This window comes from Cervus elaphus, chromosome 13 (assembly GCF_910594005.1).
Source record: "Cervus elaphus chromosome 13, mCerEla1.1, whole genome shotgun sequence".
NCBI classification, from domain to species: Eukaryota; Metazoa; Chordata; class Mammalia; order Artiodactyla; family Cervidae; genus Cervus; species Cervus elaphus.
The window spans coordinates 63421470-63565648 of NC_057827.1; the positions used below are offsets into that span (position 1 = coordinate 63421470).

Sequence of the window (144179 nt, forward strand, 5' to 3'; positions counted from 1 at the left end):
TTGTGGAATGTGGCTGTGGGTGGATGGATGGATAGATGGATGAGGTGGGTGGGTGGATGGATGGATGGATAGATGTATGTATGTATGTATATATGGGTGGATGGATAGATGAGGTTGGAGGATGTATAAATGGATGGATGGGTGGGGTGGGTAGATGGATGGATAGATGTATGTATGGATGGATGGATGAAGTGAGTGGATGGATGTATGTATGGATGATGGATGATGGGTGGATAGATATATGGATGGATGGATGGATGGATGAGATGGGTAAATGGATGGATGGATGGATGAGGTGGGTAGGTGGATGATGGGTGGATGATATATGGATGGATGGATAGATGAATGAGGTGGGTGGATGGCTGGCTGGATGGGGTGTGTAGATGGGTGGATGGATGAATGGATGGGTGAATGTGTGGATGGATGGGTATATGCATGGATGGATGGATAAGCTGGGTAGGGGATGAATGGATTGAAGGGGCATGTCCTCCTAGAGGATAATGCTTTATTTGGCATTTGCAGCTTTCAAGCACAGGTTGTAGAGAGGCTTCAGGATATAGATAGGTTGTTGGACAAATGAATCTGTTAGGCTTCTTCCAATCAGAGAGCCCCTTACTTCATATATTCTTGTACAGAATATAATGCATCAGCACAGGAATGCAGTGGAGACTTATTTTACTTTTAGTGTTCTGGGAAAGAAATCATTCTTTCTTTTGTAATAGATAGATGTGCAAGGCTCCCAATTATAGCTGAATGAGACAGAAGGGAAGGAATGTATTTACTGAATGACTACGCTAGTGGTAAAGAACCCACCTGCCAATGCAGGAGACTTAAGAGACGCAGTTTGAGCCCTAGGTCAGGAAGATCCCCTGGAGAAGAGAATGGTAACCCACTCAAATATTCCTGCCTGGAGAATCCCATGGACAGAAGAACCTGGCAGGCAACGGTCCACAAGGTCACAAAGAGTTGGACTCGACTGAAGTGACTTAGCACCAACTATATACCAGGTGTCATGCTAGGCATTTTCCAATCACTTTCTCATTTCATCTTCATGATAATCCTATGAGGAACTATTATCCTCATTTTGTAAACAAGGAATTGGGGCTCAAAAAGGCTTAATAAGTAGTGGAACAGAGACTTAAACTGATGTCTTTCTGGCTCAGATGTCCACATTAAAAAAAAATTTAGGTGAAAAGTGATGTTTCATTGTTGTTTTAATTTCTATTAAGTATATAATAGTAATGTGCACCTTTCATATATCTATCGACCATTTCTATTTCCTTGATGAAATGTCCATACACACCCATTTTCTGTTTTCTGCCAGGTTTTCTACTTTATTTTGTAGTAAGCATCTTGTGTATTCATTTATTTGACAAATATTACCTAAGTAGCCACTATAGACCAATGACTATTAGAGCTGTAAATAGACAAAGTACTTGCCCTCAAGGAGATTACATTTTATGGGAGGAGGGCTGAGACAGACAAAGCGCAGATAAATAAGCAAATGATGGTGTGTCAGAGTGAATATCTAGGAGAGAAATAAATCAGGGAAGGAAGAGAAAAGTGTGGTGATTGCAGCCATGAAATTAAAAGACGCTTACTCCTTGGAAGCAAAGTTATAACCAACCTAGACAGCATATTAAAAAGCAGAGACATTACTTTGTCATCAAAGGTCCATCTAGTCAAGGCTATGGTTTTCCCAGTAGTCATGTATGGATGTTAGAATTGGACTATAAAGAAAGCTGAGCGCCAAAGAATTGATGCTTTTGAACTGTAGTGTTGGAGAAGACTCTTGAGAGTCCCTTGGACTGCAAGGAGATCCAACCAGTTCATCCTAAGGGAGATCAGTCCTGGTGTTCATTGGAAGAACTGATGTTGAAGCTGAAGCTCCAATACTTTGGCCACCTGATGCGAAGAGGTGACTCATTTGAAAAGACCCTGATGCTGGGAAAGATTGAGGGCAGGAGGAGAAGGGGACGAGAGAGAATGAGATGGTTGGATGGCATCACCGACTCAATGGACATGGGTTTGGGTAGACTCTGGGAGTTGGTGCTGGACAGGGAGACGTGGCATGCTGCGGTTCATGGGGTCACAAAGAGTCAGACATGACTGAGCAACTAAACTGGAACTGAACTGTGGGGTGGGGATGGGGTTGCTATTCTTTTTAAAAAGTAGTCGGGAATGCATGCATGCGTGTGTGCTCAGTTGTGTCTGCCCCTGTGTGACCCCATGGACTGTAGCCTGCCAGGCTCTGCTATCCAGGGGATTTCCCAGGCAAGAATACTGAAGTGCCATTTCCTCCTCCAGGGGACCTTCCTGATCCAGGGATTGAACCCACGTCTCATGTCTCCTGCATTGGCAGGTGGATGGATTCTTTACCACTGAGCCTCCAGGGATAGCCCTCATCAATAAAGATAACATTCAAACTGAGACCTGGGGAACTAAGCCCCTGAAGTGGACGCCTAGGAATATTCAAGAATAGCTGGTAGACCCTTGGGGCTGGAGCCAGGGAGGAAAGGGAGCGGCCCCAACGCATAAGGATTGTACCAGTTCCCCAGGACTGCTGTGGTAACACCGCGTCGTGAATGGGGAGACTTGAAATGACAGAGATGGATTCCTCCACAGTTCCAGAGGCTGGAAGTCTGAGATCCGGGTGTCAGCAGGGTTCTGCCCAGTCCCACGGCTCTAGAGGAGATTCTGTTCCAGGCTTTTCTCTTCGCCTCTGGCAGTGCCGCGGTCCTGGGCATTGCTTGGTGTGCAGATGCATCGCTCCAGTCTCTGCTTCCGTCATCTCAGGCCCTTCTCCTGTGTGTCTCTGTGAACACCATCGTCCTTCCATGTGTGGATTATTGTGCTAAGTCACTTCAGTCGTGTCTGACTCTTTGAGACCCCTGTGGACCATAGCCTGCCAGGCTTCTCTGTCCAAGGGATTCTCCAGGCAAGAATACTGGAGTGGGTTGCCATTGCCTCCTCCAGGGCATCTTCCTGACCCAGGGATGGAAACTGGGTCTCCTGCATTGCAGGCAGATTCTTTAATGTCTGTGCCACCAGGGAAGACAATGTTGGATTAGGGCCCACCCTAATGACCTCATCTTAAGGTTACATTTTGAGATACTGGGAGTTAGGATGTCAACCTATCTTTTAAGGGACACAATTCACAATAGGCACTGTAGGTCAGCCATTAATTCATGGTCTATTATAATCTTGTAAATCTTTTCTTTAGTATGTTATTTGTATTCTTAATTAATTACAATGGTTTTTTATCTTTTAGAATTTTAAGATTTTTTGGAGGGTATCAAATTTGTTCATCTTTTATGCGATAATACAGGGATTACAAATTGACAACCAGTGGATTGTGTCTGGGTCCCAAGAATATTTTTATTAGCCAGAACAAAGCTTTAATATTTAATTTTCGGATACCTCTAGGTGGGTCATGCGACTTCCCTATGGTTCAGACAGTAAAGAGTCTGCCTGCAAAGTGGGAGACCCAGGTTCGATCCCTGGGTCAGGAAGATCCCCTGGAGAAGGAAATGGCAACTGACTCCAGTTTTCTTGCCTGGAAAATCCCATGGATGGAGGAGCCTGGTGGGCTACAGCCCATGGGGTCGTAAAGAGTTGGACACGACTGAGCAACTTCACTTTCACTCTTCAGGTGGTCATGCACACCTTTAATTTGCCTGGTTTCTACCATCCCCAGGTGGCTCAGTGGTAACGAATCCACCTGCCAATGCAGGAGATGCAGGTTTGATCCCTGCATCAGGAAGATCCCCTGGAAAAGGGCATGGCAACCCACTCCAGTATTCTTGCCTGGAGAATCCCATGGACAGGGCAGCTGGTGGGCTACAGTCCATGCGGTTGCGAAGAGTCAAACGTGACTAGAGACTAAACAACCATCATCCCACATCAACTTCACCCCCAATGGATTCATAACAATTTAAGCTGCCAGACGCCTGAAGATCTACTCTTGCTGGCTGCTAGGTTTTGTTCCTTGCTTGGAGAGGTTTTGCCCATTCAGCACTCTAAAACACATTCTCTGATGTTTTACCCTTATGCTTTTATAGTTTAGAATTTCACTCAGTTTTTTGACTTATCTTAAATTGATTATTGCATATGGTTTGATGTTGGGTACTAAAATTTTTTCCAAAAGGAGAGTCAGTTATTCCAAAGTCATTTATTGAACATTCCATGCTTTCCATTGATTTAAAATGCCATCTTTACCACAAGCCAAATTGTCATTTATACAATGGTTCCTTTTTTTTTGCACCACGTATCTTATTTCATTAATACCTTTGTCTATCTCTGTGTTGATACTATATTGCTTCAACTACTATAATATTTTAGGATGTTTGATATTTTTGTTTTCTTAGACTATCTTTTGTATTTTCTTTTACAAATGCATTTGAAATCAGCTTACTAAGTTCTGTAAAATTTTTATTGAAATACATAACATTTAAAGGTTAACTTAGGGAGTATTAACATTTTTATAGCAGAGTTCACCATCTAAAAGCAGTAAGCTGTTGATTTCTTAGGGTTATTTTTTTTCCCAAAGAGGATATGCAGATTGCTTGTAAAGTTTATTTCTATATATCTGTTGGTTTGTTTGTCAATACTTGGCTTTTGACGGATAAAAATTTTCCTATGTATTTTTTAATTGGTCACTGTTATGTAGAGAAAACCTATTCTCTCTATATCTACCTTCCAGCCCTTTTTAAAACCTCTTATCATTTCTAGTCCTTTTTAGTAGGAAAGCAGATAATAATGCCTGCACATAATGGAAATTTTAATCTTCCTTTCTAATATTATTATTTTATTCTCACCTAATTGCTTTGGCTGGGACATCCAGGAAAATGTTGAATAATAGAGAACAGCTATCCTTTTCTTGTTCCTGATTTTAATGAGAATGCTTCTCTGATTCATCACTGGAAATTATATTTGCGGTGATTTCTGGTAACTATTGCATGAATATACCAGCCAAGGCATGGACTATCATTGTGCACTCCCCGTAAGAGAGGAATTAGCTTTGTCTTACTTAAGCCACAGTATTTTGGAGTCTTTTTGTTTTATCATTTAGCCTAGGTCCTAACTAGTACATATCTGGGATCCCACTCTACTGGATCAAGTTTCATTTTTTTCCTTAATCAACCAATGATTGTTTTTTAAAATAATTTTCATTGGAGTATAGTTGATTCACATTATTGTGTTAGTTTCTGCCGTACGGAATATCCAATCCTTTTTAGATTCTTTCCCCTCATAGGCCATTACAGAGTATTGACTACAGTTCCCTGTGCTATATAGTAGGTCCTTATTAGCTATCTGTTTTATATATAGTAATGTGTATATGTCAACCCCAATCTCCCAATTTATCCTTCCCCTCCACTTTACCCCCTTGGTAACCATAAGTTTATTTTCTACATCTATGACTCCATCTCTGTTTTGAAAAGGTTCATTTGTGCCATTTTTAGATAATGTTTTCTTAAGGATTTGCTTCTATATTTATGAACAATGTTGGCCTATAGGGTTTTTTTTTAATGCGTGCACTATTTTTGCTTTTAGTATCAGGCCATGCCAACCTGAAAGGATAAACTGGGAAATTTTCTGTCCTGTTCCATGCTCTATTAAACTTAATGTATCTGTGAAACTCTTTTTTTGGTGATTTAGAAGAATTTGTTCTTCAAACCCTTTGGCATGGTGATTTTTTAAAAATAAAAAAGTCTCTGCCATCTTCAGCTAGGGTCCACAATATCTATTCTTTCATTTTTTTAAGCTAAACTTAAAAAATCCTTGATTTGTAGCTAGGTATAAATACCAGGAATGAGACAACTTTCCCTAGCTTCTCTTGTGGCTGGATGTGACCAAGTTTCAAAGTTCAGGTGGTGAAAGGTTTCAGAATTCAGGTTATAAAGACACTTGTGCACAACTTCTAGCACATGCCTTTAAAGGTGAGAGTGGTCCCTTTCTTTTCCTCAATGTGCTGCCTATAAAGTGGACCCAAGGAGGAGGCAGCTGACAATGAGCTGGGATGGAGGTCAATAAAGCAGAGGGAACCTGAGTTCTTAGTGCCACGCCAGCTCTGGACGGTTGGTGGAAAGTTGATTTTCTTTTAAGCCACTTATTTTGGGTTCTTGCTATAACCACTCACCCCACATCTAATTAGGGTAAGTCACGTAGTCGTGTCTGACTCTTCCCAACCCCGTGGGCTGTAACCCACCAGGCCCCTCTGTCCGTGGAATTCTCCAGGCAAGAATACTGGAGTGGGCTGCCATTCCCTTCTCCAGGGGATCTTCCTGACCCAGGGATCGAACCCAAGTCTCCTGCATTGCAGGTGGATTCTTTACCGTCTGAGCCACCAGGCACCAAGGAAGTCATCTAATTAGTAGAAACCACCTTTTCAATGACTTCTATTTTTTTTTTAAAAAAGTCTTCTTTCCATAGTTTACTTCTTTCTCATTTTCATTATATATTTGTTTTCTCTTTGTCTCTCTTATCAGTGTTGTTCTGGCCTCTTCTGTAAATACACCAGGCATGGTCTTCATGCACCTGCTGTTCTCTATGCCTGGATTGCTCTTTTCCAGGCATCTGCTTCCCTCCTTTTTTCCTCCCTCCCTCCCTTTCTTTTTTCTTTTCCCTGGGTCCTATTATACATGCCAGCGTATAATATGACTCCAGGTTGCTATTAAAATGGTCACAGCTGGGGGAGGGAGGCCCCAGAAGGCACCCTCAGGATTTGCCTTCGGTGACAGAAGACAAACTCCTCCAGCCCCAGAGCAGGTCAGCCTTGAGTAACCAGGAATAGAGGGACAGCGGAAAATGCTGCTTAATTTGGGCACCTACATTCCTGGGTGAATGGGAGCTACCGGGGCCATGACAACACACCACACGCTGAGCAGCTTAAACAACAGAAATGTATTTTCCCCACCAGTTCTGTAGGTCAGAAGTCTGAAGGCAGGGTATGGGCCCCGGCGGAGGTTTGAAGGGGCCCTGGCCTCACTGAGAAGGGTTTGAGTTTCAGGGTGGGCGGGCAGTGAAGATATTTGAGGTCTGGTGGCTTCAGAGTCACACTGCTGACCCCCTGGGCCTCTGTCCTAGCTCCCCAGGACTTGCTTTTGAGCTATTTCATGCCGCCTTCAGTTGCTCAAACACACCCAATGTGTGTCCTTAATGAGGGATGTGTGTGTGTGTGTGTGTGTGTGTGTTAGTGGCTCAGTCCTGTCCAACTCTTTGCGACCCCACGGACTGTAGCCGGCCAGGCTCCTCTCTCCATGGAATTTTACAGGCAAGAATGCTGCAGTGGGTTGCCATTTCCTCCTCCAGAGGATCTGCCCGACCCAGGGATCAAACCCGGGTCTCCTGCATTGCAGACGGATTCTTTACCATCTGAGTCACCTGGGATGCTTCTAGAAGAAAGGCCTGAGTGAGAACACTCTCCGAAGATCTGCGTGAGTATGTGCTAAGTCGCTTCAGTCATGTCTGACTCTTTGCCATCCTATGGCCTCTAGCCAGCCAGGCTTTTCTCCTGAGCCTCTTCCTTTTCTCCCAACCTAAGCGCTTCGGTCACAGGGATCAAGTTTCTTCACCTGAAGGAACAGAATTCTTTCTGTATGGGAAAAAAAAGTCCTTTCGGCAATTTGTCTTCCCATGCGTCCAGAGCTTCTAACACTCACTGTTGAGAGTAAAAGCAAAGCTCTATCTTGAGAAGACGAGATCCAAAGGGTAGGAGACAGAGGTACTACCCGTCTTGGCTGAATTATTGGGAAAACTCGTAAGTTCAAAATTTACAGTTTCTCATATGTATTTTTTTTTTAATACTTATTTATTTATTTGACTGTGCCAGATCTCAGTGGCTCCAGGTGAGATCTTTTAGTTGAAGCACATGGAATCTTAATTCCGACATGTGGGATCTAGTTCCCTGATCAGGGATGGAACTCAGGCCCCCTCCATTGGGAGTGCAGAGTCTTAGCCCCTGGACCACCAGGGAAGTCCCTCACACTTTTTATTTTTTAAGAGTAGTAGAAAAAAAAAAAAGTAGTAGATGTGGATAAACTGATCTATAGCTAGGAGCTAACAAGTAAAATGAGGCAAATTAACAAAAAACAGAGATCCACAATAGACTTTCATTTCACAATACCGTCTGCACAAAAGCCCCTGGTTGGAGCTTTCATTTGGAATTTGTTGCTCAATGAGGATCACACTCATTGAGGCTTGAATAACGGAAAATTCCCAGTCACAGTTCTGACGAGTGGGATTTTCCAGGCTCTTATGAGTGACGAGCCAGACAGGCCCGCTCAGCCCAGGCCTGACGTGAGAGGGAGATGCTAGCCGGCCCCCCTTCCTTCCCCCGAACAAAAGCAGTGATGGCTTTGTCAGGTCCCATTTGGAAACACAATATCAATCTTGCCTTATCCATATTATTGATGGGTTGTGGGTATTCTACTGTAATTATGTCAAAAATGAAAGATTTCAAAATGTGATTGGCAGGCTGATTACAGTAATGCATGTGATTAAACCCAGGGCCTGCTTGTGTAACTAAAGTGAGACTGTCAGCGGCAATTAACTGTATTTTCTTTAAAGTTTGCCAAGATTTCTCTTGGTTTTCATTGTGTTGTTGTGAAATAACCCACCAAGGCACCTGGGGGTAGGTAGTCTTCAGAACAAGGGCCAATGGGATTGGAGGAAAGGAAAAAAGAAACCCTGTCTCTTACAGGTGAACTTTACCAGGCTCAAGGGCTAGTACCAAGGATAGGGACCTTCCAAATTCTCTCTCCATCTCCCTTTTGAAAACATTTTATTTATTTTTTATTTTTGGCTGCAGTGGGTCTTGCTATGCCTAGACTTTTTCTAGTTGCGGCAAGCGGGGGCTACTCTCTAATTGTGTCGTGCAGGGTTCTTATTGCCGTGGCTTCTCCTGTTGCAGAGCATGGGCTCTAGAGTTCACAGGATTCAGTAGTCGTGGGCCACAGGCTTAGCTGCCCCGTGGCACATGGGATCTTCCTGGACCAGGGATCAAACTTATGACCCCTGCATTGGCAGGTGGATTCTTAATCACTGAACCACCAGGAAAGTCCCTCCCTCACTCTCTGTCTCGGGCTCTCTTGGTGTCCACCTGTCTCTCTTTCATCGTCTCTTTCCCCCACCTTTCAATTCAAAACCCTTGGAGGAAGCCAGAAAGAGAGACACCAATACAGTATATTAATGCATATATATGAAATTTAGAAAGACAGTAACGACAACCCTATATGCAAGACAGCAAAAGAGACACAGATATAAAGAACAGACTTTTGGACCCTGTGGGAGAAGGCAAGAGTGGGATGATATGAGAGAATAGCATTGAAACGTGTGTATTACCATATGTAAAATAGAAGACCAGTGCAAATTTGATGCATGTAGCAGGGCCCCCAAAGCTGGGGCTCTGGGACAACCCAGAGGGATGGGGTGGGGAGGGCGGTTGGAGGGGTTTCAGGATGGTGGGACACATGTACACCCTTGACTGACTCATATCGACGTATGTCATGTCATGTCCAGTGATTAAGAATCCATGTCAATGTATGGCAAAAACCACCACAATATTGTAAAGTAATTAGCCTCCAATTAAAATTGATTAATTAATTAAAAAAAAAACCCTTGGAGGAAGGGATTTGCTAGCTCACCTTGGGTCAGATGTCCAATCAGATGCCCAACTGGCCGCCCTTATGTTTGATGTAACGTCCCCCCTCTCACCTCTACCCGTGGCCTTGGCTGCAGATGGGTGGACTTGATGAGCAGGTCTCCTGCCAGACGTGCAGGAGCAGGTGGTCACAGCTTTCTAGGTGACCCCAGGAATGGCCTGGGCTGGGGGGTAGCACTCTCTCCTTTCTGTTCAGCAAACTCTTTCAGGGAACCTACCAGCTGCCAGGCTCTAATCTGGACCCTGCTGGGTTTGGAGTCCCTGAAATTACCACCTTTCCCTGCCCCCAAGAATTCATATGGAATTGTGGAGCAACATGAAAGCCTCACTGACCTTCTCCAATACTTTTAGCTGTTCTTATGCTAAGGAGAACCGTTATGTGGAAAAGGGATTCTTATCTTGGCCATATCCAGCCATTTGGGATTCTGTTTTCAGAAAGGAGAGCAGGAGTCAAGTGCGAGAACCCTGCAGGCGAGACACAGCTGCACTTATCCAATGGGCAAGTGGTCCCTCACAGCCCTATCGTTGCTGTTCTTGTTCAGTTGCCCAGTCTCATCTGACTCTTTGTGACCCCATGGACTGCAGCACGCCAGGCTCCTCGGTCCTCCACTGTCTCCTGGATTTTGCTCAAATTCATGTCCATCGAGTCAGTGACGCTATCTAACCATCACATCCTCTGTCACCCCCTTCTCCTTTTGCCTTCAATCTTTCCCAGCCTCAGGGTCTTTCCCAATGAGTCAGCTCTTTGCATCAGGTGGGGATCACTCAAATCTTAGATGTCACTTCCTCTCGGGAGCCTTCCCTGAGTCCCTAGACTGGGGTGGGTGCCTCTTCTCTGCACCGCTGCGCCGCCATTGTTTTAAACTTGTGTAATAAGTATCTCTCTCAAGAGGACTCTTGAGTGCAAGGAAAGATTATGTCTTACCCACCTCTGTGCATGAGGCTCAGGACAGAATGAGCTTGATGGATGCATCTTTGCTAAAGAAAAGACTTCTTGTGTTACCTTCCTATGGCTGTTGTAACAGAGTACCACAAACTGGGTGGTAAACGTCAACAGAAAGCTCTGTGTCGTGGCTCTGGAGGCCAGAGGCCTGAAGTCAAGGTGTCGGAGGTCCATGTGCTGTCTGAGGCTCTGGGGAGGGGGGGCTCCAGGCCTCTCTCCCACTGCTGGTGTCTCCTTGGCTTGTGCTCACAGAACTCCACTCTTCACGTGTTGGTCTCCCCGTGGGTGTATCTGTGTCCAAATTTCCCCTTTTTATAAGGACACCAGTCACTCTGGAGCAGGGACCCACCTTACTGCAGGAGGACCTCATCTCTGATGAGTCCATGTGTAAATAAGGCCATCTTTCTGGGTACTGAGTGTCAGGACTTAAACATGAAATCTGGGGAGACCCAACAATTCAACTCACGGCAACGGCTTAAAAAGCTGCAGTCAAGGCTCTTTCTCCCAGACCTGAGAGACAGCCTGCAAGGTCTTGAGGCCCACACACCGCCTGAGACTGATAGCCACAGATAACCAGCTCTCACGTTGCAGAGGCTCTTAGGTTCAGAGCCAGGATCTGTGTGCCGCTCTCCTCTCCCGGAGCAGGGCCCGAGCCTCTCCTGGAGTGGCCTGGCGTGGACGCTCACGCTAGGCCCCCAGGACTCTCTTTCTCCCTCTGAGGAATGGCCTCCCCACCCCGAGGCCTCTCAGCCCTGGCGTTTCTAGTCAGAAGACAAAAGCGAGGCTGAGCTTCTGCCTTAGCTCTTCCAGGTAGACTCTGAGCCTTGGGAGGAGATAAACGGCTTGAAATCCCCCCAAATGCCTTCCCCAAAGGGAGGTTTTCACTGGCTTTGATGCAAGGTCTTGGATTTGACTCAGGAACATCAGAACTTGCTGCAAAGATGACCTTGCCATGGGAATGAAATGCCAACTGACATGGTGTTACTGCTTGCTTCTGGAACTGCATGAAATTCTCATTGATTAGTGAAATCTACCTGCTAATGATGTGTTCTTCAGATGTATGCCGTGTACTTTCTCAAATGGGCCACTGTCCCTGTGACTTCAGAACTGTGGCTAAATGAAGCGACACCTGCTGGGGCAGGAGACAGGGCGAGAGTGAACTAGGAACTAGGAAACGAGCTTGAGAAGAGTGTGTGTGTGTGTGTATACATGTGTGTGTGCACACACTACGCCCTATCTTTTCACAGGTGATTTTTTACTCTGATGCTCTGAGCTTGTCTGGTGTTCTGTGAATCCCTTGCTGGGCCCTAAACCACCCCAAAATTTAGTGGCATAAGATAACAGCCATTCCATTATAGGCACAATTTTCTGGGTTAGGAATGGAGACATCTGTGCTCCACGAGAGGTTGGCCTCAGCTCGGACGTCTTGTAGAATCAGAGACGGCCAAGCAGCTCCACCAAAGCTGCTTCACTGGGGCCTTGGTCCTGGCTGCAGGCTGTGTTCCTTGCCTCTTCTCCACCCCATGTTTGCTAGGACTGGATTATTCAAGATGAATTTGCACTCATATGTCTGATGACTGGGCTGGGATCACTAGAACAGCCGGACCCAGCTTGGCATCTTGCTCTCAGTACACGCCTCCAAGTGGCTTGCTCGGGCATCCTTCCAACACAGCGGTCTTCGGTGAACTGGACAGCTGGCCCCTTTCCAGAGTGAGTAATCCAAGGCCAAACAGAAACTCCAAGGGTTCTTATCACCTAGACTTAGAATTCAGTGTCCCTCCTCCCACATTCTGCTGACCAAGCAAGTCACTAAGGCCAGTCCTGGTTCCAGAGGAAGGGAAACAAACTCCACCTCTCCATCAGCAGAGTGCCAGAATCTGCAGCCATCTTTAGGCTTTAAAGCCCATGCTGCCTACCAGCCACGATCCAGTACTCCAGCTGGTGGTTTCTCCACGCCCTTCTCCATGGGGTCTCAGAACCATCCTTCTTAACCACAGATCTAACCATGTCATCTTCCTGCCCCTCGCACACACCCACTCATATGCATGCACACACACACTCACAAATACAGAGTTCTTCAATTGTTGCCCACCAGGGTTCTTGGCCTTCCCCCAATCAATAGCAAATTGACCAGAGACCAGAGGAGAAATTCAGGCAAGGCTTTATTGGGGCCCCTGCTTGCTTGCTTCTTGAGGGGGAGGCAAGCTTCTTCCTTCTACGGGATGACAGCAGGGTGTGTCCAGGGGTCAGGCCAGAGTGGTGACTTAGGTGTTCTGCCCTCTCCACCAGGAGGTATTGTGTACAAGGAACATGTGCAGTACCCTGTTTTTGCTCCCAACCCCCTGGCTTTGCTCTAGGCTCTTCAAAAGTGGCAGTTGAATTTTTTTGGTCTCTTTGTATCTTTTGTCCAGAATTTGCTCCAAACGTGCATTGTTATTCAGTCACTAAGTCGTGTCCGACTCTCTGTGATTCTATGGACCGCAACATGTCAGGCTTCCCTGTCCTTCACCATCTGCTGGAGTTTGCTCAAACTCATGTCCATTGAGTCGGTGATGCCAAATGTGCCTGCTTACAGTTATTTTCAGTCCCACAGAGTTTGTATCTTGTTGCTTGATGAGAGGTGTGTCCAGGTGCATGCAAAGGATTCCAGGTCCCAACTATCTCATAATCTCTCCTGAAGGCTCCCCGAGTTCCTTGGTGTTCACAGCTCAGGGGGCTCTTCAGGGCCCAGCTTCTACGCACTTCTCTGCTCCTCTCCCTCATCCCCTATTCTCCATCCTGATTTAGTCACACTACTCCCTCCATATCCACTGGGGAATTCGTTCCAGCCCCCACTCCCACGGTGGATACCAAATTCTCACATGCTCAAGTCCCTTTTATATAATGGCCTAGTGCAGTCAGGCCTCTGTATCCACAGTTATAGATTCACCGATTCAATCATCACGGAACCTACAGATACAAAGGCCACTGCACTTGCCATTCCAGAAATCCCCCCGTCTTTCTCTGGGGCCTTTACATGTGCTGCCTCTGTAGCAGTCCTGCCTCCTCTGGCTATTTCCTCCAGCGGCAGCTCATCTTTCAGACAAAGCATCTCTGACATCCGCCCCACCCCAGCCCACCCTGCAAGGTGCGCCTTTATCTTATGCTCTTTGTCATATCTGTTCATGCATCCTTCCTCCCTTTTAGACAATGAGCTCCTTGCAGCTGGGAGCCATATTTCTTTCTTTTTATGTCTTTTAAGTCTTTACTGAATTTGCTACAACAATGCTTCTGTTTTATGTTTTGGTCATAAGGCAGGTGGAATCTTAGCTCTCCAACCAGGAGTTGAACCTGCACCTCTGGCACTGGAAGGTGAAGTCTTAACCACTGGACCAACAGGGAAGTCCCAGGAGCCGTATTTCTGAGGGTGTTGTCTTTGCCTGAGAGAGGACCCGGGAACAGTGTGCACACTTTGGCCCTGATGCAAAGAGCCGACTCATTGGAGAAGATCCTGATGCTGGGACAGACTGAGGGCAAGAGGAGAAGGGGGTGGCAGAGGATGGGATGAGATGGTTGGATGGTGTCACTGATTCAATGAGCATGAGTTTGAGCACCTCTTGGAGACAGTGAAGGACAGGGAAGCCTGGCCTGCTGCAGTGCATGGGGTTGGGAAAGGGTTGGACTCAACTTAGCGACTATACACCAATGTTACACATGAAGTGACCCAACCAAAAACACACACTGGGAGTAACCAAGGGAGTTAGAATCAAGCTTCTTGGGCTTGATTCTAAATTCTGGATGGCCTGGATTCTTTGCTCAAGGCACGTGCCTGAAGAAGTTTGCTGCAGTTCAACCAGAATAGTTCCAATATCTGCAAATGGGTATATGGAAAATGCAGTCCTCTGAAATGTGTCTTACTCACTCGTTGGAGGTCCAGCCCCACCATGGGGTTAGCTTTTGCCTGGGCTGCTTCCAGAGGAGCCTTCTGGGGAAAAGGATCAATGGCAAAATTGGTAGATCCAGAAAGGCTTTTGCAATAAAAGCTTTTTATGCCTCTTGTTCAAAGCGTTTAAGTGCCTTTTAGATCACAGATTGAACCATCGACATTATAAAGTGGAACCTTTTAATACCAAAATACACTTCCAGAGTAAAATTCCATTATGGGAAAAAGCATTTCACGGCACTAGGCTAGATAATACTCTCACGTGTAATAGGATATATGAAATGTTTGATGATAAACAGAGTTTCTCAGCATTGTAATAAGACGACTCACGCCACTCTGTGTGTATGTGTGCATGTTGTGTACGCATAAGAAGTTTCATCTTATTTTGGACACCAGTTTCTTTATCTGTAAGCAGTAAGAATTGGGGTTGATGGGCACTGAGGTGCTTCCTGTTGTCAGATTATATGGAAAAGTCATTTTCCTACTCTTGGTTTCCATTTTCTCATTCTTAAAATGAGGGTTTTTGAATCAATCAGGAAACTTTTAGTTGCAAGTGATAGCACAAACTGTCTTAAGCCAAAAAAAAAAAAAAAAAAGTGACTATCATGGCTCATGTCTCTACAAACCTCAGAGTGTTTTGGTTCATGCAATGGTGTATCCAGCAATGTTACAAGGACTTGCTGCCCCTCTGTCTCTTGACGTTGTGGTCAGTCAAGCTCCTTCCCTTTGCCCCAAGTTCACATTCTTGGCTAGGAGAGCAGAAAGAGAACTTTTTCTCAGTATTTCCCACCAAAGCCCCTGGGTTGAACCTCATCTGCTCAGATTGGATCATGTGTCCCTCCCCAGGCCAATCAGCATTTTTGGGTACAATTACACTAGTTGACCAGGCCTGGGTCACATGACCATCCAGAGTGGAAGCAGGAAGTGGGGTCTGCGCCTTTCAGCTGTGAAGTAAAATTTATAGAGGATGGTTCCCTTTGGACTCCTAGGAAGCTGCTGATAGAGGAAGGAGGAGAGGATGTGGGGCAGAGGAAACGGCAGATATGCATTTGGGGTTTGAACTCGCTGTAGTTGGCCCAGAGGCTTGCTCAAGCTGTAGACGCTTATGAATAATAAATGCCTGGTGCCAGAGGCACTTTTGAGATGATTAAATCCCATGTTTTTGCTTCAAGTTAAAGAGACCGAGGCTCAGAGGGGAGAAGTGACTGACTCAAGGTTACTTCAGTCTTCAGTAGCAGGCCTACCACAAGCATTCAGGCCTCTTACCCTCAGCTTCACACTCTTGGACTCTCCTCTTTGAACTTTGCAGCAAGAGAGGCCTCCTGGAAAGGGGAGACCCAGGGGAGCCTCTCCTCGGTCTGGTTCGGGCTTTGCTGTTTATACTAGCTTCTGCTGACAGCAACCCTCCGGCACAGCAAATTTGAATGTTTCAGGTTGGCTGATGCCTTCTAAGCTTCCTTACACAGTTAGGACTCTCAGATGTGACTTCTGATTATGTTACTGATGTGCTGTGTGCTCTTGGTCAGGTCACTTAACCTCTCTGGGCAGCAGTTTCTCAATTTGTAAATTTACCCTTATATCAGAGTTCCTCCTTATTGCTTCTCTCCCCACAGGTACCCCCAGGATCTCTTGTGTTCTAGAAGACCTCCCAGGGGGATCTCTTGAATGTATTGAAATACATCTCAGGAATGTATTAAATGGCCTTGTGTTCTAGAAGTTCATCTAATACTCTGCAATTGAAGTTTCCATGAATGCTTGATTAACTTCTCTAAGGAAGAATTTTCATTTTAACAAAGGATTTAAAGAGTACAGGGGCTTTCTAATAATGAGAGTGTTCCAGGTAGTGTGGAATGGACACATACCTAGCTCTGGAGAAGACCACATCTGGGTTCAAACCTTGACTCCTCCAGCTGGTTTAACCTTAAACTTCTGGTAAAACCAGAGATGGCCTCTGTTTCCATCGCTGGAGAGTGGGGATCCTTCAGAGTGGTTGTGTTTGTGCCAGAGCAGGATCCAATCTGGGGAGGACACGTGGCAGCAGGGGACATGCCCAGCAGTACCCGAAGTCAGAAGGAAATTGTCAGCACAGCCCCCTCTCTGTATCCCATTCAAGGGAATTATGGCAGTGACATTGCCTCTCTGGTGTTATGGGTTGAATCATGTCCCCAACAAGATAAGTTCAAGTCCTAACCCCTCTACCTGCAAATGCTAACTTATTTGGAAATAGAGTCATTGAAGTTGTAATCAAGTTAAAGACTTTGGGATGAGATCATCCTGGGTTTAGGGTGGCTCCTAAATCCAGGGACTGGTGTCCTTAAAAGAGAAAGAAGAGGGAGATTTGATGGACACAAAGGAGAAGGCCATGAGAGGACAGAGGCAGAGATTGGAGTGATGCTGCCACAAGCCAAGGAGTGCTGAGACATGCCCAGAGCCATGAGAAGCTGGAAGAGTCAAGGAAAGATTCTCCCCTAGTTTTTGATCCTGATGACACTTTGTGGGGGGCAGGGTTCATTTGTTCTTTTAATATTTATTTTATTTATTTATTTGGCTGCACCATGTCTTAGTTATGGCATGTGGATCTAGTTCTCTGACCATGACTGAACTTGGGTCCCCTGTATTGGGAGCTGGGATCCTCAGTCACTGGATCACCTGGGAAATCCCCCTGCTGACAGTTTTATTTTTGACTTCTGGTCTTCAGAACTATGAGAGATACATTTCTGCTCTTTTAAGTCACCTGTTTGTGGCAATTTGTCATGGCAGTCACAGGAAACTAATACAGCTACCAACCTAAGTTTATGATAAAACAGGAACTTTGGAACTTCCCAGGTGGCTCAGTGGTAAAGAATCCACATGCCAAGAAGGAGATGGAGGTTTGATCTCTGGGTCGGGAAGATTCCCCAGAGAAGGAAATGGCAGCCTACTGCAGTATTCTTGCCGGGAAATCCCATGGACGGAGGAGCCTGGCGGGCTACGGTCCACGGGGTCTCAGAGTCAGACACGACTTAGTGACAAAACAACAACAACAACAACAACAAAAACCTTCCATCTACTGTCTGTTCTGCTCACTTTCACAAGCTCTGCCCTGTGTGGGACTCCCCTGGTGGTCCAGTGGCTAAGAGTCCAAGCCCCCAAAGCAAGGACCCTGGGTTTGATCCCTCGTCAGGGAACTAGATTCCACATGCCACAACTAACAATTCACATGCTTCAACTAAGACCCAGTGCAGCCAAACAAATAGATAAATGATAAAACAGAAACTTTGCAAGTTCTGTGGCCTTGACTCAAACTGCCTTTCTGACTACAAAGTAATTTCATCTCCCTCTCTCTCTCTCTCTCTCGCCCCTCCCCTCCATTCATTCTCAGCATGTGCCCTATCTTTATGTTCAGTCTGATTACCCATGGAAATTTCCCCTACTGAGCTGATTAATCAAAATACTGAGTCATTCATATTACGCTTATAAATTCCTGATGGTGCTTAAACATAGTAACAGATACGTGCAAATAAACCCAGCTACAACCAGAGTGATTATTGGTGATTTAATTCCCTCCAGGATCATCAGAGGGAGTGAAATTATATGGCGGGACTGCATTTTTAATGATATGTGTTTACTAATAGGAAATATATCAATACATTATACATGCATAGGCTTTGGTGAGTCAGCCATCTCAAACTATTCATTTGTTCATTCAACAGTTTTTTCTGGGCCTGTGTACCAGGCACTGTTGCAAGCCCTCTGCTCTTAGGGAATCTTTCTTCCCGTGCAGGAGACAAACAACTGAATGTGCAACAACATTGGATGTTGACTTTGAAGGTGAGAGCATTAAAGGAAGAATACAGGGTGCTGAGAGAGTAAAGTTGAATGCAGTGGTTGAGGGCGTGGGCTCTGGAGGCAGAATCCTTGGATTTGAATCGCAGCCCTGCCACGCATTAGCTGTGTGCCTAAAATAAACTACTGACATTGTTGGGCCTCCCTTTCTTAGTTCCCTAATCCTTCAGTTCACTTCCATTGCTCAGTCGTGTCTGACTCTTTGCAACCCCATGAACAGTAGCCCTCCAGGCTCCTCCATCCAAGGGGCTTCTCCCGGCAAGAATACTGGAGTGGATTGCCATGCCTTCTCGCAGGGGATCTTCCTGACCCAGGAATCGAACCTGAGTCTCTTGCATCTCCTGCATTGGCAGGTGGATTCTTTACCACCAGCACCACCTGGGAAGCCCTTCAAGTCTGGTACTTTTTGCTGTTCAATGGGTAGCCTGTAATGAACCAGAAATTAACCTGAAATAACCAAGTTCCTCTGACTTGGGTAGGACTCAGTCTCCTTCGCAAGGGGCGGCAGCTGGCTCTGCCTGCTCTTTCAACCTTCCAATTGTTGCTTCCAAATTGTTGCTTCCTCCCAAATTGTTGCTTTGGGGTAGCCTTGGAGGTTTTCTCATGCAGGTGCAATCCATCAATCAGCCAAAGACTTCAGAGGCGTTGATCTGATTAGGCGCCGCCCCTATGCTCCCTCCATTCTATTAATATGAGCCCCTGCCCCTCCCCAATTTCCAATTATTCTAGCAGTTCAGACTCCACCCTCCGACTCTTCAGTCTCAAAGGATTGTGGTTTTCTTCTGGGGTTCTAGCCACCTTGTAGACTGCGGAGTGTTCTCAGTGGAAAGGTCCGACAAACATGGGTTTCCCACACACCGGCTCCCTTCTTTCAAGGGTCAAATCCCCTTCAGTCTGCCTGCTGTTGGCTACCGTCCTGTGGGAGGTGAGCATGACGTAAGTGAGTCCACCACGGCCACTGGAACTCTCTGTTTTTCTTTTTGGCTGTGCTGGGTCTGTGTTTCTGCTTGTGGGCTTCCTCTAGCTGCAGTGACGGGGGCCACATATTGAGGCACGTGTGGCCTCATTGCAGGGGCTGTTCTTGTTGCAGAGCAGGAGCCTCAGGCGCGCTGGCTCTGCGGTTATGGCACAGGGGCTTTGTTGCCTCCCGGCTTGTGAAATCTTCCTGAGCCAAGGGTCAAACCCGTGTCACCTGCATTGGCAGGAGGATTCTTATCCACTGCGCCACCGGGGAAGTCCTCTGACTTCTTCTTCTTCTTCTTTTTTTTAATCTGTATTCCCTCCTTGGGTTAGTTCATCCATCCTCATGGATTACCCATTTTCATTTCTTTTCTTTTAAATTAATTTTTATTGCTTTATAATGCTGTGTTAGTTTCTACTAATCAGCCGTATGTATACATATATCCCCTCTTTTTTTGGATATCCTTCCCATTCAGAGAGCAGTGAGTGGGAGTTCTCTTAGCTCTATAGTAGGTCTGCATTAGTTACCTATTTTATACGAATTATAAATAGTGTATATATGTCAATCCCAGTCTCCTAGTTCACTCCGCTCTCCCTTCTTTCCCTGCTTGGTGTTCATACTGTCCTCTATGTTTGTGTCTCTGTGTTTTGCAAATAAGATCATTGATATTATTTTTATAGATTTCACATATATGCATTAATATACAATATTTGTTTTTCTCTTTCTGACTTAGAGTCTGCATGACAGACTCTAGGTCATCCAAGTCTCTACAGGTGACCCAATTTCGTTCCTTTTTTATGGCTGAGTAATATTCTATTGTCCATTTTCATTTCTAACCAGGTGAATATGTGATGATGCTTCCCAAGGCTTTCTTTCTACCCTCTGAAATCTGCACAGATATGAACATAAAGGTGGAGCAATGGGCCTTAAAGATGTCGAAGTTGGAGCTGAAGCAGAAGTATTAACAGGCAACATTGCAAAGTTTTCAGAAAAGGAAAGAGAAACTAGGGCAGACTGTAGTATTATAGAGACCCATTATAATTTCTTTTCTTTTAAATTAATTTTTATTGCTTTATCATAAGGAGGAGGAGCATGTTCAGGAGAACATGCTTTAAGGAGAGATAATGGGCCAAGCATGCGCCAGTGGTCTTGTCTTGTTTCTCCTATCCTGAGAACCTAGCACAGCACCCCGGCCGTAGTAGGTGTTCAGCAAACCTTTGTTAAACAATAAATGCACACACTTTGATTTATACTTACAGATTCCTTGAAGGGCTCTCCACTGTGTCCTGAGTCCTCTTAAAATTGCTTCACAAATTTTTAAAACACCCGAGGCTTTATCTCTCTGCTGTAAGACCAATGCCAGGCAGAGGAAACAATGATCTAGTCCACAGATTATCCTGTGGCTTATGTTTTAATTTCCAAAGATAAATGTTACCTCTGTTAGGTCATGAGTTCTGCCTCTGCTGCAGGTGTTAGCTTCTGAAAATATTGTCTGAGCTCAGCTCCCTGGTGAGAAATACAAATCCTGGGAAATTGCAACCTGGGTTTCTTTTATAACGGTCACTAATGGTCTGCAATCAAGGCACACCTGTTAGAGGCAAAGCAACAATTGACTTGTTTGCTTGACGTGCATATAATTTATCAACAGCCTGATTATTCACTCTCTCTCAAGGTATTATCCAGAGAAATATATGCAGAAAAAGAGTGGGGAAAAGTCCACTGACCTAGTTTCAGTAGGCAGTGTGGACTTATCACAGCTTTGGAGTCAAAGAATCCCAAGTATAAAAGCCCACCCTGTCACTAATGAGCCACAGTCATGGTTAAAGATCCTATTCTCACATAATAGGAAATTATAATCACACCTGCCTTTCAGGATTGATAATAAGGATTACGTAGGTCAGCCACCTCTCAATGCCTCCCATAATAGATGTGCAATGCCTTTTCATTCCAGTCCCATTTTGCTATTTTCTAGGAATTCTGTTAATCTCCACCTGATCTTGACACTTATGTCAGTGATCAGGTTTCTGAAGATCTGGGACCATGTGTGTTCTATGTTCCTTTTGACATCATTGGTCTTACAGCACAGAGATAAAAGCCTCGGGTGTTTTTTTTTTTTTTTTTTTTTTTTGCCTCGGGTGTTTTAAAAATTTGTGAAGCAACTTTAAGAGGATTCAGGACACAGTGCAGAGCCCTTCAAGGAATCTGCTAGTGTAAATCGAAGTTTATTCATTATCGTTTAACAAAGGTTTATTGAATACCTACTATAGCCTGGGTAGGAAGAGCATAATCATTGACATCTCAGAGTTGAGTTCAAATCCTGCCTCAACCACTTATTGGTTGTGTGACTTTGGGCAAGTTGCCTGCCTAAGTTCTCCAAGACTTAATTTCCACATCTGCAAAATGGGATAATTATGGTACCTACCTCATAGAGCTACTGGGAAGACTGAAGGAGACACTAGATGTGAAGTACTTGGGGCCGTGTCTGGTGCATGGTAACTGCTGAGACATGTTGGTTGCTATTATTTAAAAATATTTGTCTGTAGACTAATTGATAGGCTATGGGTTTAGTTAAAGCTAGGAGGTGGTGATGGTGATGATGTGTGGAAAAAAGGAAAAACACTTTCCACACAGTGACTATATTTAGCAACAAATCTCTCCAGTTCTTTTTGTCATGAAAGGATTTTGTTTTGCTCAGAGCCCCTTTGAGTCTCATAATAATGCTTATATATAGTGCCTTTTGTCTCAGAATCTTGGAGCAGTCTTGAAACCAAAACAACAAGAGCTGGATGGTTGCAAAGATAAAGGCAACAATTTGCTTTTGTGTTTGGAAAAGCTCTTCTAACTTTCCTAGTTTGCAACTTGGCAGCTGGATGTGAACATGTATGTGTATGTGACCTGGGTCCATGGCAAACCACTGGCAATCCACGATGGCACCTGCTTGTAGCTTGGCTCTTGGAGATGGAGTGAAGTGCACCTCCTGATGTTTTGAAGGAAGAAAATAAGAGAAGGATGAGCAGAAGGAGGAGGCAAAAACTTTACTGAGTGCCTACCAGGAACCAGGAATGTTACATATGCTATATCATCGAACCCCAACAACTGCTAGAATTTACAGATAAAGGAGGAAGCTCAGTGAGGTCAATAATTTATCCAACGTCATGCAGCAATTAAATATAGAAAGAAGTTCCAGAATCAGTTTCCTTCGTAAAATCTACACTCCTATCACATACCATTCTGCTTCCTCCTTTTTTTTTTTTTTTTAAGGATGTTTGCCTTCACTTTCAAAAAGTATGGAGTGGGAGAAAGGAGGAAAGCTCCACATCATTGAGAGAGTTTGGGGGTGTCAGGTCCAGTATGCAACGTGGGGAGTGGAACAAAAATGGGAGATGGTCTGCAGAGAAGTTCTGAGGAAGCAAACGCCAAGTACCCTAGAATTTAATAAATTCTGAGGCTCCCTGGTGGCTCAGATGGTAAAGAATCTTTCCACAATGCAGAAGACCAGGGTTCAATCCCAGAGTTGAGAAAATCCTCTGGAGAAGGGAATGGCAACCTACTGGGTTGTAAAATAACCCATTATTTTATGTGCTACTAATAAGGAAGAAATGAAACCAATACCAGTTACAATGGCATTGATCAGTTATAGGACACACTCTGATTTTAGAGACTTTTCACATTTTAAAATGTGAAAAGCTTGCTTGTTAGAATTGATACAAGATGTCATTTATCAGGGTCAGTTCCTCTCCCACATTGGCTGAAGTTTAATGCAGGATGCAGTAACCATTCCAAGTATTTTAAGTACAAAGGGATTTAATACAGGGAGTTAGGTATTTATAAAATTGCCGAAGGGCTAGACTAGTGGACACTAGTGAGAGCACCACAGAACTGCTTTACCTGGGAAGCCACTAGCTCTGCTACAAGCAAAAAGAGGAAGAATGAGGAGGTGGCCATGGGGACTAGAGAGTTCAAGAACTCTGCCAGAGTTCTAGCCACTGGCACAGAACACAGCCCACCACTCTCAATTCCAACAGCAATTGCAAGTTTTGGGGAGGGTTCCCCAAACCACCCTTAGTTCTTCTTTAAATTAATTTATTTATTTTAATTGGAGGCTAATTACTTCACAATATTGTGGTTTTTGCCATACATTGACATGAATCAGCCATGGGTGTACATGTGTCCCCCATCCCGAAACACCTTCCCACCTCCCTCCCCATCCCATCCCACTGGGTTGTCCCAGTGCACCGGCTTTGAGTGCCCTGTTTCATGCATCAAACTTGGACTGGTCATTTATTTCACATATGGTAATATACATGCTATTTTCTCAAATCATCCCACCCCTGCCTTCTCCCACAGAATTCAAAAGTCTGTTCTTTATATCTGTGTCTCTTTTGCTGTCTCATGAATAGGGTCGTCATTACCATCTTTCTAAATTCCATATATATGTGTGAGTATACTTTATTGGTGTTTTTCTTTCTGACTTACTTCACTCTGTATAATAGGCTCCAGTTTCATCCACCTCATGAGGACTGATTCAAATGTGTTCTTTTTAATCATTGAGTAATATTCCATTGTGTATATGTACCACAGCTTTTTTATCCATTTGTCTGCTGATGGACATCTAGGTTGCTTCCATATCCTAGCTATTGTAAACAGTGCTGCAATGAACATTGAGGTACACGTGTCTCTTTCCATTCTGGTTTCCTTGGTGTGTATGCCCAGCAGTGGGATTGCTGGGTCATGGCAGATCTATTTCCAGTTTTTTAAGGACTCTCCACACTGTTCTCCATAGTGGTTGTGCTAGTTTTCATTCCCACCAACAGTGTAAGAGGATTCCCTTTTTTCCACACTCTCTTTGGCATTTATTGCATGTAGACTTTTTGATAGCAGCCATTCTGACTGGAGTGAGATGGTACCTCATTGTGATTTTGATTTGCATTTCTCTGATAATGAGTGATGTTGAGCATCTTTTCATGTGCTAGATAGCCATCTATATGCCTTCTTTGGAGAAATGTCTGTTTAGTTCTTTGGTCCATTTTTTGATTGGGTCATTTATTTTTCTGATATTGAGCTGCATAAGCTGCTTGTATATTTTTTAGATTAATTGTCAGTTGCTTCATTTGCTATTATTTTCTCCCATTCTGAAGGCTTTTCGTCTTGCTTATAGTTTTCTTCGTTGTGTAAAAACTTTTAAGTTTAGTTAGGTCCCATTTGTTTATTTTTGCTTTTATTTCCATTACTCTGGGAGGTGGGTCATAGAGGATCTTGCTGTGAATTATGTCAGAGAGCATTTTGCCTATGTTTTCCTCTAGGAGTTTTATAGTTTCTGGTCTTACATTCAGATCTTTAATCCATTTTGAGTTTATTTTTGTGTACGGTGTTAGAAAGTGTTCTAGTTTCATTCTTTTACAAGTGGTTGACCAGTTTTCCCAGCACCACTTTTTAAATAGATTGTTCTTTTCTTCATTGTATATTTTTGCCTCCTTTTGTCAAAGATAACATGTCCATAGGTGCATGGATTTATCTCTGGGCATTCTATTTTGTTCCATTGATATATACTTCTGTCTTTGTGCCAGTATCATACTGTCTTGATGACTGTAGCTTTGTAGTATAGTCTGAAGTCAGGCAGGTTGATTCCTCCAGTTCCATTCTTCTTTCTCAAGATTACTTTTGCTATTCAATGCTTTTTGGTATTTCCATACAAATTGTGAAATTATTTGTTCTAGTTCTCTGAAAAATACCACTGGTAGCTTGATAGGGATTGCATTGAATCTATAGATTGCTTTGGGTAGTATACTCATTTCACTGTATTGATTCTTCCAATCCATGAACATGGTATATTTCTCCATCTATTTGTGTCACCTTTGATTTCTTTCATTAGTATTTTATAGTTTTCTATATATAGGTCTTTTGTTTCTTTAGGTAGATTCATTCCTAAATGTTTTATTCTTTTTGTCACAATGGTGAATGTGATTGTTTCCTTAATTTCTCCTTCTGTTTTCTTATTGTTAGTGTATAGGAATGCAAGGGATTTCTGTGTGTTAATTTTACATCCTGCAACTTTACTATATTCATTGATTAGCTCTAGTAATTTTCTGGTGGTGTCTTTAGGGTTTTCTATATAGAGGATCATGTCATCTGCAAACAGTGAGTTTTACTTCTTCTTTTCCAATCTGGATTCCTTTTATTTCTTTTTCTTTTCTGATTGCTATTGCTAAAACTTTAAAAACTATATTGAATAGTAGTGGTGAGAGTGGACACCCTTGTCTTGTTCCTGACTTTAGGGGAAATGCTTTTAATTTTTCACCATTGAAGATAATGTTTGCTGTGGGTTTATCATATATGGCTTTAATTATGTTGAGGTATGTTGCTTCCATGCCTGATTTCTGGAGAGTTTTTATCATAAATGGATGTTGAATTTTGTCAAAAACTTTCTCTGCATCTACTGAGATAATCATATGGTTTTTATCTTTCAATTTATTAATGTGGTGTATCACATTGATTGATTTGTGAATATTGAAGAATCCTTGCATCCCTGGGATAAAGCTCATTGGTCATGATGTATGATCTTTTTAATATGTTGTTGGATTCTGTTGGCTAGAATTTTGTTGAGGATTTTTGCATCTATGTTCATCAGTGATATTGGCCTGTAGTTTTCTTGTTTTGTGGCATATTTGTCTGGTTTGGTATTAGAGTGATGGTGGTCTCATAGAATGAGTTTGGAAGTTTACCTTCCTCTGCAATTTTCTGGAAGAGTTTGAGTAGGATAGGTGTTCACTCTTCTCTAAATTTTTGGCAGAATTCACCTGTGAAGCCATCTGGTCCTGGGCTTTTGTTTGTTGGAAGATTTTTTATTACAGTTTTGATTTCTGTACATGTGATGGGTCTGTTAAGATTTTCTGTTTCTTCCTGGTTCAGTTTTGGAAGGTTATACTTTTCTAAGAATTCATCCATTTCTTCCAAGTTGTCCATTTTATTGACATATAGTTGCTGATAGTAGTCTCTTATGATCCTTTGTATTTCTGTGTTGTCTGTTGTGACTTCTCCATTTTCACTTCTAATTTTGTTGATTTGATTCTTTTCCCTTTTTTTTCTTGATGAGTCTGACTAATGGTTTGTCTTTTTTATTTACCTTCTCAAAGAACCAGCTTTTAGTTTTGTTGATTTTTGCTGTAGTCTCCTTTATTTCTTTTTCATATATTTCTGCTCTATTTTTATGATTTGTTTCCTTCTACTAGCCATGGGGTTCTTCATTTCTTCTTTCTCTAGTTGCTTTAAGTGTAAAGTTAGGTTATTTATTTGATTTTTCTCTTGTTTCTTGACGTAAGCTTGCATTGCCATGAACCTTCCCCTTAAAACTGCTTTTACTGAATCCCATAGGTTTTGGGTTGTTGTATTTTCATTTTCATTTGTTTCTATGCATATTTTGATTTCCTTTTTTATTTCTTCGGTGATTTGTTGGTTATTCAGAAGTGCATTGTTTTGCCTCCATATGTTTGTATTTTTAATAGTTTTTTCTCCTGTAGTTGACATCTAATCTTACTCCATTGTGATCAGAAAAGATGCTTGAAATGATTTGAAGTTTTTTGAATTTACCAAGGCTAGATTTAGGGCCCAGGATGTGATCTATCCTGGAGAATGTTCCGTGTGCACTTCAGAAAAAGGTGAAATTCATTCTTTTGGGGTGAAATGTCCTATAGTCCAAACCACCATTAGTTTTGATAATTTGCTAGAAGAACTCATGGAACTCACCAGAAGCTGCTGTACTCATGGATACCTTGTATTGTGGGGAAAGGATGCAGATTAAAATTGCAAGGGCAAAAGCAGAGCCCAAGAGGTTTCTGAACGTGGAGCTCCTCTCCCTGTGGAGTTAAGACAGGTCTACCTTCCCAGCATCAACGTGTGACCATGCATGTGGAGTATTACCGACCAGCCACCTAAGCCTCAGTGTCCAGGGCTTTTACTGGGGCTCCATCACAAACGTCTGATTAATTGTCCATGTGCTGATCTCAGTCTCCAGTCCCTCCAGAGGTTAACCAATACCATACGACCCAAAGAATCCATGTAAATTGCATTATGGATCCTTCTAGCATGGCCAGCTACCACACGAAGTCATATTGTGGGACAATCTGGTGACCCAAGGCTCCCAAGCAAACATAGAAGTTCCTAACTGACATTTCAAGGTCTTGGAGATCACCTTGCTGATGACAAAGGCCAGAGCTGTTTTGGGGCAAGGTTAAATTCTTTAGGATGCACTGACAGTTGTACCCACCACCCATCAATCAGGAAGCTCCTACGGCCACCAGCACAACAGCCTTCTGACATGCACAGCATTACACACATGGCACTGGAACATTGCTGCATAAAAACCCCAAGACTCCATGACTGTATTGACACTTCACTTTGCCTCCAAATCTTCCTTGAGCAATCTCATGGAAGGAACCTAACTTACATCCAGAATCCTAAGCACTAGGGTGCCTGGGAAACACAGCTTTTAGATTTGCAACCTCTGCAGCAGGAAATGACAGTAGAAGGCAGTAGAAATGTGTGTGAGTCTCAGTACCATTTCGGCCACTCCTCCTGACAGAAAGCAACCCGTCTGCTGGCCACTCACGTCATCCCCAGCTCAGGGAGTTTCACCAGCACAGTGTGAAACATTTCAATCACTCTCAGAGGCTCACACATTAAATTTTTCTGTACTATTAATCTCTCAAATCTTGGGGAAGACAAATAACTACGGCATCTTTAAAACCTGCTCAGGAGATACAAACACATGAAATGATGAATGGCTGGTGCACGGCATGGAGAGCGATTAAATGTTTGGTCTTCTGGATCAGTCTAAACCTTGGCTTAAAGCCCAAATGTATCACTCACTAGCTGTGTGACCTTGAGTCAGTTACTTACCTTCTCTGAGCTTTAATTTCTTTATCTCTGTAGTCAGGGGAGGGAAAATATCAAGCTTCAGGGGTTATTGTGAAGATTTTTTGAAATGTTTGTCAACTATTACACAATTCCTGGAAAGTGATTAAAATGTAATAAATGGATGCTGCCATCATCATTATCATTATCATCATCAATGTCATCATTATCAGGATGAAGGAAAGGAGAAGGAAATATTTCCCTAGGACTTTAAAGCCTCTTTCATCCACTTCTGACCTCAGTGTGTTAGTCGCTCAGTCGTGTCTGACTCTTTGCAACCCCATGGACTGTAACCCTCCAGGCTCCTCTGTCCACGGGATTCTCCAGGCAAGAATACTCGAGTGGGTTGCCATTTCCTTCTCCAGGGGATCTTCCTGACTCAGGGACTGAACCATGGCTCCTGCAGTGGCAGACAGGTTCTTTACCACCGAGACACTAGGGAAGCCCGTAATCATTGATTATTGTATCATTAAATCCTAAAGAACCTATCTCTTCTATTGTGAGGGTTGCTAGATTAGTTCAGCTGAGTAACTAGGTCAGTGTTACCTTGACTATGAGGTCTGGCAGAACAGTGTGCTCTTCCTGCATTATCAGTGCACGGAGTCTAAGTGCCACCATTCTATCTCATTACATTTTCTAAGAGTCAGCAGCTATGATTGATACCAAGATGGATTTAGAATCAACCAGCCTTATTGGCCGCCACTAGCAGTACAACCTTGAGCAAGTCATTTCATTTCTCTGGGATTTTGTATCCTCGTCTGGACAATATTACCTACCTCTCAGAATTACATGAGATAGTTTTCCCAGCATATAATAAATGCTCATAAAAATCATAGTTACTAGAATTTGTTCAGTTCAGTTCAGTTCATTCGCTCAGCCATGTCCGACTCTTTGTGACCCCATGAATCGCAGCACGCCAGGCCTCCCTGTCCATCACCAACTCCCGGAGTTTACTCAAACTCATGTCCATCGAGTCGGTGATGCCATCCAGCCATCTCATCCTCTGTTGTGCCCTTCTCCTGCCTCCAATCCCTCCCAGCATCAGGGTCTTTTCCAATGAGTCAACTCTTCGCATGAGGTGGCCAAAGTATTGGAGTTTCAGCTTCAGCATCAGTCCTTCCAAAGGACACCCAGGACTGATCTCCTTTAGGATGGACTGGTTGGATCTCCTTGCAGTCCAAGGGACTCTCAAGAGTCTTCTCCAACACCACACTTCAGAAGCATCAATTTTTTGGCGCTCAGCTTTCTTCACAGTCCAACTCTCACATCTACACATGACCACTGGAAAAACCATAGCCTTGACTAGACGGACCTTTGTTGATCATGTCTATAATCGTGTCTGAATTATAAATCTGTAAGGATACTGTAGATTGTATCATTGTGCCAACTACTGTATCAAGTGGTTGGCACATGGTAAGTGCTCAAAACTCCTTGCTAAAATGGAAATAGGGGCTCTGGACCACTGGGATGAGATCAAAAGGGGATGGAGGAGTAGGAACCTGGGCCAGGGCACTCAGAAGACTTCTGAACATATTCTGTTCCTCATTCCTCTCCCCTTTCCCTCCCCCCAGGAGTTAATAATTTCTTGGGTTGTTGTTAAGATGCCTACACTGAGCAAGGACACCCTAGCAGCTTTGTTTCATGAAGATCAAAGCCCTTCTCAGACACAAGCTCGTCTACCTCTCATTGGCCTTGGGAGGTGCAGAACTGGTTGGTCCAGGATGATTGTGCCCATTCTGTAGATGAAAACAACAAGGGCAAGGACTCATAAACTGACTCATTGTTAGGTCCAGTATCTGCTGAAGCCTGCCAGGGCAGTGTTGCTTGTTAATGACATTCATGCTTGTTTGGACTTCACAGAATGAGCTTCTGTTATGATCTAGTATTCTTGCCTGGAGAATCCCAGGGACGGACGAGCCTGGTGGGCTGCTGTCTGTGGGGTTGCACAGAATCGGACACGACTGATGTGACTTAGCAGCAGCAGCAGCAGCTAATACCAATCTCCTCTCCCTTTCCAAAAGTTCCCTGTATTATTGTTCCCCGTCTGTGTCTTTATACTCATGTTACCAGGGTTGGAGTGTGCCTGGAAATAAAGGAGGGTACTCCAGAGCCTGACTATGTGACAAATCAATACAGATGCCATGCATAGATTTTCAGCTGGTCTGCTCTTGCAAGGCAGGAGGAAAAAATTTATTCATCAGGCCGAACCCACTCATGACTCACCTTGCTTTATCTACCATGATCCATTGTCCAAGAATCTCTTTATCCAACTAAAAGCCAGCATCTTCCATAAATCTCTATCACAGCATTGAAATTATTTCCCTCTAAGAAGTACCCTCATGTACTGAAGCTATGCATAAAGGGGCAGTAAAAGAAAAAAAAAAAAACATCTGGAAGCTGGAAGTAGATTCAGGCGGCCGGGAATCATGTAAAGTTTTTTATTTTTTTTTTCCTCTTTAAGAACGGAGATAGTGCATGTGAAAAGGCGCAGTGCCTAATACATAGTAAGACCTCCATAAACAATCATTAAATTGGAAACCCCAGAGTTCCCAGAGGTTAGTCCAACTCTTGGTCACACCTGATGTGAAGAGCCGACTCACTGGGAAAAATTCTGATGCTGGGAAAGATTGAGGGCAGAAGGAGAAGGGGATGATTTTAGCATGACAGAGGATAACGTGGTTGGATGGCATCACTGACTCAATGGACATGAGCAGTCCATGGAGTCGCAAAGAGTAGATACAACTTAGTGACTGAACAACAACAAACATTTGTTTGGATGGTATAGATATTTTTGAATATATGGCAGGACTGTACTCGTGAAATTTTCCTCTCAAGTTCAATTCTTAAATCCTAAAGCCCAGACCCATCAAGTCCTCATGGGTCATCTTCTGCAGAACCCTGATCTTGATACCAAGGTATCAATGCATAAACATCCTTCGAGGGCTCCTGTGTCCCAGGGCTGTAACTGTACCTGTAGCAGACACACAGTCAGACACACAGTCTCTGTGATAGCAGTGTGGACTGATGTCCTGCCATGCACCGGTAGGACATCTAAGCACCTGGGGGTGCTGTTGAAGATGTCATCAATTGCCTTGGTGCATGGTTGCATCTAAGCATTGTTTAATAGCAAGTCATCTGAGTGAGGGTGAGGGAGCCATGAGCTGCAGAATAAATACATTCCATTCTCACCTTGGAATACTCCAGGCCCTATTGATTTAAGTGTGTTTCAAGGCCAGCCCGTTTTCAACCCAGTGTGAAAGGAGGGACACTCTGCACATGCATAGTGAGGTTGGGGGAACATGGTGATGGTGTGACAAGTAAGTCCTGTTCCAAGACTCCTTAGTGTGTGTGTGTGTGTGTGTAAATATGTGTGTATACATGTATGTGTGCACATATGTGTATGAATGTGTGTGCATGCATGTGTATGTGTGTGTGCATACATGTGTGTGCATATGTAGACTATCTTTCTCTCAATGGATTTTGGCCACAGATTCTTGCTGGGGAATTCCACACCTGTGAGATGTGTGAATCTTGAGACCTCTTTGCTGACAGGAATTCATTGAGTGCTCACTTTGTGCGTGTGTTTCCATCAGAGTCTCCACAAGAAGCAGATGCCACATTTAAAACAGAGTTTATCTGCAGAGGGTTTATTTGCAATGAGACTACTGGCAAAAGTGTGAGGGTAGGAAACCATGGGGATGGAACACTAACCTTGGCGCAGCAGTGGTCCTGGAGTTTTCAGTTGCAAGTCTGCGGCACAGAGGGAGGGGGCTGTCACTGCAAGCTGGAGAGGAGGGCCAGGCAGCAGTGGCCGTCAGCTGAGGGCCCAGCCAGCTGGAGGAGACCTTGCCAACCAGGATCCAGGGGAATACGTACTTTCAGCAACATCTCTCTTTCTTTCCACTCCTCTGTGGGGTTCCCTACCGGCCAAATCCACCAGGAGCCTGGAGCACAGGAACGTGGTAGTGGCTTGGACAGCTCAACCTCCAGGGGGCGGAGGGCAGGCTGGAGGAGCATCTGGAGCGCTGGAGGGTATCTGGAGGGGCAAATGTACCTCTACAGGCAAAATACTGCACCGTCTAGTGGACAGGGAGTCCAGGTTCTGCGAGGCCCGAAGTTCACACAATTTTGGGGGTCTGCTTAAAGACGGTCATACAGAAATATCTTACCTTGGCAAAAAAAAAAAAAAAAAAAAGCCCAAAAAACACAAAACCCCACTAAAATGGTTAGCAGAAGGTTTTGGATGAGACATGTGCTTAAGCCTTATTAGTCTCACTGTAAATCTCCCTCCACCTATGACCTTGGGGAGATTGACCTAGAACAGCATCACTGCCTTCAATAAGCTTACTGTCTCATGGATATGAATTACCGAAGTTTAGACAACTGATGAGAATTACAAAGCAAACTGCGGCATAAGAGAATTACGGGTGGAATACAAAGATTAGGTAGTCATGGATATAGGCTTTGCCAGACAGGATTTAGACTCATGGCTATGAGTGGACAGAATAATACTCTCTGCTGTTTATGGAGCATCTACTACAGACAAAGCCCTGTCTCTAGGATATCTCATTTAATCCTGACAAAAACAAGATATTGAGACTCATAGGGGTTAAGTCATTTAGTTCACAAAGTTACAGAGTGGAGGAGCCGGGATTTGATCGCGAGCTGTTTGCCTCCAGAGCTAGGCCGTAATATACTGAATCAAGCGGCTGCGCGACAAGCATGCAGGGTGTGAACCAGGAGGTGGGAAAACGGAAGCACCACTTGGCCAAACGGGAATATAGGACTTCTTTTACATCCAACTCTTTTCAACACATCATTTAATAAATCAAGCTACTGCGAACACGGGCAATATTTATTTCGGTTCCTAGGGCTTTGACAGGGACAGCATCTGACCAGAAGAACCGACTCAGAGGCTGTAGACCGCATTTCCCAGAGGCCCACGGGTGCCGAGCCAACGCGATCTCTCTTTGCCAGTGAAAGACTCCATTTCCCAGCACGCAGTGCGAGGGCCGGCCCGCGGCTCCCGGCATTCCTGGGGGGCCGGCGGGAGCCTACGCGGGCTCCGCCCACCCCGCGCGTTCCCGCTCGCCCCGCCTCTCCCTCTCGCTTGAGCCAATGGGAAGGTCCCATACTGCAGGGTGTGATGGGGGACGGCGCCGCCGCGGAGTTGCGAGTCGGTGAAAGCGGCGGGAAGTTCGTACTGGGCAGAAGGCGACGTTCTGCGGCTTGGGGTAGGGCGGCCGCGCGCCCAGCGGTTCGAGGGCGCCGGCGCCGAGCGGGGACCGCGGAGGGGGCGGCCGGGAAGCTGGGCTAACGTGGGGCGGCCGGGCGGCCGTGCTTTCGGGCGGCGTGGAGGGCTGCGGTCGGCGCGGCGCCGGCGTCCTCTACCGCCGGGGCTCCCTCAGGTCCCGCTGCGGCCTTGGGTTTCCTGCACCGGTCGGGCGGGTCCCCGAGGCTCAGTTTCCTGTTCTGAACGGCACGTAGGCCGGTCTTACTCGAGCCGCGTCCTGGTAGCTCGGGCCGAGTCTGGGATGGCCCCTGTTAGGCCAACCTGGACCGCCGGGGTCCTTCCGCCCTCTTGGAGCTCACACTCTGCAGGGGAAACGGAATAGAAGCAAATAGAACCATTTGCAGATGCCGAAAAGCTCCCTAGTAATAGGATAGGCAGCTGTGGGCCAGAGTGCTAGTGTGACGGAGAGCATCTCAGAGGAGGTGACGTTGGTCCTGAGACCTGAGGTGGGGGAAGGAGCCTGCTCCCCAGAGGGTAGCGTTCCAGGCGTTTCTAACCTGTCAGTGTCCGGCTGAGGCCGGGTAAGAGCTTGCTTGCAGTTGACCGCAAGGTTCAAGGCTGTGAAGCTCCGTGGGAGAGTTTTACAAGGGATTTTAGCATCATTCTGACGGTTTTTTGTCGTAGCTACGGGGTGGCATCATTTGCTGATGTAGCCGTGTTCAAGGGCAGCAAGCAGTTTTTCCTTCTGTCGAAATAATTTTTGGCGCTGGTGTCAAAACTCATAGGTGATTTCTTTAAATTAGACAAAAAGCACCAGAGTCTCTGGGTTGAGAGAGAGAGGGAGGAAGGCGACGCAGACACTAGGTTCTTATTGAGGCCACCCGTTTTTCACCTTACCCCCTTTTCTCCCCCTTGCTTTGTGTTGACTCTTGCTTTCCCTTCCCTATCTCCTTTTCTTGGAACAACCTGGAAATAACCAGTTTTGCTATTGGGAGGGTGGTGCGTTTAAGGAACTGTTGAAGAGCCTCATTAATTACCGTTGTTTCATTTCTTTCTTTTTTAACTGCAGTTGCCTATCTGTGGAGTCTGAACTTTGCAAGAATTAAAAATAAATGTAGGGCAGCATTTGTTTTTAAGAGTTCAGAATAAAGGCACCTTACTTTTCATGACATGCTGAATGTGATACTCTGGGGGAAGAATTTAATCTACAGTTTAAAAGAAGTTTCAAAGGGCAGCAAGGGTTCTTTGTTGTTGTTTAGTCCCAGAGTTGTGTCCGACTCTTTGTGACCCCCACGGACTGTAGCTCCCCAGGCTTCTCTCTCCATGGGATTTCCCCGGGCGAGAGTACTGAAGTGGGTTGGGTTGCCGTTTTCTCCTCCAAGATAAGATGATGTTCATCACCTGTCTGTAGAAGGGAATTCAGTAGTCACTTAACACAAACCTCTCTGCTGAAGCTGCTACAGGTGCTGTTCTCTGTGCGTGTCAGCATTGCTCATCAGATTCCGGGATAATGATAGTAACACAGCTTGAATCTAGTGACAATAAACTTGTGTGAAGGATTACTGCCCATTTCTTATACTAGTATCTAGTGCAAAAGGGCTTCCAGGTGGGTCAGTGGTAAAGAATCCTCTGGCCAAGTAGGAGGCACAGATTTGATCCCTGGGTCGGGAAGATCCCCTGGAGAAGGAAATGACAACCCACTCCAGTATTCTTGCCTGAGAAATCCCATAGACAGAGGAGCCTGGCGGGCTACAGTCCGTGGGGTCACGAAGAGTCAGATGTGACGAAGAGTCAGATGTGACTTAGCGACTAAACAGCAACAACAGTCTAGCGCAAATACCAGGTTTAGAGTGTAATGGCTTATATTAAGCACAGCAAAAATTGTGAGAGGATATTTGTTAAACAAATGAGAAAATGAAGGAATGTGACATTCGTAGAACCTGGCATATAATAAGTTAGTAAATGCCCAGGAAATGGTTATGTGGAAAGCTTACGCTAAGTTTTATTCCAGGATGCAAGTTGTATGTTTTAAAATTAATAGTAGTGCATTCAAAATGTTGACAGACCCTAAAATTAAATTTCTTAAATAGACCAGGCTTTTTCTTTTTTTTTGGAGAGCTAACGTGAAATAATAATAAATAATGTAAGTGAGGGTCCCAGATGTCTTGGAAAGAAAAATATGATTTTTATTTTGACAACTATAGATATATTTTTCCTTAAAGCCATCCCTAATAAGATATGATGTGCTATGAATAGAATTTTGGTTTAAAAAATAAAACTTTGAAAGTATTTTTAATTTGATAAATAAAACTTAACTGGAAATGAGGCGCTTAAAAATTTACCTTATGTCAAAATGAAGGATGATTCCTGAATTTATGCAAGTGTGCAAATGTTAGTATCTTCATAGATCAGGCGTTGAAACTAATGGAAATTAAGTGCTGCCTCTGTGTGTGTGTGTGGCTGAGGCGTTCCTGGGAATTGGTCTTCGTGAGTTTTAAGAATGGATGGGTTACCGAATAGGCCTTGAGAATATTTTTCAGACTGGTAGTACATTTTGCGTGTTTGCCGAGTTTATTTTTCAGAGCGGAGATAGACTTGTTTATTCACCAGATGTCCTGTGCCCTCTGTATGTCAGGAACTGTGCTGGGTGCAGAATCAGCTCGTGATTGTAGTGTCTTGTCGAAGCAACCTTTCTTTTAAGCTAATAGAGGTCATTCTTTTGAACTTTGGTTATCTAGCACCCAGCACACAAGAAGTCAAGTGTGTATGGCACATTCGAAAAACTATACTGTTAGTTGTAAAATGTAGAAAACAGGAAGTTTTTAATAAGAGTGTAAGGTTGATATGGAAAAGTAATGGAATCCTGCTAAAGCGTTTAGCTGGGTGGTGTAACCTAGATGCGTTTATACTCTGATACATTTGACCCTTTTGACCCAAATTCCTGAGAATATGTTCTTAGTTGCCTTTATAAAGATGTAAAGATTCAAATGTTGATGTATGGCGAAAACCACCACAATATTGTAATTAGCCTCCAGTTAAAATAAATAAATTAAAAAAAAAAGATGTGAAAGGGCCATGCCCTTTAGTATCTTGCCCCCTTAGCTCTGGATGATATTTAAGTGCCTAGCGTCCCACGGTGGTGGTTTTGAACTGGTTACGCGCAGTGCCCCATCTCTCCCAGTGTCACCTTAAACCTTTGCACTCAGACTCACACGCCTGCTCTTCTTTTCTGGATGACATGTGGACAACACTTGAGGAAAGAAAAGCTCTCTAGAGTCTGGATAGGTATGAAATCTGCCCTTCCCCAGTAATCGGAGTTTGAGTTTTAATATTCACTGATAAATACTAAAGACAGGAAACTGCTTCTGGTAACATTCATTGGTAAATTTATCAAGAATTTTATTAGCCACAGCGTCTTTGTTAGCTTGGTTTGAATTGTATTGTTTGTTTAGTCTTCATGGAGGTACGTGGATTTCCATGATTCTTTGCAGTTAGTCTTGTCTCTCCATGGGTCTCTGACCCAAGAGAAAGGAGCCATCTCCGATTTGAAAATGAGATGCTGTCCGCACTGCCCAGTGTTTGGGGTGAATATTAAACATACATGTAGACTGAAGTGTTGTTAAAGAGGCCGTATATATTAAGTGGGAAGATACACTAGATGGAAGTCATGTAGTTAAGTTGCAGGGTTTTTAATTTGAGATTTGGGAATGCTCTGGACACAGTTGTCTTAACAGAGCTCAGTCCCCAGTCTGAATGAGAACTGGAGAGCCAGTGGGCATAGGGCAGCACCTTTCTTTTCTTTTCAAGGCTTTATAGTTTTCTTCTGTGCGTTTGTTTAGTCTTCTCTTTGCAGACTGCCGGGCTTGCTGCTGTTCACGTTTGGGACAGATCGTCTCGTTAGTGCTAGCTCCTCATTTCAAGAATCCCAGAGAGGCTCCATTATCTCTGTCAGTTAGATCCAAAATTTTTTAAAAAATCACAAAGTTAGAAATCTTAGAGCTAAGATAACTACAGCTTTATTTCAGATTAATTGCTTTCCTCAAATTGTCTTACCAAGTATTAATAACAGCTGAACAAATGCCATTGTTTGATAATACTTTGTATAAATGCATTGTGATCACATGGTCTGTTAGAAAGTGCCATTAAGCCTTCAGTCTTCATAGACTGTCAGGAACATAGAGAAACAAACTTTTGCTGTTTCTGTTGGAATTGTTGCTTTTGTTCCACTTGTTATCACAATTTACTATTTAACATGGTAGCACGATCACTGTACAGATTATATCTAATTATGCATTCTTTTTTAGAAGTAATAAGGAAAAAAGTCTTGGGAATCAGGGGAAAAGTTTTAGAAATTCATTAAAAAAAAAAAAATCAAGGCCAGGATGTAACATTTAAGAGGCTTAACCTTACTGGTTTTACAGGCTTTTAGAAAATATTGTAGAAATGGTGACTTTCAAATGCATTACTTCACATGTTGCAGCCCATGTGAAACCATGCAGCCACTCTGGGATTTAGTTTGACAGTTTCTTAAAAAGTTGAACATACACCACACACATGACCCAGCAGTTGCACTCCTGGGCATTTATCCTTAGAAAATAAAAACTTATGTTCACATGAAGACCTATATGTGAATGTTCTAGTGGCTTCGTTTATAAAAGCCAAAACCCAGAGACAGCCCCACGCATCCTTCAGTGGGTAAATGGTCAAATAAAATGAGGCTTAGCCATATAATGGAACACGAAAAGGAGCAAATAAAACAAACAAAAGACCATAACAAAAAGGAGCAAACTACTGACACAAGCAACAGTTTGGATGGAGTTTAAGGGCATAGTGCTGAGTGAAAAGAACCAATCTCAAAAGGTTGTGTGATTAACATTCCATTATATAACGTTCCTGAAACGATAAAGTTATAGTCGTGGAGAAGAGCTCAGTTTGGCCACAGTGAGGGTTGGGAGTATGATTTTACTATAGCGGGGTAGCCTGAGGGAGTTTCTTTGGGGGTGATTGAACAATTTTGTGGCTTGGTTATTGTGATGGTTTAATTATCTTTGCATATGATGAAATATCACGGGATGGTACACACACACACAAGGTAAAAACTGAAGTTTGAATAAGTACTTAATGTTACTAACACTGTATCAGTGAGTTTCCTAATTTTGATCACTATTATGCTCCATGATGTTGGGTTGTAGGATTAAGTATATGTTTTATCCACTAAGAAACTGCGAACTTTCCCAGAGCTGTACCATCTTACAGTCCTGTCATCACTATATGAGTGATCAATTTCTCCACATTTTTACCAGCATTTGGTGTTAGCAGTATTTTTTATGTTAGCCATTTTAATAGGTGTGTTTTGGTATTTCAGGATGGCTTTAATTTGTATTTTCCTAGTGGCTGATGATGTTCAACATCTTTCCATTTGCCTGTCCTTTGAAGTGGTTCAGAACAAGCCTCCACAAAATGTGTCGCTATGGCAAGTGGATTACTTAAAGCCAAAGACAGTGAAGACCCAAAAGATTCTAGAGCTTTTTACCGCCCCCTCAACTGCCAGATTAGTTTAGATAAGGAGCCTGGTTCAGAGAGAGCTGTTACCAGGGATAACTTTTAACTGAAAGACCTAACTGTGCGGCATCTAATAACAAACATCTGATCACATGTCTGAGTTACCGTCCTCCTCTTTGAAGTCCCAGCCCCCTGTCCCCATCCTCTGCTCAGGATGGCGAATAAGCCTCAGTGGCCTGCCCTGCCCTTGGGTCCCATATTTTTATGGAGGTACAATTGAATTTGTTTTTCTCCTGTTAATTTGTCTTAGGCCAGTTTAATTGGTACAGTAGCAAAAGAACCTAGAGTGAATGGTAGAGGAAAGGTTTTTTTCTCTCCCACACAGTCATATCTTACTTTGTTCAAATCATTTTCCCGTTTTCTAATTAGCTCTCTTGCTGTTGCATTTAGAGTATTCTTTATACATTCTGAATACCAGTCCTTTGCCAGATGTGTGATTGTAAATGCCGTCTCTCAGCCTGTGGCTTGTCTTTTCCATTGTCTTACAGTGTCGTCTGCAGCACAAAAGGTTTTAATTTTCATGAAGTCCAGCTCACCAGTGTATGGATCGTTTTTGGTGTCACGCGTGTCTCAGAACTCTTTACCAAACCCTAGGTCAGGTAGATGTTCCAAATTTTCTTCTAAGTGTTTAATAATTTTATGTCTTACATTTAGATTAGTGAATCCATTTTGGGTTAATTTTTGCATGGAGTATGACTTCTAGGTCTTTGTTCTTTTCCTTTTGTGCATGGATGTCTGCTTGTTCCAGAACCATTGGTTGAGAAGACTATGCTTTCTCCATTGAGTCTTTTTTTTTTTTTTTTTTAATCTTTATCAAAAATCAGTTGGCTGTAAACTGCAAACAAAATGAAGACAGGAGGAAATGAATAAGCAATTAAGTATGAAAATTAATACAAATGTTTGAAGGTGTAAAGACTCATGGTCTGAGCCTTGAAAAAAAAATATAGATTTGAGAGGAAATGGGAAAACATTTTAGAGAATAGCATGCGCAAATTTAGGTCCTAAAGAACATAAGAACTGGCTATTTTGGGGTGTCGTGGGAGTGAAGGGGAGGAGGGACATAAGGGGAGGATAATTTGTTCATGTGTCTAGGAAACTGCTGGCTAGTTTATAATCAGTTTATTGGCTGCTAGAAGGTACTGTAGGTTCTGGAGCAGGAAGAAGGATATGGTAGAAATAGTCTTCAAGAGAAGTGTTTTTAGGGGTATGTATGGCAGTGATGGGGCTTCCCAGGTGGTGCTAGTGGTAAAGACCCCGCCTGCCAACACAGGAGACATAAGAGACGCAGGTTCGATCCCTGGGTTGGGAAGATCCCCTGGAGGAGGGCCTGGCAGCCCACTCCAGTATTCTTGCCTGAAGAATCCCGTGGACAGAGGAGCCTGGTGGGCTACGGTCCATGGTGTCACAAAGAGCTGGACATGACTGAGCTACTAACCTAGTAGCAAGCACTCAGATGGCAGTGCTACGTTAGTAGGGAGAACAGGATACAGTCATGACCCTGACAGTGCTGTTACTTGATAACAGTAAGTCCTTTGTATTTCTTAGAAGGATTTTGGTAGGTTTCAGACTTTTGCCCCTTTTTCAGACTTTTGTCCTTAGTGATGGCTACTGAGAACTCTGCTGGACTTTCTAACTCCTTCATATTAATGCTTCCTTTAGTAAGGTGTACGTGTTGGCTCATTGTTGGCTTTGGATGACATTTCTTATCAGGCCTAAAAAGAGTCCAAGAGATGAGCAGCTGAAATGATGAAAACATAAAGAGTTGATGAATTGGTCCAATGAGAAAAAGTTAATGGAATCTCTTTTATTTATCAATGGCTAAGAGGAGACTCAGGGGTTATTTAATCAGAACATCCTGATACTTGTATTTGAAGAACCACATGGAGAGTGGTGATGACCAGCTGTTCTTCAGAGTCACCGAGGACTGAGCAAGGACAGACAGCTCAGATGGCAGGATTAGGGTTTTAGTCTGAGGAGAGACTTCCCAGGCAGTGAGAACATTAGCTACTTCCTGCCAGTGATGGAAGGGTCTTTAGAGAGGGAATAGGAAACCTAGATGTAGTCCAGGAACATTTTTCTTATAGTTGGGGATGTGACAGGTGACAGCCCTTGAGTCCTAATTTATTAATTTGTGACCAGAAATACTCAGTTTCTGTTTTCTTAACAACCACTTCCTGTTCTTGATTTCTTTCCATGAACAAATTATATTTCTTTTTCTGTTCACCTTTGGGCATCTCATTTGGTTTCTGCCTTCTCTTGTGCGTTTAAAAGATTATCTTGGATGTAGATTAGACTTCTGTCATTAAAAAAAAAAAAGCTTCTCAACAAATAGAACTTTTTTAATGTCAAACTGCTAAATATCCATGCATTCCTACTTTTTAATTTAGAACATGGAAAAGCGTATCATCCCATTTTTATAAAACATCAGTGATGACTTGTTGAGCAAAGGATTTTACTGCACAAGAGATTACCGTGATGTGTATTAATGAAAGATTGGCAGTGTGAGAAGCTTTCGTGCAATCACTTATTTGCCTTCAGAGCAGTTTTTCTCTTTGATTTAATTTTCTTAGTCTGATTCTTTTCTACAAGTCTAGATCTTTTCCCCACTGAAATGTTTAGATTGACCAAGACTGTTTCACTCATGATTGCAACTCTTCAGTATTAAAACGGATTTTTTTTCCCCCTGCAGAAGAGCAAGCTCTTACAGTGCTATGCAAGCTGCCCATTTAAAACTATCATTGCTTGGCACCTATGCCCTAGTGACAGTTTGACCAACATGTGAGCAGGCACACTGCCATCCTGACAGATGGGCGTGCGCAGAGGCAGCCAAGAAACCATGTATCTGCATCTAGTGTATTTGTTAAGGGCAGGATTCCCAGTCGGGGATGTTCAAACGTCTGTCCATCCTGAGCGTTCACGCCTATGGATAAAGGGATGTCATCATTAATCTCAGCCTCTGACTGAGATTCCATGGGTATGTAAGAGCTTCTTGGCGCTTACAGAAGTAGGCAATTGGGGACAATCAGGATAATTGTCCTCTCCTTCATCCCAAGACTACTTAAAATAATTCTTTCCTTTTTTTCCCAGCCAACTTGGTTTGCAGTGAGTACAAAACTGTTCAGACATGGTCCCGATACTTCTAGAATACATGCTGTTGCATTTGTTTTCTAGAGCATGGAAGCTTTGAAGCCATAAGTATTTATGGTTTGGACAGTGATGTACATAATTGGTTGGAGTCCGGTAGACCTGAGTTTACAGACTGTTAGGTGTGTGATATTAGGGTAACCTAATTTTACCATCACATCAAGGTGAAATAATAGCTGTTTCATAGGGTGGTTGTGAGAATGACCTGTGAAACATGTACAGTGCATCGCTTGGGGTAATGACCGGTCCACTGTATGTGTTCAATAAGTGTTTATCATCATCATCAATATTATCATTGCTATAATGTACCTGAGGGCATTTTTCTCTGGAGAGTTATCTGAAACAGGAAATCTTTTTAACACTCATTTCCTATTAATATCATTCTTGAAAGTCATGTATTGAATATCATCACATTGTTTAGTCTATAATGGAATGCCTTCAGTGACAGGGAGCTCACTGCCTATAGAATAGGGTATTCAGTCATGGGGCTGGTGACATTATAGATGAGTTGTCCTTTGTTGTGTGGGGGTGTTATCTGAATTGTTGGGTGTTCACTGTCCCCGGCCAGAGGGCCCAGAATTGTCCCTGTTTGAGAACCACTGCTCTCTCCTGTTCTCCAAATGAAGTATTAACTGTTAGTAAGTACTTTCTTAGATTGAGTGGAAGTCTTTATTTTTCCTACCCAGTTCTGTCTTTTGGAGACATGTAGGACAAGCTCAATTCCTGTTCCACATTATGGTCTTTCAAATTCTTGAAAATGGTCATCAAGTCTTCCCAGTCTTTTGGAGTTGAAACATCATCTAGTTCATTAACTCTTTCTTAACAAGTCTTGATTTCATGTCATTTCACCACATTAGCGACTTTCCTTTGATTTAAGGTTTTTTTTTTTTTTCTTTTTTAAATGGTAGTGCTTAAAATTGAATGCAGTACTCCATGCAGGGCTTGATAAATTAAAAAAAATTGAGTTGCATCTCTTACTTTAGATACAACACTTTTCTATTAGGATAGGAAAGATTACCTTTCATCATCTACATACTATCAGCTGTATCCTTTATTATCAGCTGTATCCTTTTAATGACCACATATGTGGAACCTAGAGTTGAATAAACCCCCTAGATCTATTTAAGCCATGTCTTCTTTAGCCTGTTTTTATGCATTAGTTTTGGGGGTTAAGCATGATAACTTTTGTTTATCCTGTTAATTTTTTTTTTTTAATTTAGCTAACTGCAATCCAAATTCTTGATCAACTCTGAAGTTGTTAGCTTAAAAGAACAAGTAGGTGATAATGATGCTATCAGCTGAGATTGAAAATATGGGAGAAAGGTATGTGTTTGTGTGTGTGCGTGTATGCATGTGCACATGTCTGAAAGGGGAACTGGGGATGGAAACCTGGGAATCCTGATACTAAGAGGCACCTGGACGCAAAGGAGGCAACAGGAGACCAGGAAGGGGTGGGCCAAAAAAGTATGGTGAAAATGAGTTTATCTTGGAAGCTGGAGAGACTGTGTTAGATACTGGGGTAGATCCTTGAATACAAAACGAATAGGACGTCGTCTCTGCTTTCTGCTCCTGTTTTTATTTGCCCGGTGGTTTAACTGTTCAGTTAATGGTGTTACCTAGTCAATTATGCCTGAAAACTTAGAGTTATTCTTTACCTTACCTTCATACCCTCCCTGGTGGCTTAGACGGTAAAGAATCTGCCTTCACTGTGGGAGACCTGGGTTCGATCCCTGGCTTGGGATCCCCTGGAGGAGGGCATGGCATCCCAGTCCAGTATTCTAGCCTGAAAAATCTCATGGACAGAGGAGCCTGGTGGGCTGCGGTCACAGAGTTGGACGTGACTGAGTGCGCACACACATCTGAGATTCATTCATGCTGCATGTAGTATGTTGTACACATGTACACATGCACTACATGTGTTGGTAGTAGCTCTCTAATTCTGGTTAACTGTTACTGTATAATACCTGAGTTTTTTTTGGTTATTGATTGCTACCTAACGCCAAACTTGGAGTTAAACAACAACCACATTATTACGCTCATGGATTCTGTGGGTTAGGAATTTGGTTATGGAACAGCTTGCCCTGTTCCCTTACTCACGTGTATGGTGCTTTGGCTGAGATGGCATGAAGACCAGGACCATCTGGGATTGTTGACTGGAGAACTTAATTTTTTTTTTTTTTTAAGTGGCTATTTGTTTTTCTAGTGGTATATCTAAAGCAGTTTGAATGGAGGCAAAAACTTCTACTTGAAACTTGCTTTGCTTCTTTGCAACTTTTGAGTAGATTTTTTGGATGTGTTCAGATATTCCTGCTAGAAAGGGTGTAATGGGGTCAATGATGATCTTTAACCAGAGGGAAGTCATCGTCTGTATCCAGAAGCAGAGATTTCCTTTGAGACGGAGAGTTGGTCACAGGATAGTGGTTGCTCTAAAGGCGGCTGTGCCCTGGCTGCAGGCTCTCCACGAGGCCTTGGCTCTTCAGGCATGTGGACTGGGTTCCCAGAGGAAGCTTGCTGAGAGTGATCATCCACAGAGGTCACACAGCATCACTTCCACTGTGCTCTGTGGGTTGAAATGGACACAAGTCTGCCTGGATTCAAGGGGAAGGAACTTAGACCTCACATCTTTATGAAAGGTGTGTCAAAAATTCTGTGACAATTTTTAAAAAACACCGTAAATTGTAGACACAATTTATCCATTCTGTTGTAATTGTCGATGGATATTGGAATAGTTTCTACTTTGGAGAAGTTTTGAATAATGCTGCTGAAATCATTCTTGTTCATATCTCCTGGTTCACATGTGTATTCATTTTAGTTGAGTATACTAAGAGTAGAATTGCTAGTCCCAGTGTACATGTATCTTTAACTTTGATAGTTACTGCCAGTTTTGCAAAGTGGTTGTACCAATTCATGCTTCTACCAGAAAACAGAGTTCCCATTGCTCTTCACCTTCACCTATGCTTAGTACTATCAGTTAAACATTACAATTTTTTTAAACTATTCTGTGATTGTGTTGAAGATCTCAGTGTGGTTTAATTGACATTTTTTTGTTAACTGGTGACTTGAGCACCTTTTCATTTGCTATTAGCCTTTTAAATATCTTGTGTTATAAAGTGCCAATTCAAGTGTCGTTTGCCCACTTTAAAGAAATCGTCTTGTCTTTTTTTTAATTCCTTAATGAAATGTTAGGATTTTTATGTCTTCTGGATATGAAATCTTTATTGAAAATATGAATTGTAAAAATCTCTTTCCATCCTGTGGCTTGCCATTTTACTCTTGTGTCTTTAGATGAACTGAAATTCTAAATTTTAATCAATTTCAGTTTACTAATCTTCTCCTTTTTGACTATGTTTTCCATGTCTTATTTACAAAGTTTTGCTACTCTATGGTCGTGAAGATATTTTCTTATGTTATCTTCAAGAAGTTTTATCCTTTGACCTTTCACATTTGGGTCTCAGTCTCTAGGAATTGATTTTTAGTGTGTGGTGAGGTAAGGGCCAAGTTTCCTTTTCTCCCCATTTGCTTATGTCCACAGCTAGTAGCAGGTAGCACTGGGTCAGGCGAACACCAGCCTGAGAGTTAGCTTTCTTGCATTCTCAGCCTTCATCTACCTTTAACGCACCTTCTGAACTTGGGCACATTATTAAAACCGTCTGGCCTCAGCTTCACCTGCAGTATGAAGGATCTGAATGAAATGTTTCTGGTCTTCCTTCTGGCTCTGGTTCATTGCATCATTCTGCCCAATGTGCAGTTTTATTTAGGCCTGTAAGAATCTTCATGAATCTGGTTTCTGGGACCTAATGTGTCCCTGATGTCCCCCAGCTTAATGTGATCACGAGCTATGGTGAGCCTGCCATCTGGATTTTCATCTAAGTTACTGGTGAAAGACAACTTTCTTCATCACGTTGGCAAGTCCTTGCCCCGCATGTGTTCTTCTGATCTTGTACTCTGTCGCCTGCCAGGAGCTCATTGTCTTGTTTTAGTAAGCCGTGGTTCAGGACACCAGTTGCAGGTTTGAATGTCATTCACATAGACACAACTTTTCATTTCACTTGTCCTTTCCTTCAGTTTCCTACTTGAACTTCTAAGAATCACAGATAACAATGTAGAGTTTCAGAGATCAGCAGAAGTCATTCGTGATCAAATGAGTTATGGTCTTGGTGAATTCTGTCTTCCATGTGGCATTTCCTGCAAATAGCTGTATACTGTACTGGTGCCCTTCAGTGAAGCGGTCAGGAACCACACTGGTGACAGAGCAAAATCTACCTTTAGCTGGTTCCTCAGTGTTCTTGGTAGTCTGTGTTGGCGTGATTTCTAGCCTTCATTTAGAAAATATAATGTCTTTCTGCAGAATGTCATAACTCCTTCCATTGTGATTCTTGATATTACATTTTCCCTGTCATTAACTTTTTTAAAAAAAAGCTATATTGGTACTTCCCTTGCAATCCACTGGTTAAGACTCTGCGCTCCCAGTGCAGGGGTACGGGTTCAATCCCTGGTCGGGGAACTAAGATCCCGCATGCCACCTGGCATAGCCAAAAAAAGAAAGGCATTATTGAGATACAGTTCAGTTATCATATAGCTCACCCATTCAAAGGGTATTGTTCAGTGTTAGTATAGCCACAGGACTGTAACCATCACCATAATCTAATTTTAGAATATTTTCATCAACCCTAAGAGAACTCCCCCACCAACTAACTAGCAGTCAGTCTTCATTCTGTCCCATACTCCCCAGGGCCCTGCGTGCGTGCTCAGGGTTGTTGAGTCCTGTCTGACTCTTTGTGATCTCATGATTGTAACCCACCAGGCTCCTCTGTCTATGGGATTTTCCAGGCACTGGAGTGGGTTGCCATTTCCTTCTCCAGGGAATCTTCCCGACTCAGGGGTGAAACATGTGTCTCCTGCTTCTTCTACATTGGCAGGCAGATTCTTTACCCCTGAACCACCTGGGAAGCACCCCCTGGAACCCTAAGAAACTACTAATCTGCTTTTGTCTCTACAAATGTACCTATTTTTGAAATTTTACATGATTGAAGTCATACAATCTGTGGTGTTTTGTGCATATCTTCTTTCACCTAGCATGTTGGTAAAGTTCATCTGTGTCGGGCAGAATCTGTGCCTCGTTTCTTTTTATTGCTGAATAAGATCCCAGTGTATGGGTGTGTCACATTTATCCATTCATCCACCAAAGAACACTTGAGTTGTTTCCACTCGTGACCTGTTACGAGTAATGCTGCTGTGAACATTTATGCACTGGTTTTTTATGTGTACGCATGTTTTCATTTCTCCTGAGTACATGCTACCCTTGGAACTGCTGGGTTACGTGGTAACTCTGTTTAACTTCTTTTTAGGAATTGCCAAACCGTTTTCCAAAGTGACTGCATTTTTTTACATTTTTACTAGCAATTGTTGGAGGGTTCGGATCTCTCCAAATCTTCACCAGTTCTGGTGATTTTCTGTCATTTTGTTTATATCCATGGTCGCATGTGTGAAGTGGTATCTCATTGCGGTTTTGATTTTTGTTCCTCTTAATGACTAATGAGGTCAAGTATCTTTTTGTGTGCTTCTTGATCAGTTGTTTATCTGTTTTGGAGAAATCCTTTGTGTGTTTTTAAATTGGTTGCCTTTTTGTTATTGAGCTTATTAACCTTCTGACGTTGACCTTGAATCACCTTGATGTATTTGCAACTAGAAGCATTTTTCCCTCGATTTTCCTTCCTTTATATTTCTTTCCTTTTGTTCAGGGACCGTTTATTTTTCCTGAAGTAAGCAGGCAGGTCAAGAAGGTTCTCTAGCCCTTTTGCATTCTCTTGGCAACAGATTCCATTGGCAAAATATGTAACTCTGAAATACCTTAGAAGGGAAAATATACATCTCCTGGTTATTGGAATAGATCCTTTTGTAGTTCATTCTACTTCTAAAATGAACCATACGTCTTCCCTTACAAACCGGTAGGTAAAGCACCTGGTTAAACTTTAATTCAGGTCATGTTAGTTAAGGAAAAAGACCTGGAGAAGTTGGGCCTTGTCTCAGTTCATAGCAGGTGGCCCTGGACCATGACTTCATTCAGCCTAGTTTTAGGAAATAGCTGTTGGTTTCTCACCAAGTGATATGTCAGACTCAAGGGATGCTGGGGTAAGATGGACTCACTGACGTCAGATTCTCATAAAATACATCAAAAAAGCACAGTGTGTATGCATCTCATGGTGGTACAGTGTCACAGGCATTGTGAGAGGTGTGCAGGGGGGGTCTGGTCTGGTGCTCTTAATTCCACTCAGTGCTGAGACTTTCACTTTTCTTTTGCATGTAGATTTTTGAGTACTTGATTTTATCTGGACCACTCAGTAAGGAATGGTAACAAAAATGCCATCATCCAGATGCTGAGGTTGCAGAAGAAACTGACTATAATATTCAGCGTTTTTCACTCGAATCTAGAAGATAGTTTCTTCGTACTATTTTTATACGGTATTTCTTAACTATTTTATCATATATTCTGCAGTAGTTTATCACATCAAGTTTTTTTCAGCTGAATTTTTGTCATGTTTTGTATTAGTTAAACCGCAACTAAAACCTTTTTTCTGGCGAGTTCTACATCGGTTATTTTGTTACTTTTGTCCTCTTGATCTTTGAAAGTCATCTTTCTTTTAACAGTAGGCTCTGTATTTGTAGTAAGGTGGATATGTTTCTGTTTTGTCTTTTATACTGTTTTTATGACGTTTATATTCTTAGTCATTAAAGCAAATATTTTACCACCTAAAAACTTTTCATTTTGCAAATGATTCTGCAGTATGCACTCTACCGTCTCAGTGCTTCTGTTAATTAACAAAAAAAAAGGCATTTTTTAAAAAAAAATTCTACTTGCCATACGTATTTTTTGCTTCTTGGCCCTGTTGACGTACTGCCCCAGGTTGTGAGAACAGGAAACTATCCAGCACTCTTGGGGTCGAGTCAGAGGGACAGGGTGGCCAGCTGGACGGCTTCGTTGTCGAGGGCAGAGGAAAGAGAGGAGTGGCCCTGCATCGGAGCCGGCCGGGGTCGCTTGGCCCTGCGTCCTCCCGCTCAGCAGCCAGCCCCACCGAACGCCTCGAGCCAGGTTTCTCCGAGAGCACAGAGCAAGGAGACGAAGCACAGACACAGCCAGAGCTGCTGCCCTCCGCGGAATACTGGGCTAGAATCAGTGACCACAGCTCTTTACCAGTTACCGCTTTGTTCTTGTCTCCTCTCAGATCAGGTTGATTGAGATACCCAACATAGAATCCCCCTACTTTCTAATTGCATCTAGTTTAGAGAAACTCTGGCTTCCCTGAAAAATGAAAGTCGCTCAGTCGTGTTGACTCTTTGCGACCCCATGGACTGTACAGTCCGTGAAATTCTCTAGGCCAGAATGGGTAGCCTTTCCCTTCTCCAGTGGACCTTCTTGACCCAGGAATTGAACCGGGGTCCCTGCATTGCAGGCAGATTCTTTACCAACTGAGCTATCAGGGAAGCTTCCCTCCTAAACCCTCCCCCGGTTTACCCAAGTACCCAAGCAAAACCCAAATCCTGTCATAGATTCTTTTTTTTTTTTTTTTAAGATTAATTAATTTATTTTTGGTTGCACTGGGTCTTCATTGCTGCGGACAGGCTTTTCTCTAGTGGTGGGCGGAGGCTGCCCTTCATTGCAATGAAGCAGTGGCTTCTCGTTGCGGAGCACAGGCTCTAGGCCCACAGGCTCCAGTAGTTGCAGCATGCAGGCTTCAGTTGCCCTCAGCATGTGGAATCTTTCTGGACCAGGGATCAAACCCATGTCTCCTGCATTGGCAGGCAGATTCCTATCCACTGTACCCCCAGGGGGTTCTTTACAACATGCTCTTATCAAGATGCCCCACTCTTCTGTGGCTGTGTGTGCTTCCAACTCACGGAACTCGAGGTGTGTGCTGGTCGTCTCTTGCTGAAAGGCAGACACCACAGACAGAGCAGTTTTAGCAATCACAGTAACGAAAACTACAGGGGTAAAGTTTGACAAGGAAAAGATAAATCAGCAAAATCCAAAGTGTGGAACACCAACAAGGGAAAGAAAAAAAAATAGGTGGCACTTGTCTGCTTAAGAGATTCAGAGACATATCAGCCAGTTACAGTGACTAAAAAATCAACTATAGGCAAAGATTTTTTTTTTTTTTTGAGACACTTGGGGATATTTGAACATTTATTTATTAAGTGATATTAAGGAATTGTTAATTTTGTTAGATGTGATAATGTTAATGTAGAAGTAAATACTTCTAACATATGAAATGATATTATTGTCTGAGGTGTGCTTTAAAATACTCTTGGGAGGGGCTGTGGATTGGGTACACCAACTGGTGATATGCAAATAATTGTTGAAAATGGGTGATGTGTACACAGGAGTTCATTATATCACTTTTCTACTTTGTATGCATTTGATAATTGCTCTAATTTTTTTTTTAAGGTTATTTGTATTTCCTTTTCCGTGAATTTGCCTCTCTCTGTCACTTTGGCATTTTTCTGTTGGGTTTTTGTCTTTCTTATAATCTATAGGATTCTTTAATATGTACTGAGAAAATTAGCCTGTTGTCACATATTCTGTAGATATTTTTCATTTGTCTTTTGAATTTGTTGATGGTGTTTTTAAACTGTGGAGAATTTTTATTTTGTCAAATTTATTAATTTTCTTTAGACCTGTGTGTTTTATTTTGTGTGTTATATAGAAAAGCCTTCTCTGGGATTCTGAAAAGTTTATTATATTTTCATGAAGTATTTTTTAATGACTAGTCCTCTTCTGATTTATTGTGACTACTTGGTCATCTTAATTTTCTTCAGAGTATTTAGAAATAGTCTTCCTTGGAGCCCTGCTGCAAGAATATACAAGGAAGGATGTTGTTCAGTCGCTATCCTGTGGAGATTTAATAGTGAACACCTGGAGAATTAACCGTAAACAAAGTTTGGTAGTTAATATTGCACCCCCCCCCCGCCCCCACCGCCATAGCAGAACTAACGGGAAATCTATCATTTAACAAGATCGTCAAAGTGTGCTAAATATTATTTAAAAAATTAGCAATATAGTTCAAAACTTCTAATTTTGGAAAAGTTTCAGTGTTTTCTTTACGTAAAGAAGCATTCCTTTTAGCTCTTTTTTGTAGAGTTTATGGGTCAAGGAACTAGGTGCCCCCTCCCTTTGAATTCAGCATTTTCAAGCTTGCCCCTTTCTTTTGAGTTGATGCCTTCGTTGGGGCAGAGCAAGTTTTCCAGGTATTACTGTAGAGTCTTCTTCACGGTTCATGGAGACCTACTTGGTTCTTTTAACCACAGCATCAAAAGTTGGAAGGAGAAGCGCACGCCAGAAACCGCATGAATTGTTCCTTTTGGGGGAAGTGGTGGCAGTGAGGTGTCTTGGGCTTGTGTTTTAAGCTGTACGATGCTGTATGTTTTCGGTTGAATTTAGTTCTGCAGTTAGTGTTCCTCTTTTAGAACTTTTGGAAATCATTTAAAGGAAATAAAAGTTGATGTATATCTGATACTGTATTTTAAACATTTTATTCACTCTACCAAAACTGTTTATAAAAATCTAATGTTAATCACTGTTTTAATACAAGTTTAAAAAATCCGAATTGGAGGAAGTTTTTCTCCTATGAAGATAATCTACTTTATTTTTCAAGTTAAAAGTTTGAGTCTTCACCTGGTTCTTTGCAGCTTAGGTGGAAAACATGACTAGTATGACAATTGTTTCTAAAGATTGTGTCACAGTCTTAAGTTTAGCTTAATGTTTCTTTGAGTTTAGCTTAATGTTTTTCAGGAATAAACCTATGAATTGATAGGGTCATTATCTATGGAAGTTCACTTCTAAATTCGCGTGGTTTGTTGTGTTACATTTGACTCAGATAGTAAAGAATCTGCCTGCAATACTGGAGACCTTGGTTCAGTCCCTGAGTCGGGACGATCCCCTGGAAGAGGGCATGGCAACCCACTCCAGTATTCTTGCCTGGAGAATTCCATGGACAGAGGAGCCTAGCGGGCTGCGGTCCATGGGGTCACAAAGAGCTGGACATGACTGAGTGACTGACACTAACTAACTTGTTAGTGTTGCTGAGGGTACCGTAACAGCCATGGTTAGTTTTCATACTTGTGTTGATGTGCATGGTTCTCTAAGTGAAACTAGGAGGTTGATTGAAAAGTGAAAGTCGCTCAGTCGTGTCCGACTCTTGGCGACCCCATGACTATACAGTCATGAAATTTTCCAGGCCACAATACTGGAGTGGGTAGCCTTTCCCTTCTCCAGGGGATCTTCCCAACCCAGGGATCGAACCCAGGTCTCACGCACTGCAGATGGATTCTTTACCAGCTGAGCCACAAGGGAAGCCAAGGAGATTGATTGGGTGTCCCTAACAGGAAGTCAGAGGAAACCTTCCTGCTTCCCTCTAGTTGATGGTAAATGGTATTGGTAGTAACTCTGCATTCGTTCCTGTGGTCATCCTCACAGTTCTGTCTCAACTGTAGGATTTGGGGGGATAAAATGAAGTAAATATATGAAAGAGACCCTGTATATTGTTGGGAAGGGTATATAAACTCAAGATTCTATATTTTATTTTTCATGTGATTTCTTCCCACTCATCAGATGCATTAATCAACTTCTGATTAGCTGGCTCATTTGTAAGAGAATTGTCTTTAGATGTATTGCTTTCAAATTATTCTTGATACAGTTTAGCAAAAGAGGTGATGAAGTTCTTATTGACTGATTATCTTCTAGTTGATTTTATTCTTTGACTTATTGTAGACTGTCAGGAAGCCATTTATACCAAATATGTAATTATTTCTTAATTTCAAAGAAGTTTGAAATATGAATGAAGGTTTTTGGCTTGGGGTGGGATGGGAAAAAGGTGATTTGGGTGGGGCAGGGAGACTCCTTCTGAATCATTCATTCACTACTTTATATTTTTTACCTAACTTCTAAAATGAAGGAGACTTTTATTCAAATTTTCTGATGCAATAAGAGTTGTATGTAATAGAACCCTTAATTGAAAATGAAAATGATTGACTTAGTGAGGAAAGGAAGATGTGCCAGAACACAGGTGACCTATATCCATTGGTTCTGCATCCACAGGTTCAGTCAGCTGTGAACTCAACTAACTGTGGATCAAAGATACTCGAAAAAACTTCTAGAAAATCCCACAAGGTGAAACTTGCATTTGCCACGTGGACGGCTATTGACATAGCATTTGCATTGTGTTAGTTATTATCAATAATCTAGATATGATTTTAGTATATGGGAGGATGTGCATAGAATATATGCAAATACTGTGCCATTCTACGTAAGGGACTTGAGTGGATTTTGGTTTCCAAGGGGGTGGAGGAACCAGCCCCCTGAGGATGCTGAGGGATGATGTATATAGACCAGTGGTCCAGTTTGCACTTCACAACTGCCTGTGCAGGATTAAAACATAAGACACTGGGGCTCTTGTGAAACAGGGCCCTCAGTGTTTCAGAGTTCTACCGGTAATCATGATGTGTAGCCAGGATTGAGAATTACTGCCTCCCACAATGGTAGTTATGTAATCGAGTTTATACTTTTCTTTTGAACTTCCTGCCACTCAGTGAAAAGGGGGAAACAGGAGTTTCATAGCTCTTAATGGCTTAAAAACTTCCATCACTGGAAGAGGCACTTTTTTCCCTCCATGAAACTAATAAAGGTTGATCTTGTAGATGTCTGCAACTGCTCACTTTCTTTAATAAATAGTTTTTATCAAAGAATTGAGAAACATTTTTTACCTGGCGAGCTTTTTATTGATCCTTGTTTGAAGCTGATGATATAATATTAAATCCTGTGTGATGGTGTTTCTGCATGAAGCTAAGTGCAGCTTCTTGAAGCCAAAGGTTGCATTTTGTTTGTGTTTATATTTGTAGCCCCTAGCACATTTTCCAGCACATATACTGGAGGTATTTTATAAAGGCCTTTGGAATAAATGAGTTCAAATGTTTCATTTCCTGGTGAATTAACTTGCCATGAGATAGAGCTTAGAAAATCTAGAGTAAGAGATGATTAGCATGTTTGCTAGACCATCTGTCACTAATATTGATTGTTTCGACTTGGCACTGGAGACTTGTTTTTTTGGGAGTGGGTAGCTTGTATAAAGTAAAAAAAAAAAAGTTGGAAAAACCTCCTGTTATTCTGTATCCCTCTCTTTGGTGGCTTAAAATCAGTTTTTAAAAACTTGTCATTCTCACTAGTCAGTAAGCATGAAGGCAGGCAGTGGTTATTCCAGTAGCCACACTGTTCTAGTAACTGGTAGCGGTTTCTGCCTTGCCCCCTTCCAAATCTGTTTGACGTGCCTACCAGAGTGATCCTTTGAAAACCTCAGTCAGAGCACACCACTCCTCTGCTCCAAACCTTGCTGTGATTTCCTGCCTCACTGAGGTGCAGAGTCAGTGTCCTCACAGTGGCCTGTGTCCTGGACGTGATGGCTGCCCCTGGCCGTCTTGCGTGTCTGACATCAGCCAGTGCGCTCTCCACCAGTTGCGCCGGCCTCCGAGCTGTGCTGGCAGGCCCTGGCCCTCGGCCTTTGCGCTTGTGGCCCCCGCAGCGTGAGATGCTGCTCCTCTCCATCACCGCCTGGCCGGCTTCCCTTGCTTTACCTTCAAGTCTTTGCTTGTTGTGTAGTTGCTAAGTCGTCTCCGACTCTCTTCGATGCCATGGACCATAGCCCGCCACCCTCCTCTGTCCATGGGATTTCCCAGGCAAGAATACCAGAATGGGTTACCATTTCCTTCTCCAGGGGATCTTTCTGACCCAGGGATCGAACCCACATTTCCCGCATTGCAGGCAGATTCTTTACCACCAAGCCACCTGGGAAGCACCAGTCTTTGCTTAAATGTCACTTTGTTGTGCGGCTTTACCAGATCACGTTTCAGTTTCAGCCCCAGCTTCCCCACCTCACCCTTTATTCCTCTTTATTATTTTTTCCGTTAGTATTTGTCACCATTGGACATGGCACATGTTTCAAATTTAAAAAAATTATCTCTCTCCTCAAATAATGTATAAGCTCAGTGAGGGCAGGATTTTTGTCTGATTTGTTTACTGCTTTATTTCCATCTGCTAGAGCAGTTCCTGGCATAGAGGTAAACATTTGTTGAGCAAATCAATTAATGAAGCAGACACTATATATTGTAATATAGAGTTCTGTTGGGATTCAGTATTATTTTTATTTTAAATTTTAAGGGAGGTGTAGCGTAGTCAAGTTTTGCGTTTCCTGTCCCGAAGTTGTACCTCTTACTGTGGCAGCACTGCCACGTGACTCACGTGCATGTTAAAGGAGGCTGAGGTCTCGTCCTAGGCTGTTCTGTTGAGAAATGAATTTCGATCCTTTATAAAACCAGTCCTACCTTGAGGTGACTTTAATGACAAAAGCACTTAAGGTTTTAGATGTATATCAAGTTCAGCTTATTGATGAGATGAATTATGAGGATGGAATAATTCACAATAACCAGAAATATTTTAAAAATGTAAAAATTTTGGTGAGAAATTGGTCAGTGGGAGAATTCTTGACTTGGGTAATCTGAGTATGATTTTCATCCTGACTGATATGAGGGATTGTGAATCAAGATGCAAGTATAATACCTGTTCCTAGTATCATGTTTACCCTTTTGCTAAAGTCAGAAGAGTCTTTACAGTGGCCCCTGGGGCTCCCCTTGATCTGATGCTCCTGTGTTCCTTCTCTGACTTCCCCTTTCCCCCTGCTCACACCACACCAGCCTGCTAGCACCCTTGCTCTTCTCTGCTTGCATGGCACACTCCTCACTTAGGGGCTTTGCACCGCTCAGCCGTCTGCCCAGATACTCATGGCCAGCTCTCCCACTTCCTTCCTGTCCTTGCTCGGATCTCCCCTTCTCAGGGGGGCTGACGGTGACCTCTCTGTTGACACCACATGCTGCCCCCAGACCCGTGCTCTCCCTGTCCTCGTCCCCTGACATGCTCTTCTTCTCTTTAAACATAGCATGTACCTCCTCTAAAATATTAGATAATTTTCCCATTATGGTAGGTTTTATTATCTTTCTTCTAGAATGTAAGTGTCAAAGGTAGGACCTTTGTGTGGTTCCTTGGAGAACAGTGAAGAGCGGGAGGAGGACTAGAGCAGTGCTTGGCATGTGGCAGGTTAGCAGTGAATGTTTGCTGAGTGAGTGAATGAATGAGCAAATCATTCCTCTCCTTCCAAGTTCACATCATTCACAGTTGACCTTTATTGACTGCTGTGATAGTGGATAGATTTGTGTAATTAATATCTATAGGAACAACCTTTGAAATAATACCACTGGTCTTTGTACCTCCATGTTGTAACTTGGGTTAGAATTCCCTTCCTTTTAAGGCTGCAGATACCACATCATATGTTTACACCACACTGTGTGTATCCACCCATCCGTGGGCAGACACTTCAGTTGCTTCCACATTTTGGTGGTTATGAATAGTGCTGCTTTGAGCATGGGTGTGCACATACTGCTTGAAGGCTATAAACTCTCGAGATCTGTTAGCTTAAGGAAATCACATCAATCAGTTATATTTTCTGTATATGCCTCCATCTTACTTAAAGTTAAACCTCTTAACTTTATTTCCAGAGGTCTTAATTTTACTTAACAGCATGTCTTTCTTTTATGTAATCTATTCTTAAAAAATTTGTATGGTTCTATAAGCTGTGGAAATATAGATGGTCTGCTTTTTTAGAGTGATACAATCTTGGAAAAATATACATCAAAAAGTGGACCAAGTTCCTTGAAAGAATGAGCAGTTACTCACTGTTGTGTCTCCCAAATTACCTAGGCTGTGAGGGCTGGAAGCAGTAGAGTGAGAACCAGGGAAGTGTTCTGTTGAGAAAGCAAAAGCAAGAGAATAAAAGCAAAATGCAAGAAAAGCAAGAGAAAGCAAAAGAAAGGATGAACTGCAGTGTTGAGTGCTGCTGGGGAGTGAGCAGAGCGAATGAGGTGATTCGAAGGGTACTTGGGTTTAGTGCCCTGAGGCGAGAGTGGTCCAGATGGAGTGAGTTGCGGTGACAGGGAGGGGAAAGGGAACGTTAGTAAGTGCAGATAAGTTTAAGATGGTTGGTGCTGACGATAGCAGAGGGGGATTTAAAAGGTTTTGGTGTTTTTTGTAGGCGTGCCATGAGCATATTTAGAAGCTGATGGGAAGGCTCTAGTTGAGGGAGATGTTGACTGTTTGAGAGAAGGGTTAGTCAATAGTTGTAGCCAGACGTAGGAGGGGATGGGATGCAGGTGAAGAAGGAGCTGGCGTCCGATGGAGGAGGAGGATGGGATGGAGGCAGAGCTGGACTTGTACTGGATGCAGGTGGTTTGCAGGTTTGAGTCTTGGAAGGATAGAGGAACTCCCACTGAAGTTTCTGGCTTTTTTCTCCAAACTAGGAGATGAGGTCATCTGTTGAGAATTATGAGTTAGGAAGGGGAATTACAGTTTTGAGGAGACTAAATAGGGTTTGATATGGATTTCAATTGCTGGGCTTTTCGAAGGAGTGGCACTGTCCGCTCCGTTTGGATGTATATTAAGCATAAAGTTAGATGTCAGGTACTTGAGGAAAAAATAACTTACTAACCTTTTGCTGTATAACTTGACACATATATTGAATTCTTACCAAGTGCAGTGTATTGTAAGACAGGTTTCATACTTAGGGAGCTCATAAACTTATAGAGAACATTTATCAAATGCAGTAAGCATTAAGAACAGGACTGAAACCTGAGAGGTCATGTCTGACTGCAGAAGAGCTAGATCTTTGTGTATGGAAAAGATTTTCAGCAAGTGTATATGGGGAGTGGGGGCGAGAAAGGGCTTCCTCTGCAGAGGGTAGAGCGAACAGTGTGTTGGCGCCGTGTTAATGGCCTGATGAATAGTCCAGGTCGTTCAAAATTATCCTGAATCAGTGTGTCTCGGTGCAGTTTAAAAGCGTCAGAGAACTTAGGACTGTAAAGAAAATTTCATAAAAATATATGACCCCCTCAGAGAAACTCAAGTACATACCTATTTTAGGGAAAATGTATGGCTAGCATCCAATATGTGACAAGCTTTATACAGCATTGTAATTTCCCAGTTTGGGTGATGAATTCAGAGCTCATTGAGTGTAAGTTGCATTATTGGATTCATTCAAGCTTTTTTTCCTCTATTCAACAGAGGATTAAAAAAAAAATTGCAAATTTGAATCCAGAACTTGGAAAATGCCAGTTGTCTAAATACAGTACCATATTGTGATAAATATAGCTATTGAAATTTTAAGAATCTTTTCACAAAACTTTTAATATTCATAGCAGAACTTTTTTTGGAATGTTATCTGAAAAACAGAGGACCATTTTATTATCAGAGCTGACTATTAATTAGGGTATTGTTTCAGATATAAAAGTTGATCTGCCACTGAAATTCTATTTGAATATGTATAGTTCCAAGCTTGCTTTGTGTATTTAATAACTTTAGTACCATAATTACTCTGTTTACAATTAAGTTTTGGTGAATATGCTAATATGGAATATACCAGTGAATGATTTCAGAAAGGACGGTGTTGATTTACATTTTCATGTGCTTTTTACTTGAATCTGAATTTCATTTAATGTCAATGGGAGAAGAAGAAGTGGTCAGGTTATGTAATGGTTAGTGACAGTAAACTTTCTTTTCTTTGAAATCTCTCTCTTGGATTGGCCATCATAACTTGGATTTGCTTTGCTCCAGCTGGGCAGAAATTATGCAGAAAGATTTAATTTGGTGGACGTTTGTTCCCTCTGGTTTATTCTTTTAATAGAAACCTTAGTGTAGGTATTGGTTTCATTGTTAGGAGAAACCTATAATATACTAAGGCAATTGTTTAATTCCAGTGAGTATTTTAAGTTCTTTGCTGAGGCAAATACTTATGGTCATGTTATTTATTACAGTTTTTGACCAGAGATTTCTGATTTTAAGTACTTCTCCTTTCTTCTTTTCAGAAATCCTTTTAAAAGGACAAGGAGATTGAGACACACAGACTTCATATTCTCTGAAGCTCGGAGACGTCTTTCACTCTGAACCAGAGAATAAGAGGAGTGGCCAAGTGGAGCGAAGGTCAGACAGGGTGCGGGGGTGCCAGGAGGGGGCTCCCTCAGGTCCGAGACCCGATCAGGTCTCAGGCAGAGCTGGCAGAGTAGGGTTCTCCAAAGGAAGCGGCCCACCCCGAGGGCACAACCGGTAGCCTTTGTTGGGAAGAACAGGAGTGGGTGGTGGCAGAAGAGGGCCCAGGGACACTTGACGGTGTGAAAATGTTCCAGTGTGGTTGGTACCCAAGTGTGGATGCGCGTGCAGAGATCTGTCAGCCTTTGTGGAACATTTATGCAGGTTATCAATTTATTGCCTCTCAATTCCATAAACATCTTTCTTTGCTCTGTTGATGATGCTTGAACTAGACCCGGTAAACCTTTTTTCCTCTCCAGCACGATGTTGGGTGAGTCGGTAGAGGGTGAGGGAGGGACACTGCCAGGCGGAGGGGGAAGGGGCCTCTCTTGCTGTTGCATTGTCCTTGGTTTTCCCCTCCCCCTTAAAGAGCGGATGAGCAAAGCATGCTTATCCTTCATGGCTTTGTTTAGCCTCCCAGTAGCAGTTATCTGGTTTCCACCAGCACCCCAGCAGGTGGAGTCCTGTGTCCAGCAGGCGCCCTCGCTAGCTCTGCCGCCCAGTGGGCTGCGGCCACAGCCCATCCAGTGCGGGGTTCCTTTCCATCTTCTCTCCTTTGATCTTGTAGATTGTTCCCGCCCCCTGCCTTTGCTCTTACTTAGGGTTCTCTTACCCCTTTTAATAGTCAGCTACCTTTTTACAAATTAATGATTTTTTATTGTAAGTTTTTTTCAGTGATTTATGCATTTTAACTCCTGATTGGATCCTGACTGTTATAACACTTAAGGTTTGTGTAATCAGCTGTTAATTTTACATAAATTTTAAAATAGAATGAAATAAATCATGTGTATAACTTGATTAGTTTTAATGATGTGAACATACAATATAGATATTACCCAGGCTGGGGTGTGGGACATGACCAGAGCCCCAGAAACCTTCTAACTCAGTGATCCTGCTGTTTGACTTCTGTCATTACGGAGTAGGCTTCGCAGGTGGCGCTAGTGGTAAAGAACCTGCTAGCCAGTGCAGGAGACTCAAGAGATGTGGGTTCGATCCCTGAATCGGGACGATCCCCTGGACAAGGAAATGGTAACCCACTCCAGTATTCTTGCCTGGAGAATCTCATGGACAGAAAAACCCACTGGGTTCCAGTAGTCCATGGGGTCGAAAGGGTTGGACATGACTGAAGTGACTTAGCACATCACGGGTTAATGAGATGAATCATAGATTATGTTGTCTTGTGTCTGGCTTCCTTTTATCAGCATACCACTTGGGTGGGTGGTGTTACTCAGTCGCTAAGTCATGTCCAACTCTTTGCAACCGCATGGGCTGTAGCACACTAGTCTCCTTTGTCTTCCACTGTCTCCCGGAGTTTGAGCAAATTCATGTCCATTGAGCTGGTGATGCTATCTAACCACCTCATCCTCTGCTGCCCCCTGCTCTTTTTGCCTTCAAACTTTCCCAGTATCAGAGTCTTTTCCAGTGAGTTGGCTGTTTGCATCAGGTGGCTAAAATGGGGCCTTTATTGGAGCCTTAGCTTCAGTATCAGTCCTTCCAATGAATATTTAGGGTTGATTTCCTTTAGGATATGGGCTTTCCTGTAGCTCAGCTGGTAAAGAATCCACCTGTGGGTCAGAAGACCCCCGTTCAGTTCCTGGGTTGGGAAGACCCCCTGGAGAGGGATAGGCTACCCACTCCAGTGTTCTGGGGCTTCCCTGGTGGCTCAGACGGTAAAGGATCCTTCTGCAGTGCGCGAGACCTGAGTTCCATCCCTGGGTTGGGAAGACCCCTGGAGAAGGAAATGGCAACCCACTTCAGTATTCTGACCTGGAGAATTCATGGACAGAGGAGCCTGGCAGGCTACAGTCTATGGGGTCTCAAAAGGTTGGACACGACTGAGCGACTTTCACTTTCCTTTAGGATTGACTGATTTGATCTCCTTGCAGTTCAAGGGACTCTCAAGAGTCTTCTCCAGCACCACAGTTCAAAAGCATCGATTCTTCAGCACTCAGCCTTCTTTATGGTCCAACTCTCACATCAGTTCTCACTGAAAAAACGATAGCTTTGACTATACTGACTTTTGTTGGCAAAGTGATGTGTCTGGCGGTTCATCTATTGTATTGTATCTGTTTTCCTATTGATGGATATGTGGGTTTCCAGTGTTTGGCCATTCTGAGTAAAGCTGCTGTCATCCTTTAACGTGGGTTTGGTGGATGTGTTTCCGTCTCTCTTAGGTGTGTGCAGGAGAGGAGTTGTTGGGTCGGGTCGCAGCTACGGCACAGCAGATTTTCAGTGTGGTTGAGACGTTGACTCGTGTGTGAGAACTCCATTTGCTCTGCATCCTTACCAGTAGCTGGTTTGTCAGGCTTTCACAGTTCAGATCTTCACAACTTTTTAGGAATAGATAATTTAAATGCTGTTTAAACTCTTTATATTGTGGTAAGAGAAGAAAACCTTCTAAAGTCTTTTTATGAATTGAGCATAACCAGCTGCATTTGTTTCAGTCTTTTGTTTCTCCTCGCATTTTAAGAGATAGGTTATTCCATGTGTAAACTAGATAGCCGGGGGAATTCGCTGCATGGCTCAGGGCACTGAGACTGGGGCTCTGACAGCCGGGGGTGGGGTGGGGTGGGGTGGGGTGGGGTGGGTGGGAGGGAGGTTCAGGGAGGAGGGAACATACGCACATCTGTGGCAGACTCATGCTGATGGATGGCAGAGACCTGCACAACACTGGAGAGCAGTTATCCTTCAATTAAAAGTAAATGTTTTAAAAAAAGGTTAGTGACCAGATGCTTGTTTATTAACCACTGCCATTGTCAACCCTCTCACACCCAGCAGAAGCCAGCTCTGAGCACTGACATGGCTGTTGGTTGTCTGTGGCCCACCTAAGATTTTAGGACTGGCTGGAGGGGGATCGCAGTATCTTTTTCCACAAAAAGCCACTGGAGGAAAGGAGTTTCAGTTAGGATTATTCTAAAGAAAATTCTGTGTTGTAGCAGCCCCTTTCTGTCAGAGCAGCAGAGTATATTTCATTGACTTCTTCACATTCACGTAGAGTATCTAGAGGTGTGAGGGAAGTTTTAACCCAAGGATAAGGTTAGTTTCAAATACTGACTAGTAACCAACCTTCCATTCCATTCCATTCCAAAGCAACTGGTGATACAAAGGACCTACATTTTACAAGTTAGATGAATTGTTTTCTGTAGTTAGTTTACTTGGATTCGTTTGATATATATGGTGGTGGTTTAGTCGCTAAGTCGTGTCTGACTCTTGCGACCCCGTGGACTGTAGCCCACCAGGCTCCTCTGTCCATGGGATTCTCCAGGCAAGAGTACTGGAGTGGGTTTCTCCAATACTTTTTCATCTCCCTAATATGTGTGGATGACTAAAAGGGAAAAAAAGCTGGGTTCCCACCTCATGTCTTATACCAGTATAAGTGTAGACGGACAAAAGAATTAGCAAAGAATTTTATGAAACCATAAGATAACTAAAGGAAAACATGGGAGATGTTTGAAAAAAAAAAAACAGTTTTACTGGGAGAGGTCTTTCTAAGGATGACATAAAACTCCAAAACTGAAAGTAAACGATGTCAAAGACGGATAAATCGGGAAGACTAGTTGCAATGCCAGGAGCTAATTTCTTTAATACGCATAGAGTGTGTAAGGAATTCCTGTGAATGAAACAGCAGAAGGCCACCAGTAGTTCACAGGAAGTGAAGTACAGGTTTTACTGTGGAGTCTTTTTTTCTTTATTTTGTGTGTGTGTGTGTGATTGGACCAAGCTCACGAGTATGAAAGGATTTCCAATTTTGATCTCTTGGTGATTGTTAATTATAGGAACAGTCATTTTTTAAAGTTTAAAAACCATAAAATATGTCACAATTCAGAAAACCTTATTATGCACATACAGACATAATGAATCAGAGGGAACTTTTATTATAATCACCACTTGTGTCAAGAAAAATGTGTCCACCACGGGCCCCATCTGAATCCCAACTTTCTTATGCTTCCCCAAAGTCACCTCCAGCTTCTGTGGTAATGGCTTTCTTTTCTTTATAGTTTTATCATTCAAATGTGTGTCCCTTAAAACTGTGGTTTAGATTTGCCAGATTTTGCTAGGTATGTTTTAAAGTCTTTTAAAATCTAGTTTTCTTCTCCCCCATCTCTTTTTTCCTCCTTTATCTGTTGAAGAAATGGGATCTTATGCACCGTACGGGTTTCCTTCCCAGAGTTAGAATTCTGCTGATTGCATTCCTGTGTCATAGTTGATCATATTCTTCTGGTCCCTTCATATCCTGTGAATTGATAGGCTGAATCAGATTCAGGGTCTGTTTACTTTTTGTTTCTTTTTTGGCAGGATTTCTTCATGGCTGGTGGCGTGTTCTTTGATCAGGAGGCATGTACTGTCTGAATAGTTCTCTGCTTTGGATGTTAGTGGCTGTCAGTGGTCAGTGTCTGGGTCCATTAATTCATTAGGAGGTGGAAGTGGTGTTAAGCCAAAACCATTTTTACTTATTAGCTGAAATTTTTCTGTGTAAGGAGAAATTTCTCTTCATCTTCTATTTGGTTACCTAGTGGTACAATTCATATATGAAAGGAAGGATAGATGCTTGATTGTTTCCCTTTATTCACCGGTTTTCAAATTTGAGTGGTTTCTTGCTATCCTCTGGAGGTGACCACTTAAGTTTTCTTACTGTTATAAACTCTTTGATTTACCCATTTTGTGTGTTTTAATCCATTATGGTTATTATCTTCATTGACTCAAATTGGCTCATCTTTGGTTAGTGGTAGTATCTTCCAGGTTGACTCCTTAGACATATTTGACATAACTCTAGTAGTTTTTGATAGCTTCCTTGACATCTAGAAATGACGAGATCTTCCAAGATTATCTTGTACATTTCCAGCTCCAGACCTGAAATCAGTAATTTGTTCAAGGCGCCGTTTTAACAAGAAATGGTATTTCAAGAATACGGTGTGTATGCTGGGAGTGCTCCTTGTTTGCCGCTGTGTTTTCTTTTTCTAAGCTTTTTTATTTGTGAACGGGGCTTGGGAATACAAAGGTGTGTGTCTGTGTGTGTTTATATATATATATCCTTTTTGTAAAAGATAAAATACCTTCTAAATTAAAAACAGTGCTTCCAAATATAATCCTGCCTCTTCTTTCATCTGCATCCCCTTCCATATTTGAATCCTATTTTTTAAGGCCACAGCGATGGTAGAATTAAAAAAATCACATAATTATCCATTTGCATTATTCCATGTCTGCCTACAATATCCTTAGTTAACAAAACCAAGGATCATCACAATATGAGCGAAAGTTGATTTTTTTAGCTTGTTTTCCCGTTTTTTTTTGCAGTTGTGCTATGTCTGCATTGTCAGAACATATACCTGTTATATACTCTATCATCTCCTTTGTTACCCTTGTTGAGACTCAGTTCTGCAAATAATTATCTATTTACTGCTCACTGTCAGTTCTTACAGTGATGTTTCTTTAGTCATTTGGGGTATTTGAAACTTGTTTTCTAGTAGATTCTTACTCCTTTCCCCATTTCCATGCTGATAACACTTTGAAGTCCTTAGACTTGAAATTTAATTGAATATAGACTCTTTGGTTCGTATTTTCATTCCTTGAGTCTTAAATATGTTACTTCCCTTTTTTCCTGGCATAAAGTGTTGCTGTCAATATGATGACAATATGATTTTACTTTCCTTACAGAGTATCTTCTTTTTGGCCTGGAAGCACAAAGAGTATTTTCTTTAACTATTAATTTCAGTAATTTTACCAGAGTAGGCTGTGTCTTAGAGCTGGTCATCCTGGGTTGATTAGTATGTAGGTGTGATCTTTCATTTTGCAGTTTCACATTTTTTTTTAAAAGTTCAGGAATCTTCTCTAATTTTAAATCATTTAAACTGTCTTGAATGCTATAAGGAAATTATCGAATAGGAGATTACTCTGGTGGTTTGATTAAGTTGGATAAAATTTAGAAGGCATTCCTTTTAGTATTTGATAGCACTGTGTGTTTTAGTTATTATACTCAATCTACTTAACTGTAGTTGTCAGAATCACCTTTCTTTGGTGTTTTGAATATGGGCTATTATGGTTGCACTGAAATTCCATTCAGGAAACTCTTTCAGTGATTACAAACACATTAAGAGAATTAATTGATATGAAGAAATAACAAGCACATTCATTTATTTTGAAGTTTTTTTGTTAACTTAGGATATAGACAATGAAGATATATATCAGTACTCTGTCAGGAAAAGTTAAATTTAAAAATTGCCAATAAATTAATAAAGAGCATTTGCATAAATGGAGTTTGTGTATGTAGAATGATAGTGGGTAGATACTTGCTTAAATTTTCCAGTCTAATGTGGTGTGTATGTATTTAGAATATCTAGGCTCAAAACCAAGCTACTTAGATAAACTGTCAAATCTTAACAGACCTCGTTTATCTGACGAGCCATTTCAGATGTTGCAGACTACCTTACAGCTTTTCTCAATCTCTTTTCTTTCTGTACTGCATCTATAATATAGTTTTAAGGAACTAGAATCCTAAAAACTGTTTGTTTTAAATATTTTTCAACTAGTAGATTAAAATAGGTTATTCTTAGAGTTTGAAAAAATAAATAAATAAAATAGGTTATTCTTAAGAGTTTGAAATCACATACCACCCCCATACACTGTTAGCATTAAATAGCATTTTTAGTCATTGATGATTTTATACCGCTGGAACTTGAAATATTTTCTTGCAAGTAATTGCATGGATCATGTTACTTATTGCTTCCTCTTCCAAGTTAAGAGATAAACAGAATTGAGCACTTATTAGTCCTTTATTTAAACTTCGAAGTAAGTATGAATTTGAATAGCATCTTTGCATTGAAAACATCTTCAACACTTCCAGGATTATAATTTTGAGTGTACTTTGTTTTATATTATAGTGAAAATGCCTCGTGTAAAAGCAGCTCAGGCTGGAAGACAGGGCCCTGCAAAGAGACGTCTTGCAGAACATTTTGCAGCTGGGGAGATAATCACTGATATGACCAAAAAGGAATGGAAACTGGGGTCTCCCGTTGGCCAAGGCGGCTTTGGTTGTATATATCTTGGTGAGTATACCTCTACTTCTGATTGTCAGTCCAAAGATTTACAAGTTTGTTATAAACATATTTTCTTAATTGCAGACTTTTACAGGATGCTCCTAATAGTCTGCATCAACGTAATATTATTAGGCAAAAATGCCTCTCTGACATGTGAGTGGAGAAGACGGTTGATGAATCACAGTAGAAATAGAGGATAAAACATCTCTAACATTGCCACTAGTGAGCATAGGCTTTAGATTTCTTAGATATTCTATATGATGTTAATCTCCTTTAAGACTCAGAGATAGCCATATCTTTCTTTCTGCACCTCCACCCAATTAGGATATAGTCCCTTTGTTTTAGTGTAATTTGGAGGTTTTTCATATCTTTAATAGGTATGGATATTTCTTCTTTCTATGCAACCTTAATAGTCATCATGGTGGAATTTAGGAGAATGACCTAGAAATTGTATATTAAGTCTGAAATGTGCTATTTAATTAGCACATTATTTAAATTTTAAGGGACCCACTGTGGAACCCTGAGATACTGTAAGTTAGCTAATTTGTTCATTTGAAAAATATTTTACCTGATTGCTTCTAAAGCTGTTTCTCTCAGAACGTTAGTATTGATACAGTGCGTTTAATGATTGCTTTTGATATTTCTCTCTGACTTTTATATTATATATTCTTACTCCTTCTCTAATCTTTATTTAATTATTAAATTTCTGTATGAGGTTTATAAAATTTTGTTTTTAGTAGTGAACCTTTCTTTTGAGCAATGTCTTCCTCACAATACTAATGTTAATACTAGATTAGCATCACGTGAAAACTTGTTAGAAGTGCACACTCTTGGGTGCCATCCTAGACCCACGAATCAGCAGCTGTAGGGAGAAGGTGTAGCTGTGTGTTTGAAAAAGCCCCGCAGGGGGTGCAGGTAGACGCCTGGGAAAGTTTGAGAACCACTGATGTAGATGAAAGAGCAGCTGTTCTTGGTCAAGAGGGGTCTAACTCAACCAGGACCAATGAGTTGTAGTTGGTCAGCTGCAGTCTCTAGATATATGTTCATGGAACATAATTTGAAAACCAGCACTTTACTGTATTTTATAAATACAGTTTCTCTAGATCAGTGGCACCTGTCTTAGGGGAAATAGATTGATTCTTTAGTTTTGTTCAGAACCAAACCCATCCCAGTGATCTAGACTATTTGACTTAAACTGAAAGCCTTCATAAGGTTAGTAGCTATACTAGCCGGGTCTATATTTTTGACCTTGTAATTTAGAGATGGCAATTCTGTAAGCTCACTCTAGTGCAGAATGTGTATACTGAAGACTTCCCATATTAGGAATGGGAACTTGTCTTAAAGCAAGTAAATTCTTCACTTTGTGTTAGTTAAGTTGCTTTTGTAACCTTTGGCAAATTTGCAGCTTGCTTTGCATGTGTGCTAGATGTTTTATCTATATTGGTATTTCTCATCAGAAAGTGCCATCTGATAGTAAATTTAATATTCAATGGTTTGACAGATTTCTGTAATAAAGCTTTCACTTTTTAAAAACTAGATTGATCTGGAAAAGGAGTTTTCTTCAGTATTGTGGCTTTATCTCTCTGTGCCCACTGACATCAAAACAGCCATTTTCAAGATCATCAGCAGTTTCTGCTCACTGATGGTTTTCTGCTAAAAGATTGCTTTTTTGTTTAGATACTTCCTACAGTGTTTGGTACGGTTTACCTTTCCTCCTCATGAACTTTGCTTCCATTGTCTTTCGTAATATGTACTTTCACCTTTAGTTTTCCTCCTGCCTCTTGATGTGCTAAGCCATCTTTGTAGGCACCTCTGTGCTCGCTAGCTCCTTTTCTCAGCTCACTTTTCCTTCTGTGTAGTCTCTTTGAGTGATCTCATTGAATCTCTTGGCTTCTGTTGTCTCTTTTTGTTGATTTCCATATCTATTATTAGTAACCAAGGACTCGGTCCCTTGAGTCCAGGCCCATAGCCAGTGACCTACAAGGGATCTCTGTTTGGATGACCCACAGGCATGTCTAAAATTTATATCATCCTTTTCCATCTTTTGATTTCAGGATCAGGAGAGGATAATCTGATTGAATGACACCCCTCAAGCCAGACACTGGAAAGCATTCTCAAGTGTTATTACACTGATATTCCTGGCGTTTCCCCTGGTGTTGTTGCTTCAGCTGTGAGACTTCTCAGATACATTCATTTCTCCCTCTCTTGCTGGTCCTACCTGGGTTCAGGTCATTTTCATGTCTTGTCTGGATTCTCACGGTAGCAGTGAATTTTCTCTGCTCAGCCCTGCCCCCTTGCATCCTGTTATTCACATTGTGGCTTGAGTGATCTCCTCTATTTATTACCCTTCTCTGATGGCTCCCCCGGGGACCTCAGGGTGAAGTGCCAGACTTTGAGAATGGCATCCCAGACCTTCCACGTAGTCTGGTCCCTATGTTAACTTTTTCCTTCATCCCTTTTATTTCCTCAGAATCTGTCTTTGACTATCATGCTGCCCGTTGCCTCTTCATCTTTGTGATGTTTCTTTTGCTTTATTTGTCCAAAGCTGAGCTTAGGGCAGGTGTTATCTGATTATAATGCTCCTCTGTTAACCCTTTCGTAATATATTTCATGCTGCACTGAAATTACTTTTGTTTTTCCCAGAATAAATATGTCCTCCTTGACAGTTAGACAACTCTTCCTATTGTTTCCTGGTATCTGGCATATTTTTCAGTATATGTTGTTTGAATGAATTATCAAACTTCCCTTTTCCCCTTTCCTCATTTAATCATGCAGTATTACTGGGATACTATCCTCACTGTAACACTTTGTGCATTAAATGTTTATTTTAAAAAATTTAACTTTGCTCTGTTGTTAATTCAGCATCTGGGTGATGTAGTCATCACAGCAGTACTGTTTCTTAAGGAGCTCAGACTTACTCTTTTGCCCATTTAGCCGTTTTTATGATTTGGTGTTCCTTCTGTCTTCCGAAGTGTTGTAGCTACAGCCTTTTCACAGTACTGCTGCTTTCCAGCTGATGGGCGTTTTCTCCGTTTCCTTTGCCTGTCTCTCTTCATCTCTTCAGCTTCTTATGTGAGAAGGCCTTAGGACCCAGTCCTGGGATTTCTTCTTTCCTCTGTCTACACTCATTCCCTAGGGGCCCTTCCAGTTTCTTGACTTTAAATGAATAGCATTTCTGTGTTGATGACTCTCAAATTTCTTTATCCAACTTGGACCACTCTTCTGAACTCAAGACTTGTACGTCAGCTGCCTGTTTAACACCTGAACTTGGATGTTTAATAAGCATCTCAAACTTAAGACACCCCAAAACACCAGCTCCTCCTGCAGTTTTCTGTCATGGCAAGTAGCAACTTCCTCTTTCCGGTTGCTCAGGCCAAAAACCTGGAGTCATCCTGACCTCTCCCCTCTGACCCCCCCTTACCCTCTGTATCTAATACATCAGCAAATCTTGTTGGCTCTTTAAAAACATGTCCACAGTCCGACCACTTACCACCGCCTCGTGTGCTCCTGCTCTGGTTCGCGCTGCGCCATTCCTCACCCAGAGGATTCTGATAGCTCACTTCACTCTGCTCTGCTCTTACTGTCCGCCCTCCATTCTCCACAAAGCCACTTGCAGAATTCTTTAGAAAATCAGTCTGAGCTTACCATTTCTCTTCTCAGAACCTTCCAGTGGCTCGCCATCTCATTGATAGCCACAGCTCTGGGTCACCTGTCTTTGTATTTGTTCTCGGCTGCTTTTCTGATCTGTACCCTGTTACTTTGCACCACACTTGTTCTTCTCCGGCACATGTAGGCCTTTGCACTGGACTGCCTGGAATGTTCTCCCAGCTTATTTCCATGGCTCCATCCCTCACTGTCTCCAGACCACTGCTTCAGTGACACCCTGTCACTGAGGTTCCTCTTACTAACTTGCAACTCTCTATCTTCCTTTCCTGCTTAATTTTTCTTTCTCTTGTACTTACTGCCATCAAACACACTTTATATTTTAATCGTTGTCTGTGTCCAACTACTGAAATGTTAGCATCATAAAAGTAGAGATTGTTTGCTCCTGTTCATTGCTAAATCAATTTCTTAGACACTGATATGTAATAGTTATCTGGTAAAAAATATGTGTTTAATGAGTATGGGAAACTTTATTTTCCTAATTCAGCATTTAAGGGCAACTCTGCTGCTTATTTGTACAAAATAATATGACAGCCACATTAAAATTACACTGGATGGCATTTCAAAGGTCTAGTGCCAGTCTACTGAACCATTGTTCTAGAGAAGTTATCTTTACCCCAAACGAGTGCTTTTTAGAACTTTAGCTCCCTTTCTTCTTACCTTCCTACCTAATGCTACTTCTTAAAAGGATTCCCTAGTTTGTTAAAATTTAAGAAATTGTATCAGTTATCATCCTCTTGGGAATTCAGAGCATATATTAGCATATCAAAGATCATGAGTACTTTTGAATTAAAGAAATCTTTAACTCAGTTTTCTATACTTAATTGATGATCACATTGAAGATAGCAGCAATTGTAAGATGCCTTCTAATTTCAGACATGTTAAATTGTGGGAAAAAAGTCTTAAAATTGATGAAATATGCAGTAATGATATCCTGAGACACATATTTGGGAACTGAAATTTATTCTATCAAGAGATTATAGATATACAGATCTAAATATTAATAAAGGGCTAGTAATAGGCTATAATAGTGCTACTTCTGTTCTGATATTATACATGTCACTTTTTCAAACAGCTGATATGAATTCTTCAAAATCCGTGGGCAGCGACGCACCCTGTGTTGTGAAAGTGGTAAGGAAAGCCTCTCACTGATGTCTCTTCTCCGCTGATTTGGTTGTTGTATTTATTTTGTAAAACATTCTTTTTAATAACTAGAATTAATTAAACCATAAGGTACTGCATTTTAAATAATGTTTCATAATTATTAAATGAGAAAAACATAGTTTTATAGTTTTAAATTATTTGAATTCAAAAATTCTCTCCCCTCTCTTTTGAGTTTGAGTGGCAATAGTATTTGTGGAGAAAATTCATGAAAGCCTGGAGGTTTGCAGGTGTGGAATAAAAATATTCAGCTCATTCTTTTTGTTTCAGCTATATTTATAATAGACGAGATGCTTTTTTTACATCCTTTTATATACTTTAGTGAACTTTATTGTATTTTGTCATGCATTTACTTCTGAACTTACACTTGGTCAGTTTTTGTTTTCATTTCCCGTTATCTTTCCTTCCCCTTTTATTTTAGTAAATATAGTTATTTATTTGTGGTCACTTTGAAACTTCTTTTTGCTACACTGACGTTGAAATTAGTTTGTAATGAGTAAAGGTAGACAATATCTTGTCTAACACAGACATGCTCTGAATAGCCAGGTCAATTTATATATTGGCACGAACAAGCATTTTAACTACAATTTGTTAGTAAGTGAGGTTGTGTGCATCTTTTTGCTTACCAACATTTGTAACTCCCCTCTCAAAATTCTTTATTATGTATGAAGAACATGTTTTTGTCAAATAGAAGTAACAGGGTCTGTTATTTGGGCAAATTACCACAAAGTCCCCCAGCGCTGCTTTTTTTCCCTAAAGGCTATAGATTTCTGGAATTAGAATTACCTCAAGGCTTTTTGACTTGTTTTATTTTACTCTCTTTTTTTAAAAAAAAGAATATATTTGATCCCGTTTGAGTTAATAACACTTTCGGATCTGAACTGCTTTTGTGATTGTTTTCACCAAGTTTTTATTCACATGTAGTTTTTATAAGGAAATAGATATGAAATAAACAATTTGAATCCTTTTTGACAAGTGCATATGCCTGTATAATCCTACCTCTGTTAAAATACAGAGTATTTCTATCGCTCCCAAAAGACTCCTAGTGTCATTTTCTGATCAGTGTGGAGGAAACCACTTGTCCGAGCTCCCTTCCTCCCTGTGGAGTGTTTCCAGAATGTCCTATACATGGTATTTACGCGGTGTGTTCTGTTTCGTCTCTTGACTGCTTGTGCTCAGCATAGTGTTTTGAAGGCTCGGGTATATTGTTGGCATCTCAGTTGTCTGGTCAGTCTTCATGTTGTAGTGTTATATGGTAGCCGTATTAGAGTTAGTTTCTGTTTCCTGTTGATAGACATTTGGATTGTTTCCAGTTTGGGGCTCTTAGGAATAGCCCTTCTGTGAATACTGTGGTCACTGTTTTTCTTGGATCAGTACCTAGAATTACTGGTTTATAGGGAAGGTGCATGTTTAAATTTATAAGAAAGTACTAGCCAGATTTCCAAAGTGGTTGTTACTGTTTTATACAGCCACCAGTAACACGTGAGAATTCTGGCTGTTCTGTGTCCCCTTTAGCACTTGAAATTGTCAGCTATGTTGTTGGTTTGTTGTGACCGTGATATCAGAAGTTTAGTAGTGACTCATAGTTTTAGCTTATATTTACTTGCTGACTGGTTTTGAGCACTTCTTCGTTGTGATTATTGACAATTGTTATATTCTCCTTTGTGGAGCCTCTTCAGTCTTTTGTGGTCTACTGGCACCGCCCTCCCCCCTCCTTTTTTAATAACTCAGTTTTGCTTTTTATAATTCAGTGTAAGAGTTATTCTGTATACAAGTCCTTTCTTAAATATATGTGTTGTAAATCTTTTCTCCTACTTTGTAGTTTGCCTGTTTATTTTGAATACTTTTTCTGCATCTTTTGAGATGAATCATAGGATTTTTTTCTTTTATTTTGTTAATGTGGCATTTATATTGATTGATATTTGAATAGTAAACTGACTTTGTATTCTTAACATACACTCCAGTCAGTTACGGTTGTATTATGCTTTTTGCATAATGCTGGAATTGATGTGCTAATATTGCATTAAGGGTTTTTGCATCTTTGTTCAGGAGGGATATCAGTTGTTAATTCTTCCTAGTACTTCTGCAGTGAGAGCGTTTGGGTCGGTGTCAGGCTTCCTGGCGCGCTGAGCTTGGCCTCCCCTCCTGGCCCTGCGGCATCTCAGGTGTCCTGTCCTGGGGCTCATTTGCTTGTCTTCTGTCCTGTAGAAGTCACAGTCCTCTACTGCCTGTTTTGTCTGATGTCTGAGAATAGTAATTTTCCTGTGTTTTGTCCAGTGTTCATATTTGTTTATTGTGAGAGGGCTAATTGGATCCCAGCTATTCCGTCATGCCCGTGAGTGGAAGCAATGTGGGTAACTTTAAAGTGGGTGTGATTGGTTTGTGTCCCCTGCCATTTCACTTTTCTTTATGCCTTTTCATTTTGGATTTTTCTTCTTTCTTGTGTATTAAATTCCTTTGAAATACTTAGTTTGCTGCTATATCAGAGGAACAAAAGTTTGTACTATTAAATTGGGTCATTTGCATGGAATTTGCATGGAATATTATCTGCATTTGTCTTTGATACGACAAATTAAAATATTAAAATCTATGGGTAAGATTAGTTTCTTCTTAGGATCTTTAAATAGTTTGCACTGTGGAAAGAAAGCAAGTCCCCTTAGGAACTTGTCATAATAGTGAGGTTCAGAAAATGCGATTACCTCTGACCACTTGGCATCTGTTTCACCTGAACGGTTATTTCTGGGTCTTGGAGGAAAGTGCCTGAGCCGTGGCTTGTAGGTGGGGCTGCTGTGTAACCGTGTCTTTTTTTGTTCTGTATAACTTTGGCTTCTTTAAATTATGTTTTATTTTAGACTTATAATATTCTTCTTCATTATGAGTAGTTCTAAGAATTTTATTTGTTATTCAGTATCTTTTTCGCTTACAGAATTATGAAAGAAAATGTATAGAAACAAGTATTTCCTAACTGCGTAAGGTAGCAAATTACACTTCTGAGTTAAAAGCCATTTGTTATCAGCCCTAGTTAGTACTCTGTGTCTCCTGTCTCCTAATTTAGTTCTACTCCCATTAGCCTATATTACGTCTTCTCTTTGTAATTAGGACGATAATAAATATTCAGCTGATTTCTCTCTTGCATTTAATATTTCAGTAACATTTTCAATGTCCTGGTTTGTCTGTGATCCTGGAAGAATGCCATAAGCAAAATAATGTTGACTTTTTCTGTTTTCCTCTCTAAGAGGTGGTTTAGTGACTGCCGTTGGTCGTTTCTTCCCTCATACCTGTCTTTCCTGATCTCCTTTAAACCCCTGTAGCCCCGTTGTGTATATTTCCATTTGTTTTACAATTTGACTTGCTCATATCCTTCTCATGGCACTATTGTTCTAGTTTTTTATGTGTTAATTTTATCTCCCTAACTAGATTTTAAGGACCTTGTTTTAAAGTTTATGTCACCTTTAAATGTCTGTTTTATCCTTTTCAAAAGTTTTTGGCCATAATTGCTTACACCTTGCAGCTTGCTGATTCACCTGTTTCTGCTCTTGTCTTTTCAGCGTAGGCCTGTCTGTGATTTGTCTTCACTGGTGCTAGGCAGCGCCATAGCTCTGTTCATTACTTATCTGCAGTTCTTTTATTCTCATAGAGCTTTGTAGAAGTCAAAATGGTTCATCAGATACAAACATGTGAAATGATTATCACCTCTTTCCAGTATTAAGATCAGAACTGTTTATAAACATTTGCTGTTTAAACATCAGGAGCTATTAAATATCATTTTTTTCAAAGAACAAGTACTATTCTTTAGGGAAGCTTCATAATTAATTACCAGAAAAAGCAAGATATAAAACTCTAATATAGAGGTAACTTTATAAGATAGCTATATATAGAAAGAAAATATAATATTTCCAAAATTTTCTAAAGTGAATTGATATTTTATCTTTAGAGAAAGGAAAAAGATTAAGAAATAATCAAAGACAAATTGATTTTTAATGTGAAATTAGACTTAATAATTTAATAGCATATCAAATCAAAAAGTGGTTCTCAGCTCTAGTTACATAGGATGATTACAATCTCCAAGTGCAGGGCTGGGTTATTGGCATTTTTAGTAAAGTCTCCTCAAGAAATTCTGTTGTACATCAAGGTTGAGAGCCGCTGGTGGGGTCTGGCGCCTAGAGCACCGTAGTTCTCTTCAGTGGGATCCTGTGCGCATGCTCCTGCTTACCTTTGCCTGGGAACCCTTTTATTCACGGGGGCACCAGGTTCCCTGTGCTTTTGGTAGGGTTTCCATCTCCCTGTGGAAAACTGATTAGAACATTTGATTACTGCACTCACAGTGTTAACGGGTATGCACAGGAGCTCCAAATACTAATCCACGCATTTCTTACATTTGGTCTTGAAGTGAAGTTACGACTAACATATTTAAGATAGATGTTTAGGTATATACTAGGTATAGTCTCTGTCCTCTTCAGTGACCGTGTCTGGTTCTGTTTAGGACCTTAATCCTTATTGACTTACAGGGACAGTCTTGGAGTCATGGTGCTGGGTCACCAGTGATGGTGAACTTGTATTCTCTGCCTCTGGATAACTGAGAGACATTCTCTGTATTTTATTTCAGGAAAGGAAATGTGTAGAGAGAAATGGTAACTTGGTTTTGTGTGTGTGTGTTTTTTTAAATACGTATTTATTTGCATGGGGTCTTAGTTGTGGCCCTCAGGCTCTTTTCTTGTGGCAGGCAGGTTTCTCTGTGGTTGTGGTGTGTGGGCTTAGTTGCCTTTCGGCATGTGGGATCTTAGTTACCTGACCAGGGATTGAACCCATGTCCCCTGCATTGAAAGGTGGATTCTTAACCACTGGACCACCAGGGAAGTCCCTCCTTTTGTGTTTCCTTGTTAATAGATTGTATAATGGATTACTTCCTTCAGTCCCCCTTTGTGGTCATGTCAGTGAGCTAGTAGCAGAACTGGGGGTAGAGGTCAGGCTTTAGGATCTTATATTCTAACAGTTCTGTATGTTACAGTCTGTTTCCAGCATGTACTGATAGGTATCTGTAGTCCGAAGTTCTCTGGAAAGAAGTTGAAGACTGATGTTTAATTTCCCACACTGATGTTATGAGAAGTGACCTGAATTTTCAATTCATATATCATAATTTTTTGGTAGGAAGGAGAAACTTTATACAGCTTCATTTTTAAATGGCAGCCAGTTGCTTTTAGATGGTGCCGTTGAAATATATCACATTTTAATTTTTTTTCTGTTGTCATCTTCATTTTGACACTTAGAAGTCTTAAAGAAACGTTTAGTGATATTCTAGTTAAAATGTCAGTCCCAATTTCTTTTCTAAATCTTGGCTATTATAGAGTTGGCAAAGTATTTTAGATTTGAAGTATGTTAATAAAATTTTTAGTTATGAGTTAAGGTATTTTCTTCAACAGAAATAGCTAGCTTTGGCTGGAGTGCAATGCCAAGGAAGTAGGTCCTTTATTTTGTTATAATGGAATTTTATTGAATTAGAAAAAAGGATGAAATGAGATCAAAGAGTCTTTATTGTAATGGGACTTTCAATATAATAGCTTGATTTATATAGGTTGATTCTTATTATTATAAGTTTAATAAATTATTGCCTGAAGGATAGCTTGAAAATTAAAGTTGATATGACATAGGTTGAAACTGAATAAATCAGAATTTTATACAGATGGTAATAAGCCAGGAATGTGTCTTAGGAAACTCCTTTCAAACCTGAGTTATGAGCTACTCTGAAAGTTAGCCTTTGGAGAGTAACTTCCCAAAATTCCTCTCCTGAATTTCCATTTCTTACACTGAGTCTGTTGCTCCTGCTGCAGGCCTGTTCTCAGCCGTGGGCTCTCAGCATTCACAAGTGTCTGTCTAGCTCCCACTGCTGCAAGGGAAGGAACTACAGGTTATGGCAAAACTTGCGGTTGTGAATCCACAAGGTAGTGATTTGGCACACCTTAGTATATTGGTTAGTTTCTACTTCTTAAGACGTGGTATACAACCCTTGTATACCATTCTCTCCCAAAGCTTGCCTGTAACAAATAAGGCTAGCTTATTTTCCGATTCTGATCCCAGTGTTATACATGTTGCTCTTTTGGTGTGGAATACTTATTCTTAGTGGCTGCTGCCTGACTCTTTGCATATTGCTAATCAATCTTCCCGGAAGTACTTTAACTAGGGATTTCTGTTCTTCTGAATAACAGGAAGTCTGAGATACTAAACTGTGTATTTAGAGTAGTTTTGTTTAAACTTTAAGGAGCAAAATTAACTTCTCTGACAGTGAGAGTATCTTGAATAAAGAAAAAGTGAACATATATTAAGTATTAGCATATTTGTGGAGATCTACGTATTTCTACAAATTTTCTCTCAGATAAGGTAGTAGACTTCTCTTAGCGCTTCTTCTAATGCTCCGCTGACCCTGAAACTCCAGTTACACAGACATTCTGTCTGAAATAACTTTCTTCTTGAACTTCTCCAAAGGAAAGCAGCCCTAGAATTAGTTTAGAAATATTAGCCTCCTTATTTGAAAATCTGATACTTTTCAAAACTTTTCAGCCTCTTAATAATTAAGATAATATCAACGTAAACTATCAAACATTAAATAAATACTGATCAGTTTTATTAGACAAAATTTACTGTTTAGAAAGTTCACAAAATTATGTTTCCCACTATCCCAGATTTATTTATTTAGACAAAACTCCCAACAAGCTGATGCTGATGTTGCTTATTTTTCAAGTACTTTTTTGTGAATATAAGCCTCTTTACAAATAATTTTAACTGTTCATATCCCTTAAAATATGAAATGAGTATAGTTCACTAACGTTGGTGGAAAACAGTGCTTGTTGAGCCTCGTTTCCCTCTGAACTTTAAATTATCATGCGGGCAATAAATTGTAGGGTTCCCTCTTTGAGAGTCTTAGGATCGGTGTCAACAAAGGATCTAGTCACGTGGACATGCTTGCTCTGGGGTTCCAGAACACTTGTCTTTGTGATAAGATTGGTTTCCTGCCAGTTTTGATGTGAGATATAGCTGTAATGAGAAACAGGAAAGGAATGGGATTTTGCCACTAATGGGTTAAATCAGGTGTTGAAACTTTTGTTAAATCTCAGAAATAATCTTGTAGCTCCTTGGTGAAACAGTTAACATGGTTGCTGATCTTTGCTTAAGAGAAAGTTTAATAATGGTTGAAAATAAGGTTAACAATTTTTCTTAAATTTCTGCAAAGATTAAGCTGTATATCTGATTTTGTATAGTTTACCACATGTAGAAATGAACCTTGAGAAATACAGGAGAGAAATACAAGACTTATGGAATCTACTGAGACTATCTGAAACATTTCCAAGCGTTTTACTTAATCTCAAACATAGTTTATAAACTGAAATATCAAAATCATATTGTTGGAAGAGGGCTTCCTAGGTGGCTCAGATGGTAAAGAATCGGCCTACAATGCGGGAAACCCAGGTTCGGTTCCTGGGTTGGGAAGATCCCCTGAAGAAGGGAATGGCTACCCACTCTAATGTTCTTGCCTGAAGAATTCCACGGACAGGGGAGCCTGGTGGGGGAATAGTCCATGGAGTCGCAAAGAGTTTGGAAAGAAAATTGATTTATTAGTGTTTTTGAAGGTTCATTGAAAATTACTCAGTAATTTTAACTGCTGTGTGTACTAATGAACTCTTTTATTTTAAGGAACCCAGTGATAATGGACCTCTTTTTACTGAATTAAAGTTCTACCAGCGAGCTGCCAAACCAGAACAAAGTAAGAAATACAGTACACATGTGTTTGCACTTTTAAAATTAGCACTGGTTTTGTTTTTTTGTTTTAAGCCAAGATTAGAGCACTATGGTTTTGTTATTTTTTTACTTTATAGATAGACTGTATTTAAATGAGATTTGTGTGAAAGAATTTTGATCTCTTAATGGATTTGTTATGATAAGATTTCACTTATATTGATAATACAGAGTTAATAAATAATATATGATTTAGGACATAGTGTTAAAAAACTGAGGATTAGCCCTAATCCATGAGAATGGCTCAGGGATCTCCAAATCTGCTTTTGAGTGTTTTCCTAAGTTCTGGAGACTATGAATTGCAGGGTTGCCATCACGATGCACTAGAACAGGCCGCCAAGGGAGAGGGCAAGATCTCTGCAGCTCCCCTGACCCTGCCTGTCCTCCTGTTCCATCCCCTCTGCAGATCCAGGGAGTCTCCTGGTAGGCTGGTATTGGGTTTGGGAATCTCTCTAGAGGCTCTGTCTCTCCTCGAGCTTGATTTCCTGACGGAGGACCTTTAGAATGAGGTAAAAAGTAAGACTCTGTGGAAACAAGTAGACACTTAGGTAATTGGAGATATTAATCTTAATTGCAGTACTGTGGTTTGACTTCTTAAAAAAATGTCTTGTAGATTTTTCATTTTAAAGACAACATTTAGGGCAGGATAGCACAATTTTGTAGGTTAATAAAAATGTTTCAGTTGTAAAGTACTTTCATTTATTGGTTATTATGTACTGTTCACTTATTTTTTGTGAATTAAGGTGGAATCTTACACGTTCTGTTCTTGAAGATATAAAAACCTGCTTATGTATAACAGAACTGAAATCACAAGCGTGTGTTTTAACTTGCAGTTCAGAAATGGATTCGTACCCATAAACTGAAGTACCTGGGTGTCCCTAAGTACTGGGGGTCTGGTCTACATGACAAAAATGGAAAAAGGTAAAAACATGCGTGTTTTGTTTTTCTCCTTCCATTTTGAGCATTTATTGTTCAGTTTATGTAGTCGAGAATTATGTACAGAGCACCTGTCTCAGTGCTGCCTGGCCTTCACCTGCGTTGTGTGGAGTGTCTTCTGCCGAGATGAGCAAGGTGTTCGCCCTCGTCTGGGGGGCTTGTCCCAAGTGGTAGCAGCTGCCTGGAACCCAGCTGACGAGTAGGAACACAAAGCCAAACGTGCCTGCCTTATTTTTTTCCCCTTAATAATGAACAAGCAAAGAGAAAACTTCATGTTGCGTATGTCAAAGGGAGCCCTCGGGCTTTCAATATGGCATTTCCTGTTAGAAACATCAGTATAATCTGCCCACCTTGATGAGGTTTCAGTCTAGCTGATGAGAAAAAGCAAACTTGTTTGAAACAACCAGAGGCCAGTTTAAGTGCCAAATTGTGTAATTCTGCCTCGTGTGTGTCTTAGGAATTCAGAGAGGAGAGGACATTGCTGGCAGAGTTGAGTTGGAGGAAACCTCCAATGCTTTTGATGCATAATTTGACACTAAAAAATATTTGATTGAATGAATAGAGTGTCATTCAGGAGTGCTGGTAGCTGAGATTTGGAGAGTCGATTTGGTTGGAACTGGGGTGTACTGGTTAGGATGCTCTCAGCCGCAGGTAAAGATAAAACTGACTCAGCTCTCTTTAAGTCACCCATCACGTGCTCGGGTTACTTTACCTTGGCTTTGTTCTCTGTTAATTCTCCATTGTGCAGTCTCACAGTGACTGCCCGTTTCTAGACTTCGCATGCAAACAGTCCCCCATGCAAACAGCAGAAAATAGGGTTGCTTCTCGTGAGTTTCAGTTTCCTGGCAGGGAAGCCATTCCCAGGGGTCTTGTGGCCGATGTCCCTCCGTGTTTTCTTTGTTGGAGTTTTATCAGTGATCATTCTTAAACCAGCCACTGGCAAGGGCAAGGTGGCCACAGCGATGAGTCGGGGGAAAGGATAGAGAGCCTGAACCCCAGCGGGGCTCCGCCGGACACGACGGAGATCAGAGGAGCTGCTGGTGGGCAGCCAGCACTCTGCATTGGGACGTTCCGATCTGGAACCCAGGCACCTCCCAGGGAGCCCGGCAACTCTGGGGAATGGCCAGATAACATTTTGTTATAGTTTTGCTGGGACAGGCTTCTGTAGTTTTCATGAAATTTTTTAGAGAAGTAGTGTAGAGCGTACCAGAGGCAGACCCTTGGTTTCACATCTGTGTTTGCCTTAAGATGGTGTGACTGGGTACGCTCCTCCTGTCTGCCTGTGGCACCACATGGGTGAAGCGGAGTCAGGCCTCCCCACGTAATAAGAGCATTAAATGTGAAGCTGTCAGAATATGTGTAAGTGTTGGCTTAACTGTCACAGGGGTCTTTAATCTCTCAGATATTAAGAACTGCTGGTTTAGAAAAGCCCTGCAGACAAGGAATAGCATCTGAAGCGGGGAGTGACCTGAACACAGGGGCAGAGTAGGCTTCTGGCCTTGGGGGTGGCCTTGTGGCCATCTTTCTTCAACAAAGAAAGGGTGATTGTACACATACGAGGAAGAGAAGAAAATGACTTGGAGAAAGAGGCTGAGGCAGGTAATGAAGACACAGATGAAAGGGCTGTTTGGAGCCTGTGTGCGGTAGGTGGCTGGAAGCTACTGCAGGTGCTTAAACAAAGAACAGACACGTTTGAGGTACAGCTGACCTCCCATTGACTCCTGGTGACCTTACCACTGAACCCGTGTCTTCTGTGACATAGAGTTGGCTGCAGATATCTTGTAAATGGGCAGGTTCATCACCTGTAAGGTAGTGATTTACTTTTTAGGTTGAAGCTTTTAAGAAATAATCATTTTAGTTCTTACAAAAGTAAAAGTAAGACTCCTTCCCACCCTCCTCCCCTGCCAGAAATCCTTACTTCCTCCTGTAACTCATCTGAAGTGATGTGAATATAGTGCTTAGCACAGTGTTAGGCTCGTAAAAATGTTAGCTGCTATCGTTATTAAATCATTTATGCTGATTTATAGATTGCCATTATTTGCATTGTTTTATTCAAGTCCCCAGGAAAGTATACATCAGTGGTTTTACTTGAGAGAAGTTACTTGGAGGTACCTTTTCTTTTAGTGCTCAGTGGTAGAAATAATTTTGTGGAAGAACGTGGTAGAGATTTCTGTGCAGTGTACAGAATCTTGCTTCATTTGATGTGGATAGTTCAGACATGGTGAGAAGATGGAGGGATTGTTGAGAATAGTGGTGGGGTGATCTGTGAATAAAAACAGAGCCCCACGTCCTGTGATGTGTTGATAGATCTCCAACGGAATTAAACCACGTGTGCTTCAGCTCCCTTTCAGAGTGTCAGCAGAGGCTGTAGTTTTGTTGCCTACGTGTTATTTTATAATAATTACACAATCACATCACTTATTTGTAAAAAAACAAACACATCCATGTGTCCTTGGTTTCCTCCCTCACCTCTCAAAACCTGTTGTACAGAGGAAATCAGGAAGCCAGCATTTCTGTTCCCTCTTTGTTATGTTTGAGGTTGGGGTACTGAAGGTCTTAGAAAAATGAAGACATTTTGCCACTGACTAATTACATGACTTTGGACAAATAACTTTGCCTCTACAAATGTTAATTATTTTATTAAAAGATGTTTAGAAGGATCTCTAATTCTTTTCCAGTTCAAGAATAGGTAGAATTTTGGATTTTTTATTTGGCGTATTGCCTTTTAACTGTTAGCTCTTCCTTTCCCTGTAGAATTGTCATACTGTGTTTTTATCTTAGAAATCTAAAATATGTAAGTGAGATTTTTGTGTCCTACTTATGTTTGTTTATTTTGATATATTTAGTGTGGTGGTCAAAGACGTAGATTCACCACTTCCTAAAGGAGAAATTACTAATGATCAGTTTTCTTCTGCTGTAAAACGGGGCTCATGGGGGTGCCTGCCTCATCAGGGTGATGGGAGGTTTAAATGCACTGACATTAATACATCTAAAGTATTAGAATAGGGCCTTTCTCATATTTCAGTAAATGCCAGCTGCTGTTGTTACAGTGATTATTAATCTTATTCCCATTAGAAGATAGCTTGATAGATTTTGAGTGTTTGATACATCTTGGTTTTTTTATTGATTTATTGAATGGTTTAACTAGACAGCTCAGAATGTGGAAAACTCTGTAAAGGTAAAAGTGGTTCACAGAGCAAAAGATGAGCCAGTCGCTGCGGCGAGGCGATGCTTTTCAGTGCCCTGAAGTGTGCTGTGTGCTGGATGCACAGTACACGGAAACACACGCGTAGTTACTGAAGTGTAGAGTTGGGTGCTGGAGAAGACCCTCCCTAGAAAGCATGAGGCCCTGCTGTCTCGTTTGACACCTACGGAAATTGGGGCCCAAACAAGAAAAGTGACTCAGCCAAGGTGACAGAGTTGGTTTTGTGGCAAAACTGAAAATCTTTATGTTTTTCTGGGACATTTACTGTTCCCCAAATCTTATCTGTTGAGTACTTGGTATACAATTCTTTTATACCATTTAAGCAGTTTTATTGCATTTAACTATTATTACAGCATCTCTTGACAGTCTTGAATTTAACAGAATGTTAATACTGCTAAAATGTCCCTTAAAAATAGAGAACAGTCACGGACAGGAAGTTAATATCCAGAAGCATAAATTAACTTTAACTATGACAAAAATCAGTGATATCAGTCTCACTCAGATTATTTATCTTTATTATCTTTACCGTAAAGCGTCTGTTGTCTTCTATCTGGGTGTTTCTTCCTTGCATTGAATGCTGTCTCATGTGACTTGTTGAGACCAGGAGGCCCCTAAGATAAAAGGCAGAATCAGGACAGCTCTTGAGATTTTTCATTGGAAGAACTAGTTTCAGATGTCTTTCTTTCCTTTTGCTTTCTACTTTCTTACTAAACATTGCCTTGGAAAAAATTAGTTTGAAAGGAGAGTGCTCATGGCAAAGTAGGTTTTCCTGAGTTACATTTTGTTCATTGACTTTTCTTGTTTGTCTTTAGTTACAGGTTTATGATAATAGATCGCTTTGGGAGTGACCTTCAGAAAATATATGAAGCAAATGCCAAAAGATTTTCTCGGAAAACTGTCTTGCAGCTAAGCTTAAGAATTGTATGTGAGCTACATTCTTCTCGTTTTTAATCCAGTAAGGCTAGTTGTGTTGACGCTTGGTCCTCTGCTGGTTGGTGTCAGGTACTGCATTAATTTATTGTATATGATGCTTTCATAGCTGGATATTCTGGAATATATTCATGAGCATGAGTATGTACATGGAGATATCAAGGCCTCAAATCTTCTTCTCAGCTACAAGAATCCTGACCAGGTAGCTTTATAACTTTAATTTCTACTGTTTAAAACCTATTGTTTGAAAACAAATACAGTTGCCATGAACTTTTGAACCCATGCAGAAGTTTTACTTTTTGAAGTAGATATGGTAATAATAATATTTCTTCTTGACACTTTTATCTAGTTAACATTCTACATTTTTGATGCGATTTGTTGGCACTTTATCAAGTTGGCTATTTTGCCCTAAATAATATTCAGAAGAAGTACTTGTGATACAAAATGAATTTCAAATAGCTATTTGGGGGTGGAAGCTTAAAATTACATAGTGCATCAATGAATTATGTTTGCCTGTCTGCTTTGTCATTTTTTTTATTTCCTTTGTTCAAGAAATCCATCAAATGTAGGTGTTCTGTTACTTGGAAAATTTGGTCTTTAACATGTTGATTATTGAAATCAATTGGTTTACAGAAATATCTTAGCTGTCTAAATTTGTATAGGGTTTGGAATTCAAATATGCATTTTTAAAGCTTATTACATTCACTTTGTAATTTTCACTTTTTAAGGAAAAGAGAAAAGCTGATGTTATTATACCTGTATTTGGCTCAATTTAATTGGAGTTAGAGGGGTTTATAGTTTTCTTGAAGCTGACTCCATGATTTTGGTAAGAGTCAGGTTTAGTTGAAGTCATAGTTGGGCCTCTGTATTTAATCCATTTTATGTATGTCTCACTTCTTAACTTGAGCTTATATAAGAAAGGGATACTTAGGTATTTTAGGTTTGTTAAGTCAACATACTGTACTTATTTCTTCCTTGTCTTAGGCCTGACTTTGACTTCCCCTTGTTCAGCTTCCCCTTTCTCCTTTGGCTCCCCTTTCTTTTCCCGTCCTCCCCTTCCCTCTCTCTGTTACGGTGGCTGTAAGGACCTCTGTAGGTTCCCCAGAAGGAAGTTGCTGATTAGAGCAGGCTAATGGAGCAATTCTAAAGGCAGCCACAGAATTCCCAGCCAACTTACTTTATTTGCATTTAGGTCAAAAATAAGCAAGCACACAAACAATACACAGCTAAGAACCTGAATGGTAAGGATTCCGTTAATTGAAGTCAACCAGACTTATATAATAAATACAAATATAATTTCTTTTTACAGTTGACTAAAACATGCTGTCTTTTGTTCAGGTGGAAATATTTTTGCAGCTTGGTTGTCCTTTGGGCATGCGCTTTGGATGGGATAATTTTTTTAGTATTAGATGTATGTGCTCAATCCAGACCCATATTTTTACTTCACTTCCCTCCTGTGACCAGATGCATACATCTGCGAGACAGTTACCCGGAGTTGGAGATGTAATATGTGGCTCTGGAACAGAGTAAAGCCAGATTTATTAGCTTTGTATGCTAATCAGATGTACATGTACATGCCCATAGATGTGTGTATGCATTATATTAAAATTTAGTTTTAATTATGAAGACTTGACTTTAACATATAATATTTAAATGTACCTAAGAGCGTCATCTAAAAGTTCTTCAGGTCATCGTTATAATCTTGAAACTATTTCTATGAAGTGAGTTGACACTTGATCACCCTACGAGTAAAGAGCAAGAACTAGCACGCGGCGTGTCCGCTGAGTTAGCGCATGCTCGCAGTGTGGCAGGTGCTCCGCGGCCAGTATTGATGGTCTACTCTGCTCAGCTTCCTTTTCGATGCCTTGAGAAAAAGTGTATGATTTATGATCCGTGCTCAAATGGAGGAGACAAGATTATTAGGAGTAAAGCGCATACTTGCGTAAGGAAGTCAGGTGGTATTATCTGCACTGTAGCTACATGGTCATTTAATGTTTTTCTTTAAATAAAAGGCACTTCAGACTTAAGTACCTGGTGTTGTTCGCGTGCCGATCAAATTTGTGTGGGGTGTCGTAGTGTGGCTTTGTGGGTGATCTGCCCTCCAGTGACAGTGTTCTGGTTCTGAGCTTTGCAGGCTTTAATTTGTCTCGGTGCTTGGACGTTTATAGGTGTACTTGGTAGACTATGGCCTTGCTTATCGATACTGCCCAGAAGGCACTCATAAAGAATACAAAGAAGACCCCAAAAGATGTCACGACGGCACGATTGAATTCACCAGCATCGATGCGCACAACGGTGTGGGTACGTCCGAGGCACCTGCCCTAGAGCTGCGGCCCCAGCGCTTTCCGCTGAGCCCCTGCGTGGCTCTTCTTCATCGGCGTCAGGAGATAAGCGGACGGGTCAGAACTGAGGAGGCAGGATAGGGCCGGGGAGGAAGGGAGCGCTTAGGCTCCTGCATTTGAGGAGCAGGGCACCTGTGTTCTCCCCGTCTTCCTCTCACCCTTCAGAGGTCATGACGGGCTGGTGGCAGAAGTAGTTTGGTCAGCTGCCGTGAGGCTTCTTTTGCTTTTCTTTAGCTTAATTGGAATGCTAGGGCCTTCCCCCGTAAAGGTCTGTGATTTCTTATGCAGCTACAACTTTGTAACCAGTAGACTTTGTCACCCATTCAGCTGGACTGTTTCTTCACCTGTCATTTCTTTTTTTTTTTCTGTGTCCAACTCTGGAGGAGCTAAAACCCCCAGTTTTCTGGGCCTCTTAATAGCTTGCGGCATTTTTAATATCTTCACATTTTCCAAGGGCACTATTAAATGTATCATTGCTTTATAATTTATTTTGTAGACTAGTAGTCTCAGTTTGAAACTGTAGAGTTTTGCCATTTTGGGTTATTAAGTAAATTATTAGCCAGAGGTAAATGAGTTCTTTGATATTGACCAGTATTCAGTGCTTTTTTTCAAAATGGAGTCAAGATTGTGTGGTGAAAAAGAAGACTTAGAGTTGACTCTTACCTTATTGCTTTAGATAAACCTGAAATTCTGCCTTAAACATCATTTCACTGTGCTGAATCCTCTTCTTTTGCTTCACAGCCCCATCAAGACGTGGTGACTTGGAAATCCTTGGTTATTGCATGATCCAGTGGCTTAGTGGCCATCTGCCGTGGGAGGATAATTTGAAAGATCCTAATTACGTTAGAGATTCCAAAATTAGGTAAAGGAAAACTTACAGTAAATTATTTTGGGCAAAATGATGAGGCAGATGTTTGGTCAGAACTTCTTCACAAGGACTGTAGCTTTAACTGACACTAATGTAGAGATAAGAAAGTACTTGTTTAACAGTGAGATTCCTTGGATTTCTTTTTGCTGAATTTATTTTAGAAGAATGTTCGTAAGTGTATTTAGGATGTAGCACAGTGCTGCTTAATGTGCTGTTTACTGATATTAAGTATTAATGACTTTCCATGGCATCAAACAATGACTCGTTCTTTAATTTTTAACAGATACAGAGAAGATATTGCAAGTTTGATGGACAAATGTTTTCCTGAGAAAAACAAGCCAGGTAAGAAAAGGCTTCTTTAGTGTTCATAAGGATTTTGTTTTCTGAGAGGAAAAACATCCTGAGGTCCATAGACTGACAACCCTTCATGTAAGAGCTTCGGAATTGTTGGGCAACCATCTCACTGGGGCCTGCTCGCGTAGGCCTTTCCACAGGTGGGCCTTACTTAGTTGGTATTCAGTGCTTTCAGTCAAGGAACCAAATTTCATTCAGTAATGCCACTGTTTTCCTAGTTGAGGCTTTATTTTGTGCCTCAGACTCTTCTAGGCACTAGGGATACATCAGTGAACAAAATAAATAAAATCTCCTGTCCTCATGAAACTCTAGTTGGGAAAGGTAGACAGTAAACAAGTGAGTAAATTTCATAGTTTATTGCATGGTTAGTACTGTGGCAAAAACAAAAAACACAGGAAATAGAATTGAAGGGATGGGGTGGGTTGTTCCTGTAAATCGGGTGGCCTGGGATGGTCTTCCTGCGGAGGTCCATTTGAGCAGCTGTGGGAAGGAGACAGGGGGTGAGCTCTGGGGAAGAACGTGTCCATGCGGAAGGAACGTGAGTGCCTGGTGATGCCTGCTCCTAGGCCGTCATGGGCTTTGGCTTTTACTTTGAGCAAGAGCGCGTGAGGTGTGGAGGAAAGGAGGGACGTGAATTGTCTGTCTTTAAGGGAACTCTCTCCAGCTCCTGTCTTGAAGATCGACTGCTAAGGAGGCAGGGCCGGGTACAAACAGGAGCCAGCTAGGAGCCTCCTGCCATGATCCGAGCAAGGGAAGTGGCAGGGCAGGTGTGCGCAGCGGTCAGTTTGGATATATTTAGAGGTCTTTTCAAGCCTTGCCTCAGTTGTCTCCTTTGCAGGGAGGTCTGCCGTGAGCTTAAGCTGTTTAAATTTGCAACCTATCAACCACATCTGGAAATGGAATGTTACAGCTTTTTCAGATTCACTCCCTGGTGCCTTCTTCCAGTCACCGGCCTCTCCCTCTGGCCTAATGAATCTCTACCATGACTTCCAACATCAAGGATTTCTCTTTGAACTATGTGGAAATAGAATCACAGAGTGAACAAAACAGATAATTTCACCAAGGGAGGGATTTTTAATGTTCTAGTTTCTGGTGGCTTTCTTTTTCTTTCATTCAGTACTGCATTTGTGAAATTCATTCCCACTGTTAAATTTTTTAAATGTTTTTATTTTTTAACTTTATTGAGGAATAATTGACAAATATAATTCTATAATGTGATGATTTGCTATGTAGGCATACCTCATTTTATAGCGATTCACTTTATTGCTCTTTGCAGGTGTGTTTCTTTTTTACTAATTGAAGGTTTGTGGCAACCTATGTCGAGTAAATCTGTTGGTGCCGTTTTTTCCAACAGCATTTGCTCACTTCCTGTCTGTGTCAAACATTGTGGTAATTCCTACAATATTTTAAACTTTTTCATTATTATACTTCTTACGGTGATTTGTGATCAGTGATATTATTATTGCAAAAAATTATGAGTCACTGAAGGCTCAGATAATGGTGGGCACTTTTTAGCAATAAAGTGTTTTTTTAATTTAGGTATGTACATTTTTTTAGACATTGTGTTATTCCACACATAATAGTGTACAGTACAGCATAGACATAACTTTTCTGTGCACTGGGAAACCAGAAAAGGTAATGTGACTTGCTTTATTGTGATACTTGCTTAATCGCGGCAGTCTTGAGCTCACCTTCGATGTCTTCCAAGATCTGCCTGTACATGTAGACTGGCGAGTGATTACTAAGATGAACCTGATTTAACACCCCTATCACCTCGCATAGTTAACAGTGGCCTTTCTTGAAAAGACCAGCCTTGCTCTGTGATGCCCCCTTTGTGTTCAGTCATGTGCGGATCTGTGAGTCTGTTGCTGGGCTCTTTCATAGTTTGTTGTTTTTTTTTTTTTGTTCTTGGGCCACACTGTCTTAATTACTATAGCTTTATCTGGTAGTTTAAGTCCTCTGGCACTTTGCTTCTTTAAACTTGACTTTATACTTGACTCTGTATATTTTTACATTTTAGAATCACCTTGTCAGTTCTGCACATATCCTCTCCCTCTGCAACGTGCTGAAATTTTGCGTGGGATCGCAGGGACTCTGTGGACTAATTGGGGAGCACTGGCATCTTTATACAATTGATACTTTATAGCTTCCATTTAATTTGGTGTCAGTTTCTCTCACCTGTGTTTTACAGTTTTCATTTGGAAAAAATCTTGCCCATCTTTCATGATATTTGTTTGTAGGTATTTGATGCTTTTTGATGCTATTGTATGTGATATGTTTTAATTACTTTTCTAATTGCTTGTTGCTGGTGTATAGAAGAAAAATAGGTTTTTAAATACTTTATATCCTGTGATCTTGTTAAATTTACACACTGGTTAGAAGGTTTTTGGTAGATTTCTTAGGATTTTCTGCAGACACTCGCGTGTCTGTGAATAAACTTCTACATCGTCCATTCCGCTCAGTGCCTGCTGTCTGTTTCCTTGCCTCACTGGACCAGCTGAAAACTGCAGGACTTTCAGGCAGCACAGGAGTGGTGCACATGGACGTCCTTGCTGTTCTCTTCTCTCAGAAGGGAGGTCTTCAGTATTTTACTGCACTTGGTGACGTTTGCTTTAGGTTTTCTGTAGATCCTCTTTATCTGATTAAGAAAGTTGAAAGGAAGGATTTTCGTTTCTTTTTTCTCAGGTACCCAAGTATTTAGAATCATGCTTGACATGTGGTGGATACTTAAAATGTCTGAATGAATGAATGTGTGTGTAGCACTGACATGATCTCTTGATTTATTGGATGTGGGAAGAGGATTTGAGGATCTGGGAGAATGGGATTTTCTATAATTGAGACAGAGAAACCGCAGGGTTAGCAGGTTTTAGGGGTTGGTCAGCAGTTTGGCTTTGGTTGGGATGTGAGATGCCAGTTACAGAGCCAGTGTATGAGTCAGTGGAAGTCAGTGGATATACAAGTCTGGAGGTGGGTGGAAAGGTTGTACTGGGCATATACACATATGAGCTACTAACCCAAAGATGGATTTTTAGATGGGTGTTGAGAGGTGTTGATCTTGACTAGTAAGATTTCTTTTTATGGGTTTGGTTCTGCCTCAGTGTACAGTAGACCTTTTATCATTCACAAGCTGCTTTTTCTCTTTTATGCGACAAACAGGCCTTGCTTGTGCTTCTCTTTTTCAACCTGTTTTTCGTGTTTCATTTTTCATTTACCCAAAAAATGCAGCTGTATTCTCTAGAACTAATGGCTTCTGTGGCCAAAAAAAAAAAAATTCTGGCTATGATATTTATTGTACTTACGCACATTTTACTTCGTAATATTTATTCTAGGTCCTTTTAAAAAGTAGTTTTAAAATTATATTAGTAATTATTTTTATATATATTAAAATTTTAAGCTTGTCTTCTTTCTTACTGTCACAATTAAAAGATATTTTTTGCACTGTATCTAAAAATACATTTTTTTATTTGACTTATCTGACAATTCCTGAATTCAAAAGCATACTTTCAATGAAGACGTGATAGAAAGACATATTTAACAAGCTATATATATTTGCATTCTAATGTTACTGTAGTTGTGGGTCATTTTCTTAGAAGAGATAAGTATGTTGTATTTATGATAAAAACTAGAAAATAATTGTCATTCTTTTAGATGAAATTGCTAAGTACATGGAAACAGTGAAATTACTGGATTATGTTGAAAAACCTCTTTATCAAAAGCTACGAGATATTCTTTTGCAAGGACTGAAAGCTATAGGAAGCAAGGATGATGGCAAGCTGGACCTCACTGTTGTGGAGAATGGAAGTTTGAAAGCAAAACCAGTGGCAAAGGTGAGTTTTGTTACTGAATTTTCCTTTGGGTTTCCTGTAACTGTTTGCAACAAATATAGATAAGTAAATCAGTAGCTCAGTAAAGAAAATAGCAGATTGCTCTGCAGTTAAATATTTATCATCATTACATAAAAGCAAACTCTATGATATGGAAAAATACACAGAGGGTTTTAGAAAAATGAGTATGTATTTCTTATGTCCGGTAGCAAGTTAAGAAATTCCCTAAAAAATTCTAACTTGGGAAACTAATATCTAGCAGGGGAATTTGGGGGGGAGCGTTCAATTCACATACTGTCTGTCCTTTTCTCCCATGTCACCCCTTTTGGTTGATCCCATGTTTCACTTTTTCCTTGTTCATTGGTGTGGTCCAAGTATTTGCCATTTGAAAATTGGTTTTGGAAAATTGTCATTTGAAAATTACATTTGAAAGTTTCCTTATCTGTTGGTGTGGTATGTTTCCCATTTGAACATTACTTTGCTCTTTACAGAAATGTCACTTCATAAAGCTGTGTATATGTATATAAGAGGATTAATTTTTGGGGAAGAAATGTTAAATAATAAACCTATGGTAGAAGTATTGTTAATTTTAATTGGAGAACGAAATGGCAGCCCACGCCAGTATTCTTGCCTGGAGAATCCCATGGATAGAGGAGCCTGGCAGGCAACAGTCCTTGAGGTTGCACAGAGTCGGACACGACTGAAGCAGCTTAGCAGAAGTAATGTACAGACTTGTAGATAACCTCTGGTGTTTTAAAATTTAGATTTTAAGGTATGCATTATCTTACTGGTTATTTTTAATAATTATTGATTAACTTTGTCCTTTTTTAATCTGAAATTGTTAGTTACTTTTATATGAAAAAGGAAGACTACTTTTAGAAGAAAAAGATGTTTTTACATTATTGACTTTTAATTGTCATTAACTGTATATTCCAGTAGATTTTTTTGGAAGACTCATATTGCAAACTATGAGATAAAGAGTTAAAAACAGATTTTCTCCCTTTCAAATAAGCAGCATATTAAGTTTTTCATAATTTTTTTAATTTACAGAGGAGATAGGAATTTTGAAATTGGATCATAAATTTGACTTTTTTGGCTAATAGTAGATTTCTTTATAATTTCATCACAGAATCTGGAATTAAACATATGCATCTATGTGTACATCTTCTTGCTTTCATAAGTTTTGTCTCAATTGCGCCTACTCCATTTTTGTGGTCGACGACCACGAGGAAAACCATATCCAGTTTTACGTGAAGAGGATAAATTGAAGGCTGAGTGGAATTTTTCAGGAAGGTGGTAAACTTAGAATTTGCATATATGTATAAATATACAGCTCACATCTTGCTCAGGACAGATTTTTGTGCATTAATATTTATAGCTGGCTTCGGTAGTGTTTTGCTGTAAAATATTGCTGATTGAAAAATAAAGATCTCTGTTGTCCTGAGAACTTGTCCAGTGCCATCTCCCTTCCCTTTGCAAATCACTGTTGTTTGTAACTACATGCTGGAGAAAATTTCGTTTCCCCAGGTTGGCTGACTTTACAGCTGAATAGGTCAGTCTGCTGCAGAGCTAACATCTGTGACCTTATAATTCTCTTGTGTCCTTGGATAGTTCAGAAAGCTGGAAATTTCTTGTTAGATCATCCCCTACATGTATAAAGCTTCATTTAGGGGAAGAACATGAATAAAAAGCTGAACTGTTAGGTTTCCTTCATTGGTTTGCTGCCTTTTCCCCTCCACCCCCCCACCTCAGAACTGGCACAGGACTGTTTTTGTATTAAAAAGAAATTAATCAAAGTTAAGATTAGGTAAGATCCTGAAGCTGCTTGTTAGGCATTTAACTGTAGATTAATTGTTGATTTTGTTAGCCTTTTGTTTTTTATTTGTAAAGTGAAAGAGTTAATTTTTGTCTTTAAGCATCAGAACACTTTCTTCAAATAAATTGTAAATATACCACATCTAAAACAGATAAAAGCAGAGCTTCATCCAACTTTTGAGTCTTAGGACTTCCAACAAGAGAAAGCTTTCTTCTCTGAGAAATTAGTATATTCCATCTCTTTTCTTTTTAGGAATGTGTATTTAGTTGAAATTCCTCTTTTCTTTTTTTGCTTTGGTTTTCAGAATTTCAGAGAATTTCAGAGTTGAGTATAATGCTTCGTCATGGAAGCTGTATTAATCCTTATAATTGCATATTTATTTATTCTTTTCCTCTGTCATAGCTTTTTTAAAAACTTAAATAAAAGTGTACATTCTTTGTATTTAGGACACTCAAATCTTTGAAAGGGATGAGTTTAACCAATTCTATGTATATTTCTCTTTATATTCCTAAGAGATAAGGGTTTAAAAAAAAAAATCTGTAAGAATTAATCAGCAGTGAAATGAAGCAAGGCTTCTATCTAGTTTTTTACAGCCATGCTTGATTGTGGTACAGTATATTTGGAAACTAGTGAAATAGGAATGTATCCACTTGGAACTGTTTTTGGTCTCAGTAACCTAAGGGTATTATTTAAAGTACAGAATTTGGGTTTGACATAAAGCTGAAGTAGAAAGATACTAAGTATTAGTTTCTCCTTAAAAAGTACTGCATCCAAAGGTTTCAACTGTTGATTAGAACTTGACACTTAGAATCTGTCAGTATAGTTCCAACAGTTATTGGATTCACTGTGTACTCTTAAAATCACTGTTCAGCAATTATGTGTAAGGTCTACTTTATGTAACTGATCTAGGCTAGGTCCCCAGGGCTACAGGGATCAATAACATGTAGTTCTGTCCTTAAAGAATTTCTCCCTGTCCCATCTGGGTTAAGAACAGCTTAATTTACTGGAAAGAACTCAGCAAGTTAAAAGACATTAATACCTCGATTAGCTATTTTTTTTTTTATAAGGTTTTGATTAAGTTGCTTGCCCAAGCCAACGAAAAGAGCTGTTCATTAGAATCTCTTGAGTCTCTTCCCTGGAGATCTGCTGACTAGGTCTAGAGCATGGCCCTGCAATTTGTATTTTTTTTTTTTCCAAGCAATATATATTGTTGCTCCCTGTACATGATGTCCAAGTACCCTTTTTTCTAGTTTCCAATTTTTTGTTTTTCTAAGTTATGTTATGCTAGTTGACCTTTCCATAGTTCCTCTGAAAAATCATTAACCATTGTTAAAGAAATAATAAATTCCTGCTGACACTCAGCCTGGAACATGGTACAGAGAACTGAACAAGAGCAAAAAAAGGTCTTCAAGCTCCCATCAGTGGTCTGCAGCTGCTCTGGTGGACAACTTCCTGTCTCTTTGAGGTGACCACACCTCAGCATCATTAAATTTACACCGTGTAGCCTATAATTGAAGTCAGATTGCTCCAAATATACCATCTAAATTTGGTGAAGGTCTGTCTAGCTGTTTTTGTATGATAATAGCAGAAAGTGAAGTGGCTCAGTCGTGTCCGACTCTTTGCGACCCCATGAACTGGAGTCTACCAGGCTTCTCCATCCATGGGATTTTCCAGGCAAGGATACTGGGGAGGGTTGCCATTTCCTTCTCCAGGAGATCTTCCCGACCCAGGGATTGAACCTGGGTCTCCCGCATTGTAGGCAGACGGATAGCAGAAACTGTATTTTAACTATATAAATTTAGATTGTTGCAGTTGATACATTTCTTTGGTTTTTAATGGTAGTTTGCTCTTAAATCTATATCTAAATGGATTTGGTGTTTACTAAGAATTCCTTTTCCTATAAATGCCGTTCAGTTCAGTTCAGTCACTGAGTCGTGTCCAGCTCTTTGCAACCCCATAGGCGGCAGCACGCCAGACTTCCCTGTTCATCACCAACTCCCAGACCTTGCTCAAACTCAAGTCCATTCAGTCGGTGATGCCATCAAACCACCTCATCCTCTGTTGTCTCCTTCTCCTCATGCCTTCAGTTTTTTCCAGCGCCAGGGTCTTTTCTAAGGAGTCAGTTCTTCACATCAGGTGGCCAATGTATTGGAGCTTCAATTTCAGCATCAGTCTTTCCAGTGAATATTCAGGAATGATTTTCTTTAGGATTGACTGATTTTATCTCCTTGCTGTTCAAGGGACTCTCAAGAGTCTTCTCCAACACCACAGTTCAAAAGCATCACTTCTTCAATGCTCAGCCTTTTTATGGTCCAACTCTCACATCCATACATGACTACTGGAAAAACCATGGCTTTGACTAGATGGACCTTTGTCAGCAAAGTAAGGTCTTTGCTCTTTAATATGCTGTCTAGGTTTGTTCTGATAGCTTTTCTTCCAAGGAGCAAGTGTCTTTTCATTTCTTGGCTGCAGTCACCATCTGCAGTGATTTGGAAGCCCAAGAAAATAAAGTCTGTCACTGTTTCAGTGGTTTCCCCATCTATTTGCCATGAAGTGGTGGGACCAGATGCCGTGATCCTAGTTTTCTGAATGTCGAGTTTTAAGCCAACTTTTTCATTCTTCTCTCACTTTCATCAGGAGGCTCTTTAGTTCTTCACTTTCTGCCATAAGAGTGGTATCATCTGCATATCTGAGGTTGTTGATATTTCTCCCAGCAATCTTGATTCCAGCTTGTGCTTCATCCAGTCTAGCATTTCTCATGATGTACTCTGCATATAAGTTAAATAAACAGGGTGACAATATACAGCCTTGACATACTCCTTTCCTGATTTGGAACCAGTTTGTTGTTCCATGTCCAGTTCTAACTATTGCTTCTTGACCTGAATACAGATTTCTCAGGAGGCAGGTTGCATGGCCTGGTATTCCCATCTCTTTAAGAATTTTCCAGTTTGTTGTGATCCACACAGTCAAAGGCTTTAGCATAGTCAATGAAACAGAAGTAGATATTCTGCTGGAATTCTCTGCTTTTTCTATGATCCAACGGATGTTGGCAATTTGATCTCTGTTTCCTCTGCCTTTTCTAAATCCAGCTTTCACATCTGAAAGTTCTCAGTTCATGTACTGTTGACGCTTAGCTTGATGAATTTTGAGCATTACTTTGCTGGCGTGTGAAATGAGTGCATTTGTACAGTAGTTTGAACATTCATTGGCATTGCCCTTCTTTGGGATTGGAATGAAAACTGACCTTTTCCAGTCCTGTGGCCCCTGCTGAGTTTTCCAAATTTGCTGGCATATTGTGTGCAGCACTTTCACAGCATCACCTTTTAGGATTTGAAATAGCTCAACTGGAATTCCATAACCTTCCCTAGCTTTGTTCATCGTGATATTTCCTAAGTCCCATTTGATTTCGCACTCCAAGATGTCTGGTCTGGCTCTAGGTGAGTGATCACACTGTCGTGGTTATCTGGGTCATTAAGATCTTTTTTGTATAGTTCTTCTGTGTATTCTTTTCACCTCTTCTTAATATCTTTTGCTTCCCTTAGGTCCATACCATTTCTGTCCTTGATAAATCAATAAATCCCATTATATCAGTAAATCCCGTTATTGATTTCTTTTCTTTGAATATTGTCTTATTTGGATTTTGTCAAGTATCTTTGTCCCTCGTTTTTTTTTAAATCCATTAAAATAAGTGAGATTATGATATCTGTGCAGTGAAAGTCATTCAGTCTTATCTGACTTTTTGTGCCCGCATGGACTATACAGTCCATGGAATTCTCCGGGCCGGAATACTGGAGTGGGTAGCCTTTCCCTTCTCCAGAGGATCTTTACAACTCAGGGATCGAACCCAGGTCTCCCACATTGTGGGTGGATTCTTTTCTAGCTGAGCCACAAGGGAAGCCCTATCTGTGCAGCACAGTGCACAAATAAGTGAGAAATTTGAACTTCACAAAAGTGAACACATGCATTTAAATGTCCCCTAAATCAAGATGTGGATCATTCATTAAAATCTCTCTCAGCCGTGTACCCCTTCCTTAAGAATTACCAACATTATGACTTCTAATATTGTGAATTCATTTTGCTATTTTAAAAAACTTAGCAGTAGCACCGTATGTTTTGTACACTTTTGAGTCTTTGATTCATTTGTATTTCAAATTTCTGTGCTGTTGCAAGTAGCAGAAGTCTTTTTGGTTTCTGTTCCTGTGTAGTCCTGTGGTATATGACTGTATGATGGTTCATTGGTTTCTCCTGCTGTTTGTGGGTGTGTGCGTTGTTTCCAGTTTTTGGTGTTTGCAATTACACTGGTAAAAACACTCCTAAATTCTTTTAGGAAACACATATAATCTATTCAAGTTGGGTGTGTGCATAGTAGAGTTGCCAGGGCGTAGGGTTTTGTATGCTCAGTAGCTTTAGCAGATCCTGCCAGGGCTCTGTCCACTCTGCTCTGCCACCAGCAGTTTGGGAGGGTCTCAGTTGCACACTGACACTAGTAATTGCATTATGTTAATTTTATCTATTTTGGTAGATGTTCACTAGTATTTCTTTATGGTTTTAATTTAATATCCTTGGGAATATTGATTTTGAACACCTTTTCATGTGCACATCAGTCTTGATTAACCTTTTTTTTGTGAAGTGCATTTCAGGTCCATTAAAATATGTCTGAGTTGTCTGCTTTTCTTTGATTTGCTGAGTTAAGTACTTTGTATATACACAATATACGTATTGCACATTTTTTTACCGTCTGTGGTTTTTCTTTTCACTCTCTTAATATCTCTTAACATCTTTTGATGAACAGACGTTCTTAATTTTAATGAAGCCTAATTTATCAGGGGTTTTTTGTGTGTGCACATTTGTTTATGGCTAGTGCTTTGTGTATTCTAGTCTAGAAAGATTTTGTTTACTTCACAATCATTATTTTGTCAAGAAATTTTATTTTGTCTTTTTTGCCTAGGTCCGTAATTTAACAAAATTTGATCTTGTGAATGCTGTGCATTGGTGTTTGTTTACCCTCTGGTTGTCTAGCTGATCTGAACCGTTTGCTGAAAAGATCAGCATGTCCCTAGAGCGGGAAGCTGGTGCTCAGGTGGCCACGTGTTTGAGTCTGTGCCTCGAGGCTCTGTTCTCGGCCTCTGGCCTGCTCTTCTGCCTGTATCGGTGCCACACTGCTTGGACTACTGCTTCGTGGTAATGTTTGATCGTTAACTTCTACAGCTTTGTTCTTCTTTGAAATTGTCTTTCTATTTTGGGCCCTTTGACTGTACCTATAAATTTTACTAATTTCCACAAAAATACTTCTGGGATTTTGATTGAGATTGCATTGACTTTTGGGAAAAACTGACATCTTCACAATATTCTTTTCTGTTCCATGAATATGGTATACCTCTATACTTATTTAGGTGTTCTTCCACTTACCTCAGTGGTGGTTGTAGTTGTATCTGACTGTGTAGAGAATATACGCATCTTCCATGTCTAACTGCTTACTTAATTCTTGGTCTGTTTCTTTAGCATCATCTGTAATCATCCCAGCCTTTTCTTTATGTCATTTAGTTGTCAGCTCTGTGGTTTTTGAAATTTCTAATATACTTACAAATTCTATAATGATTATTTTTCTGCTTATTAGCTATCTGGTTTCCTTGTTATTTCTTTATTTTTAAATTTTCATTTCTCATTTCTTTAATCATTAAAATCTTTTTTTAAGCCTCTGGTTTACTTTATAGGTTTTCTTTTTGAGGGGAGGACTATGTTTTCTTTCACAGTGGAGTCTCCAGCAATGTATTGCATGCTGTGATCTGGGAGGGCACCAGTACCACAGGTACCTCAGGTGATTCTAATGGAAATGAAAAGGCAGGGAGTGGCCTCCTTGACTGCATATTAAAATCACCTGGAAGCTTTTAAAAATTTCACTGCCTGGCTTACACCCCAGACCAATTAAACCAAAAGCTATGGGAGTGGACCTAGGCCTCAGGAATTTTAGGTGATTACCTTGTGCAGGCATAGCTGAGAACCACTACCAACCAAAATTTGAGTATCTTAGTAGCTTCCATGTGGAAAGCATTCCTTTTGCAAATAGACAAAGCAGATATTGGGCATTTAAGTCTAAAAGACTTTAAATAATAGCACTTATCAGCCTCATGACCAGTTTGTATTCATAGACAGTTATTCATACATGCCATGTTTTGATTTTTATGGAAGAGATAGAAAAGGAAATTTGGCATCATGTAACTGCTTTGAATGGTATGTAGGGGGATTTATTTTTGGACATAATAAACAGATATGCTTATAAGATATGTTCAAAACTTAGATCTCAAAAGACAGTATTAGACCAAGATTCCATTTTTCTGTGATATCATGATTAGTTTTTAGTAATTCTATTAAACATTTGTGTGAATTTATTTTTAATAAGGAATGAGTTTTTTACGTTATCTTTCTGTGGAAATAATAATATTGCCTATCTTGCTCATAAGATTGTTGTGTGGATTAAATGAGATTTAGAAATTGCTTAGAACAATGCTGAACACATGATAAATTAATCAGTAAATGTTAACTGCAACATTAATGCTGTTGTTTCACTGACTACATTTTCTCAAGTCTTTCTGGTGTCTATATGTCAAGAAAATAAAGATTCAAATGAAATAATTTTTATTTGAATCGTTCAACACCTTTTGAACTAAGATCATACATCATTAAAGTTCAGTTTATGCAATTAAGTATATCAGGCAGATGTGAATGAAGACTGGCTTACATTGACTTGGTGAGTATGTGTGTTCAAGTTGATTGTTTGGAATAGTAAATGATGGGGAATGGGTAGAAGTTGATTTTTGCAACAAAGACAAGATGATAATAGCTGTGAAATAAAGGTTCCAAAATGGAGCTCCATAACTCACTCATATTAAAAATTATGAGTTAACTTTCTTCCCTAAAGCTGTTGATTGATACTAAAGGACCTAGGCAGTTGATACAAAGCAGAGGACTTCTGATGTCAGAGGATTCTGTATTCACCCATGTTTAGGGATTAGAAATGTTGTGGCATAGATGTATTGGGGGGAGGTCAGGCAGTCTGTTTTTAATTGGAACGCTAATGCAGCCTGGTTTATCATTAAGAAACTTGTTCATGAATGCCTTGAGAGTGTTTAATTCCCCACCAGTACATACAGCGGGTTTGGTTTTCATTGAAATATGTATTTTTATAAATATTGGCCTCTTTAGTTTGCAATATTACAGCTTCAGAGTCTTGTGCTTTTAATTCTTAGTTTGAAATTTACCCAGGGGACTTGAGAGTGCTCAGTGCTGGTTATATCAACCTTGGGTCTCCTTTGAACATTTATGTAGTACTCTGTAGTCTGTCAGTACTTTTACGTTATTTTGCATATACTTTACAGCACTGATATGAGATATATCTGCTTACAAATGATGAAAGTGAAAGTCAGAAGTTAGATGAATTGTCCAGAGCCATACAACCATTAATTATTATTATTATTATGCATTTATATAGTTTTTTTCCTCATAGGAACTCAAGGCACTTGAAAATCTCCTAGTGGTTTTAGATATAAAATATTAAAGACAATTAAAGCATAACTAGCTATGCATTTGCCTCTCCCTGTGAGTTGCCCTGGAAACACCGTGACTTTGCTGGAGGTTTTGACATTAATGGTACAGGTCATGGAAGCCTCAGGTCATAGTAATTCCAATACAGAAGAGAGTACTGTCATGCGCTAGTCTTTAGGCCTTTGCTTGTTGAATGTCTGGATAACAGCTCTCAGTTGTTCAGTGATCACAAGTTTGATCATATTTGTGGTGGTTGTGATGTGAGTGAAGATAGAGTCTCAAAAAGACATTGTTGCCAATACTGTGGAAGATGGATTTACTGTTTCCCAAAGTGCTTATATTGGGAGATCTTGCCAGGCTGTGATTGCCATTGTTACTTGATGAGAATAAGTTCTCAGTCATGTAATATTCCTGAAGATCACGTGATCAGATTCAGCTTGTTTTTCAGCTCGTTATCTGCTCAGTGGCTCAGTATTTTTCCTAGAAGCATGGATGACAGTAGGTCCCTAAAGCAGCTTGTTTCTAGGTCGTCAGAACAGAAGTAACACACGTTTGCTCCAGATAAGCAAGTGGACATTTATGCCTACTTTGTGAAAGTGATTTTTGCGAAAAAATGTGTAGCAGTCACGTGTGTTTGCCATCTAGATGCAAAGTTTTCACTTGTTTATTTATTCTGACAGAGTTTACAGATGCATTGGTTTTATTTGCTAACTCATGAGTTAGCAATGATCTTTGCTACACCATTTTCATATAATTACAGGCAGTGCTTCATTCTTCTTGGCATAAGAAGTGTGGTAGCTTGAACTGGTGAAGGACGTAGATATTCCACCTTTTGTTAGCCGTGTAAGGAAAATCAGGGTTTGACCATGTGGTGTTGCCTGTGTCATTTTACCAATGGATTAATACTTTCCAGAGTGAAATTCTATATATGTGGGATTACATTGGACTCATTTACGGGACTCTGAAATGACTTTTCTTATCAATGAAAGTGTTAGTTGCTTAGTCGTGTCTGATTCTTTGTGACCCCATGAACTGTAGCCCACCAGGCTCATCTGTCTGGGGATTCTCCAGGCAAGGATACTAAAATGGGTTGCCATGCCTGCCTTCCAGGGGATCTTCCCAACCCAGAGATCAAACCCAGGTCTCCCACATTGCAGTAGATTCTTTACCATCTGAGCCACCAGGGAAGCCCAAGAATATTGGAATGGGTAGCCTGTCCTTTCTCCAGGGGGTCTTCCCAACCCAGGAATCAAACTGGGATCTCCTGCATTGTAGGTGGATTCTTTACCAGCTCAGCTACCAGGGAAGCCTGGCATGCAGTAGGTGCCTAGAAAATACATGATGGGGTTCCTGTCTCTTTTCCAGTAGAATCAGGGTTACCGTGGAAGGAAATTATAGCACGTGTTATACTTATCACAGCCTTTAACACAGAAACTCATTTAAAAGAATAAATCACTTTGATGTATTATAACATTTAGACCACTCTTTAAATTCATCTGCCCTTCACTTAAGTCACTGACTCATTTCCTAACCCACCTCCCATCTTTTCATCTCTTCTCTTTTCCGTTATGTCTGATCTTTTCCTACTTTTTCTCGAAACATTTCTGTAACTACTTAATGTCCATTTACATGGTTTTTGAGGGGCTTGCGTTGTCAGCTCTTTGCTTTTATTGTAGTGGTGGACTAGTTGCTCAACAGGTGCAGACCCCTGGATACTCACGCATGTGTAACATGCATAATGGCAGGTGCTCTTGCCCCCAGGAGGGTCCAGGCTGGGAGAGCAGCGTGGGCAGCGGCTGGTCAGGGACACAAGAATGTAAGTGCTCGCTGGCTGTCCAGGAAGGGGGCTGTTACAGTGAAAGCACCGCCATTGGCAACCATCACGTCAGTCTAAGAAGTCCTGTGGAAGAAAGTTCTGATAAGAACCACGAGCTCAGAGTCCTCCTGGTCTCAGCCCCACCAGATCAAAACACAGAACAGGTTCTCCCAGCTTTCTTCTGTCCCAGCCTTAGTTTTTTCTGCCTAGATAGTGAAGTTTAACGAAGATCCACTGGTTTTATAACTATTTTGGTGTAGCACATAGGTTTCTTTATGGTCATAGAAGATACATTCTGTCTTTTTCCTTTTAGTTACCACTAGTAACAAATATTCTATTTCTGGCTACTATTAAGGAATATAATAGTAATTTGTAAAGTGTCTACATTTGCCTGATGATTTCAGTGGGCTTCATCAGAGAAGTCCAATAAGATTAACTGTGTGTTGCAATGTCATGTTTGTGTATAGAGTTCTTTGATACATGTGCAATACCAAACATTTAAACATTTTAAGGTGGGCATTCTAAGTTTATATAATAAACACTTTTTTAAAATATGGTTTCCTGTGAGGAAGGGAGGGAACAGAAGAGAGGGAACAGTAATTTTTAAAAAATTGTTTCTATTTGATTGCACTGTGTCTTCATCGCGGTGCATGGACTTTCTCTCGTTGCAACGAGCAGGGACTACTCTGTAGTTGTGATGCACTGGCTTCTCATTGTCATGGCTTCTCTTGTTGCAGAGCACAGTCTGTAGGCACGCGATTTTAGTAGTTGTGGCCCTAGAGCACGGACTCGGTAGTTGTGGCACGTGGCCTTAGTTGCTCTGCAGCATGTGGAATCTTCCCCAACCAGGATCAAACCCATGTCCCCTGCATTGGCAGGTGGATTCTTATCCACTGTACCACCAGGGAAGTCCCATATAATAAACATTTACGACTTTTGTAATAAGGGGGGGAACCCAACAACAGTCCTTGAGCACGCATCTCTTTTGCTGTAACCATGAATCTGACTGGCTTCTCTTAGATGCTGCTGAAAGTATTTAGAGGTGATCTTTGGATGTTTGAGTTGGGGTGCAAAGAATTGGTCCTTGGTTTTTGTCTCTGAAGACTTTTCTTCTCTTTTCCCTTAAAACAGCTTTAAGTCTGTAACTGGTCTCCATTCATTTAGACTGTTAGTAAGTTATCAGTTCAATGCATCTAGCTGATTTGTCTTCCTGTTTTTAAATTAGAGGTGAGAAGCTGCTAATTAACTAAGTTTTAGCCTAGCATATCTAGACACTTCAGAAATACAATGTGTAATGTATGCATTCATGCCCTTTGCAATAAACCTAATTTTTAAAAGATATTTTAGCCATGCTGAATTAAAAGAAAGCTTTATCCTAAGTTTATGAATTACTCTTTTATGTCCTGCAATATTTTGGTTTTGAAAGGGACCTGTGAGACCTGATATGGAATATGTCAAAGTCAGAGCTCAGCACACTTTGTGAAGTTGCTTTCTGTTCACTGAGAACCAAAGAATGCACTGTCTGAAGCCCAGGGTGCTGTCAGGTAACAAAGTGAAGCGTTCGGTGATATCAGGAGAAAGAAGCTGGCAGCACACTGTTAGGAAGTGTACTCATTGCCTTGTAAAATGAGTGGCATACTTAGATGCTCTCTAACGTGAAGGTGGTTGTTGCATTAATCGGTCTTGGTCTGCAGACCGTTGGTCCTTTCCATCCTCACTTTATGCATTGTCAGAAGAGTTGGGCATGAGACATCCAACTGGAGTGTGGATTCATGAAGTTCAGTGCTTTCCCCAGTGCATCCTGCTCAAACACAGGTGTTTCTTTTGTTGGTTGAATACTGTCTGATTTTCATCCCTCTGTAATTTACCTGCATGGGGATAAAGAAAGCTCCTACTTATTAAATAAGCTTGAAAACAAGATGAATGCACTGGGTTCTTGGGTAGAACGTATTGGATAGCTCCCTTTATAATGAGCATTTAAAAATCTGCCCTCCTAAAACTGGAAAATGCATTCTCTCCCGTATGGAAAGCAACATAGTACTGAAATATTCCTCCTTAATTTTGGTCCGAACGAACAAAAGTGTCTGTGTTTATTCCTGCCTAATGCATCACAAATCTGCTGACATGCTAACCTTGGAGTCTTGGCTGGCGTTAATCAGGCCTGTGCACCGGCAGGAGAGAGGTACCTAATGCACTCCATCAGTGCAGTTTGCATATGGAAGTTCTCACAGGGGAGCTGCCTTGTGCCAGCTGAGGGTTACCTGCCCACTGCAGTTATTGTATGTAATTATCGAACCAATCTGTTCAGCCCAGCAGGGTTTAGATGGTAATCATGAAGCAACACTTTGGAAAAGAAGGATGTAAGGCACTCTCCCCTTCTCTCATCAGTTATATGAAGTTACAGCCATTCTTCCAGCAATTTTTGAGAAGCAATACCTCCATATACAAATCTGCTAAATGAATGACTTTGAAAGTTTCTTAAGGTTTAGTCAAGATATTCTTTTTATATTTGCAACGCATTTTCTTCAGGACCGTGGCGGGTATGTCTGAGTTCTCATCTTTCCACAGCCACACTCAGCGTGTTTTGGAACAGTGGGATTAATTGTGATACGTAGATAACAACACTTCTGACCACTGGGCGGTTTTAAGATGATGTCGTTTGAACAGAGTTTTGCTTTCCCGTGTAGTTGTCTGTGGAACAGAACCCAAGGCTGCCATTAGGAAAAAGAACCGTGTCCTGTCAGCAGGCATTATATTCTTTCAGAGTGTGCACAGTATGACCTAAAGCTGGGAAAATTCTTTTTTCAACAAAGTTTAGCTTAAAACTAATTGTTAGGAAAATATAAATGAGGACCTATTGATAGGTTGTGATCCAAGAAATTTGGGAGGTATCAGATGATTTTCTAAATGCTACAAACTTACTTTAGGAAGCTGAGAGAAGCTCTGAGTTCTGATGTGGATTTCAACACATTTATATTTGAGACTACATGGGATAAAGCTGTATGAAAAATACAGTTTTCGGTTCATTACTAATGTCCTTCTATAGGTATACCTATATACAGAGATGTTACGAATTTTAGGGAGGGGATGCGTATATATATATATGATTGGAGAAGGAAATGGCAACCCACTCCAGTATTCTTTCCTGGAAAATCCCATGGGCAGAGGAGCCTGGTGGGCTACAGTTCGTGAGGTCACAGAAGAATCAGACATGACTTAGTGACTAAATAATAAAAAATGTATATAATTATGACTGATTCGTGTTGATGTGCAACAGAGACCACCACAACATTGTAATTTTCCTCCATTTAGAAAAGATAACCAGATCACTTTCTGTATACCTGAAACTAACACAATATTGTAACTTAACTGTATTTCAATAAAAAATAAGATTAAGAAAGTAAAAAAAAGAATTTTAAAATGTTTTACACAGTATTGAACTAGTTAGAAACTATAGTTGTGATAGAAAGTAAGAAAAATAAGTTATATCAACATTTGGAAAGAATGGGTAATGATAGAATGTAGGCATTAGCTCCTAAGTATTAATAACACTTGACTAGAAAAGTACATAGAAAACAGGAAAGGCCTGAGAGAGTATTAAAAAACCCAACCTGTTTCTGAGATTTTAGGAGCACTGTATACTTTTAAGATTCTTCCTTTACAGTAAGGTTGAAGGCCCTCTTAAACTTAAAAAAAAAAAAAAAAACCAAACAAACTACGTTTATTGGAAGTCCAACTTACAGGGTATAACCACTGATGCAATACATGGGCCAGGTGTATATTTTCCTATTAAACTAATTTACTCGCCCCTGACCCTGCACACACAATGTAAAATGGCGAAAGTAAGTATCATTGGCTTGAGCAAGTCATGGTACCAAATTTGTAAAACATTTTGCTTTCAAAAAGGGTTTCTGTATAATCAGTCCAGGTGGCTAAAACATGACTTTCAATGATAAGTTACATGAAGCATAAAAAGGATATGGCAAATGTGCCTACTCCCAGGCTGACTGTATAGGTAAAGTTTCTCTTAACTGCATTTCCTCTCATCCCTTACCCCTTCCTTAGGCGACCCCCACCCACGAAGCTGTGTGTATTCTCCTGTATGTTTTGGCACACCCAATCCTGTATAGATGCATCTATGCTAATATCTGATAAGCTTGTATATTTATTTAACCATTATGCCACATTTCTTTTTCTTTATTTTTTATATGTAAGAAGAGAAAGAAAGAAGCTGAGGAAAGTGTAGCATGTAGTGTTGAAGATATGGAATGCTCGGATAAACAGACTGAAGAGGCTACACAAACCCGTGAGTTGAATGGTCTATTAGTTCTTTATAATAAACACAGATTTCTTCCCACTGAATAAAGGGTTAACTGTTTGGGTCATAACATTCCCACTGTATAATTTAAAAAGGTAAGAGAAGGTCTTATACACTGTCTATCACATTGTCCCTTGTTCCTGCATTGTGTTATTTATTCTCATCATATTTCCAGTAATCCTGAAGTCGGGACCAGGAGTTGGTCTCATTTTGCACATATGGAGCCCAAGACACAGAGCATTTACGTGACCGAATGTTGAGAAAGGGGTACACGTGGAGACCAGAACACTTATTTCTCTGGCTGCTGTCTGTCCGTCTCCCCACACTTAACCACAGAACTCTGGGCTTGAAGGGGCATGTCAAGTCAGGTGGTTAGTACATGACTTACTACAGAGTCTGCCAACTCTTCTGTCAACAAGTTGGGCTGCAAAAAATTAAAGCCTCGAATCATTGCTTTGCCAAGCTCTTGGAGCAGGAAGCAAGGTATACAGTCATTTCTTCAGTGGCTCCTACGCTGGTGCTGAGAGCACTGCAGGCAGGGCTTCCGGAAGTGAGCTTAGCAAGGAGCATCTGCAAAGGGCAAGATGAGGCTGGACTTCGGTCTGGTTAGTGAGTGACCAGCCTGTGGTGTGCAGGCACGCCTTTGGGGCTTAGAAAACAGGGGGAATGTTCCAGGGTTCATCAGAGGTGGTTTACTTGCCTCGCTGAGGAGAGATTCGGAGCTGGCTACAGTACCATTCTTCCCCAAATCTCTCTCCTCTCTATCTGCCTTTTATTTATTAGTTTGTTGGCCCTGAAATGTTTCTGATTTCTGAAAGAAAAGGCTTATTTTGGGGAAAAATGTCATCAAAGTGTCGGTGCCCTGTAGAGCCAGGCCAGTGCTGTATTTTTCCTTCCCTTTGACAAGCAGCCCTGGTGCATGTTCGTGGAAGGCAAAAATTGACTTTGAGAGAGAATCACCTTCACCCTGATTTTACGATCATTTTCTTCATTGTACATTATGGATAGTTCGTCCTTAGGTTTATCTGAACTTACCCAAGAGAATTCTTGAGACATCCGAAGAGGGAGTGTATAACATCACTCTGGAAGCTAAAGGCTTTGAAACAGTGCCTCTCACTTTTCTGCTGCCGTCTTCCATTCCCTCCTGTTTTTGTTTTCCCCCCTCCTCCCCTGTCTTGTTCATTTTGTTACTAGGAAGTGAGGAGTCCCGAGGAGCAATACATGGAAGTTTCCATGTCTCAGCCAGAGGCTAGTGGCAACAGCTATGATGGTGACTGGGAGCCAAATTAAGGAGCATTTATAACGATCGAGCAATATTTTTACCTAAAGAAATCCTTTACATTTAAAACAGGCAATTTTAGTTTAGGAGAGGGCCTACGTTGTTATAGTAAGGTTGATACCCATGTAGACCGAAGCCAGTTCCCAGCTGTGCCTGGGGAAGCCTCCTGCCTCCCTTCATGCCTGAGGGTCGTTTGTTCCCTGAACTTTGCTTAATGAGCATCTGAGATATTTGTTTTGTTGCTGATTTTCAGTTTGACTGTAATTATGAAAAGTGTTTTTTATACCTAAAATTTTAAAGATCCTTATACTGATGGCTTTTTACTGTAAAAAAATATATTAGTATCTTTGTTTTATTTATTAATGACAAAAGAGAATAGACTCCATAACTAATTTAAGAACAATCCAGATTTTTTTTGATGTTAAAAAGGTGAAGATAATAGATTCTCTTTTATTCATATAAACTCTGAATCGCTTTAATTAAATGTTGTTATTTTCCCATTGTAATTCTTTTTCTCCATTAAAATATAAGGCTGGTTAAGGTATTTTGCTATCTAAATATTCATAAATGAGAGAAATTTTACCTGAGATAGTAAAATGTTCTTGCTTCTTGCAAAGAAAAAAACCATCCAGGGGTTCATGAAAATGTATGTATTTGTATTCATCAATTTAAAGTAACTTGAAGGAGAAGGCACATTATTACATTTGAATTTTTTAAAGAAATACATAATACGATTCAGTGAATTCTGTGTTTCTAGAGCTTTAAGATTTTGTGTCAGAAACATGTTTTAAGAATGGTTACCTCTAACAGCTGCTTTAGAAATGTCAGTTTCTTCATTAACAATTTTATTTTCAAACACAATTTATGGTTTACAATATGGTAAGAGATTTTTCTCACTGTGTGATCTTTCAGAATGCTGTGCCTAGCAAAATGGGAGCAACTTTCCTTTAATATCTATTTAGACCATTTTAAAAATGTGTATAATTTTCTTGATACACCTAAACTCATTTTGACTAGCTGGGGGTCTATTGTGTAAGAACACTTTCTGAAAGCTTTCAAAATGTGTATTGTGTAGGTTTTCTTGAAGAAAGAGAGGGGGTGACAGGGTGGTTTTCAGGAAGAACAGAGGCCTCTAATCCTTTTATTTTTATGCAAGGCATAATTTTTACCAATTGAGGAAATTTGGTAATTTGCTGCAAGTAATTTTTTTCCCCCACAAAATGATAAACCTTTAAAAAACCACATGTATTCTGGCATTTCAAAACCATGCCAATATTTCAGAATTGCACTAAAAGTTAGTTAATATAGCCATGATATTTATGGCTAGTCTGCTTTGTCCCTACTGTTCATACACTAGACAGTACTCAACAGCCTACTCTTGGTGATGGTATTTTTGAAGTACCTTGGATTTTGGACTATTCCTGACGTTCTTTGAGGAAAGCATGACATGTTTACCCCTTGAAGAGCTATGGTCTAGTAAAGGAAGAGATATTTCTAAGGCACCCTGCAAAGAAATTTCCCACTTTTTTTTTTTCCTTCTGCATCATGAAGAGTATCCCAATCTTGTATATTTTAGTTTTCAAATATTAAATTTTACACATTAGTCTTATGATTGGGCCTTTTACCCATAGTAAAATATTAAGAAAGTGAGTATATATTTAAAGGGATTGGAAGAGAAATAGGTTTTTTCCTGCAACAGTCAGAATTGATTATTAGGAAACATTTTGGATTGATACCTGTAGCAAGGTGTCTTAAGTTGCATAATACTTATAGGATAAATTCCAGGTGGTGATGGCATTTTTAGTTGCAGTGAAAAACTTCAAATTGAATGGGGATAAGCAGCAGTGGTATTTAATCTAAGAGTAGAATGTCAAATTAGGACATTAATGAGAAAGTAGTTATAATTGTTAACTCTAGTGTCCTTTGTAATGTGGCAGTAGATTCAGATTTTATTGAGAGGGAGATGTATTCCCTTTGACCTTGATTTTGTGGTATTCTATTATGCCAGTTTCAGACAATGACAGCGGTCTCAGTTTTCTATGCAAAATTAATTTCAAAGTTGTTATAGTAAAAACCTAAAAATCTGCCATGGGATATTTTTAAAAGAAGCCTGTATCACAAAAATTGAAGAAAAACTCTTAAGCCCACCATAGTATGTAGGCTGAGCACTATGAGTGGTGGTGAAAGAAAAGGCATTTATATAAGATTGAAGTTTGCATGAATTGAAATGTATGGCAACTGAATAGAAACTAGAACCTGGAAAAATTAAAAAAAAAAAACAACTGATCTTCCAATTAAGTACCTAAATAAACCCATAATCAGAAAGCCTTTGGAAACTGTGATCAGACATGTGTGGTAGATATTTTGTCCTAGATTCAGAGGATGTTTTGTTCACTTCAGAAAAGAAGTATTGATCTCTTTGTTGTTCTGTGTGCTCATTGATCACTGTGGGCCCCTCGCCGCCCTCACCCCGTCCCGCTGCTCTCTCCTGGCGGAAGGACGCCCGAGGCCTGGGAGGCACACTCCACCCGCCAGCACAGGCGGCTGCGATCGGGCGGGCCTCGTCCTGGCCTCTGCTGTGTGCTCTGCTGTGCTGAGGTGGAGGTGGCCTCGGGTGTGGGGGCACAGAGTCTCCTTGGGGAGGCGGATCCGCGTGCCCTGGGTAAAGAAGCGCTGGTTTCTCCCAGCCGAGGAGCTGTCCGAAGGCACGCAGGCCAGTGTCAGATGTGATGTTTTTCTAGAAGGCGACTGGGTTGGGATCTACTTAATCCCTAGTGGACAAGACTTCGCATTTCAGAATAGCCCACTGCTCTCCTGCCTGAAGAGTAGAGGGAGCAGGCTTTAAAAAGCAACGCATCTAGGCAAAATTCCTGGCTTTTCATAATATGCAACTCGGTGCTTTCCCCCAAGGAACACCTATCTCGTTGCTATAATTTATATTAGGAGTTAATGTTTTAAATTGTGCAATAAAAATTTGGGGGAGAAATAGTTCATGACCAGTGTAAATGGGGTATATTTTACCAGTGGATGCATTCTCCTATGACCTCAAAGTAGAAGGTGGACTTTGTTAGCATGTCTTTTGACGCACTAAAAAATGACACAATTTCCTGAGATTTTCAGGGTATTAAGTTATAAATTGGTGTGTGAATTTCATCTCCACAATTTATCGTAGTCAGTTAGATTTTAAATATTAGTAACTGTATATGGAAATACCTATATATCTGTTATTTTGCTTCTGTAAATTGATGATTAATGATTTAAATCTCTGTTTTCTCTTCAAGGTTCAAAAGCCAGAAAGAGGGTCCAGAAGTGAATGCTGTGGGCTGGCTTTTCTGTTCCTCCTTTCAGTTTGGCCTTTTCCTCTTTCTCTGTATTGTTTTATTTTCATGTGAGTCTTATGGAAATGGGGGTAACAATGAAGTACCTATGTGTTTGAAAAGCAGACTTTTTTTATTAAATAAATACTTTATACAGTTTATTAAAGCCTAATTTATAAAATTTAACAATTTTAAGGTTATACCCTTTAAGTTGTCCCATGCAGTTTGTTTGCACTTTTTAATTGTTGTGGGTTTTCCAGAGTATAAGTGTCTGACAAAAGCCTTACTTTTAAGGAAATACACAACTTAAAATAAAGGTCTTTTTTTGCTTGATACAAATACACAGTTTTTTGTGACCATAAGATTTTAGTTTGTATTGATTTTATTCAGTTTCGCAAGCATTTATTAATCACCTGCTATATGAAATGAGAGGTACAAAAAGAAGGGAAAGGATTATGGAAGAAAACAGTAAGTATATCAGTGAGAAATGAAATATGTATTTGAAAGATTACATGAGAGTTAGTTAAGTGTGCAAGCTGTATGATAAGGAAAGAGTTATCACATGGTGGCATGATCAAAGATTTTATAGACTGGCTTCCTTTAAGGAAATACTGTCAAATATATACATATGATTTATTGTTCATTTACAGGAGATTATTTTTCTTACAAGTTTTTTATTTTTTGTAGCGTTATATTTGTACAGAAAACCAAACACTTCAGAGTTTAAGTGATTAGAAATTTTAAAATGTGGACTTTTTATAGTTGCATTAGAAATAAAGCTTGGAATTTAAACATAAACAATTTCAAGATTGGCTTCATTAGAGAAATTGGAATCGGATTGGATTTTCTAAGGGTGGTATGCCTTACGGCTTGTAACCTATACAGTGTTTTTAGATGGTCTTTTATTTAAATTTTTAAGCACTTATTTAATATGTATTCAGAATATAAATAGCACATTAAACTGGCAATTTCTCTTGCTTAGGACAAGGCTAAAGTAGGTATTAGAGTTTTTTCACAGAGTTGATCTGAAGAAAATATTAACTAAATAATAGTACAGGTGGATGTAGACATACCAGAAATTGTTAGGGTTGTACCAGGTTTGAGCCACTCCGAACCAACACAAAGACTTTACCCTTTGCTCTCCAATGTGGGTATTTAGTTGTCACACAAAGCGTTTATCACTGTGGTGGTTGGATATTGAAATATGTAAAGCAGATCTGCAACTTTCCTTTGAAGGTTAATCTTTTAAACGCCTCCTGAAGTTCTTGGGCTCTGTGTCTTTACAGAACAGAGAACTCGATTTGGGGCAGAACCGCCTCCAGTTTTCTGTAGATTGCTGGATTTTAGTACTCATCAGTGCTATGGACTCAAGTTTATTTGTAACACCTAAAATCAACTCTCGAGTTCTGTTTCAAACACATTGATGCTTAAAATAGGATAAAATGTGTGTGGCGTGTTTTTGTGTATATGCCATAGCCTTTTTTATTTTTCAAAACACAAAAACATAGGAAAAACCTGTTGGTTAAATATTAAGAAAACAAATATTTCCTCACATATTGTTTCTAACAAGTGCTGGCATTTTCTCGAATGTTACTCTATTGGCAAGGCTGCAGAAATGAAAACCCAGTAGCCAGTTTGATTCCTCGGCTACGTCCCCTCGTTCTGCTGTTCTTCTGTTCCTACCTCTCTCTGGTTTTTCTTACCCCATGTATTTTTCTAAAACGTGGTTAAATAACCTCCTTGTCATTTAGGGCTAGGCTTTTTATCCTTGACTTTTTCAGTTCCATACTTGCTGTTTTCAGTCTTGTGTTGTCTTTCCGGTCCCTGCATCCAGCGGGTTCACCTTTCTTCCTTCTCCCTTCACCGTCCAGCGTCCACGTGGGATGTGTTCCTGTCCCCACCGTGGCCTGCCTTCCCCTCTATATTTTCTTAGGTCCTTAGTGATGAGCGAGGGTTTCAGCTCTGTTGAGGACCCACACCTGTGCCAGGCACTTGCCTTCAGACAACGGGAGCTAGAGGTGCTCTGTATCTTCTAGAAAACAACTGATAAATCTTAGATAGCCATAGAAGCCCTGGTGTAAAGTAGCTCCTAGGTGTTCTTCAATAATGATCTTTAAGACAAATCAAACGCTAATAGGCCAGTGCAGCAAACCCCACCCCCCGCCCCCGCCCTTCACCCCCCCAGTTACTTCTTTGAATTTCTAACTTAAATGTGCTTATCAGGAGCTAAGTTGCATAGCAGTAAATAATTGGTGGAAATATAAACACTTCATTGTATTTGTGTGTCTGTGTGTGTATGCTTGTTTATTCTTTAAAATTCTGTTTTTAGTGCTTTATTTTCTTCTGGTCATCATAGTATGTCAGTAATACATGATCACTGTAGAAAATTTAGAATATACAGAAAAATGTCTAGCCATATTACTACCACACACAGGCAACCCACTGTTAATATTTTGACACATCTTTTCTAGCCTTTTCTATGCATTTTTAAATATCATACTTTATAAATCTTTATATTCTGCTTTGTAAAGTGAATGTTAAATACTTACCATGTTATCACAGACACTTCGTAAATACGGCTTTTGTGCTTCCATAATACTTTTTTCTTATGAATTCGTTAAACTTTCATGACCATTTCCCTCATATTGGATGTTTAAGTTGTTTTCAATATTATGATATTATAAACAATATTCTTGGATAAAATTGGGCAGAAGTCTTTGTCCGCATGTACAAGTGTTTCCTTGGTGGTGGTGGTGGGGGTGGTTTAGCTGCTAAGTCGTGTCTGACTCTTTCGACCCCGTGGACTGTAGCCTTCCTCTATCTAGGGGATTCTCTAGGCAAGAGTACTGGAGTGGGTTGCCATTTCCTTCTCCAGGGGATCTTCCCAGCGTAGGAACTGAGCCCGGGTCTCCTGCACTGCGGGCAGATTCTTCACTGAGCTATCAGGGAAGCCCTAAAGTACTCACACAGAGTGGGACACGCCTGAGCGACATCACTTTCATTTTCAAAGGCCTGACTCACATGTCAGGGTCTGGCTCGGCCTGGCAGTGTTTCCTTAGATTTTCAAAAGGGAACTTCTGGGTGAAGGACTATGAAAATGGAAGGTTATTGGTGCATGTTGTCAACTTGCTTTGCAAAATGACACCAGTTAACACTTTACCCAGTAAAGCAGTGCTCAGCTTAACATTTTTGTCATCCTACTACTATATTTTTTACACTTTACTACTCATTTTTACACTTTAAGGTAATTTTTTTTGCTAGTGAACCTGAGCAATTTTTTATTTGTAAACGAATCATTCTGTTCACTTTTTCAATGTGTATGTTTGCACTGCTTGTATAGTAATGATCTTAACTTTTGTCATGTTTGTTGCTGACTTTTCCTTTTTTTTTTTTTTTTTTAAGACTTAAGTTTTGTGGCTTTCATCTATTGATCTTTTTCATTGTAATTTCTGCCACTGTTTTAAAATATTTCCCATCCTGATATCAAATGTTTACCAGGGCTTTTTTTTTTTTTAATGCTTCTGAATTTTTAATCTATATGAAGTTTAGTGTGGTATATGTATATCATGAGATGAGGATCACAATGGATTTTTTTCCAAATAGCTAACCAATAGTTTGACTACCATTTGTTAAATTCTCTTCCCCACCCCCTTCCCACTCTGGTCTGTTTTGCCTGTTTCATTACATGGTAAGTTCTTATACCAGGATCTGTTTCTGACTGTCAGTTCAGTTTCTTGATGATGCCAGCACCACACTGATTTAATTACTGCCATTTTACTTATTAATTCTTATTTACTGCCCAAACCACAGTAACAGAAATCAAAATGAAAGAAAAAAAAATCATTTATGATCTCACCACTGCCACAAAAATCAAACTCTTATCCTTTTATTGTATTATTTTTCAGTCCTGTTTCATGTTTATATAATTTTTCCAGTTGTACTAGTTGGCACTGTTAAAGTTTTGCATATGTGTCTTTTAAAGTCCCACAGTTTATTCTATATACCCGTCATTCATTAAGCCCTACTGATATAAAAAATACAAGATACACTGAAGAATTAACATTGGAAAGGGGTTCTTTAGGTAAATACAGCCACACTCACTATATTAGCGATTCTGTGCAGTATATTGTTGCCCAGATGGTTTAGGCAACTCTTAACCACTTGGTTGTTATTTTACAAATAAAATAACTACTGTTTCCACTGTGTTAAGGCTGTGTTATTCATATATTGGTGAGCTTTCTTTTTTTATAGCAGTAGCATTTTGCAGCTGATGAGTAGTAATCCTGAGTTTTTGTAGTCTTGACTCGTCATGAAATTACGTGTAAAATTTCTCCATTGAGCAAAGTACAGAGTTATTTGTGAATTACAAAAGCCTCTTCAGAAAAACTCTTTCTTCTTGTCTTGGTTAGGTCCACCATTTGTCAGGGTCTGAGTCATCAGTGGAAAAAAGATAATCTTTGTGGTTGGAGTACAGAGGCAGGAAGGAATTTTAAAGGCACCAGTCCAGCCTTGGGTGGGGGTGGGGAGGAGGTGGGACAATCATCTGAAATCTGTTTCCATTTTTCTGTAGGTTGTTTTTCTGCTTCTGGTGTCTTTTAGAAGCAAGTGGTCACGATTTAGAGATGTGATCTCAGTTATGTAAATAAGCATATTGTAACACCTGGGCCTCAGTTTATTTAATAACTAAAAAATTGCTGCATTTTACATTTTTTCTGACCTTAACACAAAATTCATAGTACAGAAGTTCATGGTGCATCTTCTTGGTATTCTCAGATGTGAGAGATGTCTCAAGCTTTCCTCACATGGGTTGTATGTGTACTTAAAATTCAGAGTAAAGCAACTGAAGGGTCTGCTAACCCTGAACACTGTGAAGTTCTAGGGCTGTATATCTCGGACGATTACAACTGGAAGAACACACTGTTCTGTTAGATTGACTGGCCAAGAGAGTAATGGTTTATTTCTTGAACTTTTCAAGGTAGAGACCTGTGCCTTTAAGATCCTTAAGAAGACATTCATGTTCTAGGCACTTGAGATTCCACACCGCACTGCCCCCACAACCCCTGGGGGGGGGGGGAGCTTTTTTTTTTTTAATCTACATGTTTTTTTAACTCTTGTAGAATATTTTGGTGCTGACCAAAATAGGTAGTCAGTCTACCTGGAGGAGTGCTATGCACCTGTTTAGCACTGGTTGCCAAAGTGTGTGATGTGGTCCACATGTAAACGCTCCATCACCTTCTACCAGCCACCAAAGTTGTTTTGTTTTTTGTCCCAGTTTCACTGAGAAATAATAGACAGACGTCACTGTGTAGGTTTCATAAGGTAAAAAGCACCTCTCAGGTTTCTCCTCCAAAAATTCTTGGCAGATGTTTAAAAACTTAAGACCAAATACATAACTTACCCTATAATTTATCATTTAAAACAGGATCATTTAGACATTTCTTAAGAAACACACGCAGTCACAGTGGGCTCCCCCCCCGCCCCCCCCCCCCACACACACCACCCTTTCTTAAAGCTCCTAACTGTACTTTTGAAAAAGAAGTCTGTATTCCAGGTGCTGCATGACCCCAAATAAGTCTTTGATATGTCATGCAAAGTGTTGAGAAAGCAGAGGCAGCTGAAATTACATCAAAATGATTTCCAAGGCCCCTTCTGTTCGTGTGGAGGTCAGAGGAACCACAGCCTGCAGAATCACAATTCGGGGTCAAGGATCCGGAACCCCCGCTGTTGCCAATGAACTGTGTGATGCTCACAGAAGATGTTTGGAAGAGAGGGTCGCGCTAAGGGAACAGTCCTGATAATACCTGGTTGGTCTTTTAGCAGCAAAATTGAGGAGTGGGGGCGGGAGGAGGAGGTGGAGGGGTTTGTTTTTTTTTTTTTTTCTGGTGTTATTGTTGATGTCCCTATTTGAATGTAAAGTCCCTAACAAAAGAAGCAGACTGCCTTTAGACTGCATTTACTGCTCTTGATGACTCCAGTTGTGTGTAAATATTAGAAAACAGCGGGGTCCTGCATTCCAAGAATCACTTGAGCAGTGCCACGAAGACAAGTGTCCTGACTGGTATTGTAGTCATACTCCCCGGCTCTCCTGCTGTTTCTAATCTGTGCGCACAGCCGTGAAAAAACTGGACTGACATTTACAGACGCAGCAGGGAGACACTTGACTAGGGAATGTTAAAGACGCCGGCACCTCCGATTCAAAGTGGCCACCACACACGATAAATCTTCACAGGAGAGCTAGTCTGCACTTCCCCGATGCCATAATGAGAGTTTCTGTAATGAAGCAAAGAAGTGGAACATTCTCCACCACCACCACTGTGTTCCGTCCACCCGCCCCCCCCCCAACCCCGCCCGCAGCTCAACTTTTTAGCAGTCAGATATTTATTGTTGTCTCTTTCAGACCTAAGTATCTTACGGGAGAATCTCATTCCGTGTCATGAAGGCTCTTTTCCTTTTGAACTGCTTTCTGGAGTGTGTTTGCTTTCGTCCTCACTCCTCACAGGGTTTTACCGGGAGATTCCTCAGGAAAGACCACCTCCCCATCAACCGAATAAAAATAAAATTTCCTGGAACCTGTCGTAACTGGTATGGAGAGGAGGGTCAGTTACTTTCTGCCTCGGGTTGGATAGACTGCCTCTTCTGCTGTGTCCCAGCGAACTGCCAGGTTTGTATGCCATAATACCAGTAATGCAATTAGGTTGGCTGCACCGTCTCTGGTTGACTTCAGTTAAGAGTTTCTTTCCCTTTGGGAATAAGACCAGACAGACTGTCATTTGCTATTACTAATTCTGCTTAGCATTATCACTGGAGCTTTTTTTTTTTTTTTTTTGTAATTAGCTATCTTAGTTGGCTCTTAAATTTTAATAGCCAATTGAAGCTACGTTTTAGCCAAGTTCCATATCTAAATTGCATTCAGTCCATTAACAAAGTTGGTTAAAAGGCTATTAAAACAAAAGCCAATATATGGTGGTTCGCACTTGTATCTCTGAGGTAGAAGCAGTGTCAGCCTCCCCCAGCTCGCTCTCTAAAGGAACTTTCTCTCCCTGAAAGTTATACATAAGCTGGACTCCCACTTCCTTCTGAGTGGCAAGAAATCAACATCAAGATTTTTAGTATGTTAACATACTAGAAAATGTCACTGTTGACCCCCTTTTCCTTTCTGTGAGTGTTCTTTTGGGATTTGGTTTTATTTGGTTGGTGGTGGAGGAAGAAAAGGGGCATTTAATATTCCAACTTAAAATTGACAGGTTTTGAAAAGTGAATAATTGAAATGATGCTTTTCTCCATTTCAGCTGATCAAAATTATTAGCAAAACCATCTGAGGCACCTTCTGGTAGAATTGTAGTCTTGCTGGGTTTTAGTTTGTAAAACATTCTGCCAGACATTTAAAAAAAAAAAATTGTAGACGAGCCAGCACATAGGCTCAGAGCCCTCGTGCCTAATTGATAGTCTCTATTGTTCGTGTTTTTTAATTCAGACCATTTCTAACACTGACACCCCCAACCCTTTGCAAATTGGTTTGCCACAATTTTACTTTCTATGTGGCTTGCCCCCTCCCTCCATCCTGGGACAGTGCGTCTGTTTTCCATTTTCAAAGATCCTTAATTTCAAAATTTTTTTATAATTTGTGAAACAGGCTGTCAAAAGAAATTAGACTAGCACAGGCACGTTCAGTTGACATTTCCTCTGCATCGTCAGGACCCTGGAAATGAAGATGTGGGGAGAAGCTAGCAGGCAAATAGGTCCTGTCACCCTGACTCAGAGGAGTGTATCCAAAGCTCGTCCCCAGCCTGCCCATCTTGCCCATGCCCTGTTTTGAAATGAATAGTTGATCCCCATCAAAAACGTACAGGTTTATTATTTTTTTTTTACTCCAAATGGTGGCTTTTTAAATTTCCCCATTCAGAAGATATTAGAAATTGTAGTTTAATCTTAATTTTTAAAGCAGTAAGCATGTTTGAATACTTTCCACTCCCCAGTGTCTGGCTGTTACTTGGGTTAGCTTTCACTCTCAGAACTGTGAAGCTGTAGCTTTGCTGGTGCTATCCTCCCTACTGAAGGCCACCTGGCAGACAAATTCTAGTGAAACCCAAGCATTCATTATAGTTACATTTCCACTGTAAGTGTGTTTAGTAGTCCACATTCACAGACGATCTTTCATCTCGATTTGCTCCTGTAGCCTTTGGCTAGATGACTGGGCTGCCATCAGTGAGAGAGTGGCCTCCTTGACTAGGGTGAGAAGAGCTTCACCTGTCTTAGCAGAGGACCAGAAATGCTGGAGGGCCTCTCTGGTGGTTTCTGTTCTCTGCTAGAAGCTGACAGGAGAGGGCAAGTTCATTTTATCCTGTGTTAGGTGATATGCAGTCACATTTTGTTGTTGAGGCACTCAGTCACGTGCAATTGCAGTCCCGTGGACAGCAGCTTGCCAGGCTCCCCTGTCCTTCCCTGTCTCCCAGGGTCTGTGCAAACTCATGTCCGTTGAGTCGGTGATGCCATCCAACCATTTCAGCCTCTCTTGCCCCCTTCCCCTTTTGCACTCAATCTTTCCCAGCATCAGGGTCTTTTCTAATGAGTCAGCTCTTCCCATCAGGTGGCCAAAGAACTGGAGCTTCAGCATCAGTCCTTCCAAAATAGGGTTGATTTCCTTTAGGGTCGACTGGTTTGATCTTGCTATCCAAGGGACTCAAGAGTCTTCTCTAGCACCACAATTCGAAAGCATCCATTCTTCAGCACTCAGCCTTCTTTATGGTTCAACTCTTTAAGTCTGTCAAATTAATATACTATTAAAAATGTATATGTAACTAATTGGCTTTTGATAAAAATAGAACTGGCTTTGAAAATCAGGTCAAACTCTTTAGAGGTCAGGGCTTGATGATGGTTTCTCCTGTGGCGACTGAAGGCAGAAACAGCCCTCCCGTGGTTTTTGAGGGGACCCTGTAGCTGTTGATGGATGGCCTTTGTGGGCTTTAAGTGAATGTCTGCAATATATGTTATACCTCCCTTATGCATACATCATTTTAAACTAATTTTTAGGAAATACTCATTTTGAATAGGTAATACATGTAATGGTACATGATACTAAATAGGAATAAAAGTAGTAATTATATAGCACTTCTGTAACTTAAATAATACTGTATGTCAGCTATACTTTTTGAAACTGTATAGAGAGGGTGATGGAAAAAAGTGACTGGCAGAAATTTTAAAATAGCACACCATATAACATTTGGGAACCTATAGTGTATTACATACATATGCTAAAAATTAACTGCAGCCTTCCTTCTTGCTGTGTTGAATGCCAGGTAGTCCCTGGGTTTCTGCAGAGCGCTGCACGTAGGGCATCTCCTGGTCGTAACACTGAACGCCGTAGCACTTCGCTGTCGTGCATCTTCTATTCTGGTTTTACAGCTCCTCTCTCGATCCTCACTCTTACTTTGCACTAGTAATCCTCCAGAAGCTTCTTTAAAAACATGTGTGGGAGGTTATTATTAATTTTTTAAAATGCTTTCATGTGAAAAATTATATATTTAATCTGTCTTCATATGTAATAGATATTTAGCTAGGTATAGAAGCCTAGGTTGAAAAGTCTTTTCCTTCAGATTTTTTAGAATTTTGCACCACTGCCTTCCGGCACTTAATGTTGCCAAAGGGATGTCCAATGCGTTGGTTCCCTTTTCTCTCTGAAATGCTTAGGATCTTCTCTTTAACTTTGCTGTTATAATAGTTCACGACTCATCGAGGCATCTTGTCATTAGCTGTATTAGGAAATCAGGAAATTAGGTCCTGAGCTGAGCGTTTCTGACGGGCAGCGAGTAGGGTGGGCGAGGGGTGGGCGGCTCAGCAGATGCCACACCACACAGGGCTGTAGGAGTGAGTCTGGCTTTTATTCTCCTTGAAATGAAAAGTCCTTGGAATGTCACACACACAAAGAGGAGTGGTTGGCGCCACTTACCCCTTTAAAAGACCACCTGAAGCGCTCTGGGCGAACAGGCTGCGGAGCAGAAGCTGGCAGTGACCCCCGCGGAGGCCGTCTCAGACTCACGATGTGGCTTGGAATCCATGGCCTTTCTGACCAGAGACTTTGTTTCTCAGTTCTGAGAAGCGTTCTTGTAGTCTTTATGTCCTTCTTTCCAATTTCTCTGTTTTATGTCTTAGCAGTTACTTGTCCATGGAGATTCTCCAGGCCAGAATACTGGAGTGGGTTGCCATACCCTCCTCCAGGGGATCTTCCCAACCCAGGGATCGAACCCAGGTCTCCTGCATTGCAGGCGGATTCTTTACCAGCTGAGCTACCAGGGAAGCCCCTAAATACAGGGTACCTAGTTATTTCTCTAAGGGATCTCAAAGGTCAAGAGAAGTGTAGAGTCAGAGTCAGGAGTACACGTCAAATGAACCAAGCCATCCAAGCACTGACCTCCTGCACCCTAGGGGACAGCCAGGATGTGCTGGTATGTGATGCTGGAAACGGCTGGTGGTTTTTGAGTAACCCCGAAAAAAGTAAAAAATAACATAATGGGCAAATCTTCAAATGTCATCGTCACACCATATTCTGGGGTTATTTAAACATGATGCTGACGTACATCTTTTTTTCATTTTAAGCCTGCCGCCTTTCCTTCTGCCCTCCCTCTCTTCCTTCCCTTTTTCCTTCCTTCCCCCTTCCTCCCTTCCTCTCTTGTATATTTCCTTTGCCAGTAGTTGTGAGGAACAAAAAGAGTGAAACTTTATTTCAGCAAAACAAAGGGTCCTGGGAAAAGTGCGGAACTGTGGGCGTCGTTATCATCAGGTGGAGTCGTACCTGGAGGGCAGAGCCCCCCTGACAAGTCCTCACGGTCCTGCTGTCATGCTCAGCGCTTCTCTCCACATTTCCTTTGTCTTTTCGTAAAGACCTAAGAGCCTGCTTATCACGTCTGGCATTGAGTCGCTCAGTCGTGTCCGACTGTTTGTGACCCCATGGACTGCAGCACACCAGGCTTCCCTGTCCTTCACTATCTCCCAGACTTTGTGCAGACTCATGCCCATTGAGTTAGTCATGCCATCCAAACATCTCATTCTCTGCCATCCCCTTCTCATTTTGCCCGAAGTCTTTCCCAGCATCAGGGTCTTTTCCAGTGAGTTGGCTCTTTGCATCAGGTGGTCAAAGTATTGGAGCTTCAGCTTCAGCATCAGTCCTTCCAGTGAAAATTCAGGGTTGATTTCCTTTAGGATTGACGGGTTTGATCTCCTTGCTGTCATTATTTCTTCTGTAGACATGTTATTTTTTTTGGAGCCCCCAAAACGTCATGTCTACAGATGAAATAAGTTACTAGCAACAGCAGCTTATACTTTGGATGATATCAGGAGTCAGAAGAGTCTGGACAGTCTTTCTGATTATCAGTCCTTCTCCTTCAGCAGCCCTTGAGCCTTTGTAGCCTCAGTTCTCAGCACAGCATCTGGCACATCATTGATGGGGATAAATATTTGCTGAATGAATGAATGAATGACCGGCTGGAAGTTGAGGAAAACTGGGAGATGAAATTAATCTGCCAAGCATTAATATTCAGGGAAATAGTATTGGTTACCAAAGAGTATCAGCTTTCCAGGTGGCTCTAGTGGAAAAGAATCTGCTTGCGCTGCAGGAGACCTCGGTTCAGTTCCTGGATTGGGAAGATCCCCTGGAGAAGGAAATGGTAACCCACTCCAGTATTCTTGCCTGGAGACTCCCGTGGACAGAGGAGCCTGGCAGGCTACAGACCGTGGAGTCACAAAGAGTTGGACACGACTGAGCGACTAACACTTAACAAGAGCAGGATGAAGAAGACATGGCCCAGCAGCAAGTCACAGGGGAGGGAAAGAGGGGAGGGAAGGTAAGCTGCTGACCGTCCCCTGGGCCAGGTCAGTGGGAGGGCGGTGACCAGCCAGAGGCTGCTTGACTGATACACTCTGTGACCAACAGACCACACCTTGGTGCCCCATTTGCATGGACCCAGACAAGGGAGGTGCTTCCAAAGAGGGTGGGAAGGAGAGAGGATGGTTAAGAAACCATGCCACACCAGGAAACAGTGGAAAAACTGGGATAATTTCGTTTGGAGGAGAGGATAGAAGTGGTCACAGGGAGTATGGTGGAGAAGGTCGTGTTGGCAAAGAGCTGAAAATCTGTCTTGTGAACGAACAATACAAGTCCTTGGAGACTCCACGACCCAGCCTGCCCTGGGAAGAAGAACCGGGAATACTTGGTCAGCAACATGAGTGGCGTTCATTCCTAAGCAGGAGGGAGTTGAAAATAACAAGTTACTGGCATCAGATCATGATGTAGCAATATTAAGTAATGAGAGCTGAGTTTCCTCGTAGCTTATGGAAGGCAGTCTTGTTTTATAATTACCAACAGGCTGCGAGGACAGCCTCAGTCATTAACTGCCTTGGGTGCAAGCCTTGGTGGCCAAAGGTGAGCCGTGATAGCACTGATCCTACAGTCAACAGAAGTGCAGAAGCTTTTAGATTCCCGCCCCCGCCCCAGCTTTCTTTTGGTGTTTGGTCCAGGAATGCAGGTGAGACTCCATCAAGCATTTTCTCTGGCTCTCAGTCTCCTCTCCCCTCTCCTCTCTCGTCTCCCCACCCCCCACCAACTTTTCAGATAGAACGTGGTACTCTGCCCCTGTTTGGAAATCAAGCATCAAACCAGAAGTAAACTTAGAAAAGGCAGAGGTTCTTAACTTATAGCTCCCCTCTGTCTCCAGAAGAACGTGGACATGATGGACAAAGTGGCAGGACTTGGTCACGGGGCAGTAGTTGAGATCACTTAGAAGATGTTCTAAGTGATTGCTAAGAAAGTGTTTGTCACTCTGTGATGTCCGCCTCTTTGCGACCCCGTGGACTGTAGCCCACCAGACTCCTCTGTCCATGAAATTCTCCAGGCAAGAATACTGGGGTGGGTAGCCATTTCCTCCTTCAGGGGACCTTCCTGACCCAGGGATTGAACCCTGGTCTCCTGCGTTGCAAGCAGATTCTTTACCATCTGAACCACCCGGGAAGCCCTCCAGATGGCAAAGCCATGTTCAATGTGTGTGGAGCTTGGGTGGGGGGACTCTTGCCTCCGCTTTCTCCCCGCTACAGCAATACCTCTAAAATCTGTGCTGTTGCTAAGCTAGGAGTTACTCGTTTAAGGTCCTGCTCCAGCTTCGCTCATAAACTGCCCTCCCCTCGTCACTGCAGACAAGGAGTTAAGAGTTGGCCAGGAGAGGGGATGGACGTGACGCACATCTTCCATAACCCGGAATCCAAAAACTGGCTGCTGCTGTGTCAAGTTGAACCACAGGTTTCTCTTGCTCTTTTTGATTTCTGAAAGTTCCCTAACATTATGGTTGCTGGATAAAGTATAGGACACGTGCTTAGTCACTCGGTTGTGCCCAACTCTTTGCAACCCCATGGACTGCAGCCCGCCAGGCTTCTCTGTCCATGGAGATTCTCCGGGCAAGAATACTGGAGTAGGTAGCCTTTCCCTTCTCCAGGGGATCTTCGAAACCCAGGGATCAAACTCAGGTCTCCTGCATTGCAGGCAGATTCTTTACCAGCTGAGCTACCAGGGAAGCCCCCAAATACAGGATACCTAGTTATTTTTGAATTTCAGATGAACACGTAACTTATTCGTATAAACATCTCCCCAGTATTGCCTGGGACATACTTTTTCTAAAAACGATTCATTATTTATTCGAAGTTCCCATGTAACTGGGTGTCCTGTGTTTCTACTTGCTAAACCCCACCTGAGTTGCACCTGCTGCTAATTTTCAAATGATGTGAGACAGAGCTTGGGAAAGCGCCCTGCCAAACAGCCAAGCGGAAGCAATGTCTCAGACTGTCTTCCCGAACACATCATTTGGGAACCAGTGAGGTGCACGACGGAATGCTAAAGACAAATGGCTTTCATCTGCTTCCAAGAAAGCCCTGAAACCGTGTCTTGGGTTGCTAGAAATCCTCTTGATTAGGCTCCACAAGGAGAGACCCACAGCAGCGTGCCCACTCCAAGGTAACAATTACCCCTTAACGGTAGCTGGATGCAGATAGGGGAGGGTAAATCTAATCTGCTCTCAGCTACAAGAGCATGATGCCAAAAGCCAAGGCAGACCTTTCCACCTACTAGCTGGTAGTCTACAGTGGAAGCAAAACGTAGTGGTTCTAAAGAGGTGGTTGAATTGGACTCTTTGGTCATTGAAAACCTCTCCTAGAATTCTCTGTCTTGTGTTTCTGGTGGCAACAAAGAAGAAAAACTGGGAGTGAAAGTCTTGTGTTTGGATTGGCTGATTACCTGTTTCTCTGTTTGCTGTGACCCACTCTGTCTTCTCTTGTGGCTCAGCTGGTAAAGAGTCTGCCTGCAATGCGGGAGACCTGGGTTCGATCCCTGGGTTGGGAAGATCCCCTGGAGAAGGGAAAGGCTACCCACTCCAGTATTCTGGCCTGGAGAATTCCATGGACTATGTAATAACAGTCCATGGGATCGCAAAGAGTCAGACACGACTGAATGACTTCACTTCATTCTGTGTAACCACTTGGCATGTTTTTGAGCCACTGGGTTCCGGGGAAGTAAAGAATCCCGTTCTCACGGACCACCGTCTGAGAGCCTTTCACTCATGCAGAGAGATGCTTTGGGCTGGGCGCTGGTCTCCTTCATTCCTTAGAATAACTGAGGGACTCATCCCCACTTACTAGACGGGGACCCTGGGGCTTAGGTCCCAGGCTGCGCTGGGATGAGGTGTCCTCTCCACCACCTTGCAGACGCCCTGGGCATCCCGAATTCCATGTAACACAACCCAGAATGCATTTGAGAGACAGAAGGCTCACTGTGATCAGGTGAAGTGCCTGAAGTCCCCGTGTCAAGGTAGGGTTAGCGTGCACCCACGTAAAGTCACCCGGTGTCCAGGAAAGGGATGGGGTCTTGAGGCAGGAAGCTCGCTGAGTGTCTGGGGACCGACAGTGGGGCACGCATGTAGGTACTGGTTTAACAACCACTTCCTGGTGGGGAGGAGTCTTGATCTGCAGTTTGCTAATTTCCCTGGGGTAAAAGTCCCCCCATGGCTGATTTCTAGCCGCTGATGTGACCGGAGGCATGGTTGGGAAAAGGTGCCTAGGATTGTACATCAGCGCCCATGGAGACTGAAGGAATGAACCAGGTGAGACAGAGGGCGGGGTTAGACCACGCTGTGGTCACAGGCAGGCCGCGGCAGCTCCCCAAAGAGAGGCGCTGGCCCAAGCCTTTGTGCTCCGCTGCACGCCCTTCCCTGGATCACCCTGTGTTTAGACGTGGGCTGCCCTTCCTCTGTCTCCACAGCATGGGGGTACAGCCCTCCCAAGCCCCCTGCCTACAGCGTGGCCACGTCTTCTCACCTGATGCTCCTCACCGGCGGGAAGCAGGTCTCTGCTTCACCTTGCATCTCCCATGCCTCTTGGCATCTAGAAGGTGCTTGACAAACATCAGACCATGAAGCAGTGGATGAACCAGTGATGGAATATGTGTTCAGTAAAGGTCTGGGGACCACAGTCCCAGTCCAGCTCACATTTCAGGCTCTTGGCTGCATTTTTTTTCTTTCACTTTTTAAATTAATTTGCTCCTTTGGGAAGATCCACATTAGAAAGACAGGAAGTATCAGCTGCCCAATCCGCGTCATTAATGTGTGTGTGCGCTCAGTCATGTCCAACTCTTTGCGACCCCATGGGCTGTAGCCCGCCAGGCTCCTCTGTCCGTGGGATTCTCCAGGCAGGAATACTGGGGTGGGTTGCCATTTCCTCCTCCAAGGGATCTTCCCGACCCAGGGATCGAACCCACATCTCTTGTGTCCCCCACATCGGCAGGCGGATTCTTTACATCTACACCATGCTACATCATTAATGGAAAGTAGCTATCTGAAGAGTATTAGAAATATTAAGACCATGAACTGCTTCCTCGGATTTTTCATCCCGCTCCTGTGTGCCGCATCCACAGAGGACGGCTGGTCCAGGGCAGGACTCCCCAGGAAGAATCTACTCTGACTGTGTGCCCTGCTAACTACAGGGGAAGGAACAGTGAGCCCCGTCTCTGGAAAGTTCCTTATCTGACATGAGGGACCTTCTCTTCATCTGTTGTATGAATCTATCCAACCCTTCACCTAAATGACCCAGGAGCCGCCCCAGATGACCCTTTGGTGTGTGTTCACACACGCAGACAGGGAAATGGGATTTGCAGAAACCAGCATCTGCCATTTTTCCTGTGGTGGTCAGAGAGGTGCTTCCTGTGGCCCCTGGATTCTTGTTTCATCAGCACTTCTTTTTTTAAAAAAAATAAAATTATTTATATGGCCATGTAGGGTCTTAGTTGCAGCATGCAGGCTTAGCTGCCCAGAGCACATGGGATCCCAGTTCCCTGACCAGAGATCGAACCTGTGTCCCTTACATTGGAAGGCAGACGCCTAACCACTAGACCACCAGAGCAGTCCTTCACTGGTTCTTCCAAAAGCTTCACTGTTTGCTGTCTTTCAACTGCCATCCGTCTCCCTAGAAACCTCTGTTATCCTGACTTCTGTATTCTAATCGTGGCTATTTCATAGAAAAAAAACGGTATTGACTTTTAACACTGATGTCACCATCATACCCTCAAGGGAAGAAGAAGGAAGACTCAAGAAGGAGCTCTATTTACTGCACTGAAAAACGAACTGGAAAGAAAGTGTTTGCTACTCACAGTTCGTGACAATGTCATGCATCTTAAACGGATGGCAGTTATTCAAACGAGCTGCTCGGTCAATCTCCATGTCTTTGCTCAGGACACTCGCTGCCCCCAAAGCCCTTTCTTCTCTTTTGCAGGGAACTAATTCTTTAAAAGTCTGGCTTCACTTCCTCCAGGAAACCCTCCCTGATCCCATCAACCTGGCTTAGATCCCATCAACCTCCTATTTGCTCCCTGTTTTACATTTATGAACAACGATTTTTATAATTACGTATCCGCTATGTGGTCTTTTTCCAAAAAGTTCACAGAAATATGGGAGCAATGCCCAATGTCTACAACATAAGAGACATTTAATAAATGATTTTTGGTGGGATAATTGAATTATGAAGTTATTTTTAAAAACAGAATGGTATTGCTGCAGAAGAGACTTTGTGGTTGAACGGTAAAGAGCCTCTATCTGCTGAATTGGGCCACAGAGAGGCTGGGTACCCCGCAGAACAGAAGGAGATTGGGGTATGCCATGTTCACCCATCTTATTTCGAAATCTGACCGAAATAGACACAAGTCAACAAAATGTAATTCATTCAAATAACAAGCTATGTGTGCTCCCAAACCTAATGGTGAAATTTATACCTTTTGAATCTTCATAACGAAAACCCAAGAGCAAAGAGTAAAAAACAATGATTGGTCACATTACTTAAGTATGAAATGAAAACAGAAGATTCGCATATGCGTGATGTTCCCTCCTATTGGTACAGAGGTTGCTTTATATGTAATAACGTGGTGGGGATGGCGGTATGAAGAATTTTGGCATTTTCTGCAGCTAGAGGAAGCAAGAAGTTCTCAGCATCCCGAGACGCGCCCCCCGACTCCTGCACAAGCCCTGAGGGTCCGCCGCTCAGAGTAATATGTGCTCTTCCACATCTTCCCAGTAATTAGGCAATTTTTATGTACGAGATGGTTTATAACACGCACGCCTACATCATTCTGACCTTTCTTGCATTTACCTGCAGCGTGTGGTATTTTGGGAAGTGAACTTTTCCTGGTGAATGACGGTGTCACCCTGCTCGTCGGCACCAGGGGAAAGCGGGGCAGCCGCCCACCTGGTTGCCCTCGGGAGCGAGGGGGGACCATAGCCCCCACCCAGGGACCTCAATCTGGAATTCCCAGGCTGGAAATGCCAGTCCTTCTCTCTGCTACCCTCGGTGGTCCCGGTGTTTTGTTTTCAGTAGTTCACAGCATGTAATTCCGAGAGCCAGAGTGGGCATCCTAGAACTCCTGGGGGTGGGGGGTCTGGGCTGGGGGCTCACACACCAGCCTGGTGCATGGGGGGCACCCCCACGCTTGACAACACGAGGAGAATCTTGTGACTCACACACTGGCCTAGAAGTGGGCTCTGGGTACACCTATCTGGATTCAGGATCCTGTTCCCTGGAAAAAGATTTTGTCAACACTTTTTAATGGAAAATGCTTAGCTACTCTTCCCAGCATTGTCTGCATACAAACTGTGTCTTTTAAACCCTCATCAGACTTCTGATAACAAACATCCTGTATTGTCTGTATCTCAATAAGTATGTTGTCTGTCAAAGTAAGCAGAACCTCTTATAGCTCTCTGAACCCCAAACCAAATCTTGGGGTCCTAGGCTCCTCTGACTGGCCTTGAGTTACAAGAATTGCAAATGAAAGTGACCTGTTTAGGCAAGAGTGAATAAGTTGGCTAACTCCCAAGGTGGGGATGAGGATAGGACCAGCTTAATAATCCCACTAAATGAAAGACAAGAGCCACTGATGGATACTCAGGGTCATCAGTGTTTGGGCACCAGGTCCCCTGCCCATTTCTTTGAACATGCACAGTGCAGAGATCATCATCATCAATCTCTGAGGCTGGATTTAATGTTTGGAGATAGTTCCAAATTCTTTGGAGCCAAATCTAGCAACAAAATGGATAGTTGTGCTGAGGAATATAGCACTTGGGATCAAAAATGTTATATTACTATAAAAACAAAACTGTTATATGGCTTACAAATGGACTCCAGTGGCAATTTGAAAACAAGACTCCAAACAAGATTGGAGTGTATGCGGCTTCCCCAGAGGATGTCATGGGAACCTGGCATGAGGAGCCATGCGAGGAGAAATGGATAACGTGTTTGCAAAACAGTCTGATAGCACATACCTACAAAACTGGATGTTGTCCAGGCCAGAGGCTTGAGGTCAGTCCACTCTGCATGCCCCTAGCATATGGGTCCTGGGGAATTTCTTCCTTTCCCTGCAATAGACAGCACATTTGTTTGCTGCCTTAACTGGGGCGCCTTACCCCTCTCCACCAGGTAGATTCCTGGTCACCTTTTAAGACCCCACTGGATCTTTACCTCCTTAGTGCCCACAGAGCTCCTCTCCTTTCAGCCCCGTCTTGCATTTGTATCAGTCCTCATCGTGCAGACATTCCTGCTGCTTTAATACCATTTGTTTCCCTTTTCTCTCTCCCGACCCATGTCCCCATCAGTGTTGTGAACATCGGACCCAAGTCGTGTCAGTATTTCTGGCTGGGCATACAGCAGGTGTGTAATAAACTGCATGGGGGAAGGACTGATCCAAATTTGAACCTCAGTTTCCTCATTTATCACTTGTCCTTCTGAGCTTTTTACCAGATGTTGTAACGTGGGAGGAAAGCCGTGGGGATTCTGTTTGTGGTTGCCACGTGGATCGTGCCATGATTTCTGTCCACAGATTACTGTGTGAGTGTGGCTCGTGGCTCATGTTTCTTGAGCACTTGCGTGTGGCAGGCACGGTTGGGGGCGGCCCAGATCTGCAGAGTTGGCTCCCCTAATGAAATCCACTTCTAGACCCGTTGTGTAGCTCAGCCCTGCCATGAACACTCCCGCTTAAGTGCGATAAGTAACTAGTATTTGAAAGTCAATTACCAAAAGGACCCCACTGCAGAATGAAAGGGAACTAACTGTAGAAAATTAGAAAGCTGCACAGAACAGTCTTTAGTCTCAATTACCCAACGTTTCCCCGTCTCCCAGCAGCTGAACTCAGGGTGCCATTTGAGCGGGAGCTGGGGCCTGGCAGCTTGAGGCCCTCTGTTGCTCCTGATGTCCTCAATTATGCAATAACGGTAATCATGGATCGAGGGCTCAGTGGAGAATGTCTGTTTCCCTGTGTCTAGAGCTCAGTAATCATGGGGGCGGAGGACGTTAGAGCAGGATTCGTTGATTTCAAATTATTGTTTGAGCAGGCGTTGAGTGAGACTGGGCTTTTACAGCCTGGATGGTGTGGACTGAGGATGAGAATGCCACCCCTGACCCCAGAAGGATGCTGCAGGCAGAGGCGGACCACCCCCTGAAAGAGGGTCTGCTCTGAGCTGGCACTCCATCCCCCAAAGTTTAAGGACCATCTGAGACAGAGCAGAAATCAACCTCTCAAAATAACTGGTTTTTATGGCAGAGGACTGGGAAGTAAGGCGCAGGGGAGGGGAGACGGGCTGATTTCCCATTTCTCACACCCCAGAGGGCTCCCAGTCTTCTAGCCAATCTGGCCATCAGCAAAGGCTTTCCGAGTTCCCTTTAGATGCCTCTGGCCTTCCTGGAAGAGTAAGGGCAGCAGTAAATTTCAAAATCAGCCACAAATTCTTCCCCTCCCATCAAGAAGTATGGTCTCTCTCTCTATTCCTTGAAGCTGGGGTGGCTCTGTTTTGGTGAGTAGGATATTAGCAAAATGAGGCAAACAGGGGCGTGGGAAGTGCCTCTGCGTGGGGCCTTGCTTTCTCTTTCTGCTCTCGGGAACTCTACGGCTACCTCCACATAGCGAAGCCTGAGAGGGCCTGCTGGAAGAGAAAAGAGACACACACCCAGGTCCCTCTGTGAACAACATGTGAGCGTGGTCTCTGATTGCCAGCACACGCACGAATGAGTCCAGCCAGGCCAAGCCAAGCAGAAGAACCTCATAGTTGACGTCCATCCAAATTGCCAAAGGGCAGAATCATGCCTTATATAAATGATGGCCACTTTAAGTCACTCCTTCTGGGAGTTTGTCATAGAGTAAACACTAACAGATACACAACTAACCCTTCCCCTGTTGTTGTTCAGTCGCTAAGTCATGTCCCACCCGGTGGACTGCAGCACATGAGGCTTCCCTGTATTTCACCGTCTCCCGAAGTTTGCTCCGTCCATTGAGTCGGTGATGCCATCCAACCATCTCATCCTCTGTCACCCGCTTCTCCTCCTGCCTTCAATCTTTCCCAGCATCAGGGTCTTTTCTGATGAGTTGGCTCTTCACATCAGGTGGCCAAAGTATTGGAGCTTCAACGTCAGCATCCGTCCTTCCAATGAGCATTCAGGGTTGATTTCCTTTAGGATGGACTGGTTGGATCTCCTTGCTGTCCTAGGGACTCTCAAGGCTCTTCTCCAGCACCAGAATTCAAAAGCATCAGTTCTTTGGCCTTTCCTAAGTGCCAGGCACTGTTCTGATCACAATGCGTGTTAATTCATTCCCTGCTTACAAAGCACCACGAAGGACATGCTATTTTCATTCCTGTTTTGCACATGAGGAAGATACGACTCAGTGACCTGCACAAAACTACAAAAAAGGGCTGGCCTGAAGTAGGATCAGGAATCACATGCTGGCAACCTGACTCCTAACCATCATCCACTCCTGCACTTCTGAGCATGTCCCAACTTGGCTCAGACCCTAATGTGGCCGCCACAGTGCCTCGGGACCGTGGTGCTATAGTGCTGCCGCATCATGGGACATGGACATGAGTTCATTCATTCAACAAAGCTTTGACTGCGGCTGCCTGTTTGCAGACATTGTTCTAGATCAGAGGATGCAGCAGAGAAGATCGCAGACCCTGCCCTCATGGGGGCTACGGTCTCCTGGGGGAGAAACAGAACAGCTAAATACATAAAGTAACGAATATGTGGGAAGGACCCAAAGGCCAAGGGCCAGTGAAGCTGCTTGGTTGGCGTGTGATTTCACGGTGTGAGCTGAGATTTACCCCCACTCCCCGCTGGGAAGCTGAAGCTCCAATACTTTGGCCCCTTGATGCGAAGAGCTGACTCATTGGCAAAGACCCTGAAGCTGGGAAGGATTGAGGGCAGGAGGAGAAGGGGACAACAGAGGATGAGATGGTTGGAGGGCATCACCGACTCAATGGATGTGAATTTGAGCGAGCTCTGGGAGATAGTGAAAGACAGGGAAGCCTGGCGTGCTGCAGCCCATGGGGTCGCAAAGGGTCCGACACAACTTAGTGACTGAACGACTACTGCTGGGATTGGGATAAGGATGCTAGGATGGGGGTGGGGGCTGCATGTTATGTGTGGGGCTGGGGGTGTCAGGGTAGACTTGTCAGAGTTTTGAACAAAGCGTCCCCCTCCCTCTTGTCTCATGACTACTACTCTCTGCCCTCTGACTTCAGCTCCAGTTACAGGGGGCTGTTCGAGGTCTCTCCCCGCCCCAGCTTGCTTCCCTTTTGAAGGGCACCTGGGCCCCAGGGGTTCTGTTACCTTGAACATCTGCTGGGCTTTGGGGTACTGCAGGAACGGTGCAGGGTTTGGAGGCAGACAGACCCAACTGAGCCCTCGTGTGTCTCTGGGGCCCGAATCCCTCATCAGGGCAACTCAGGCCACACCTTTTCTGTGCACAGGGTGGCCGTGCAAGGACAGCACTGTCACGGCCCTGGGGGTTTGGCGTGCACTCTCTATCCACACCCCTTGGCGAGCTGCTGCCATCCTTCCTTCCCACCAGCTCAAAAGATCACTTCTGCCAAGAAGCCCCCCTGACTTTCACCTGGCCCATAATTTAATACTAACCCCATTGTTTTCAAACTGTCCCTTGGAGATCAGCCTCCTGCCCGGCCTGCAAAGCTGGGCACAGAAGTGTTTATAGGCAGCTGGAAGGAAGGATGTGCAGGGTTCAGATGCTCTGAAACTTGCCTGGAGGTCTGGGCAGAGTGTGGATGCGACAAAGTCACCCACAGGGGTTTGTCTACCAAGCCTGGCCTGTGGCTGTAGCCTTCCTGGGCTAAGTGTCTCCTCCCGCGTGTTGAGCCCTGTGGATGAAGCCATCTGAGACCGTAGTTTCCTAGTATGAGAGGGGACTGACTCCTCCATTGGTTGGAGCTCCCCATTCCCACTGTCTTCCAGGGTTCACAGCCCTTTAACCCCCTGCAGACATGGTCTTAGGCTCCAATTCCTCAGACTTTCTTCTGCCTCTCTCTCCTGGCCTGAGCCTTTAAAGAGCACCCAGTGAAATAGGCAAATCGTGGAGCCTCATCCCCAGGCTCAAATCTCAGCCTGGTCCCTTTGAGTTGTGTGTCCTCAGGGAAGAAAGCTTCCCTCTCTGAGTTCTAGTTTCTGCATCTATAGAATGTGGACAATCATGCCTGCCTGGGCAGATTGTTAGGAGGCTAAACAAGCACCTGGCATATAATAGGTGCTCAATAAATAAGAGTTTTTCCCTTCTTGGACCTGGGTCTCCATCCCACTCTTGCAGAACTTCAGTTTTGCCAGCTGGAGGTTGTCAGAGTTGTGAGGATTAAATGAGCTGAATGGGTGACCTCCTTGAATATTTTCAAGACCCCTTTCTTGTTTTTGTCACCCTTGTTCTTATTGTTAATTACTTAGTTACTTCCTCCACTTTCTTCCCATACCCCTCCTTCTTTATCTTTCCCTCCATGTAGACACCCATCTTAATAAGTTCAGGAGAATTATTGTTTTATACAAACAGTTGTGTGTGTGCATCCTGACCAAAGCTTCTAGCCACTGCCAAATTTCAATCTCTTCTCCTCCATCAGTCCCAGATGACCTCCAAGTCCGCAAATAACCAAGTTTCAGGGATTCTCATATGCATGTTTTTAATTATTATAAACTCTCTGAAATCTGTGGTCTCTTAAGCTCATGGGCTTCCCTGATAGCTCAGCTGGTAAAGAATTCGCCTGCAATGCGGGAGACCTAGGTTCGATCCCTGGGTTTGGATGATCCCCTGGAGAAGGGAAAGGCTACCCCCTCCAGCATTCTGGCCTGGAGAATTCCATGGACTATACAGTCCATGGGGTCAGGAAGAGTCGGACACAGCTGAGTGACTTTCACTTTCACTTACGGTCGCTGTTGGCCGGTGTGACGTGGTTGCCACTGCCCGATCCCACGCAAACATCGTCAGGACCAGAGCTGGAGTTTGTGCAAGAGCGACTGCAGCCTAAAGACTGTCCGGAGAACACGGCAGAGCCCTCAGGTAAGAAACGCCTTGTGGTCAGTTCTCCGAAGGCAACACAGTTTGGACAAAGGTGGGTACTAAGAACTGAGTCATAGGTGGGCTCTGGACATGAAAGAGGTCTAGGAGGACTTCATTCAATTAGCTTCGTGTTTATTTCCCTTTTTCACATGTGCCTAAGAGTGAAAAATAATTTTTTGAGAGCAGTTGCATCTAAACAAGTCTAAGAGAGCTCTTTTCGTGAGTATAAAAATTCTAAGTGATAAGAAAGCGTTTCGTCATTGTTTAACTGGCAGATTTTCCACCCTTTCTGGGATGCACATGAAACAATGGTTTTTGTCTGTCTGACTTCCTTCACTCTGAATGACATCTTGTAGGTCCATCCACATCTCTGCATGTGGCACAGTTTTGTTCCTTTTTGTGGCTGAGGGAATATATGAATACCTTTGGCTGATTCACTTTGCTGCAGAGCAGAGACTAACACACATCGTAAAGCAACTGTATTTCAATAAAAAGTAAAAAAGAAACATTGGGGCTTCTCACAATGAAGCGAGCCCTCTTTTCAGGAAACCCTGTGTTGACATTGTAACATTGCCGTGAACCACCCAAGGTCCCTTCTGGGTCAGAGTGAGACTTCCTTGGGGCTATAAACCCAGGAGTGCGGTTGTTGGAGTCTTGGGCATCTAATTTGAGTAAGTGGTGCCAGAGTCCGCATCACTGCCAACACCTGGAATCACTCAGCTTTCTGACTGTTCCCAATTTGCAGAGTGTACAGTGCAGGCTAATTAGCACCTTCCTGATATTAGGGCTCCGCTGGTGATTCAGACGCTAAAGAATCTGCCGGCAATGCCAGAGACCCCTGTTCAGTCCCTGGGTTGGGAAGATCCCCTGGAGAAGGGAATGGCAACCCACTCCAGTATTCTTGCCTGGGAAATCCCATGGACAGAGGAGCCTGGCAGGCTGCAGTCCATGGAGCTGCAAAGTCTGACATGACTGAGTGACTTAGCACTTTCACTTTCCCCGATATTGATACTTATGTGCCTGAGCATGTCTTCATTGGCTTGTTGGTCCTTTCGTTTTCTTCCTCTGGATGTTGCTTGTTCTTTTCTTTTATCTGTTTTTCTGTTAGGTCTGCTTTCCTTTTCTTACTGATTTGCAGGAGTTTCATGCCCATTTTGGATACTAACTAACCCCACACTAGCCTAGGCCTTTCAAATGTATTTTTCTTCCTGTCCTCCAGAGCTCTTTGTAAATGGCAACACGCCTGCCAGGAGTTGGTTAATTAAGGCTCTCCAGGTGATGCGGAAATGATGGGATTCACCTTTCCAAAGGACCACTCAGCCACGACCTGGCCCTTGGATGCGCCTTGCCTTTCTCTAAGTCAGTTCTTCAAGGAGCTGTGTTTCGAGAGAGCCCTCACCCTGAGCTCAGAGGACTCGCTGCTGCAGAGGCTGGCGCTATTCAGCTTTATCTTTACCTGTGTCTGCACCCCTAACTTTCTCGATCAAGTCAGCTGTGTCTACAGCCGTACCACCCTGAACACGCCTGAGCTCATCAAGCAAGTCAGCTAGTATTTTCTGAGTGTTGAGCAGAAATTAGTCCCTGCAGGACTTCTCTGGTGGTCCAGTGGTTAAGGCTTTGCTTTCTAATACAAGGGGACACAGATTCAATCCTTAGGGAGCTGAGATCCCACATGCCTCAGGATCCCCAAACCCAAAGCATGAAACAGAAGCCATATTGCATCAAGTTCAATAAAGACTTTAAAAATGGCCCACATCAAAAAAATCTTAAAAAAAGAAGAAATTAGGCTCTGGGCTTTTACTGATGAATTAGAGAAGTTTGGGTGTGGCAGAAACATGCAGAACCCAAGTGAATATTGTGAGAGGAGCAACAGGGATGAGAGTGGAGGAATCAGGAAGGCTTCCTGGAGGAGGTGGCATTCGATAGACCTTGAAGTTAGGAGGCATTTCCTGCCTTTCTTCCTTCCCAAACTGTCAGGTCCCCAACCCCTGTTGGAGGGTTCTGCTTTTTCTGAAGACCAGCTGAGACTCCCAGGTAGAGAGCCCTGACTTTTAGAGATGGCCACGCACGGTGGCCTGGAGAGACTGTGACCCTCCCCCTGCCCAGGGGGATGAGCCCATTTTGTGGAGACTGGCTCTGAGGCTCTGCTCTCAGCCTGACTCTCCTAGGTGCTGAGGCTGCTTCCACTTGTCATCACTTATAACCGCTCCCTTGGCCAGAGCAAGCTGTCCCTCTGATGGGGGTGTCTCCAGGGTCACCCACCTCCTCTCCAGCTTAGACTCGTGGGCCTGCATGACCCACCGAGTCCCAAAGTTTGGGGCAGCCAGGAAGACCGACCCTGCCCTGTGTCCCCACGGAGCCCGGTTCTCGTTTGGCAGGTGGAGGGTAGAGGAAGTGGGGTCTCTGCAGGTCCTGAGGATGGGCTCAGGGAAAAGAGCCTCAATTCAATTCCATCTTGCTTTTCCTTTCCAAGAAGTCAAAGACACGCTGGAGTTTAGCACGCGCGTTCTCCTCAAGTAATAGTGTGGTAGAGAAGAATTCAATCGTGCTCAAAGGAAAAAGAGTCACAAAAGATACACATCGATAGAAAACATATTGCTGAAAAGAGGAAAAAGTAATGAATAACATTCCAACATAATAGTGACTAAACGTGAAGTAGTCCTCGGCTGTGGTTACAAGTTGAGTTCAAATTGAAGGTGTTTTGTAATGCTGATAAAATAGCTGTCCTTTCCAGGAAAAAAATATATATTGTACTGTATATTACAGTGGCTCAAAGAGGAGGAAATTAAATAGGAGGAAAACAGCTTCAGGAGGACGCACGGGTATCGTGAGGTGGGTGAACAGTGGCGTTTGCCAGTTCCTTCCTTGGTCAGCGTGCTGCTGTGGATTTTGGAGAGGAGCCATGACAGAAATGCAGGGATCGATCGAGAGCGGTGAGGTGCTTTATCTCCATCCTTGTGCTCCTTCTTATGGGAGGTGGGCACCTCTGAATGTGCATGCACGCATGCTCAGTTGTTTCAGACGTGTCTGACTCTTTGCAATCCCGTGGACTGTAGCCCGCCAGGCTCCTCTGTCCTGGGATTTCCCCGGCAAGAATACCGGAGTGGGTTACCATTTCCTCCTCCAGGGATCTTCCCAACCCAAGGATTAACCTTGGTCTCCAGCATTGGCAGGCAGATTCTTTACCACTGAGCCACCTGGGAAGCCACCAGTGAACCTACTCATGGGCGGTTTCCAGGATCTTCTTGCTCACTCCCCATGGAGTGGGGCTTCCTGGAGCTTGGGGGACGATGCTGGCTGGGCCGTGGAGAGTCGGGCATAGAGCCCATCTCTGCTCTGGTTAGTTGACCAGGAACCGTGTGTGGCTCATGCTGGCTCTCTCCCAGGATGGCCTGGATACCTCGGATTCTTCCTCCCTGCAGCCTCTATAGTGCTCCACCTTGAGCTGGTCATGAATGAGGCTTTGTGCTAAACATGACTGGCTGCCTACCCCTCACCCTTGTTCACATTCCATGCTGGAGGCTCAAAAATCCTGACAATCCCTTTGCTCAGCTCTCTTGCAGCTAGGGCAAGTCATGTCTTCCTATTTTGGAGTATGAGTTGCTCAAGAAGGCTTCTGAAAAAAAGTTTCCTTTCTGACAAGAAGAGAGAGGTATCTATGGGGAACTCCTTTTTGCTGGAGTCCTCCTTTTTCTTTGGATGCTACAGTGTGAAGATGTAATGCTTGGGGCTATAACAGCTATCTTGCAATCACTAGGGAGAAGCTTGATAAAAAGAGCCAAGTTAGTGAGGGTGGTGGATCCTGGTCTTGGGGTAGCATGCCTCCTAAACTGGCCTGGTCAGATTGAAAAGCCAGAAAAGGGAGTCTGTATTTCGTAGCTGGAGGAATATTAGTTTTTAAATCCCTTCTCCTTGTCCTGCTTGGTGTGGTGATTGCCCTAGCAATCCTTTTATTCGTTCTTGCCTGGAGAATCCCATGGACAAAAGAGCCTGGCAGGCTACAGTCCATGGGGTTGCAAAGAGTCGGACATGGCTAAGTAACTAACACACACACACACACACACACACACACACACACACACAGCATCCTGATTGATGGAATGATTAGGATTTCCTGATGAGACCTCTGGGCACTGGTCTCAGCATGGAGCCCTGGAAAGCTGGAGGTCTCCCTGGCCCCCAGCCCTGACCCCTAACACTCTGAATCAAGGTTGGCACTTGCGATGCAAAAAACTGCAATGCAGTTCCTCCTGGCCCCAGTGGAGGGTGAGGTGGTAAGAAGGCAGAACAGCAGCCTGGAGCAGCAGCAGAGCCTCCCCAGAATCAGAAGGGTCCTCCTTTTTAGCCCCAGCTGGCCCTGGAAAGATGAGATCTCCCTTAAACTCAGACAGACTCATGGCATTGCCTGGTTAGTTGACTTGCTTCATGCTAGTCCAGAGACCATTCCTCCCCAGCTTCTCTGCCCACCTGACCCAGCCTTCATTCTGGCCCCAGGTCCAACCACTATCTTAAAGGTTCCAGAGCTCCCCAAGCTGGGGGTGGTCCACCCCCGAGAGCTTGGATTGGCTCGGGAGGGTCTGGAGGCCTGGGACTTAGGTCACATCGTCTAATTGACTCAGAGTCTGGGGCAGATGGCAATGGTGACAGGCGGCCCCTGCAAGAAGATCTCCTGTGTTCTTCGAGACCTTTACCGCTTCCCTCCAGAGTTGGAGTCAAATTCCCTTCCCCTTGAATCTGGGTGGGCTTATGTCTTGGTTTCCTGAGCCTGAGAAACACATATCCAAACTGGAGAAAGCAACAGGAATTTATTCTCTTGATGGTTATTCAGGAGCATTAAGGGTTCGAGGTGTTGGCTGGGTCACACTCCCTCTGAAGGCTCTAAGGGAGACTCTTTGTTTGCCTCTTCCTGGTTGCTGGTGGCGGCCGGCCATCCTTGGCGATTCTCGGGGCTGCAGTCCTCCAGTCTCTGCCTCTGTCTTCACCCGCCTCCCCGCTGTGTCTCCTCCGTGTCTCTGGATCTGAACCCTCCTCTCCTTATTAGGACACCCTGTCATATTGGACTGAGGGCCCACTCTACTCCAGTAGGACCTCATTTTTAAAAATAAATTTTAATTTGTTTAGTTTTGGCTGTGCTGGGTCTTGGTCGCAGTGCAAGGCTTTCTCTCGTGGCCGCGAGTGGGGGCCAGTCTCTAGTTGTGGTGCCTGGGAATCTCACTGCCATGGCCTCTCTTGTTGCAGCGCATGGGCTCTAGGTGCATGGGCTTCAGTAGGTGTGGCGTGTGCACTTAGTCGCTCCGTGGCCTTTGGGACCATCTCAGACCAGGGATCAAACCAGTGTCCCTGCATTGGCAGGCAGATTCTTAACTACTGGCACCAGGGAAGTCTAGGACCTCATTTTAACTAATCACGTCTGCAAAGGCCCTATGTCCAAGTAAACGGACATGTGGAGGTTCTGGCTGCACGTGGATTCTGGGTGTATACTCTCCTACCCGGCACGGTGCGTGATGTTTGACCCACGGAAGGGGCGAAAGTGACGCCCTGCCTGACCACATACCTGACAGCTCGTTGGCTGCTCACCTGGGTCAGGGCCCTGTGCTGGCAGCTAAGCCGTCCCGCCTCCAGGGGAAACCCGAGCTAGTCCTCGTGGAGAGACCCCCAGCGGAGCCCTGAGTCTGTGTGGAGAGTCCTCACGCGCTCCAGTCTCCGCGGCTCCATCTCAGCCACCATCTGACTGCTACAGCCAGAGAAACCCTTTGCAGAACTGCCTGCTGGGAGCAGAACTGCCTCTGAAACCCCTGACCTGCAGAAACAGTGAGAGATGTTGCCATGGGCTGAATCATGTCCCTCTCTACCAAATTTATATGCTGTTGTCCTAACACCCCGTACCTAAGAATGTGACTGCACATATCGGAAGGGCCTCACCCTTATGAACTCAGTGAACCTTAATTGCCTCTTTAAAGACCTGGTCCCCAAATACAGTCAGGTTGTTGTTGTTTTAAGTCACTAAGTTTGGGGGATATTTGTTATGCAGCAAGAGTAACTGATACAGAACGTACAGAGCTGGGGAAGTGAAGAGGGAGAACTCGGGGGCCTGGGGTTCCACTCGTGGCTCTGCCATTGTCTCACTGGGTAGTTGTGGCATCCCTTTCCTCTGGTCCTTGGTTTCCCCATCTGTAAAGTGGGCTGATCAAATTGCTGCTAAGATCTCTCACAGCTCTATGATGAACTGACTGTCTGGATGAATTCTGGGACGAGCTTAGTTCGACAAAGGAAAAGATTTGCAGCTGTGTTCCTGGAGACTTCTCTGGCTTAAGACACACTCACTGAGAGCCTAAGTAATCTACTAACAGTAATACCTACTGTTTAAGAAGCTCCTTCCGTGTCAGATTCAGGGTGATTTACAGACATTATCCCATTAAATTAAATCTTCAGTAATCCCCTGGGGAAGGGGCACTCTTTGAAGCTAAAGACAACTGAACAGAGAAGTAAATTATCTTGTCCAAGTTCACACAGCTAGCATGGAGGAAGCCAGGGTCCAATGACAGTCTGATTCCCAAGTCCATGTTGTTGCCATGGGGCATCTCCAGTTGACACTTAGGGCAAAGGTGCATGAATGTCATCTGTCATGTCCCGTCTAATTCCAGCTACAAGGGCTTTTATCAGCTCCACCCGTGGTTGAAAGTGACCGTCCCTTTCCAGCTCTCTCAGATGGAGGGACAGAGGGAGCAGGCAGCTGACCGGCCATCTGTGAGGGGTCAGGGCATAAATGCCAGTATTGTTTCCTAAGTAAGAACAGACGGATTGGAATGTCAAGGCCAAGCGAGAAGAGATGAGATCTGCCCTTTGAGGTCCTCTTCAGGCCAGACCCAGGACAGATGGCAAACTGTCGCCGCTCGATATAGAATGAGGCCAAGTCGAAGTTCAGGTTGAGAGGCTGTAGTTCAAGTTTCCATGCAGCTGTCGGGAAAATGAGCTCCCCTGATGAACGGCCTCCGCCAGCTACTCAGATTCCCTTTTCTTTTCTGAAAACCGCGTTTGTGTCTGACAGCTCCTTTGATTGTGGGAGCGCTGTTCAGTTGCGGGACTTATGATGTTCTGGGCACTCAGACAGCACGTCCCCTTTATCAGGGTGCTGATATTAGATGTGGGAGACAGGGGTGCAGTGGACACAGCCCAGGCCTGAGTGAGACTCCGGTCTCTGCAGCTCGGTACCTCTGCGATCCTAGTGTTTCTGAATCCCAGGCTCCTCCCTTGTGCACTGGGGTCAAACCCCAGACCCAAGAGTGTTTGTGAGAGTGAACGTGAGCACGTGACTGCCCTGCATAGGAAGTGCTCATTTAACGCTAATTCCTCCTTCCTGAGGCTTCCCTCCAGAGTGATGTGTTCATGGCTTTGCTTGCTTATTTAACAGGCATTTATTGAGTGTCTACTGTGTGCCCGGACCTTTCTGGGGTGCTGTGGCTACAGGGACACACCGGTGAACAAGACCCCCCATGCAGGAGGCGGGCAAAGGATCAAATGAAGATTCTTTCAGGGGTGGTCCCGCTGTGCCTGGGACCCCTTCCTCTGAGGTCTCGATTTCTCTGCCGATTGAGTGTGATGCTCTCTCATATGCAGGATTCCTCCATAACAGAGCCCTTCCCCAGTCCTTCCTAGGATAGCTTTCCAATTTTTTAAAAAGATACTTATTTATTTGGCTGCACTGGGTCTCAGTTGTGGCACACCAGATCTTTGTTGTGGCGTGTGGGATCTAGTTCCCTGACCAGGGATCGAACCCCAGCCCCCTGCATTGGGTTCACAGAGTCGTAGCCACTGAACTGCCGGGGAAGTCCCACGTTTCTGATTTTTTTTTTTTTTTTTAACAGGAGATCTGATTGCAGTTCTCTTCACCTCCATCAAGAAGGCTCCTTTTTCCCTTCTTACACCTGTTCCAAATTTCAATTACACAAAGTACCTTTCACGCACGGTTCAGCCAGATTCCTCAGGAGGAGGGGGGAAAGGGGTGCTGTAAGTATTCATAATGTGTTTGCATTATGGAATAATTACACATAATTGCTCTGCCTTGTAAATAAGTGTAAAACATTTACCAGTCTCTACAGTGGGAGAAACCGTGGGGCTGCCATCTCCCACAGAAGTCGTCCCTGGTGGAAACACACCGGCAACTGGCAATCTCTCCAACCCACCGGGCACATGTGTCATTTGCATCAGCAAGGAAGGTGAGTGGTCATTTCCAAGCCTGTAAAAATTATGCCAGCATATTGGTTTACATGTATATATTCTCTGATTCTTACACTGACTCCCCACGCACGAATGGGACCCCCACAAGATGCAAGAAACTGGGGACACCAGCAATAGTTACAGTTCTGGTTCATCTGGGGCACCCCATGTGCATGCTTAGAGCATCTTACAGACTCTTAGAGTCACCCAGCAGGATGGGGACCGTGACTTTGGTTCTCATGTAGCAGAAGAGGGAACTGAGGCTTATAAGGTTTAGGAAAACTGCCTGTGTTCACCAAACACAGTTAGTAAAAGATGAAGCTGGGGATTCAAGCCCAGACAGCATGGCCAGGCACTTGACTACTCGTCACAATGAACTGACAAATGCCACCCTTGATTCCTCTTTTCTCCCTTCTCACCTCCCCTGTGATAAGTGGTGGACTGACTTCTGGAAGGATCCGCACCCTCTAGCTGGTTAGATGTGAGGAGGAGCTAAATAAACCCATGTTGTTTTTGTTGTTGTTGCTGCTTTTCTGAGGTTACAG

At 42.2% G+C, this 144179-nt stretch overlaps 1 protein-coding gene across 7 annotated transcripts; it reads left to right on the forward strand.

The window, feature by feature from the left end:
* Positions 1 to 33343: 33343 nt before the first annotated feature.
* VRK1 (VRK serine/threonine kinase 1) lies at positions 33344 to 111688 on the forward strand. 7 transcript variants are annotated; one of them, XM_043921969.1, is made up of 15 exons: positions 33344 to 33456; positions 59115 to 59229; positions 60000 to 60061; positions 66213 to 66377; positions 71107 to 71162; positions 78879 to 78948; positions 79814 to 79901; positions 83934 to 84042; positions 84161 to 84253; positions 86220 to 86352; positions 87135 to 87255; positions 87545 to 87603; positions 91264 to 91442; positions 106829 to 106919; positions 111492 to 111688. In XM_043921969.1, the coding sequence occupies exons 4-15, from the start codon at positions 66218 to 66220 to the stop codon at positions 111521 to 111523; spliced, it is 1191 nt and encodes a 396-aa protein (XP_043777904.1). In that variant the 5' UTR covers positions 33344 to 33456; positions 59115 to 59229; positions 60000 to 60061; positions 66213 to 66217; the 3' UTR covers positions 111524 to 111688. The 7 variants fall into 7 exon arrangements, with proteins under 7 accessions (XP_043777904.1, XP_043777902.1, XP_043777899.1 ...); XM_043921967.1 differs by lacking the exon at positions 60000 to 60061; XM_043921968.1 differs by lacking the exons at positions 33344 to 33456; positions 60000 to 60061 and adding an exon at positions 53307 to 53325.
* The last annotated feature ends 32491 nt before the right edge of the window (positions 111689 to 144179 follow it).

Coding starts and splice junctions, on each gene's coding strand:
- VRK1 (XM_043921964.1), top strand. CDS start 33,369: ATGGGGGACGGCGCCGCCGCGGAGTTGCGAGTCGGTGAAAGCGGCGGG. Junction 71,163..78,878: donor CACCCTGTGTTGTGAAAGTG/GTAAGGAAAGCC, acceptor TTTTATTTTAAG/GAACCCAGTGATAATGGACC. Junction 79,902..83,933: donor CATGACAAAAATGGAAAAAG/GTAAAAACATGC, acceptor GTTTGTCTTTAG/TTACAGGTTTATGATAATAG.